This window comes from Danio rerio, chromosome 10, assembly GCF_052040795.2.
Source record: "Danio rerio strain M-AB ecotype USA chromosome 10, GRCz13ab, whole genome shotgun sequence".
NCBI lineage: Eukaryota > Metazoa > Chordata > Actinopteri > Cypriniformes > Danionidae > Danio > Danio rerio.
In genome coordinates this window covers 10516110-10660288 of record NC_141030.1, presented here as the reverse complement: position 1 = coordinate 10660288, position 144179 = coordinate 10516110, and the positions used below count along the sequence as shown (strand labels likewise).

At 35.7% G+C, this 144179-nt stretch overlaps 1 protein-coding gene and 2 long non-coding RNA genes across 19 annotated transcripts; 1 reads left to right on the top strand and 2 right to left on the bottom strand.

Annotated features, from left to right (window-relative positions):
* Window positions 1–15776: 15776 nt before the first annotated feature.
* LOC147835011 (uncharacterized) lies at window positions 15777–22373 on the bottom strand. Of its 8 annotated transcripts, none has more exons than XR_015500834.1 (7): window positions 22148–22373; window positions 21837–21888; window positions 21408–21512; window positions 20376–20434; window positions 20157–20197; window positions 16723–19922; window positions 15777–16567 (listed from the first exon to the last, which is right to left on the bottom strand). It is a non-coding gene; the product is annotated as an uncharacterized LOC147835011 (long non-coding RNA). The 8 variants fall into 8 exon arrangements; XR_015500832.1 differs by having other exon boundaries at window positions 22327–22373; XR_015500839.1 differs by lacking the exon at window positions 20157–20197 and having other exon boundaries at window positions 15777–16398; window positions 19775–19922.
* Window positions 22374–32852: 10479 nt separating this feature from the next.
* Window positions 32853–133610, bottom strand: sh2d3ca (SH2 domain containing 3Ca). 9 transcript variants are annotated; one of them, XM_087270210.1, is made up of 13 exons: window positions 133382–133607; window positions 123908–124610; window positions 116902–116941; window positions 63562–63690; window positions 56649–57076; window positions 54357–54431; window positions 52418–52542; window positions 49070–49560; window positions 46076–46191; window positions 41972–42143; window positions 41347–41458; window positions 40154–40360; window positions 32853–37346 (listed from the first exon to the last, which is right to left on the bottom strand). In XM_087270210.1, the coding sequence occupies exons 1-13, from the start codon at window positions 133398–133400 to the stop codon at window positions 37171–37173; spliced, it is 2793 nt and encodes a 930-aa protein (XP_087126336.1). In that variant the 5' UTR covers window positions 133401–133607; the 3' UTR covers window positions 32853–37170. The 9 variants fall into 9 exon arrangements, with proteins under 9 accessions (XP_087126336.1, XP_087126337.1, XP_087126342.1 ...); XM_087270211.1 differs by lacking the exon at window positions 54357–54431 and having other exon boundaries at window positions 133382–133610; XM_087270216.1 differs by lacking the exons at window positions 123908–124610; window positions 133382–133607 and adding an exon at window positions 122069–122232.
* Window positions 45853–122117, top strand: LOC147835010 (uncharacterized). Of its 2 annotated transcripts, none has more exons than XR_015500845.1 (3): window positions 45853–46168; window positions 49077–49594; window positions 120650–122117. It is a non-coding gene; the product is annotated as an uncharacterized LOC147835010 (long non-coding RNA). The 2 variants fall into 2 exon arrangements; XR_015500844.1 differs by lacking the exon at window positions 120650–122117 and adding an exon at window positions 98132–98912.
* Window positions 133611–144179: the final 10569 nt, after the last annotated feature.

The following is a 144179-nucleotide window of genomic DNA, read 5'->3' as shown; positions in this document are numbered from 1 at the left end:
TTCTAATAGCCCCCCGTTGGCCGGGCAGGCTGTGGTTGGCAGAGATCGCCGAGCTTCTGCAAGCTCTGGCCGCTCCCGCTGTGAGGGGACCTGCTGTCACAAGCGGGGGCACAGATATTTCACCCTTACCCAGAACAAATCAACCTTTGGGTCTGGCCTGTGAAAAGTTAAATCTAAATGCGCTCGGGCTTCCACAGGAGGTCATAAGCACTATCCAGAGCGCTAGGGCTCCTTCAACGTGCTCACTGTACGACCTGAAATGGCGTGTGTTTGAGGACTGGTGCACTAGTCAAGGGCTTATCCCCTTCCAGTGCTCGGTGAGGGATATTCTCTGCTTTTTACAAAGCTTACTGGATAATGGGAGAGTGTTCTCTACCATTAAAGTTTACCTGCCCGCTTTTTCCTTATACAAGGAGTGAAGCGCGTGAGACCAGGGGTGAAACGGCTGGTCCCGTCATGGGATTTGTCTCTAGTTCTGGACGCTTTAACTCGGGCCCCATTCGAACCTCTGCAGGATATTCCTATTAAGCTCATATCACTGAAAACGGCCTTACTACTCGCTCTAGTCTCAGCTAAGCGAGTGAGCGAGCTGCATGCTTTGTCGGTGCATCAAGCGTGCATGGATTTTAGCCGGGATGATGACAGGGTTACACTGCTACCAAACCCGGCATTCGTTCCCAAGGTCAGTGATTCTGCTTATAACTGTTCTGCTCTTGCTTTTGTCAGCGGAGGAGAGAAAGTTACACACTTTGTGTCCCGTATGGGCGTTACGCCTCTACGTGAACAGGACGTGATCGTTTAGGAGAAGCGATCAGTTATTTGTGTCATGGGCCACTCGCCGTAAGGGTGAGGCTGTTTCATTTCAACGGCTCTCGCACTGGATAGTGGAGGCGATCGAACTGGCCTATACATCTAGGGGTCTTCGTTCCCCAGAGGGTTTAAGAGCTCATTCTTCAAGAGGTATCGCTACCTTATGGGCTTTGTTCAGAGGGATTTCGGTAAGAGATATTTGTAAAGCGGCACATTGGTCTTCCCCGCATACATTTATCAGGTTTTACCCCCTTGACATCACCGCGCCTTCATTGGCTCACGCGGTTCTTAATGTGTGTCCCTTATAAGCTTGAAAGGTTGTCTTTCTACCGATTCTGTCTGGGGACTTCGGAAAACATGCATTACGGGAGTGGTATATATCATTCCTATAGTGCTCTGTTCTCGCTCTGTTCTCAGAGAACCGGGGTTACGCAAGTAACCTAGCTTTCTCTTTCAAACATTCGCTCGGTATCTCACCAGACTTCCCTTCACGCATTACACTGGGGAAGAGCGTGCTTCGAATGCCGATTCGGGGAATGACAGCGGATCATAAAGGAGAGGGTGGGCTCCTAATCGCGAGCTGTGATTTGTCCGTCCTCAGACGGACGTGGTGTAATTGGTGCTTCCACAGCAGACGGACGTGGTGTAATTGGTGCTTCCACAGTCACTCCTGAGGCGTTTCCCATAGTGAGATACCTCATTCTGTTCTCAGAGAACCAGGGTTACGCAAGTAACCTAGCGTTATGTCAATAAAAGTGATTTGGTAAGGTAGGCAATAGTGACTGGCTGCAGTTGCACTTGCACTCTCAGGCAGACAGATCTGTCCGTATGATTTGTCATGCATGGTATAATAACCTGAGATCATAGTTTATAGTGGACAAGGTTATATGTCACATGAGAAAGTATAGACTATAAAAACAATGTTTTCATCCATGTTTTTGACGTGAAATTTCATGAAATTGCTTCTGAATTTGCCAGGTTATATAATCGGACATACAATCTTTTGACCATTAGAATTGGCACAGTGTACAGCCACCATATAAGTTAATACTCTAAAAGTAAAACATAAAAAAAAAAAAACTCAAGCAAGTAAATGTAATTTTATAACCACGACTGACAGCTTTATTATTTTAAATTATTTGTTTCTGGGTTTTTTTTTTTATGAAAGTTTCCCAAACTACGGTGGCTGAGAAATGCTGCAAATCAGGAAAACACATGCTGCAAGAGACACCAGCAAATTAACAAAAGATCTTTATCGGTTTGACAGCAAATATTTTGAGAAATTTAGAAAATGCGCTGCAAATTGTCACAATGCAAACAAATTAAGAGAATGCGCTGCAATTTCTCACAATACATGCAAATAGCACGGTACACAATGGAAATGTTTCAAAGAGACACAAAAATGTTACGGACCTGGCTATTTAGGTTATGGTTATTTAGCGTAATAACACACAAAAAAACTAGGGAATCGTGTAATTAGAATGTTAAATAAAACAAAAACTCACCTTTCAAAAACCACCTACAACTTCACTAAGCAATAGTTACGGCACAATAAGCAAATGCCAGCCGGGTCTGTTATGTTTTTGGATCCCCTTGATACATTTCCATCTTTGCTATTTGCTTGTGTTATAAGAAATTGCAGCGTGCTTTTTAAATTTGTGAATGTTGTGAGAATTTGCTGTGTGTTTTCTGTATGTGTTTGTGTTGTGAGGAGTTGTGAAGATTTTTTCTTAATTTGCAGATGTTTTTTTGTAATTGCATGTGTTTTTTTTTTTATTGCAGCATGTTAAGCTTTTTAAGCCACTGTACCAAACAGTAAGTTCAACCCATAATCTAATACACAGTGGTAACGTCCCAGCAGGCACAGGACGTCAACATGATATCAGATTGACATTGTACCCCAACATTCAATTCAATTCATGTTTATTTATGTAGCGCTTTTTACAATGTAGATTGTGTCAAAGCAGCTTATGATGTTAGAACCCAACATCAGGCAGACGTCAATGTCCAACCTAAAATCAACCAAATATCAACGTCTAAAAATGTTACAGCATGTCGTTCTGTGGATGTTACCACTATGACGTCTGTAAGATGTTGAATTTCGGTTGCCATACCTGATGAATAAATGTCAGTATTTGATGTCAATATGATGTTAGTTTAAAATGCTGGCTCAATGCTGGATTTTGGTGACTTTCTAACAACCTAAAATCAACCAAATATCAACGTCATTTGACATCATTATTGAATGTTAAAATAACTTTGTCCTTAGATGCTGACATTGAATTTTGATCACCTGTTGTCATGACCTAAATCTAACTTAATATTAACATATTATGATGTTGTATGCCTGCTGAAGTGCAGACAAAGATCATGCGGCTCGAATCTCAAATCCTCAAAACTTTAGATTAATCAACGCTGATACACAAACCACAAAAAAAGATGATCGTTCCATAAATTGCAATTGCAGGATTTAAACGGAGGTGCAGACAGAGAGGCAAAACTTGCAGTTTTGAAGATTGCACACTACTGACAGTAATGAGTTCACCAATGTGTTAGTGTGCGCTTGTGTGTGTGTGTGTGTGTGTGTGTGTGTGTGTGTGTGTGTGTGTGTGTGTGTGTGTGTGTGTGTGTGTGTGTGTGTTTTGTGTGGTGGATGCGCTCTAGATTTAGATGACAAAGTGTTAAAGCACCAAGACATGTAATCCAGTCACTTTACATGTACTTAGGCCTCCGGGACATGACAGGCTGTTCCTGCGCTGTCACCAGCGAAATAAATCAGCTTCCAAAAACTGAGAGGAAGAGTGAGATGAATTCAAACAAGCATAATGACACAACATATTAAATGTGACCAAAATAAGCTGGGGAAAATGAGCTGCTCGCATTTAAAACTGCACGTCACAGCTTTTTTTTTAGCCCAATTTGAGGTATTTTCAGAAGAGTAATGTCAACCCCTGAACACTGTTGTGCTGAGAAACATTTCAGCCGCAAATAGCCCAAAGGCACACACAAAGAGTATTTTCACAAGATTGAAAAACAAATAGAAAGTCACATACCATAATACTGCAGCAGAATGACAGCTTCACCTTGGGCACCTGTTCATTTATTTATTTTATTGGCTTTAAATATTTTATTTTGCTTGCAGAGTCCATGTTATATACCATATTTACATAGGCCCACGAATTCTTATATGCATTTTAAAATAAATGGACTAATAAAATGGGTTATATTTATAAAAAATATGTATTTAAGTATTATTTAAGCTAGATGTTCTTTGTAATATTCTGAAAAAGGTATCTATCAAGTGCGATGTTATCAAATGTTACTAATTCCAAAAAGTAATCCTCAACTGCAATTTTAATAAATACTGTTTATGTGGTGGCAAAGTGGGTAGCGCTGTCGCCTCAAAACAAAAAGGTCGCTGGTTTTAGTCTTGGCTGGGTCAGTTGGCGTTTCTGTGTGGAGTTTACATGTTCTCCACATTTTCGCATGGGTTTTGTTCGGGTACTCCGGTTTCCCACACAATTCCAAAAACATGAGGTATAGGTCAATTGTACTTGTTTAGAGTTTAATGGAGAGAACACATTTTAAAACATAACTGTTTTAATTACTAATTTCTAATAAGTCATTATTTTGTCTTTGCCAGGATGACAGTATTATTCATTAATTTTCCTTTGGCTTAGTCCCTTTTTTCATCAGGGACCACCAATTTGTCCAGCATATGTTTTACACAGCGGATGTTTATACAGTATACAACAGTAAACAAAATAATTAATAGAATATACACACACTGTAAAATTTCTACTATAAATGTACAACTTCCCTGATGAAGCTGGATATATTCATTCACTCATTTATTTTATTTTTAAAGTTTACAACCTATATCAGTCCAACAAATACATGTTATTTTTTATCTATTACAGTGTTTCTCAACCACGTTCCTGGAGGACCATCAACACTGCATGTTTTGGATGTCTCCTCCGTCTGTCAGACCCATTACAGGTCTTTCAGTCTCTGCTAATGAGCACCTATCTATCTATCTATCTATCTATCTATCTATCTATCTATCTATCTATCTATCTATCTATCTATCTATCTATCTATCTATCTATCTATCTATCTATCCATCCATCCATCCATCCATCCATCCATCCATCCATCCATCCATCCATCCATCCATCCATCCATCCATCCATCCATCCATCCATCCATCCATCCATCCATCCATCCATCCATCCATCCATCCATCCATCCATCTTTCTCTCTCTCTCTCTCTCTCTCTCTCTCTCTCTCTCTATATATATATATATATATATATATATATATATATATATATATATATATATATATATATATATATATATATATATATATATATATATATATGTGTGTGTGTGTGTGTGTGTGTGTGTGTGTGTGTTTGTGTGTGTATTAATATTTAATAAAAAACATGTAAATATTTTATTCAATATTGTAAGGTACACTGAAACAATTATGTCTGCAAAAATAGTTTCAAATGATTTAAATTTTGAATTTCAACAAACAAATTAAATTTAGTAATTTTTAACTTAATTTGTTGGATTTAATTCAGCCCAAATAAATTGTTTACAACCACATTAAAAAATTGTAAATCCAAGGAATCATCTTCGACAAATTTTTTTTCAGTGTAAATGCACTGAAACAGATTATATTTGCAGCAGTATCAGTCATATTAAAACGAAATTTAAGGAATCTTACTTATGTCAAACCAATGTGCTCTTAATATACTGTTTAATCTTCCCCATTCTGGCACTGATGCGGTCCCGTTCTTTTTCAGAGTAGAGAGAGTGTGTGTCCTATTTTGTAAGTTCACAGACCACAATAAGAGATTTTCATCTGCATTTCCTCAGTATTTTTGGGCACAGTGGTGTGTGACAGGCAGCTCGGGTGGGTCTTTGTGCGCTGAGTGGGCATTCAGTTGGCCTCTGTCTGCATCAGTGTGCCGCTCTGCCAGCAGCGCCTGGTGGACCTCTCTCTGACTGACACAGCTGTACACACACACACGGAGAGAGAGAAAGATTGCATCATGATTCCTCTGCAACCCCCCTCTATAGCCACCATCTTGTCTTGGTGAAGTCACTTTAGCCTGACGCACTCCAAACTCAAAGCAGCACGCATGCTCTGTGTCGCAGTGCGCGCACACACACACACACACACACACACACACACACACACACACACACACACACACACACACACACACACACACACACACACACACACAGAGAAAGAGAGACAGAGGAACACATAGCTAAACACTTTTGCGTGCGCGCACACACACACAAACACACACAGACATATATAAAGATACAGAGAGAAACACACACACACACACACACACACACACACACACACACACACAGAGAGAGAGAGAGAGAGAGAGCAGATCTCACATAAACAAACACACAGTCACACACACTGAAAGAGAGAGAAACACACATTTACACACAAAAACATACACCAAGGACATGTCCACACAGAGAGAAAAACAAATATGCACAAAAAGGGAGAGAAACACACATATACACACATACAGATTGAGAGGCAGAGCATATACACACAAAGACAAACAGGAAAGACACACAAATACACACAACAAAACACTTTAAGAGACATGCATATTCGCACATACAGGGAGAAACGCACACATTCTGCAGAATGTTTCTACACACACTGTACATTTTATTTTGAAACAGTCAAATCAACATCAACCTTCTACATTTCTCAGATGATCAGCTTATTTGCTATAGATAAGAAACAATCTGTACAATTAGTCAGACTTGTTGTAGCAGCTTCTACATTTCCTTTTGGTTTTTAGTATACTGTATGCATAAATTTGGGCTGTAAAATGTCACAGTTTAAAGGGGTGGTCCACAGTGTATTTTTATGGCTTGGTTGTGTTTATGGGATGTAAAGCAATGTGTGTTCATGCTTCATGTGTTGAAAATCACGTTATTTTTTCATACATCTTACTTTGATTATATACAGCTACTCTGCTAACATGAAAACGGCATATTTCCTTGTTCCTCTGAAGACCCGCCCTCAAGAGGCTCTTATTGGTCAGTTAACATATTGTGTCGTGATTCGCAGATCAGCTCCACATCTTCAGGAAGCATCTCTGTTATAAGATTACAGCACCTCTGGCCATGCCCCTTTGCTGTACGGGGTGTATGTGTGTAACCTGAAGGATTTATGACATCATTAACCCGGATGTATTTTTTTGTAGCCCCTAAACTTCATTCGCTGTAGGCTTCGCTAAGCTAACTTTGTAAAAGCCAACGTTTCCCTTTGCATTGAACTTTAAGCCTCTTACATTCAGAGATGTTGTTTATGTTCACACAGCTACATTACACATCAACTAAAGTTTAAAATATGATATAGTAGTGGACCACCCCTTTTAAACTTATAATGATTTATATTGTCCTGCACTCACTACATAAAGTTCATTCATTCATTTTTTTGTCGGCTTAGTCCCTTTATTAATCCGGGGTCGCCACAGCGGAATGAACCGCCAACTTATCCAGCAATTTCTTTTGCGCAGCGGATGCCCTTTCAGCCACAACCCCCCTCTGTGGGGGAAACCGGAGCACCCGGAGGAAATCCACGCGAACCAAGGGAGAACATGCAAACTCCACACAGAAACGCCAACTGAGCCGAGGCTCGAACCAGCGACCTTCTCAAATCAACATCAACCTTCAACATTTCTCAGATTATCAGCTTATTAGCTATAGATAAAAACAATCTGTAAAGTTAGTCAGACTTGTAGCAGCTTCTACATTTCCTTTTGGTTTATAGTATACTGTATGCATAATTTTGGGCTGTAAAATGTCACAGTTTAAAGGGGTGGTCCAGAGTGTTTTTTTAAGGCTTGGTTGTGTTTATGGGATGTAAAGCAATGTGTGTTCATGCTTCATGTGTTGAAAATCACGTTATTTTTTATATACATCTTACTTTGAATTTATACAGCTACTCTGCTAACATGAAAACGACAAATTTCCTTGTTCCTCAGAAGACCCGCCCTCAAGAGGCTCTTATTGGTCAGCTAACATATTTCGTCGTGATTCGCAGATCAGCTCCACATGGTTTTTAATGACCTTCTTGCTGTGAGGCGGCAGCACTACCTACTGCGCCACTGCTTCACCCACTACTTATAAAATAAATTGTATACAGTCAAGCATGACATTTTTTTATAATATATAATGTCTGTGTATGTATGTATACACACACACATACATCTGGTGTCTTAATAATGTTTGACTGTATCCATATAATATTTCATTTATTTTTTAAATAGTTAGCCACTAACAGGGATACTTGAGACACACTTAGCTCCATCATTTACCAAAACCAGGGGTGCCCAAACGTTTCTAATGAAGGGCCAAAAACCAAACTTGATTGAGGCTAGTGGGCCGAAGGTAATAATAGTTGCCATGGGTAATTTCCTAATTTATTTTGTATTGTTAAAAACGACTAGAAAACATTGCTTTGTATTACCTAATATAGTTTTATTTTTCTTATTTTATAATGAATTTATTACAGTAAGAACAAAATAATCTCATTTTTAACAGCATTTTTACACTAGTTTTAGCCATTATTTGCTTGCCAATGTCTTCTACATGGTTCTCTCTCTGTCCAGTGGCGGTATTTACATTTCCAAAAAATCTGATTCATTTACAACATTTAATTGAAACATTTCAGTTCAGTTTATGTATTTTGCAGCTCAGAAATAAAACAAACAAAAAAGTTTACGTCAAGTTAGAAATAACAATCTCTGTGCTAAAGGCATTCACAACCATCTCCATCATTCTCGCTGTCAGATGGCATGGTGGGCCAAGTCAAAGGTTATAATGCGCTGGGCCTACTTTGGGCTTCTCCGTTTTTTATAAGCAAACTCAATGTTGAATATGTTAACTATATAATAAAACATAATTTAAAAAAAAAGAATAGGTTTATTTCCCTTATATTGCTCGCATTTATTTGCAGTAAAGTGTTCTAAGGATATATATATATATATATATATATATATATATATATATATATATATATATATATATATATATACAGCTGAAGTCAGAATTTTTAGTCCCCTTTTGATTTTTATTTTCCTTTTTTAAATATTTCCCATTTTCCAATTTTCACATTATGTCTGATAATATTTTTACTTTTGGAAAAAGTCTTATTTGTTTTATTTCGGCTAGAATTAAAAGCAGTTTTTAATTTTTTAAAAGCCATTTTAAGGACACAATTATTAGCCCCTTTAAGCTATATTTTTTTCTGATAGTCTACAGAACAAACCATCATTATACAATAACTTGCCTAATTACCCAAACCTGCCTAGTTACTCTAATTAACCTAGTTAAGCTTATAAATGTCACTTAATGCTGTATAGAAGTGTCTTAAAATAGCTAGTAAAATATTATTTACTGTCATCATGGCAAAGATAAAATAAATCAGTTATTAGAAATGAGTTATTAAAACTATTATGTTTAGAAATGTGTTAAAGAAATCTTTTCTCTGTTAAACAATTTTTTGGAAAAAAAAAATGCTGCTAATAATTCAAGGGGGCTATTAATTCTGACTTCAACTGTATATATAGACCTAAATGAACATATGGGCAAACCCAACCACTGGGTTTTTATAGATTTGAGTTTTTTAAATTTTTAACCCTACATCTATTAAACCTATGACTTGACTTGATCTATAACCCAACTTTAACCAACTTGTTGGGATTTCCATATTTTGGCTTGAAATAATCCAACATTTCTTGGATGTGATTGTATTCATTCATTTTCTTTTGGGTTTAGTCCCTTTCTTAATCTGGGGTCGCCACAGCAGAATGAACCACCAACTTATCCAGCATATGTTTTATGCAGTGGATGCCCTTCCAGCCGCAACCCAACTAAACATCATACACACTCATACACTATGGACAATTTAGCCTACCCAATTCACCTGTACCACATGTCTTTGAATTTAAACCAGCGAACAGCTACCTACTGCGCCACTGCCAACCCTAAAAGTAATTTTTTGTAAGTAAATTGATTAGAAGTTATAATGAAGAGGGTTATACAGGACAAATAAGCTATTAACTGTCATTAAAAAATGTTGGGTTGTTGGTTGGTTGGGTCAAACATGGAGAAACCCAATATTGGGTAAATTTTTCAATTTAATTTGAAAAAATTCGCCATTTGCCCCAACCCTCTCCATCATTCTTGTTGTCAGATGGGATGGTGGGCCAAATCAAAGGTTACAATGGACCAACTTTCACCCGCTGGCCCTGCTTTGGGCATCTCTGACCTAAGCTTCAGAACAAGTTTCACCAATCACCATTTCCAAAACCCAGGGTGTGAACTACAGGGAAGCTAGGGGGAGCTCGGCTCCCGTAAATAATGCATGGACTCCCCAGAAAACATGACTTGGGACAGGGTAAACTTGACAAAAGGGAAATCCTTTCTATGGTGTTTCTTTCATTTTTGAATTCGTGATTATGTTTTACTGGAATAAAAAGTGAGATCCAATGACATTCTATAGACCTATGTGAAAAAAAAAGCATATGCTGTCCTTAATGCCACTGTCTTGAGCTTATAGAGCCAATAGAAAAATGATAGGCTACATGACGAGGTTTTTTACTATTGTGGTGTTTTGTTTATTTAGCCTACTTAGCAATATTAGTAACAGTTATATAAATATTTGATTTATATTAATAAATTTTTTGATTATTTATTGCTGTTTAAGGACAGGGATCCTGTGTGTGTTATAGCCTACAACATTGTGGCAAGGGACTCTCAAGATCAAAGCGACACTCCTGTTAGAAAAAAAAGTGGGCGCCCCCAAAGGCCACGTTACAGTTCAAACACTGCTAAACCCTTATGAGTTTCTTTATTCAGGTAAACACAAAGTAAGATATTTCGAAGAATGTTGGAAGCTGGTGGAGAATGACTTGTGTAGTAGGAACAAAAATATTTTAGCATTCTTTGAAATATCTTATTCTGTGTTCAGCAGAGAAAAGAAAGTAAAATATGTATGAACACACGTGAATGTGAGTGAATAATGAGTATATTTACAGTTTTAGTTGAACTGTCCCTCCAGTTTCCCCCACAAGTCCAAAGGCATGTGCTATAGGTGGATTGGGTAAGCTAACTTGTCTGTGGTGTGTGTGTCTATGTGTGTGAATGAGAGTGTATGGGTGTTTCACAGTGATGGGTTGTGGCTGGAAGGGCATTCCCTGCGTAAAACGCTGGATAAGTTGGTGATACATTCCGCTGTGGCGACCCCAGATTAATAAAGGGACTTAGCCGAAAAAAAAAAAAAATGAATGAATAAATGTCCCTTTAACAGGATCATAATGCTTGTGCTACTAATATAGAAACAAATATAGAAATTCACTAATATAAGAGAATCTTGAATGCATTACTTTGTAGATTACAGTGTGTGGTGTAAATAAAAATGTTAGACCCTACTTTAAAATTCTTTTAAGCAGGGTCAAGTGCAGTAAATTGAGCGTACTGACATTACTGCACTACTGAAGCTGCTCATGCTTTGACTTTGCTGCCACCTTGCTGTCACATTGTAGTTCTGCACTGCTTAAGCCAAGAGTACAACAGTAATTCCTTTGACAAATAATCAGAAATATAAATATAATGTAAAATAGCTTCGTTAAAAGCATATGTTAAAACGTTTATTATTTTTATCATTGTAATAATAATAATAATAATAATAATAATAATAATAATCAAATTAGTATTTTTAACAAAACAACATTTTTGATGTGCATTGAACAGCTCCTTCAATTCAATGAACATTTTATGTTGTAATTAAATACTGCATAATTAAAAAAAGAAAAATGTTGGTTGATAGTGACTTTAAATTTAACATACATGCACACACATAATTTATTTTAACTGAAGGATCAGTTCAAACATTCATTTATTCATTTCCTTTTCGGCTTAGTTCCTATTAATCTGGGGTCGCCACAGTGGAATGAACCACCAACTTATCCAGCATATGTTTTACGCAGTGGATGCCCTTCCAGCTGCAACTCATCACTGGGAAACACCCGTACACTCTCATTCACACACATACACTATGTATATCTGTCCTTATTCACCTATACCGCATACCCGGCAAAAAAACAAAAAAAAAAAACAAAAAAAAACACGAGAACACGGGGACGGGGAGAACATGCAAACTCCCTAAAGAAATGCTGACAGACCCAGCCGAGGCCCGAACCAGCCAGTGCGCCATTTTTTATAAGCCACTGTGATTGTATGTGTGTGCATGTGGGTGTTAATTATTTATAGCATTATTAATAATATATTATAAACGACATATCTTGCTTATTAGTGAAAGGGCAGCACAACCTGTCATTCAAGTGAATCCACCAATAGCAAAAAGACATATGGTCCAACCCTCGGATCAATTCAAATTAGTCGTTCAAAATTTAAAAGAAGTTTTGTTGTGGCGCCACCTTGCTAGTAGAATAGAGTTTTTACAAAATAACCAACACCACACATCATGCTTCTCAGCAAAGGTTAGTATGTCCTTTGATTATTGTTGCTGATAAAGGTTTGGTTACTGCACGGGTTTCAGTCCAAACGGACCATGTGCACGAAACATTTTAAAGCTAACCGAAAACTTCCGGTGAAAGGTCGGCGTAAGTGATTTCATTTCATGATGGGGTCTTCTTAACAACATTCATAGTGAATATTCAGTTTATAATCAAAATAAAGTTACTTAGTTTTTCTCTATTCGTTTGGCTGATTTCTTGAAACAGGAACTACATTCTCAAAACAACATGGACAAACCTCCAAACCACTTGGCAATTGTTTACAACAGACTCGATTTTCTAATTGGTTTCATCAAATTGTGTCTTAGTACATCTTTGCGAATGATTAAGTACAGGTAGCCAACATTTAGCACAATTTCCAATTGAATTGATCTTTTTAATATAAACTGATTGTTGACACTCAGTTAAATGGTTGGCTTCAAAATATGCCAGCGTCAACCCAGCTAACAAATTTAGGTTGTAAGAACGTTCTCATAACGTTATCTGTAACGTTCCAAGAATGTTGAAATGTCCAGTTTGCTTAATGTTGCTAGAACGTTTTTTTATGGTTGGGATAACATCGCTACAACGTTTTCAAAACCTATATTTCCACCAAAATATAACGTTCTAAGAACGTTTATTTGGAATGTTCCAAGAACGTTGAAATGTCCAGTTTGCTTAATGTTGCTAGAACGTTTTTTTATGGTTGGGATAACGTTGTTATAACGTTCTTAAAACCTAATTTCCCACCAAAATATAACGTTCTAAAAACGTTTATTCGGAATGTTCCAAGAACGTTGAAATGTCCAGTTTGCTTAATGTTGCTAGAACGTTTTTTTATGGTTGGGATAACGTTGTTACAACGTTCTTAAAACCTAAATTTCTACCAATATATAACGTTCCAAGAACGTTTACTTATAATGTTCCAAGAACGTTGAAATGTCCAGTTTGCTTAATGTTGCTAGAACGTTTTTTTATGGTTGGGATAACGTTGTTATAACGTTCTTAAAACCTAATTTCCCACCAAAATATAACGTTCTAAAAACGTTTATTCGGAATGTTCCAAGAACGTTGAAATGTCCAGTTTGCTTAATGTTGCTAGAACGTTTTTTTATGGTTGGGATAACGTTGTTACAACGTTCTTAAAACCTAAATTTCTACCAATATATAACGTTTCAAGAACGTTTACTTATAATGTTCCAAGAACGTTGAAATGTCCAGTTTGCTTGATGTTGCTAGAACGTTTTTTTATGGTTGGGATAACGTTGTTACAACGTTCTTAAAACCTAAATTTCTACCAATATATAACGTTTCAAGAACGTTTACTTATAATGTTCCAAGAACGTTGAAATGTCCAGTTTGCTTGATGTTGCTAGAACGTTTTTTTATGGTTGGGATAACGTTGTTATAACGTTCTTAAAACCTAAATTTCTACCAATATATAACGTTTCAAGAACGTTTACTTATAATGTTCCAAGAACGTTGAAATGTCCAGTTTGCTTGATGTTGCTAGAACGTTTTTTTATGGTTGGGATAACGTTGTTATAACGTTCTTAAAACCTAAATTTTCACCCAATATATAACGTTTCAAGAACGTTTACTTGGAATGTTCCAAGAACGTTGAAATGTCCAGTTTGCTTAATGTTGCTAGAACGTTTTTTATGGTTGGGATAACGTTGTTACAATGTTCTTTGCTAGAACGTTTTTTTTTGGTTGGGATAACGTTGTTACAACGTTCTTAAAAACCTAAATTTACACCAAAATATAACGTTCTAAGAACGTATATTTAATGTTTCTAGAATGTTGAAATGTCCAGTTTTCTTAATGTTGCTAGAACGTTTTTGGATGGTTAGGATAACAATGTTACAACGTTCTTAAAACTTAAATTTCCACCAAAATATAACGTTCTCAGAACGTTTACTTGGAATGTTACAAGAACGTTGAAATGTCCAGTTTACTTAATGTTGCTAGAACGTGTTTTTTTATGGTTTAGATAACGTTGTTGCAACATTCTCCAAACTAAAATTCCACCAAAAAATAATGTTCTAAGAACGTTTATTTGGAACGTTCCAAGAACGTTAAAATGTCCTGTTTGCCTGACGTTGCTAAAAAGTTTTTTATGAATAGCATAATGTTCTTACGTTTTCAAAACCTAAATTTCCACCAATTATTGGAACGTTCCACGAATGTTTAAATGTCTAGCTTGCTTGACATTGCCAAAACGTTTTTCTATGGTTAGAATAACGTTCTCAAAACCTAAATTTCCGCCAAATTACAACGTTCTAAATTTAGTTTTTTAATGTTACAATAACTTTGAAATATCCAGTTTACTTGACATTGTAAGAATGTTTTTTATGGTTTGAATAACATTCTTACAGGGCTCTAAATAATCTAAATTTCAACCAAAATTTAACTTTCTAAGAATGTTTTTTTAAATGTTCAGAGAACGTTGAAATGTCCAGTTTGCTTAACGTTGCTAGAACGTTTTTATGGTTAGCATAACATTCTTACAACGTTGTAAAAACCTACAATTCAGTTAAAATATATCATTCTAAGAACGTTAAAATGGCCACATTCTTTAAAAGTTAATTTAAGGTCAGAACATTTTTTTCTGAGATTCTCTGAACTCTTCAACCATTCTAATGACAGGTAACAATAATATAAATTACAAAAATGATGTAAACTCTAACTTAACCCATAAGAATTAATAATGTTGGTTCTTACTGTTGTTATTTTGTGGCATTTTGGTTGATCAAATCTTGTACCAAATCTTTGAACCATTATTTTTAAATCTGGCATTTAAATTAAGCATTAAGGTCACATTTTTGTAGAAATTGATAGTTCTGTATTTAAGGCCAATTATATTCACTTTATTTAAATATTTTAAAATACTTGATACATTTATGATTTACAGTACATTTGCACTTTAATTTTCATTACAATTAATGTTAATTACAATAGAACATTAAGCAATTCTATTTACATCAAATAAGTGGAAATAGAATTCACAATGAAATTACAGAAAACTATACACAACAACAAAAAAATTAAAACAAAAGACAATAAACCAGAAAATATAAAAACAATTGACTTCAAAGTTAACAGCAGTATCACAGAGAAAGGTATTGCCAGAGCCAATACTAGATTATCAAGGTGAGCCAATCAAATGCAAAAATTGCTTGAACATTCTTTGTATTTGAATCTGTAAAAATCAATGTATTTTATTTGTTGTGGTTGTGGACTTGTGTTAACTTTTGACTATACAAAGCTGTTACAGCCTACGTGAAGTTAACTTCACTGACCAACCCATCTAATTTGATTAAATATGTCACCTGAATCACCCTGAAAAAGCTGAGATAATAATCCCTCATCAACAATCAGTTGATACAGTACAATCATTTTTTATTATGATTATGGACTCGTGTCAACTGGGCTCACGTTAACTTGTGCCTTATACCCATCGGCTGATAGATGCATCTGTTGTGCTTAGCATTACTGGAGCAAAACTGAGCACCTGTGACAGTGAAACGTAGACAATATTTCAGTAAATCATAAAGAAAATATTAAGAGCAGAATGTATGATTTGATTCTCTCTCACAAACACATGTTATACCTTGACATATTTAGGCCTATTTGACTATTATTATAGCATTTAACCTAAATCATGTTACAACAGTAATAGCAGTTTGTTATTAAGTATTATTAGTATAATTAAAATTGCATGTTTATGTTGATGCTGTTATTGCCAGGGGTCCTACCATGATGGTCCATAATAGTGGATGCAAGACTATTATCACCTAGTCGTTAAATTTTGCAATTACACTGTGGTCTTAAAATATTTTTCACATTAAGTGTCAATTCACCCAGAAACATGAATCTTGTTGTTACTCTTTTGTATCATTACAATTCCCGGAGAACTGTTCATCTTCAGAACACAAACTAGGATGAAATATGAGAGCTCCTCATCTTCCAGAGACAGCTATGGTCCTGAGACAGTCAAAGTAGGGCTGTGACAGTAACAGATTTTTTGTTACAGTGGTGATAAAGCAAGAAATCAAGCAGTATGTCGGTTAACATTACATATAGAGCTGCACAATTAATCAAAAAAAGATTGCGATCTCGATTCGACTCCCTAGATCAGGGGTCACCAATCCTGGTCCTGGAGGGCCGGTTTCCCTGCAGGGTTTAGCTCCAACTTGCCTCAACACACCTGCCTGGATGTTTCAAGTATACCTAGCAAGAACTTGATTAGCTTGTTCAGGTGTGTTTGATTAGGGTTGGAGCTAAAATCTGCAGGACACCGGCCCTCCAGGAACAAGTTTGGTGACCACTGCCCTAGATGATCATAATTCAACATTTCTACAATTCTACAATTTCTACAATTAGAGAAGCAAAGGCGGCCGCACAAGTCTTCAACATCAGAATTATGAATAGTTGTATTCTGATGTCATCACTTTACTGTGCATTAATGACCAGGACAAATGTAAAGTCTATTCAAGTCCACCTTTCAAAGTCTATTTAAAATTTATTCAAAACCAACAGTAGACCTACACATATTATTATTGTCTTTATACCATATGTTTGAGGAAAAACAATAATAACAGCCCACTCATACTAATCTTTATTTTACATCTATAGAATCATGAGAAAATCTTGATCTTTATTTTAGGCAAAAAATCATGATTCTCATTTTAGCTAGAATCATGCAGCTCTACCTACATAGGCCTATATATAGGTGTTAAAATTTGTCCGCAACCCTTTTAATCGATAGACCTTATAAATGACCAATTAAGCATGGACATTTAAAGGGAAAATGAAGCACTCAGTCAAGTTTACATTTTGTAATTTGATTTCCACTTTAAAGAAAATATATTAAACAAACTCTATTAATGTAACCATTCAGCAGAAAATGGCATGTTTTACTATAGAATTTAGACCTAGGGCGCCGCCATCTTGGAATATCGCTGTGTCTGACGTCATGAGGTTGGTTCTGTTAACTCAGCTGAACAGATACAGTGGAAGTAAAGGACTGAACACGGAGACTGGACACCCTAATTTATCCCAACGCATAATGTTGTAGATGTGGAGCTGGTGCAAATACAGAGGCAACCCTGTGACGTCAGACACAGCGACATTCCAAAATGGCGGCTTCCTAGGTCTAAAATCTATAGTAAAACATGCTGTTTTCTGCTAAATGGTTACATTTATTGAGTTTGTTAGTTATATTTCCATTAAAGTGGAATCCAACGTACAGAATAATTTTAACTTGACTGAGTGCTTTATTTCTCCTTTAAAGGATATGTTATGCTTTGTGCTGTAAGACACGCATCCACAACTTTGTACATTAAAGTAATAATCAAGTGTGCATTTACTTTACCTTATAGAGTCACTTTCTTGATATTGAAAATTGGGGATGCATAAAACCGCTATAAATCCTGATATATCCACTGGTGCTGCCATTAACACGTGGGTTAGGTAATCAAAAAGTAGACTACATAATGTTTATGAGTGGATCACGGATGGCGAAGATCAATAATTAGTTATGCAATCTTTTAACTACTTTGTCTAAAATATTGAATGCGATTTGATTAAACGAAAGCGAAACTGACCGGATCAATGGACGATTTTGTCATAAACAGTGAAATTTTAGACAATTAACTAATTTTTTTTAAAAAGTTAACAAAAATGTATTATTCAAAACGGAATTTCACTTTATTTTATTTTTTATTTTATTATATTGTAATTGTACTTAGCAAACCAGTTTGTGTTGTGCTGCGGAAAAATAGCAGACCCGGCACACTTCACTTTACTTCAAATGTTATTCGTTCATATTGTTTATTTTGTAGATAACTGACCAACAAAAAAATACATTAAAATTACATAAAAATTAAATTGTACCAAACGAAAATTGTTCCAAAAATGTTTTTCCCGACAAAAATACACAACTGTGCAGTGTTTGTTTCGCTCCTAGGAAAATAAGGATTTAATTAATGCTCCACTGTAACTGTTGCATCACAAACCTCTGTGTTATATAATGGCTACATTTTGTATAAACTTATTTATACAAAATTATCATATGCTATAGCCTACATTAAATAAGTCAACATATATGCAATTTGTTGTCTCTCATCACCGCAGGTACCGCATGAGCGTCTGTTTATAGCTTCTGTAAAATTTTTTTTTTAAAAAGACCTACAATTGACCAGCCTTTTAACAGAGCCTATATTGATATGGTGATATTTCTGTGCCAGTTTGACACCAGACTAAACTAAGGAAAATTTATCTAATTCAAAACACTGAACTCACGTCACCTGTACTCACAACGAGTGAGACGGAGAAAATAAAAGTGCAGCACTGAGGTAAAATCAGATTCTTTAGTCATAACCTTTAAAATAACTTTTAAAATAACTATTAAAAATGTTGATAGAGGTCGGTGATATAAGCATTATGACGGAGCATTACAAACGCTTATTTTCCGTGGAGCAATTGATTTGAGTTAGGCCTGCTATATTTATTTTACGAGGAAAAAAACTAAGTACAAAAAAAATTGCCTATGTCGGTTATTAAAAAAGGTTTCAGTCAGTTTTTGTTTTGTAATCTAAATTTTTAATTTAAGTAAAAAATATTTAGGGCAGGCCTTTTATTCTATTTATTTAATGTATTCTGTTTTTCTATACACTCCTGAAAGTTTCATCACATCACATCATCACAGGGCTGTGATGATGGTAATAATCACATTATAGTGGTTGACTTCTCATTATAGCGGTTATGCGGTTACCTTCACACCCCTAAGTCAATGTCCAGATAAGGCACAAAAAATTTTGTGACTTTAGTGGTTCAACTGTGAGCATACCAAGCTCTAACAACACTTTAGTGAGGGAAAACAAAACGGTAAATACTAATTTGTTTGCCTATATCTCTCTTGCATCAGATCAGGGTTTGTGTTTACTACGAGTAGCAAGCGCACACCCTAACCTGTTGTGGCAGAGGCAAATAAGTTGCTTTTACAGTATTTTTGATGCACAAATGAGTTCTTTGAGCTTTGTATGATTACAGTTGAACTACTGAAGATAAATGCAATGTTTTGACAAAGTTTTTAGTTAGACTTTGAAGATCTTGGGACCATTGCTGTATATGGAGAAAGAGGGAGCTATACCTTCATGGCAAATGAGACAAATATCCCATCAAAACAACTAAAACGAACACAAACCAATATTTGGTTTGGAGAGAGAAGGGAAAACAAAAACACTTTTGCAAATCCTAAAAATAACTTTTTTTCTTTTTTGACTTAAACTTTATGACAAATGTACTGGACCTGTAACACATATATCACAATGCTTTATAACCACAAATTTCACTGCTGTTGTTTTGCTCCAGTAATACCTTCAAGGAACAGCATAGTAGTCAGGCAGCCATACAAAAGTAGAGATTAGTGTGGTGTAGAAGAACTGCAATGGATGTCTGTCCAGGCTGACACTGATTTGGACCATCGGTATGTTCTTGATGCCCTCAACTCAAGCTTCCAGAAAACCTGCAATAAATGAAATTACCAATTACACCTGGTATCTGCTATATGCAAAGTTAAATTCAAACATTTATTTTTAACTCAAGCCATATTTTTCTGATAATATTGTCACATTTAATCTATTTGAATAATTTTGAAATCTGAATATTCCCAATTCATTGATCTTGTTAGGGTTTCATTTACATTTCATTTTAACAAGATTAATGAAGCAAAAAAATATCTATTTTTAATTGCACGCACATACAAACCACACCCAATTAGGTACTGCTATGAGTAAACTGCTGTAATCCGAGAGGAATGAAGACATGGAGGAAAACAAAGAACATACCAGAACATAGTATAATTGTCAATAAACAAACAAGGACAAAAACTGGTTTGTGAACACAGGCAATTATAAACAGAACATTACCAACCAAAGCAAAAAGAATCTTGACAAAAAAAGTAACTTAGCAAACTTACACATGGGCAAAGCTTTTTCCATTCAATGCTGTGTAGTGCACCTCTGGTTAGGAGTACATCTTTAAAAGTAAAAGTTAACAACAACAACAAATATAATGTTTATAACAAAGATAATGGTTATAACATTGCTCAGCCAAATATAACATTATTTTTTTGTTCTGCAATGTGTAGCCAGATTTTTTTAGGCTAATTCCTAGTTATACATGAAATTTATTAAGATGATTTTGCAACAAGCAAACAAAAAAAGGTTAAGAAGAAAATATATTAACTGTAAGAGACTAAGTGAAAAAATAGGTGTAACATCGTCAGAAAGTCTTTAGCAACCACGTAGAAGAGTAAATAGTGAGTAAATTTTCATTTTTGGGTGAACTATCCCTTTAAGTTTGAAAACACGAGTAACTTTAACAGTCTTGCAGATATCAATTATATAGACCAGTGGTTCTCAAACTGTGGTACGTGTACTACTAGTGGTACACAGGCTTCCTTCTAGTGGTACGCGGAGGATTGAAATATGTCATGTACATGCTACACACATTTCAAAATTTATGAAAAATGATGTATATAATATGCCATATATGACATATAGCCTATATTTCTGAGGTAATCTACCACGTTTTTTAACTGTGCAGAGTTGTAGCTGCTTTACTGGGCCTACTGTGCTACTGTAGTTCAATACTGCTCATTTTGGTGGTACTTGGAGAGACAATTTTTTCTGAGGTGGTACTTGATGAAAAAAAGTTTGAGAACCACTGATATAGACCTTTTCACAAGATGGAGATGACGCATTTCAATTGTCACCAGCATCTTAAATCCTCCAAAAGATTTTAATATTTAGATTTTTAACATAGCATGTTAAATTATTTGTTTGTTTTAATTCCATATTTGCTTTAGATAGAGAAGGGAAGACCTAAAAAAATAATATTAAAAAATTAATTAAAAAGTTTAACATCATATGTACTGGACCCGGTACAGTATATCACTATTCTTTATGAACACAAATTTCCTTGTAACAAGTGCTGTTTTGCTCCATACCTTTAGAGAACACAGTAGTAGTCAGGCATCTACAACAGCATTCTTGTCTGTCCAATCGGACACTGGTTTGGGCCATCGGTATGTTCTTGATGCCCTCAACTCGAGCTACCAAATAATACAGAAATTTAAAAGCCATTACACCTGGTATCTGCTATTATACAGTGTATTTCAAACATTCATTTTTAACTTAATCCATACATGTAACGTTACTATAATATTGTTACATACAGTGTAGCATAACATCAAAACAAATTATCAATAATAATATAATATCACACAACATAGCATATCAATTACTAAACAAAGATGGTTTTTGCACACAGGCCATTAGAAAGAGAGTATTACCAACTAACGTTAACGTTAAAACATTGAGAATTTTTTAACAGATAATTAAAGGTAACAAACGTTATGTTAACTTGGCAAACTTACATATGGGCATAGCCATTTCAACTGTACATTAGCACGTCTCTGGAGTACATCTCTAAAAGTAAAAAGAAACACAAATAACAGTGAAACGACCGCAGTTCACTTTATTTATTGGCTATAAAAAAGATTGTTTATAACATTTCTCAGTAACGTAAACTTTCAAACGTGTTTCTTAGTTAGCCGCGATGTGAAGCCAGGTTTTTAGGCTACTTCCAAGCCATAAATGTAGATGCCAATTAAAACAGTTAAAAACACTAAATTAGACTAACGTTAACGTTAAACATGTAAGTTACATCGTGTCCTTAAACATGTACCTCGAGCTGATGTGCGTCACAGGAGCGCGCGCAAACAAGACGGAAAAAAAACAAGCTGGAAAGTATTAAATGCTTCAAGATTCGAAACACACCTCAGAATTCACGTTTTACATTATTTGTGGGTAAAACTAAATAAGGAGAATAAATAAAACATATAAAGCATCGAAAAATGTTCTTACCTCTGAATTCCGTTGCACTGGTGTCCGTTACGATTCAAACTTCAAATGAGGCAGGTTGCGCGGCTGCGAGCGCGACTGCGCGCGCCCAGTCCTCCAACGGTACCAACAAAACTAAACCAGAACCAAAGAGCTTAGAATGACATTCTAAGCTCTTTGCCAGAACTAAACACTAGTTTAACGGGGGAATTTGATTGGTGACTGACAGATATGTAGTTACAGTCAAAAATAAACATTAAACTTAATTTATTTTTTCTAAAAAAAAAAAAAATTACAAATTTTCATTCCATTTAAAATCTGTATTGAATTTCTTTCAAATTATTTTGAAAATGTTGGTAGGACTTGTTGTAAGAACATTATTTATTCACATTATAAGAACTTTCAAGTACAAACAGAGATGAGCAAAAGTACATTGAAATATATTTTAAAATAAATAAAGTATCAAATACATAAATTTGATGTGTTTCAAAATAAAATACTTTATGGGACATTCTAGCTGAAATTTACATTGTATGTTACAGAAATAAAAACATAAATACAGTGAATTCATTCATTCATTTTCTTTTCGGCTTAGTCCCTTTATTAATCTGGAGTCGCCACAGCGGAATGAACCGCCACATTATCCAGAACACACCAACACAGGGAGAACATGCAAACTCCACATAGAAATGCCAAATGACCCAGTCGAGGCTTGAACCATCGACCTTCTTGCTGTGAGGCGACAGCATACTGCCCCACCCCGACGCCTCTAAATAAAGTGAATAATAAGTATTTCATCAGAAAAATTTTAAAATGGCCTGATGGTTGAATTCTGTGAGTTCTTCTGTAAAGGAATATGTCAGTCATTTGGTTCTCAGATTTTTTTTCTTTATTAAAACACTTTACAAATGTACAAACCCTGTAGTCTTTGTCCTCAGCCCAATTGAATCTACAGCTTTAATAATTATGTTTTGCTTAAAACATATTTAAAGCAAATAGCCAGTTTAAGTTGCTCTCATTCACATCAATTGATTAAAAAAACGTGAAACTATAAATAAATTCTACAAATAAATACTACAAATATATTATACAAATAATTTATTGTTCCCATGTTTCTGTCAGTCCTGTCACATTTGCATTAAATTTATCATAAAATGCATGCAATACACCTTTGACTTTGAAGTGACATAATTTGACGGAAGAGAAGCTGACAGTGATTAAGGATGCATTCTATCATTGAATTGTATGATTTTATGCTTGCTTTTGTGTGATTTTTTGAAGACAACAAGCTTAAAGGTCAGGCCCTGTCACATTTTTTATTAGTGAAAATGTTTCTGGTAGATTGTCTCATATTTTATTATTTTTTTTTAAATACAACAAAATACTTTTTTTAAAGGTAGCAGGAACTTTCTTTGCAAACCTTTTATTAATAAGCCTATTGGATCAATCCCTTCACCATTAAACTGTTTGATAACAACAAATTTTCTCTGGCACTTCATCCACCTATAGGGGAAGTTGTGGCCTTATGGTTAGTAAGCAGGACTTGTAACCTAAAAGTAACTGTGTTTCTCTTTGAGTTCAGTATACATTTTGCACAACTTTTCATACAGAAAGTCCTGTTTTGAAGATGATCATTCATTCATTTTCTTTTTTTAACTTAGTCCCTTCATTAATCAGGGATCGCCACGTACAGCGGAATGTATATGTTTTATGCAGAGGATGCCCTTCCAGCCACAACCTTACACTGGGAAACGCTCAAACACACTTGCATTTACACACATACACTACGGCCAATGATTTTATCTTCATTAACCAGACAGTGCACCTGTAGGTGAAATGTCATTTGAAACAATGTATCGTCAGTGTAGGACTTATTTTAATGTTGTTTGTCTTATTTATTTGCCATCTGCTGTACATCAGCAATCTATCTATCATGTGTACAGTATACTCATTCTCCCAAGATTTTTTATTCAGATCTTCTTTAACTAGACCTGTCTCAGGCTCAGGTTCACACAGCAAGGAGTGCTGAATGCAGATTTTTTTCAGATCTGATTTTTTGCATAACTGTTCACATTGTTTTTTTATAAATGTGGCCAGTATCAGATTTCCAGTGTGAACAGATCATGGTGCTAAACTGACCTGTATGCACAGCACATAAAATGTGTATAGCGTATGAATATAAAGCACAATGTCAGATATTGACTGATTGATGTTTAGAAGCTCCAAATCCTGTTTTTAAGATATTTATTATTCCATCTAATTTCTTAAGCAAAGATGCTGAATTGTACACTATACAGCCATTATCTCTGGTCTTAGCATTGCTCACCTGCTATTTTCAATGTGTGCTGACTTGCTCCTGAATATACCCTTGCCATTTGTCTGTTACTTTCTTTAAGCATAATTTCCATTCATACTTGAATCATTGACCACCATCTAAAAATAGAAGGTGATTTAGAAGGTGATTCTTCTGATTACAAGCTTATAGGCAAGTGATCAGAGGCCTCCTTTTTAAGATGTAATCATGTACTGTAAACATCTTGCAAAGTATTTTACGTTATTTTGAAATGACAAAAATACAAGACACTGAAGTATTTCGATACAAAATTTTATGCCCATCCCTGAGAACAAATAACTTCATGAAGACGTTCCAAGAACTTTGTTCTAAAAACATCTTCCATCAACATTATGACAAAGTTCATTCATTCATTTTCTTTTCAGCTTAGTCCCTTTATTGATGCGGGGTCTCAACAGCGGAATGAACTGCCAACTTATCCAGCACATGTTTTACGCAGCGGATGCCCTTCCAGCTGCAACCCATCTCTGGGAAACATCCATACACACTCATTTACACTCATACTATGGTCAATTTAGTGCATCAATTCCCCTATAGCGCATGTGTTTGAACTGTGGGGGAAACTGGAGCACCTGGAGGAAACCCACACGAATGCTGGGAGAACAAGCAAACTGCACACAGAAACACCAACTGACCTAGCCGAGGCTCGAACCAGCAACCTTCTTGCTGTGAGGCGACAGCACTTCCTACTGCGCCACCACATCGCACCCCATGATTAAGTTCAAGCACAAATAACGCCCTGAAGACATCCTCCATGAACTTTGTTCTAAAAAAGTTTATGAACATTCTGACAACTTTCAAGTACGAATAACGTCCTGAGGAAATTTCAAGAACTTTGTGCCAAGAACGTTTTTTATCAACATTGTGACAACATTCATCAAGACCAAATAACATTCTGAAGACGTTTCAAGAACTTTGTTCTAAGAACGTTTTTCATCAACCTTATGAGAACGTTCATCAAGTACAAATAACGTTCTAAAGACGTTCCGAAAACTTTTTTCTGTGAACGTTTTTCACCAACATTATGACAATGTTCATCAAGTACAAATAATGTTCTGAAGACGTTTCAAGAACTTTATTCTAAAAACGTTTTCTGTCAACATTATGACAACGTTTATGAATTACAAATAATGTTCTGAAGATGTTCCAAGTTCTTAGAACGTTTTTTATTAACATTGAGGGAACGATCATGAAGTACAAATAACGTTCTGAAGATTTTAAAGAACTTTGTGCCAAGAACGTTTTTTATCAACATTGTGACAACGTTCATCAAGTACAAATAACGTTTTGATGACGTTCCAAAAACTTTGTGCTGAGAACGTTTTTTTTTCAACATTGTGACAACGTTCATCAAGCACTAATAACATTCTGGAGTCGTTTCAAGAACTTTGTTCTAAGAACGTTTTCCATCAACATTATGAGAACGTTCATTAAGTACAAATAACGTCCTGAAGACGTTTCAAGAACCTTGTTCTTAGAACGTTTTTTATCAACATTGTGACAAAATTCATCAAGTACAAATAACGTTCTGAAGACGTTCCAAGAACTTTGTTCTAAGATTGTTTTCCATCAACATTATGACAATGTTTATCAAGTACAAATAACGTTCTGAAGACATTTCAAGAACTTTGTTCTAAGAACTTTTTTATCAACATTGTGGCAACATTCATCAAGTACAAATAACGTTCTGAAGATGTTCCTAGAACTTAGTTCTTAGAACGTTTTTATCAACATTAAGGGAACGATAATGAAGTACAAATAACGTTCTGAAAACTTTGTTCAGAGAACGTTTTTTATCAACATTATGACAACGTTAATGAAGTACAAATAACGTTCTGAAGACGTTTCAAGAACTTTGTTCTAAAAAGGTTTTTTTTTCAACATAATTACAATGTTTATGAAGTACAAATAACGTTCTGAAGATGTTCCAAATACTTTGTTCTTAGAACGTTTTTTTTATCAACATTGTGACAACATTCATCAAGTACAAATCATGTTCTGAAGACATTTCAAGAACTTTGTTCTAAAACTTTTTTTATCAACATTGTGGCAACATTCATCAAGTACAAATAACATTCTGAAGATGTTCCAAGAACTTTGTTCTTAGAATGTTTTTATCAACATTGAGGGAATGATCATGAAGTAAAAATAACGTTCTGAAGACGCTCCAAAAACTTTGTTCTAAGAACGTTATTTTATCAACAATATGACAACGTTGATGAAGTACAAATAACATTCTGAAGACGTTTCGAGAACTTTGTTCTAAGAACGTTTTTCATCAACCTTATAAGAACGTTCATTACGTACAAATAACGTTCTAAAGACGTTTCAAGAACTTTGTTCTAAAAACGTTTTTTGTCAACATTATGACAACATTTATGAAGTACAAATAACGTTCTAAAGACGTTCCAAAAAGATTGTTATAAAAACGTTTTTCATCAACATTATGACAACGTTTATAAAGTGCAAATGACGTTCTGAAGACGTTCCAAGAACTTTATTCAAAGAACGTTTTTCATCAACATTATGACAACGTTTATGAAGTACAAATAACGTTCTGAAGATGTTCCAAGAACTTTGTTTATCAACATTGAGGGAACGATCATGAAGTAAAAATAACGTTCTGAAGACGCTCCAAAAACTTTGTTCTAAGAACGTTATTTTATCAACAATATGACAACCTTCATGAAGTGCAAATAACATTCTGAAGACGTTGCGAGAACTTTGTTTTAAGAACGTTTTTCATCAACCTTATAAGAGTGTTCATCAAGTACAAATAACGTTCTGAAGACAATAGGTAAACTTTGTCCTGAGAACGTTTTTCATCAACATTATGACAATGTTCATCAAGTACAATAAACGTTCTAAAGACGTTCCAAGAACTTTGTTTATCAACATTGAGGGAACGATCATGAAGTAAAAATAACGTTCTGAAGATGTTCCAAGAACTTTGTTCATCAACATTGAGGGAACGATCATGAAGTAAAAATAACGTTCTGAAGACGCTCCAAAAACTTTGTTTTAAGAACGTTTTTCACTAACATTATGACAACGTTTATGAAGTACAAATAACGTTCTGAAGACGTTGCGAGAACTTTGTTTTAAGAACGTTTTTCATCAACCTTATGAGAGTGTTCATCAAGTACAAATAACGTTCTGAAGATGTTTCAAGAACTTTGTTCTAAAAACGTTTTCTGTCAACATTATGACAATGTTTATAAAGTACAAATAACGTTCTGAAGTTGTTCCAAGAACTTTGTTTTAAGAACGTTTTTCATCAACATTATGACAACGTTTATAAAATACAGATAACGTTCTGAAGATGTTTCAAGAACTTTGTTCTAAAAACGTTTTCTGTCAACATTATGACAATGTTTATAAAGTACAAATAACGTTCTGAAGTTGTTCCAAGAACTTTGTTTTAAAAACGTTTTTCATCAACATTATGACAACATTTATGAAATACAAATAACGTTCTGAAGTTGTTCCAAGAACTTTGTTTTAAGAACGTTTTTCATCAACATTATGACAACGTTTATGAAATACAAATAACGTTCTGAAGATGTTTCAAGAACTTTGTTCTAAAAACGTTTTCTGTCAACATTATGACAATGTTTATAAAGTACAAATAACGTTCTGAAGTTGTTCCAAGAACTTTGTTTTAAGAACGTTTTTCATCAACATTATGACAACGTTTATAAAGTACAAATAACGTTCTGAAGTTGTTCAAAGAACTTTGTTTTAAGAACGTTTTTTATCAACATTATGACAACGTTTATGAAATACAAATAACGTTCTGAAATTGTTCCAAGAACTTTGTTTTAAGAACGTTTTTTATCAACATTATGACTACGTTTATGAGTTACAAATAACGTTCTGAAGATGTTTCAAGAACTTTGTTCTTAAAACGTTTTCTGTCAACATTATGACAATGTTTATAAAGTACAAATAACGTTCTGAAGTTGTTCCAAGAACTTTGTTTTAAGAACGTTTTTCATCAACATTATGACAACGTTTATGAAATACAAATAACGTTCTGAAGATGTTTCAAGAACTTTGTTCTAAAAACGTTTTCTGTCAACATTATGACAATGTTTATAAAGTACAAATAACGTTCTGAAGTTGTTCCAAGAACTTTGTTTTAAGAACGTTTTTCATCAACATTATGACAACGTTTATAAAGTACAAATAACGTTCTGAAGTTGTTCCAAGAACTTTGTTTTAAGAACGTTTTTCATCAACATTATGACAACGTTTATGAAATACAAATAACGTTCTGAAGTTGTTCCAAGAACTTTGTTTTAAGAACGTTTTTCATCAACATTATGACAACGTTTATGAAATACAAATAACATTCTGAAGATGTTTCAAGAACTTTGTTCTAAAAACGTTTTCTGTCAACATTATGACAATGTTTATAAAGTACAAATAACGTTCTGAAGTTGTTCCAAGAACTTTGTTTTAAGAACGTTTTTCATCAACATTATGACAACGTTTATGAAATACAAATAACGTTCTGAAGATGTTTCAAGAACTTTGTTCTAAAAACGTTTTCTGTCAACATTATGACAATGTTTATAAAGTACAAATAACGTTCTGAAGTTGTTCCAAGAACTTTGTTTTAAGAACGTTTTTCATCAACATTATGACAACGTTTATGAAATACAGATAACGTTCTGAAGATGTTTCAAGAACTTTGTTCTAAAAACGTTTTCTGTCAACATTATGACAATGTTTATAAAGTACAAATAACGTTCTGAAGTTGTTCCAAGAACTTTGTTTTAAGAACGTGTTTCATCAACATTATGACAACGTTTATGAAATACAAATAACGTTCTGAAGATGTTTCAAGAACTTTGTTCTAAAAACGTTTTCTGTCAACATTATGACAATGTTTATAAAGTACAAATAACGTTCTGAAGTTGTTCCAAGAACTTTGTTTTAAGAACGTTTTTCATCAACATTATGACAACGTTTATGAAATACAAATAACGTTCTGAAGATGTTCCAAAAACTTTGTTCTAAAAACGTTTTCTGTCAACATTATGACAACGTTTATGGAGTACAAAAGTACGTTCTGAAGACGTTTCAAGAACTTTGTTTTAAGAACGTTTTTTTAATAACGTCACAAGAACGTTAACAACGTTAAGAGACTCTTCTAAAAACGTTCTATTGATAACGTTTTGTGCTAACATTTCCGCAACTTTTAAAGAACGTTAGTGAATGTTCTGGGAACGTTCCCTGTTAGCTGGGAAGTCACCACATGCACAATAGTCTGTTCAATTGTCAAAATTAGTTAAGAACATAATACCATGAATACCATACAGTAGGTAAATCCTTGGAACATTTGATTACAATTTATTACAGCTATTTATTCTTTTTACTTTGATATATGGAAGTTACTTTGTGGTTTATCATAACTATAATAAGAGTTATCATTTCCTTGGCTGTATATGGGTGCAATGTGTGACGTCAAACCTTGGAGGCTACTCTTACTCTAAAATCCTATTTCTTTTTTTTTGTTTTTCAGTTTTATACACAATTGTATTTTGTTAGCTAGACAAAAACAGTTCAGTAATCATTGTCAATGAAGGACTGGGCTTAGACTGTAAGGTGGACATGAGGGGTATTTTAGTGATCCTTTGCCATAATGACAAAACATCTAAACATTTTGACTTGCAGTGCTTACACAATGCCAAAGGGATGAATCATTTTGGGGGCACTGACTGTTTAAATGAGAGGGAAATTTAGTTTTGACACATGAGTGAATTGTTTTTGTAAAGCTATGAGCTATAGTGTTGTGCTAAACTGTAACACTGTTTTGCCAAATGATCTTAGAATTTTGAGAATGTAATTTATTTTTCAAGAAAAGAGTCACCAAATGAAAAAAACTGTAAACTAAATTTTATATTTATCCTTTTTATAAATTTTATAAATCTTAAAAAAAATATTTTATTTTATTAATTGCATTCTGGCTAAAGGCAAACAACAGTAGAGTAAACATTTTCAAAAACTGGACTAAGACTGTAAGGTAGACATGAGGGATATTTCAATGGTCTTCTGCAAAAGTGACCATTGAAGTGAAACAACTAAACATTTTGACTTGCAGTGCCAAAGGGACAAAGGATTTTGGAGGCACTGACTGTTTAAATAAGAAGGAAATTTAGTTTTGACACACGAGTGAAAAGTTGGGAAATATATGAGCTTTTGCAAGTGAGCTATTGTGTTGTGCTAAACTGTAAGACTGTTTTACAAAACAATCTTGTAGTGTTGAGAATGTTATTCCTGTTTCAAGAAATGAGCCAAACCAAATGAGAAAAACAAAACTGTAAATAGACCTAACCGGTCATTTAGTTGTTCAACAATTAAAGTAACAGTTCTCCTAAAAATGAAAACCATTACCTCACTACCACACTCAGGTGGTTCTAATTTATTTAAAACTTAAATAAGTTTTAATAATACTTTAATTTGAGTTTAATAACAAAATATTCTGAAGAATATTGTTAAAAAAGCAGCCATTCACATCCATAGGAACAAAACATACAAAGTCAATGTTTTTTTTTTTTAAAGCATAAATGATGATAGAATTTTTTATTTTTTGCTTAACTATCCCTTGTAAGCACCATGGCAGGCTGCAGCTGAGCATGTCAAATCATAGATACTACTGTGTCAAAAATAAATATTTTAAGTAGGTGTCATGGCGCAATGCATTTTGGGGAAGTGCTTCTTGTCCAGTATGTGAGCCACTTTAAATTTGGTCTCAATCAGGCTGTGTATCTTTGGTTTTATACAAGGCGGATCTTAAATCTAGTGAGTTTGTGACTCAACATTTCCCTGAAACTCTTACCCAAATTCACTATGTGTGTGTAAGTTCAGACATTGTATGGTGGTAAGGTAGCTTTAAATGCTGGTTTAAGGTGGTTCTGGCTGGTCATGAGCAGGTTATAAAAGTGTTTGACATATAATTTAGGAATTGCCAAAGTTACACCAATAACTGAAGCTTCTAATCTTGATTAAGTTTTCTATTCTGTGCTTCAGAATATATGTAATTTATGATGTATGCTTGTGTGAACTTCAAATTGTTCCAGAGATTAATTCTGTAATTTATATCTTCAATGTTTTCACTGTTACTACTTCTACCTCTTTTTTGTGACATCTTTTGTGAATGTAATAACCATAATAGCACACATGCATGAGCATTTTCTCATCAACAAATGTCTATTAGACTTAGAATTTGGATGTTAAAAAGACAATTAGAGTAGCAGATGCTTTACAGACCAAACAATCTTTAAAAATTTATCTTGCAGACGTATGTGAGAGCATTTTAAAAATGGCTACCATAACACGGGCAAACTCTGCTTGTCAAACTGTTTCTCTACACTACCTGACAAAAGTCTTGTCACCAATCCAAATTTTAAGAACAACAAATAATAACTTGACTTCTAGTTGATCATTTAGTATCAGAAGTGGCTTAAATGAAAGGCAAAGGCCTCTAGATTATGCTTAATTTACCAAAATAAAAAAATGAGCATGCCTTGATTTTTAATTATTTAAATATGACAGTAATGTCTGACTTTGCTTAGACCAAGGTCTTGTCACTTAACAAAAATAATGTACGGTATAGAATATAAAGTCATGGTGCCGTGGAAAAAACAATATTGTGTATGACTCCTATGAGTTTGGATGACTGCGTCCATACATCTCTGCAATGACTCAAATAACTTACCAAAATCATCTCACACCAGACATGCTCAATAATAATAATAATAATAATAATAATAATAATAATAATAATGTTCATAACTGGTGACTGGGCTGGCCAATCCTGTAGCACCTTGATCTTCTTTGCTTTCAGGAACAACTATGATCAACTAGAAGTCAAGTTATTATTTGTTGCTTTTACAATTGGGATTGACGACAAGACTTTTGTCAGATAGTGTACTCATACTAAAAATAAATACTTACAACTCATTGAGGGTAAAACTGTATGATGACATGATCCAAATTCTCGCCTTTCATTTTAAGACTTTTGGCCTTCCATACAAAAGGAAACTTGCGCTAAATTATTTTTGAGACCAATGACAATAACAGAAAATAATCAATAACAGAAAGAAGGCTAAGTAGAATAAAATGAGGCAAAGTAGAATAAAAAAACAAACTTATTATTCATCTTGAGGCACAAAAAAAGCACAAAACACAAGCTCACTGTATTTTATTTTCTGAAAAAAGAGTGCAAAACATATGACATACCAGTATTTACAGCACTTAATAAAAGGATGCAATCACGTGACCTCCTCCAACCCACCTATCATCGATCGTTTGGGGGTAACTATTTACAAAACAAAATAGTCACACGTTTACAGTAGAGAAACCAAACTTACAACATACAGTCCCAGACCAGCAGGCCTTATAAAAAAATCCCCAAAAGGTTCAAAACTCATTTCCGTTTATTATTTTAGCTTACTAAACAGAGCCCTCTGCTGGCTAAAAGTGAAATTGCATATGATCCACTTTTCATCCCTTATCTGCGACAGACAGCATCGTCTACTTTCAGATGTGCCTTTATTAAGATACCTGAAAACATACCTTCAGAAGATTTCCCTGGTAATATGCATTGATAGACTGGGTGTGAAGTATAGCAGCTTGTATATGATACACAATCAATTGTGGTAGAACCAGATACGTAGAACTTTTTTCTCTTAAGGATAGCTACCCAGAGATAAGGGTAGAACATTTACATTTCGGACAGAGGTATATGTATGTGACTTTGGGTTTTGTTTGGCTAAATCTACCAGAATATGAAAACGCTATTGGACTAATAAGGTTAATGAATGTGTTGCAATTATTAGCTGAACTTATTTAAAAGGTTTTCCTTGAATTGTAATTGCTTGTACAAAAATGGTCATAGTGTTGCTATGCAGTTATTGGTGGTTGCTAGGTGGCTACTAACTGGTCCAAACCGAATGAGCACACATCCATTTCCTTATTCAAGGCTTTAAGATTTTTTTTTATCTCTTATATGCCGACATGAAAATCGCACACTGTCAATTACAAAATTTATATTTCACCTCTTATCAAAATCTCACAATATGAGGTATAATTCATGTCTGTTGGAAAAAATGGATGTGTTATGCAACAAAACAGGGAGTTTAAGCAAAACTCCTGATCCTTAATATTAGCGAAATGCATTAGCATAAACACAATGATTCTCCATATATCAGGTTGTGATTTCACTTATTGCCATAACATTGATTTCATCAAATGTCTTTGCTTACTTGTGATGGATGATCTCGACATAAACTTGATCCGTGAATTTTGGCTATATGGGTCTCTTAAATAATTTAAATACAAACAAACATTCATTGTGATCCAGTCTCATGGACAATATACATCATGTATCTAAAACAAACAAAAAGCCTTATTGATATGGTCATATTGACTAAAATGACCTGCCGTGAAAGATATTAAAGTGGTCATATCATGATTGATTCAGTCCATTTTATTTACTCATCTATCATAGAACTGGCTGTTTTTGTGTGGCTGGCTTTATTTAATGCTCTTTTCAACTTTGATGATAAACACCAGCTCTGCTTTTAAAGTTTGCGCTGCCTCATGTGACAGATTCATCTAACAATTTGAGCTAAAAATTAACTTATTTACCACTATCAGATCTAGGGCTGTGCGATTTGGGGAAAATATCTAATTGCAATTTTTTTAACAGATATTGTGATTTTGATTTGCGATTCAATTTTGTAGTCAAGCTTTAGCTCAATATTTTGTATCGTAGCTTCCTACTGCTAAAATGCAGTGAGTGTTAGTCTAAAAAAGGAACTGAAAAGATATGAACTTAATCCAGCGTTTATTCAAATTTGCTTTTAAACATTCAGAAATTAAACACTACTTTTTGTCTAAACATTAAACAGTCGTAAGTTATGGCATTAGTTATTACATGGTGTCTGTGGTGCTTTTTTAGTTGCTGGTTGTTGTATTTCCTCACATTTTGGCAACAATTTTGCGACAGCTCTTACAATTGACTAGTTTTTGTTCAGTGTCTGTAACTTTGAAGCCAAAATATTCCCATTTTACCAATGTCCTGTTTTTCTTTGATACTAATTTGTCTATTAATGCTTCTGAAGTGGTAGTTGCTATCATCATCCGACTTGTCCATGCTTTCCGGTTTTTAAATTTTTTTTGTGGGCGTTCCCCATAGTTTGGTTGCTCAGTTCTGATTGGGCAGAACGAAAGTGTGCTTACTCAATTGACTAGTAAGACGGCAAACACAGACAGCAGAAACAAATTTGCTCTGGGAGAGGGAAATTATATAATAAATATAAATGTCATATAGCAACCTCCTGCGATTAGCTAATTGCAACGCTTCAAATCGAAGCGATTAATGGCACAGCCCTGAGCAGATCCTTCGAAATAGAACTCAGCGATATGACAAAAATGCAATTTTGATAATTATTTTCCATATTGACTGATATTGTATATTACGATATACGTTGTTAATGCTTGCAAATTTAAAAGAGTACCCTAACAATCACTGAAGCCACAACAATTAGAAGGGTCCATTAAATGGTATAACACATATTCGCCTAATAAACCTTCGGTGGCTGAAAATTCGGTACATCTCTAATATCAACACAATTTTAGATTCCCATTGTTGCACATTTATTTATTTATTTTTTTTTGTGTTACTGGCTCTTGGATCAATATAGAGTAAAAAAGTTCAAAGATTATCATTGTAATTGACATAAATTTTATCGCGATTCGATATAATTTCGTTTATTGGCGGAAATGGTGTTAGTGAGGCTAGCAGTTGGCACTCAACCTGCGGTCTGTTAGACCTCAACCTGGGTCCTAATAGCCCAGTATAGTGACAGGGACTCTATACTGCTCTGTGAACGCCGTCTTGAGGATGAGACATTAAACCAAGGTCCTGACTCTCTGTGGTCATGAAAAATCCCAAAATGTCCTTTGAAAAAGTGTAGGGGTTTAACCCCGGCATTCTGGCCAAATTTGCCCACTGGCTTCTGTCCATCATGTCCTCCTAACCATCCCCACATTATAATTGGCTTCGTCTCCTCTCCACCAATCAGCTGGTGTGTGGTGTGCGGTCTGGCGCAATATGGCTTCTGTCGTGTTTTCCAGGTGGATGCTGCACATTGGTAGTGGATGAGAAAATTCCCCTAATGTGTAAAGCACTTTGAGTGTCTAGAAAAGCACTATATAAATGTAAGGAATTAATTATTGGCTCAGCCCTACTTCGAAAGGATCTGCATAGCTGTAGATGCTACGCCAAGCTAGACACAGTACAATATGTGGTGAATTTTCCAGTTTTGTAGCCTATGATTGGCTCAACCATTGGAGCTTTAGCTGTAAAGTATAGCTTCATGTACAATATGCAATTTTGAAATCTAAAGTGGATGGTCATATGCTAATTGTGCTATTTAGTTGTAATAAATAAACTTATGTCAATACATACTTGAGATCTGAGATAAAGACAAGCTCAGGGTTTGCTTAATATGTTGTAGATAAATCACAGTATTACTTGTATAATTAGTTCAAATAGAGCTTAGGACTAAAGTTCGTTCGCTCATCCAATATATATTGTTAATGTTTGCAGTGGGTGGTCATATGCTAATCTAACAATTATAAATACACTATTGCACTTCACATACTGAATGTTGCAGATGAACTCTCTCATTTCAAATACAAAGGACTGTTTAATACCTCATGATATGACCTCTTTAGACAAAAATAAAAACCCCAGGACGACAGAAATAGAGGAAAGTAAACAGCATGTCTTCTATCTTACACTTCTTTGCTAACACATACAGACACCAAAGTGCTCTGGGAAGCAATGCTGTCAGACCTGGAGAGAGTGTGAAAGTGAGCATCTGTCAGACACTCATTAAAAATGAAAGCCCAATTCCATTTTTATCAATAAAGCCATGACAAAACAGAAAATAAACATAAGCGAAATGCAAAATAATGAGCATAAAAATAAGACTCTTTATCCAGCAGATATCCGTTTGAATTCATGATTTGGCAACTTACATTCAGACATCTGACAAGTGAGTGTGTATTCAGTCTATTCCAGCAAAAAGTCGTGACTATGAAACGTCAAAGCAGTCTCATCTCCGGTACAGAGACTCGTCCCCTTTACAAGTAACAAACACTGATTAGAACTCATAAATTCACATAAAACAGGATTCAGGCCCATTTGGGTTAAAGTCAACTTGGACTTCGTCACATTCTCTCCTTCTACAAAGAAAGTGGTCGCCACTGAAGAAAGAATTTTGGCTTTAGATTTATTTTATTCCATTGCTGCAGTTCACATCTGTGTCCTTCAGGGGGCACGATCATGCTCGCATAAAGCCTGTGCCCTTTTGTGCCTTGTTTTGCAAAGTGAGTCCCTCATATTCTCCACCACGAAAAGCGTAATGGTACAGTCCAGGAGTAGGAGCCACAGACAGGTGAAGGGTCATACCATTTGTGGATTGTGGGTGGTGCTATAATTCACTGTGTCGTACAGGAGGTTCGAGCTTGTGGGATAGAGCGGTGAGGACTTTATCGAATTTCTCATAACGCTCCGTTTGACTGCCTTCAGAGCCACGACTGCCCCATAAAAGCCTCATCTGAAACTCTGTACAGAAGATCTCCAACACCTCCTTTCGCTCCTGGAAATCTGAGGAAAGATTAATTGTAAAGAAAACAAAAAGAAATATTTATTAGAATAATATCTGTATTGTATGTGAAAATAGTGCACTGCAATTCAAAGCATAACCAAAAGTTTTGGGACATCTGTCTTTACATGCACTGGAACTGTAATGGTTTAATATGGAATTGCTCACACTTAAACGATTCGGTTTAATTTGATATCTCTGTGCATTGACGAAGCTTTTCATACATAATTCGATTTTTTTCTTCACAACACAAGCATTTTTTTTAATTAAAATCTATAATTGTATTAATATTTATATATTATTTGTAATACAATTTTGTCCTTTAATACAAGCAGTAAGATGAACTGTACTTTTAATTTTACCTGCTCGAAGAAAACACTCTTTTTGAATGTATTAAACAAAACTCAAATACAATCACAGAAGGCAGCATGAACATTTAAAGCCAATAAACGTAATGTATATATGATCCTGCTTGCTTTTTGAGCGATGTCAAGCGAGGTCTTACACCCCTATGATTGGTCATTGTCTTCACCTGCTTAGCAGAGAGGGCTGGTATTGGCTTTAGAAATTAAAGCGCTGTTCACCAACGAGTGATGCGGGAAAAACATCCGCAGTTACAATCTTTATGTGCTTAATACACAGTTATCACAGGTAATCCATAATACAGTGGAGAAAACTTGCACCTCAGGCATGCTCGTGTCTGAATCCACAAGTATCGCTTTAACAGCCAAGAGGAGAGGAAAAGTTACCTCATGAACATGTCAGCGTGTCAAATGTCCAAAGTGAGAGAAAGAGAGGCAGAGATGGATTTTTACAGCATTTCTCCCTAGTAGCGAAATAGCAGCTTGTGTGCTGTGCCTTTTTCAGTGTTAGCGAAAGACTCACTAGCAGTTGAATTGTGCATAATTATCTACCTTTTAAGTAGTAGGAGTGTTTTATTTACTCCCCTCGCCTCCTTCTTCATAGTATTCTACTGGGACATCGCACATAGGAGATAAATGACATCAGTACGTAAAAACCTGTTATGATCTATCACTAAACTGATATTGAATTGTCCCCATCTGCATCGCGGTACACCAAAGAAACAATTAATTTTGACATCCTTACTTTGCAGCTATAAAGGCTTCGACTTCTCTGGGAAGGCATTCCACAAAGTTTAGTAGTTTGTTCATGGCCGTTTTGACCATTTTTCTAGAAGCATGTTTGTGAGGCCAGTAGGGTTGTCACCATACTGGAATTTGACACTAATCGATACTGAAATTTTAAAAACATCCAATTCCCACAAATATTTAAGCACGTTCTTAAACAGTGCTGATTTGCCATTATGTTCACCTGCTCAACAGAAATTACTGATTGGCCGTGAAGGTCATCAGTTCACCGAACTCACCTCTGTTTACTGAGTGTAACCTCAGATACAGGGACACTGGAGCGTTTCAAAGTCACGTTGATCAGCTGGTTTGTCTGTAAGCTGACATATGAGCGATCTGCTGATGAATCGCGGCTTTAAAATGCTTCAGTGTCCCTGTTTCTGTGGTTACACTCAGTAAACAGCTGTGAGTTTGGTGAACCGAAGACCTTCACAGCTCTTTTCTGTTGAGCACGTGACCATAATTGCAAACAAAACTGTTCCGCATTTAGTAAATTAATCTCGTGAAAAAACACTCTTAGGGTCCTATCATACACCCGGCGCAATGTGGCGCAAGGCGCGGCGCAATAGTCTTTTGCTACTTTCAGCTCAGCGCAAGGGTAATTTTGAGGTGTTGTGCCACACTGTTTAAATAGCAAATGCATTTGCTCTCAAATGTGCGTCCATAGGCGTTCTGGTCTAAAAAAGCAGGCGTGTTTTGGCGCGTTGCTATTTTGAGAAACTGTAAATAGTCTGATCTTTAGACCAGAACAATGTCGGTCTATTGTCTGGCGCAAAGTGCGCCTGGCTTACACACTACAAACAAGTTGTAGAGCAATACGCAAATATCTTTACATATGAAAAAGATATAATATATTAAGGATATATATATATAATAAGGATATATATAGGATATAAATATAAATGATTAAAATGTTACAAAACATTAATTTCTAGCCTACATGAATTTAAAAACCACTGCCTTACTTTTTTCATCTCGGGAGGCTTTTTCAGTTCATTAAATTTGCTTTTGTATAATGTTATTATTAGCAGTATTATTTATTATATTCATATTTATATTTGTTTTATTAAAAACAAGCTTAGATTTGTCCACCTGTCAAGTTTTAGACCATATGGGGCATGGCAGGTGTATTTGGAAATAACTCAGTATTTTGACCACACTTTGTTATTATTGTTCATTTATTCGTTTGCTGGAAATTAGAACTGAATTTAGAAATCATTTTGAAACAAATATTTGCGCTTAACAAACGAAATTAACTATTTATAGGCTAATTGATGTCTGTGCTGTAAGGTTTCCCTATCCACGAGAGCAAAAGCGAAAGTGAACTTGCAGCTGGCTCTTAAAGGTAATGGGAGATGAGACTCTGATTGGTTTATTCTCAAAACACACCTATAACTCATTAAGAAAATAAACTCAACCCTTTTAGACCATGCGCCATGGCGCAAAGCAGATTTTCCCGTCCTTAAATAGGCAAAAATGCCTTCTGACACGCCCTGAAAGCGTTTGCGCCCTGCGTTTTGCGCTCTGTGCATGGACAGTCAAAATAGAGCCCTTAGAGTTTAGTAGGTGTATTTTGGAAGCCAACTAGAGTGTTCTATTAGAATGCTGTCAAAGCAATGGTTTGAGCAGATAGTTTTAGACGCAGATGTAAAACTGTTCACCCTGAAGTTTGCTCTCTGCATTGGTGCGGTACAGTCCTCCATGGTGAGCGATGGTTCTGGCTGCCTCCAAGTGACTCATGACCACATCCACACCAGACTCCACACTCTCCCAGCTCTCCAGAGCCTCTCCTGCTGCCACACTGCGCTCCAGCAGAGACAAGACTGGCACCACATGAGGGAAACACGTACTCGACAGCACACACGTCTCTGAAACACACACAATCAATCATCAATAAAAATAAGAGTTTATGCTCGAGCTGTTAGGGGATTAATAAATTAAAATGCACTCTAATAAATTGATAAGCTCTGAGCATTCATTTATTGGATTTAATTTATTATATTTATTTAATGAAAAATAGCTTTTTTCTTATAAGTAATAAATGAAACAAAATAATTCTTACGGCTTTTATTGCACTCAAAGTATTTATTAGATTAAATTCTATTACCTCATACTTACTTTAGCTGTAATTTTATTTAAAACAATTTATAACATTAAGTTAATTATGAATGATTTCATATGATTAATTAATTACACCTGCGTTATTAAATATTGGCATATGATATTTTGATAAAATAGTTCATCTGAAAATGCATTTTAAATAATATTATAAATAAAGAAATACAATTCATTTGAAAAAAAAAATGTTACACTGTAATAAGTTCACAGAATTTTAGAACATGTAACTGCAGTTTTTCACAGTAAATTACATTAGTGTCACTTCACAGGATTTAACTGTTAAACTGTGTAATTAATGTGGGCATCATATTACAACAAATTACTGTAAAAATGCCTATATCTTTTGCACATTAGTTAAAGGAATTCGAACACTATTAATATTTTATTCAACATAGACATTAATACACATAACCTTTTATGACCAACTTTTATGAGCAACTTTTCTGAGGGCACTTTTTTGTTATTTATAAATATTTATTGAATTATTGTTTTAGTAGTAGTAGTACCATACAGTAATTTACTGTGAATTTACATACAGTACGTAACTGTGAAAGTAATGCAATTATTAGTCAGTAATTTACTGTGAATTTAAGAGAAGATACTTTAGTGTAGTTTTTTTTTTTTTGCTATTTTTTTGAGATGCTAATACTTTGGTCAACAACCGATTGCTAATATTTTGACTTTGACAAAATATGTCATTGTGTTACTTTGATTGTGAAGTAAAACTCCACTTTACCTTTGCCGTCATTCATGGCCTTCAGGAATGGCTTGAGTTTTTTCTCATAGAGAATGGCTCCTTCTGTGTGTCTCTGTCGCAGTGTCATCCACGTCTGCTCCAGTCGAGAGATCTACAAACACATCACACATACATGATACAGGTCATATATTATATCCACAAAAATAACATTTACTGCTTTTATGCTTCAAAAGCGTCTGCTAAATTATTAAATATAGCATTTTGTGGAAATGGCCATAAATGATACGATACGAAAGGAATGAAAAGTGCCACGAATTGAGATTTTTCATCATTCATATTGACTTTTTAATTGCAACAACATATATATATATATATATATATATATATATATATATATATATATATATATTAGAATTATAAGTTTTTATCTATCATTCAGAACGCAGATAGAATCTTATCATTTCAAGGTGACGATATATATATATATATATATATATATATATATATATATATATATATATATATATATATATATATATTTCATTTTTTGATGCCATTGCTTCAAATTCCTCAATTTCTGACCATGGGTGTAACCCTGTTGTGTTCTAGACATGAAGGTCAGTTCAGATTTAGTGGTTTGTTGAGGACAGGTGTGTTTTCTGACCTGCGGCAGCTCCAGGGCTCTCATGACCGCAGCAAATCCGTACATGTTACCCATGTTGCTCTTGAGTTCAGCAGCCAGCTGGATAGTTTTATGCAGAAGGGCTGCCCTCTCCTCCGTGCTGCCTGTACAGCCTAACAGATCCACCGCCATCATTATTGACATGGTGTAAAACCTGTTGAATGAGAGACAAATACAGTGAAATACACTAAATACAGTGATCAGCAAGGTTTCAGGAAGCATGGTATTATATATTACGATAACAATGTTTTCTGTAAATTCATTCAACAGTTTATCAGTCCCTCCAGTATTTAGCAAAAATAAAAAAATCAGATTTTATTCTAAAATGACTGATTTTGTTTCAAGTTTTTGCATATTGTTCTGCAGCTACTGAAACAAATGATGTCTGCAAATGATTGCAAGCAATTTATATGTGTTGAGTTTAAACCAAGTTTTTTTTTTAAATTCAGCCAAAATAAATTGTTTACAACCACTTAACTTAAATTAGTAAATCAAATAAATCATATCTGAATATTTTTTTGTCAGTGTGTGCAAAATTACACATTTTAATTCATTATTGACTTTTTTTTTTATCTCGAGAACCATTGATTTTTGAAATTTATATAAGGAAAACAGAGAGAACAGAGAGAAACTTAAGTTTACCCTTAAGCCTGCTTTATCATATTTGAAAATTAAACCAATTGTTTTGAAATTAAAACTTAAGTTGTCTCTGTTTTTGATAGCTATTTGAACATGTTAATGGAAATTATGCAGAGATCACGTGCTTACTTTTGTGTGGACGTGTGTGTGTGTGTGTGTGTGTGTGTGTGTGTGTGTGTGTGTGTGTGTGTGTGTGTGTACGTGAGAGAGAGAGAGAGAGAGAGAGAGAGAGAGGGGGCTACGTTTTAAGCAAATGCATACAGTATATATAATATTATAGAAATTTTGTGATTTATACAGCTCATGAGACCTAGTTCAAACAGGCTTTTAATGTGCATTGCGATAGTGTCACATGACACGAAAAGTGTCATACCCCTTCATACCCCTAGTATTCATACCCCTGCCAAATTCTAGGAGTGTGAACCTACACTGGTCTCTGGGTTCGATTCCGTTACAATTATCATGTCTATTCGGTTCAATTCGATATCTTGGTGCATCACAGTGCATTGACGATGCTTTTCATCCACAATTATATATTTTTCTTCACAACACAAGAATTCTTGAATTAATTTTTAAAATGTATTTATACAGTATTATTTGTATTACAATTTTGTCCTTTAATACAAGCAGTTAGATATGTAAGCTGTACCTGCTTTAAGAAAACTCTTTAAATGCTTCAGACAAAACTCAAATATATACAATTACAGAAGACAACATGAGAAGTTAAAGCAAATTCACTAATGTAAATATTATTCCGCTTGCTTTTTGAGTGTTGTCGAGCGTTTTATTACATCCCTATGATTGGTCATTTTGTTCACACACTCAATAGAAAGGGTTGAAATACTGGCTCTAAAACTATTAACTATCGCTGTTCACCAATGAGTGACGCGAACACTGAAAAATTAGCAGTAACAGTCTTTATGCGAGTAATAAAGCGCACGTTTCGTAGCTATCACAGCTGATCCATAATAGACGATGTAGTAACAAAATCACTCTACAGACACACTTGTGTCAGGATCCACAAGTATCACTTTAATAGCTATAGAGGAAAGGAAAAGTTACCTTACAAACAAGCTAGCAGTTCAAAGGTCCAAAGTGAGAGAGAGATAAAGAGGCAGACAGAAAGAGAGAGCTTTCATTTTCTCTTTAGCAGTGAAATAGTGTCTCCTTGTTCTGCTGTAACTTCTGTGTCAGTAAAAGAATGTCCAGCAAACTCGCATGCAGTGAATTGTGAACAGTAGTCCGCTCTTGTGTAAATAAAATAACTAATAAATATATTAACGTAATAACCGGTGATGATCTATTAATGAACCAACACCGAATTGTTTGAGTCTGCATCGCGGTGCATCAAAGAAACAATTAATTTTGACACCTCTACCAAATTCTGACTTAAAGTTACTTTTATTCAAACAGCAAGCTTAGTTTTTTGACTGGAAATGATGCAGGCTTCTCCCAAAAGATAATTAGATGATTTACAAGAGGCATCAAAAAAGGAAAAAAAATATTCCTCAGCATTTATTTACATTTTCACAAAAGCTTAAAGTCAGAAATTGCCAGTGGTATGAAAAATTTCAAGCTTGACTGCATATGTTGACTGCATGGATAGGACTATATTTCACTTTAAAGTATATACTCACTTTCTTACTTTATTTAGAGCAGGGGTTTTCAAAGTGTGAGGCGCGCCTCCCCTGGGGGGCGCCAGAGCATGTCAGGGGAGGCACGGGAAAAAATATTATATAATAAAAAAATATAATTATTAAGTTTAATTATTATATGAATTTTTTATTATATTTAAACGTCTTAATTAAACAAAGCTAAAAAAATAATACGTCAAACATAAGAAAACCTTTTTTACCCAGAAGGCCATAGCTGTGAATTCGTTTCTGTTTGGCAAGCCCGCCAATACAGGTATATGCCTGGTAATACAATGGATCGGTTCCTGAGACCCCCCCGATTCAAAGCCTTCAAGTTCAGGGCTTAAACCCAAAAGACGACGATATGATGATCAGTATGTGAGTTTAGGATTTACGTGGACAGGACCAGCTGAGGAACCACGACCTTTATGTGTGGTTTGTCAAGATATTTTGGCTAATGACAGCATGAGACCCGCTAAACTTCGACTGTTTTGACTGGGATGACCAGTTCTTGGATTTGTTCTATTCATATTGAACAATCATCCTAGTTTTAAAAACGTTATATTAAAATACTTGTTATTACTCTGTAAATAATTGCACTTTTATGCAAATGATGATAAAAGTAAGTTAACAGTCTGACATCTGTCTGTGTCAAATATACACTGTATATACATATATATATATATATATATATATATATATATATATATATATATATATATATATATGTGCGTGTGTGTGTGTGTGTGTGTGTGTGTGTGTGTGTGTGCGTGCGTGTTTGGGAGGAGGGGGGCGCCAATAGATAAGTTGTGTCAAAAGGGAGGCCCACTGTCTTAGACTTTGAAAAACCTTGATTTAGAGCATAGGTCTCAAACTGGATTCCTGGAGGGCCACTGCTCCGAACAGTTTTCCTCCAATCCTAATCAAACACACCTGATGCCACTAATCAAGGTGTTCAAGGCTGCGTCCGAAATCGCCTTCTACTCAGTAGGTACTGCATTTAAATTTAAACATACTACTCGGCTGTTAGAAAAGTACGTTCTATACAGTATGAATGTGAAAAGTATAAATGGAACTCAGACGTACTACATCCGTCATTTTGTCATGGTCACGTGACCAACCTGCGTCAGTTGCGTCGCTTTACTCCCATTCATGAATTCACTTGCGTGGCATCATGGGATAGCGCAGCATGCATGGGATGCACACTCCAGCATCTTGCCGAAAGTAGTAAGTCATCCGGGTATTTCTCGCATACTGATTTTCGAATTTTATGAATTCAGACATACTACTCGGCTAGCATACTGATTTTAGCGTACTGAATAGTATGGAAGTATGCGGTTTCGGACGCAGCCCAAGACTCTTTTGAACACCTTTATTATTTGGATCAGCAGTGTTTGATAAGGGTTGGAGAGAAACTGTGCAGAGCAGCGGCTCTCCAAGAATCGAGTTTGAGACATATGATTTAAAGTCACTGGGCAAATGTTTGATTACAGATGTAGAAATGGAAATAAATATTCATGAAATACACAGCACTTTTTAAAAACAAATGATTACAGATGCACCATAATAGTGCTAAATAAAATCTAAAGTGTGAAAATTGCTAAATTAAACATTAATCGCTATGCTGTCTCACAAGTTTTGTGGGGTGCCTTCATTCACAAACACTGGAAGTCAAGTCCGAATTTTCCATGGTCCATTCACAAAGTCACAGCCTAAGCTTTCGGATGCACATTTCAAGGGGCTTCAGAAGATTTTTAAAGTCTATGGCACACTATGATCTGGATATGTTCACATATCGGATGTGTTCCCTTACCTCTCCAGCAGATCCAGCCTCAACTGATGTCCATGAGGAAGAGTCAGCTGCTCCAGCCCTGAGCTCACTCCCATCATCCTCTGCATCTCCTTGGTAACGCCCAGTATCCTAGCAACCTGCAGATGGCCACACAGTTACAAGAGCCATATATTCAAGACTAATATATTCACAGGCATTAGAAAAAAACCCTCAATTAATTAACCTTAAACTCGTCCCCTCACATGATGAATGTGGTCAACAGCAGTGTGGAAAGAGTTTATTAACCCTGAAGGTTTAGATGTTAATGGAAAGCACAGACAGATGAATTGTTTGGGTTGCTTTCCAGACTTTATCAGTCCATTTCACATGTGCCTTATGTAATGCTGTCTGCCCTAATGGACCGGAAAACAGAATCAAGGAAATTTAAACCAATAAGACTTCAATCTGTCAGTGTGTTGTAGGCTTTAGCTGTTTATATTGTTTTTAGGGGTGGGTTTGGAAATCTAAATGTGCATGCATGGAAAGGGAATTGTCTTGAATTGAACATGGTCTTGGGATCATCAATTATTCATGTACAGAATGTTATGTGGTAAATAAGTCAAAACTGTATCTGAAAAAAAACAAGCAAGCAAACAAACAAACATTTCATTTTTACATTTTACATTTTAAGGTTTTAAAGACCCATCTATTTTCTCTCGCTTTTACTTCTTGTTTATTTATTTTTTTTAAATTAATGCTTTTACGTATTAATTTTAAAAGGGGAAGAAAAACCTATTTGTGACTTTTGTAAGAATATTTTGATGATAAAACATATTTTATTAGAATGTGTATTTTTAAATGATATTAGGGGGACACTTTGTCATTTATGGAGATAATATAAAAGTGAAATTTTTGAAAAGGTGCCTTCTGGAGCAATTTTAGAATATTTATCTTTAGTCAAACTGAAAGATTGTATATAACTCATTTCAGTGTTGTTGCTATTTGTATGTTTTTCTTGTACAATGTATGTTTGTTAGGAAACTGATATGTTTTGCCATGGATATAGCCAGTGCTGCTGATATGGCATTAAAACATCAATCAATCAATCAATCAATCAATCAATCAATCAATCAATCAATCAATCAATCAATCAATCAATCAATCAATCAATCAATCAATTAACATAATAATTTTGTAGTCATGTTGTCCATTTACATATTATTTTCTCATTTTCTACTCTGTCTTTAGTGTTCCATTTAGTGCAGCAATTTGGTCAACTTCGGTCATTATTAAATGTGCTTTATAAATAAATATTGAATTGATTTAATTGTAATTTATTTCTTCAAAAAAGAGATTGACATCTCACTGACTGATTAGATTTTAATATATTTAAAATGTATATCAGTTTTATATAATCAGGAAGTAACTATTATATAATTACTATTAATTATCATGTTATTGTATCCGTTCCGGTTCTTATTATTATTCTTCTGGATTCTTCCTCATCTGCTCTGGGAGTCTATGGCAGCTCTTTGAACCGTTTGCGGCATTTGCGCAAACTTTGGCACACTGATAGAGGACAGTCTGATCTTCAACCACAACAAATTTGGACTCGCTTACGTAAACTCTCTAGTGCCACCACTTGTCAAAAATTTCACTTATGTTTATTGTTATAACTTTAGAACCGAATGGGCTACAATCCAAAATGTTTTTTTCCTCTGATTTCATAGTTCATGATGATTCAAACGCACCCTATGACATCCTGTCATGAAAATTGTCTTGCTATTTATAATTTATTTTATCAAAATCTAGTTTATCAAACTCGTTCTAGGCCGTGTGCCCAATTTTCAGATCATGCTGACCAAAAGTTATGAAATTCAAGCTGATTAGAGGAACCGTTGTTGACTTGCGAACAAATCTAACTAGAGCTTGCAAAAATGGTCTTGAGGCGATATCTCCATAATGCGTTGAAATATTTACACTGAAGTTGGTGTGTTTTATGACAACTATTGTCTGAGGTTATCCGCAGCATTTCAGCAAACTGCCCCCTAGTGATCTGGAGATACAAAAACGTATTTATTTTTGCCTATAACTACTTAACCGATTGTCCCAAATTCATAAAATTTGTCTCTTTACATCTGATGGAGCATGCCGAATCCGATAATGTCTGATTTTCCCAGGTCAGCCATTTTGTCTGTCGGCCATTACATACTTCATATGTATTCAAAAACACTTTGTTTGATGCTCCTTACTAACCTTTTGGCCTCTGGACTGCTTTGCTCATTTTGGCTCTGGACTGCTTTGCTCATTCTGGCTATGAAGTGCTTGGCCCCTTAATTGCTGCTTGCAGCTATATTTATTTTTATTATTATTAAATAAGCAAGTATTATTATTAATGCATATATAACAGCTAGTTTTATGTTTTAAATTAAAGTTAATTTTATATAAAGTACAGCTCTCAGCTCTAATATTATCTTTAAAAATGTACACCTGCATACTACACATTTCATTAAACGCAAATCATAGTAAACTAATTTTATCAACATTTCTGTCAATGGATTTTACTACGGTTTATGTGAGGTTGCTTGACCAAAAAATGCTTATAAAATTTTGTTACACTGTAAAAACTGCTTGGTTCCACACAATTCCTTCAAGTTGTCCCAACAAAATTCTCAAGACTCAAGAATTGTTGATTCAACTCAATTTGTTTGTTGTAGTAGTATTTTTTGGAGTTGTAAGGTCAGCGTTGAAAAGTGTGTGGGATTTAGACATATTGAACATAGAACTTAAAATATATTTAAAAATATATAATATTCACTTAAAGAATAACAATGTGCACTAGCAAACTAGATACATTTTGACTTCATATTGACAAAAATATTGCATAAGTAGGCCAATTGAAAAACTATTGTGCTCCAACTAATCAAAAATCTAACAGATTTACGATGTTTTGCTACAATTTCTTTACACATCTTTTAATGTCATTTATAAGTAATGTTTTCGTTGTTTCAATTAAATTTTTATTTGTGTTTTTACCGTGCAGTCAGCCTTGGTGATGTGCTTGGCGGCCGTTTTGGGATCCACCTCCGCCAGAAGCTCCTTCACCCTCTTCAACACGCTCATCTCCAGAGGTTTATTTTCAGGTGGCAGAAGAGTCGACTGGTATTTCCCTGGTTTGAAGGATGAACTAGTCTCCACCAGGGGGAGCATGAAGCCCTCCACCCCGTCTGGAGCTCCAGAGCCCAGGCTTTGGCCCTCCTCCACCTTCAACCTCTCTACGTAGCTCTTGCAGGGAGGAATGGGGGCTTGTCCGGGTCTCAGCTCACAGTAGCTGCCGCCTTGCTCTAAACTCTCAGATTGGTACCCGTGAGCAGGTGTGGAGTAAGTGCTAGGGCCCGTTTCTGAGCAGGGAATGTTGTTATTGGAGGAGGATGGCGAAAGGTGGGGATCGCTGGAGCGCCTCATCACTGGAGAAGGCGGGATGACTGCAAGGACACGTCCACCTGAACCATGTCTGTGGCGGGAGACTGGAAACACCATTCAAATAGCAGGTTTAATTGGGTAAGTTAAGCCTTAAATGGCAAATATTTCAGTGCTTTTGTTATATATCTGTATTGTATCTGTAAATATAATATAGTGGTTCCTACACATGTCCACTAACCGCCTCCCACCTCCAAACATTTCTACTTAACTAAACACTCCTGATTCGACTCACTGAAAATACTCTCAAACCCGCTGTATACAAAATCGTCCCCTATAGTCTTAAATAGTGCACTGTTTGAGGGAGCAGACATTTGTAACCATAGTGGACATTTTGTAGAGCACTCAATCAATCCCATAATGCACTGCAACGATAAGTGTACAACTGATGTATATTTAGAGGATATAGGGAGCAGTTTTGGATGCAGCCCTGAAAAAGGGGTCTTACACAGTGCAAAATGTGCATTGTTGGGGTTTCTTCAGCTGGTGTGTCAGCCTGGGGATTGTTATTTACAGATCTTGCAAGACCTGAAATGGTTGTGTCGAATACTGGGGGTTATGCAGCAGTGGTTTTGTACTGGGGAACAAAGGAACTCCTTAGACTCCATGACCTAAACATGATCGCTGAAAGTCATTTTCAGTACCAATTTGGTTAAGGTGGCCTTAAGAAATAAACAAACAAAAAAAACTTGGCAGAAAGACCAGAATACCTAGTGCTTTGCAAGTGTACTCTGAAAATGGGACAGGAACCGCTAATGTAAACAAACTTCGAAGCACATTGTAAGTAAACCTAAAGAACAGAAAACACTTAGATGAACTGTCTCATGTACTGCTATTTTTTCACTTTCTATTTTTTTTTTAGCAAATTTATTTTATACCCCCTATTAACCAATTGGGTGATCTTTCTAAAAAAAAAAAAAAAAAACTTCTCAAAAAATTGTATGGGTATCCAAAAATGACGCCATAGTTACCACAAACTATGGTTTACAGCTGGTCATTAAGCCAGAGGAGCTGAAAGTTAATTAAAGCAAGTGGAGTTTCATTTCTGATAGATGCTCTTAGAGGCTGACCAATCAGCAGATGACTGGGGCAGTTAACCAATCAATGCCAGCAGACTCATTAAATAAAGAAAGTTATAGTCCTCGATACACATTCAAACATTTCAAATTACTCTACAAACATTGTATCCATGTTTTTTTTTCCATTGGAATTCAATGTACAATGAATTCCATCAAAATGAACAGTTTGTTATTTATTAATGCATGACAGCACCGTCTGGTATTATGTCTGCATCGCCTTTTATTTTGAAAAACATATAACCCCCGTCAAAGAAAGTTTTCTAACTTGAGAGAAACGTTGTGTGCATGTGTGTAGAAGCATACAGTTTCCGAAGTGCAAGATTCTGCTGTATGATAACCTTGGATAAAAATATCATGGTATTGTGATTACTGCTTCAAAATATATTCTTATAAACTTTTTTACCCTTTGAACACAATGTATTTTAATTTGAGAAAAATTTATAATTTTTCGGAGCAGTAAACATGTTAGGCTAAATAATTCAAATGAATCATTGACTCCTGCTGTCTTCATTAGTTTCAAAAACACTGAGTTCTTTACAATTTAAAATTGCATTTTTGCATATCTTTTCTGATAGGGATATTGATGTTCTTAAAAAAAAACATAAATAAAATATCTTACATATATCATAGGAATGGTATAGCAGAAAATTTGGCAGTTGTAAAACCTTGACTTTTCCAAATCGCGGTATATGAAAACGGTTATCATCCCATGTCTAGACATGACACGTCAAGGTTGTGAATGAAATTTTATGCATGCTTATGGCTTGGTCATTAAGTGTCATTCACTCGGTTAGGACCATATTATGAAGGTATTTTTGGTGCAAAACTCCCAAGTAGCTGTAAAAGTGTATTTTGTAGTTGTAAAGAATAGCCACAAATGTGTGTCTTTAAATCTGTAAAGGGGGTTTCGGTTTCGAAGTTCAGCCGCCGCAACTTTAGAGCGGTGACGTCACGCCCCCTGAATTTCTCTGAGAGTTTTGGTTGGCAGATACATAAGTTACTTTTGCACCAAATATCACAGTGATGTTTGGTGCAAAAGAGCGAGAAACGTAGATTTGCAAGTGAAAAACAGTGCTTGACACTCTTAGCGGCAGATTTGAGCCGTTGCAGTAACATATTTGTGTTCGTGCTTAGAACAAAATAAATCAAACATTATACACGCCTTCAGCTCTCTTTGCGTGAATACACATTCTAATCTACAGATGGGCAAGTTTTGTCTTTGACTTCACATTTCTGGATGCAGGTGTTTGAATATGTTTTGCACCATATTCACTGCAACAGTAGTTGCAAAGAACATGAGCGGATCAGTATTTGTGATTTTTCCGATGGGATTTGTGCACCTGCATTGAAGGATTTAAACAGGTGTAAATGTTGCGTTGTGTTTGTTGGAGACAAAAAATACTTACACACTTGCAAATTTGCTCTGCAAGTACAAATTTACTGATACACATTTGCAGATTTGCTCTGCGAGTACAAATTTACTGATACACATTTGCAAATTTGCTCTGCGAGTACAAATTTAGTGATACACATTTGTGGCTATTCTTTTCAACTACAAACTACACTTTTACAGCTGCTTGGGAGTTTCGCACCAAAAATACCTTCATACATTATAAATGCAAAGATAACATTGTTTGTCATGACATCTTGATGTAAATTTATCACAACCTGTTTTTATCTTTGTCATTTCAGAGACAATAACCTATATTTATCAAGCTACATAGTTTAATTATGCTTCTAGTAGGTGTCAGTTTGTTTTAAACTTTTAATTCAGTATCAGTGTGATTAAATATTCAGGTACATGCATGAGAGTGCGTGGACTCACTGGCGCTGTAGGCAGGGGATTGAGGTGTTTCCCCCACAGGGGACAGTGGACAGCGGTACTCTTGGATCTGATCCATACTCATGGCACAGTTCCTCATGGCATCCTTATGGTGCACTGTGGAAGGGCTGGAAAGGACAAACATGCAATTAAATCCTCCTTTCTTTGACAAGACATCTTAGGTTTGGCTATATGCAGTTGAAGTCAGAATTATTAGTCCTCCTGAGTTATTATTGCTCCATTTTTTTTGTTTCCCAATTTCTATTCAAAGGACAGATTTTTTTTTCAACACATTTCTAAACGTAATTTTTTTAAATAACTTTTTTATAATAACTGATTTCTTTTATCTTTGCCATGATGACAGTACATAATATTTTACTAAATATTTTTCAAGATACTAATATTCAGCTTAAATTGTAATTTAAAGGCTTAACTAGTCAGGTTAATTAGGCAAGTTAGAGTAGTTAGAAAAATCATTGTATAATGATAGTTTGTGCTGTAGACTATCAAAAAATATTTCTTTAAGGGGCTAATCATTTTGACCGTAGAATATATATATTTTTTATTCAAAACTGCTTTTATTCTAGCTGAAATAAAACAAATTAGAAGAAAAAATGTTATAAGGTATACTACCGTGAAGTTGCCCTCCCACCCAACACAAAAAATTGTGCTGCAAAAATATTCGTTTGTGCTGTTTTGGCTTTTGAGATTTTAAAATAATATTTGTAGTAGGTCATTCAGTGGTCACGCAGATGTTAAAATATTAAAATATTACTCATTTAATTATGAGCGGTAAGGTCACCAGCCCCCCAACATGCTCCAAAATTAACCAAAATAGTCTTGTTGGTTTGTGCTTTGTTTGTGCTGGTTAAAGTTCCAGTTGTGTTGTTTCCATTATTAAAATATTACAGATTTAATTAGTAGCGATGACATCACCGGCCCTTCCAACATGCTCCAAATTGAACCAAAAAAGTCTTGTTGGTTTGTGCTTCGTTTGTGCTGGTGAAAGTTTCGTTTGTGTTGTTTCTGTTATATAAATATTACACATGTAACTATGAGTGATGACGTCACCAGCCCCCCAACATGCTCCAAATTTAACCAAAATAACCTCGTTGGTTTGTGCTTCATTTGTGCTGGTTTGTGCCAGTGAAAGTCCTATTTGTGTTGTTTCTGTTATTAAAATATTACACATTTAATTAAGGACAATGACGTCATCAGCCCCCTGACATGCTGCAAATTTTAGCAAAATAGTCTCATGCTGCACAAACGAAGCACAAACAAACGAGACTATTTTGGGTAAATTTGAAGTATGTTGGGGCGGCTGGTGACATCATCACTCATAATTAAATGTATAATATCTTAATAGCAAAAACAGCACAAACAAAACTTTCACTTGCACAAACGAAGCACAAACAAACAAGACTATTTGGGGTGAATTTGAAGCATGTGGGGGGCTGGCTGACCACTGAATGACCTACAAATAGTGATTTAATATCTCAAAAACCAAAACAGCACAACAAATATATTTGCAGCACGAACGGAGCACAAAACGAATGAGACTATTTTGTTGTCGTTTTGTGCTGGGTAGGGGGCCAACCTCACGGATGTGGAAACCTGTGAAAAATGCCTTGCTCTATTTAACATAATTTGTGAAATATTTGAAAAAGAAAACACATTTTACAGCAGGGCTAATAATTTTGACTTCAACTAAATAGCATTTTCAGGCTCTAATTGTGAATAACAACACATTGCACAGCTACAAGTCTACAAACATTCAGTGCTATTGTGATCCTACAGACAACATGCACAGAAGCAAGTGAAGGGTTTCCATGTGGCCAAATCTGTTTGGAAAACTGAGTGAGAGGGAGTAAGTGGGAGAGGGGGTCTGTGCCAGCTGTAAACACACATAAATGCACACACACACACACACACACACACACACCAGCTGTTGCCCTCCGCTGGTTTCACCTCTGGCTCGACTGTCTGAGGCTCATCTGGCTGTGTAGGCTGGGCGACACTGATAATACAAGACATCCTACATGAGCACATCACTCCTGCATCTTTGGCACATGTGCATATGACCAATTAAAAGATTGTGCATCTATCAATATGCCCAATTTTAGACAGCCGAACTGTAAGAATGCAACAGGATTAGGAGATAAATTTATGTTGGTTCTTGATCAAATATGAACACAGGAAAATAGACATAATCAAAACCAAACCAAGCAAACAATAACATAACATAAGATATAACATGACAATAACATAAAATAATACTTCAGCCAAATGTTTAACAAAACATGTAATGAAACAAAAAATATAGCAAATCTAGTTAAAGTTAATGAGACTACACATGGTGGTATTATTATTATCTCTAAAGTTTGATTGTTGGCGGTCACTATAACCCCTAAATAAAATAACTAAGCTAACACAAAAAAACACAAACACATTTTTTAAAAATAAAATGAATACAAAAAGCAAAAAATAAATAAAATAAATTATATATATATATATATATATATATATATATATATATATATATATATATATATATATATATATATATATATATATATATATATACAGTTGAAGTCAGAATTATTAGCCCCCCTGTATTATAAGCGCCCCTGTTTATTTTTTCCCCCAATTTCTGTTTAATGTAGGGAAGATTGTTTCAGCACATTTCTAAGCATAATAATTTTAAAAACCTATTTCTAATAACAGATTTATTTTGTCTTTGTCATGATGACAGTAAATAATATTTCACTTGATATTTTTCAAGACACTTCTATACAGCTTAAAGTGACATTTAAAGATTTAACTAGGTTAATAAGGTGAACTAGGCAGGTTAGGGTAATTAGGCAAGTTATTGTATGATGATGGTTTGTTCTGTAGACTCTGAAAAAAAATTGCTTAAAGCGGCTAATAATTTTGTCCCAAAAATGTTTTTTTTTTAAATTAATACCTACTTATATTCTAGCAGCAATAAAACAAATAAGAATTTCTCCAGAAGAAAAAATGTTATCAGACATACTGTAAAAATGTCATTGCTCTGTTAAACATCATTTGGGAAATATTTAAAAAAGAAAATAACTATCAAAACGGGGCTAATAATTCTGACTTCAACTATATATATATATATATATATATATATATATATATATATATATATATATATATATATATATATATATATATATATATATATATATATATATAACAATATATATATAACAATATAATAAAAAAATACAACAAAATAATATATATAAAACAAACAAACAAATGTGCCACTGTCCAAACACAAATATTAAAAAACACAAAACTGAAGAAAGCTTAATATATTTACAAAACATAACCAATTTTAGAAATGAAAAGAAAACAAATGAAAGAAATAGACAAACAAATAAAAAACATGTCATTGTTATTATGACTAAATAAAAAATATATGGTCACTAAAAACAATAAAACAACAAAACTGAAAAGCAAAATAAAAAACAAATCTAAACTAGAAACAATGAGTTGCGTCCAGAAGGGAATTTGCTGTGTGAAACATATGCCGGAATAGTTGGCAGTTCATTCCGCTTTGATGACCCCTAATAAATAAGGGGCTAAGCCAAAGGAAAGAAAGAATGAATGAATAAAACAATGCATGAGGAATTAGTTCAGTAGTTGATCCATCCTGATATTACAAGGAAACAAAAATATTTTACATATTGGCAGAAAAGGGGCTAATTTGTATGAATTAATACTATTTCATTCATATAATAATAATTATAATAATCATAACAATTCATTTTATTTGTAATGCAAAGCTCAAAGCGCTACAAGGCAAAAACAAAACAGTAAAAACAATAAATAGGAAAATATAACAATAAGTTAGATAACAATAGATAACACCTTAAAAACATTACTAAAGAGGTGAGTCTTAAGAAGCTTCCTAAAACAGTCCAGAGAAACGACATTCCTAATGGTAATGGCTAATGCATTCCATAATATCGGCACACGGTATAAAAAAGTAATACCACCTATGGTGTTGTTTGAAAACATAACATTTTAAAAAGATGACGTGCCCCCAAACCCCTAAGCTTAACTGTCATTGGGGGATGAGCAAATTGTATCAAAATATATGAAACAAAATCATACAAATTCATACGAATTAGCCTCTAAATCAAAAAGTTATGAATTTCCGTGAGATAATGTAGGTTATAGATAATGTCTGCTGAAGGTCTACCTGTGAGGAATGATCTTCTCTGTCGTGAGTCCATCTGTCATAGTAACACTGCGTCTCTTGATATGCGCCCCCCTCTGGGCAGATGGTGAATATGCAGATCCAGGTCTTCCTCCAGCTAAAGCAAACGTGGCCTCCAGGTACCTCAGTGGCAGCGTTCGGTTCACCGGACACAGCAGCTGGGCTCCTGTTCGCGGACACACTGCTCGACCTGTACCAGCGTGGTGCCTGACCAGCGTGGGGACAGAATCAAAGCTCTCATTCTCCAGCATGTACTGGATTTTAGTTTGTCCGCTTTTGACCAGGACTTTACTGATCCGACAGTGTATCACTTCTTGCTGCCAGCGACAGGTCAGGACATAGTCGCCCACTGTTGACAAGGAGTCCCGTACTAGGAAGTCGCCGCTGCGTAGGACCAAGGTTTCAGAGGCCTGTGTTGGAGAAAAATAAAATAGTGGGATTATTCAAAGAAATGTTGCAAGCCGGATTCAAACCTACATTTCTCAAATGTGCATTAAAGCGTAATTATCATCAAAGATAATCAGCCACTTTTGACTCATACGTAGGGCCAGACAGAATCTGCTGACATTTTCTGCTATTTCTGCTACTCTAATTCTGAGAATTTTGTAAAATTCTGTGGATTTATGCTAAATGATTTTTGGAGTATCATACCTAAAAGCTCAATATATAAAATAAAAAATATATATCTTTTGAACTTTTATTATATGTCTACAATGCAAATGAAATCCATCTAGATCCACTAATTTGGTAAAAAACAAGTCTATCATAAAATATATCTACTAAAAGGAAGAAACTATTCCTTTACAAACTGTATTGTAAATAAAAAAAAAAACTTTCATATTAGTCAATAATATTACTGAAATTAATTAAAATATGAATAAATATAAATTTACACACACAAGTAAATAAATAGACTCAAGGATAGGCTAAAAATCTGCAGATCTGTGGATTTCTGTGTGCTCAGATTCTGTGTGGGCCTACACATACGTTATTGAGCTAAATAGTGCAGAAATCTTTGATAAAAAAAAAAACAACAACTCAATATTTACAATGAACCTCAAATATGATGTATTAATATCACGTCATGGAGGCCCACACTCCCTTTTAGTGTGTGTGTTCTGTTTCATTTACTGATTTCGCATGACTGTTCCTTTGTATGAATGTTACTTGTCATCATAAATGTAAAATAATTAAAAACAACTTTCAATAAATAAATAAATAAATAAATAAATAAATAGTGCTGATTTTTGATAGAATAGAACTGATTTTGAATAGCAGAATTTTCTTTTGAAGTATAAAATATATATAAATAAAAATTGTTATAAATTAATTAAAAGCTAATTAATAATTTATATATTATTTTATTAATTTATTCATAATTAAAATTTTTTGTTTTACTATTTTGTTTACAGGTTTAAGAGTTTTCTCTTGATTTCTAGAAAGACTTGATTTTCTTGATTCCACATTTGAATACCAGACTTTGTCTAGAATCATGTTTTAAAATATTTATAAAACTATAGTAAAATAGCCAGTATTTCACTGTTGATGCCCTGAATGTTTAGGTTTATTTCTATTTATTGTCAAAGACACCTACATTAAATTAATTGACTTTAAATATCAAAAATATTTTTTAGAACTTTACACATGATTAAAGCAATAAAACCTACACAGCAAAATCGACAGTGTTAATTATACTCTGAGAGAGTTAATTTGGTCACACTTTATTTTGATGGTCCGTTTGTTGACTGTAAGTTACATTGCATCTACATGCCAACTACTTCTCATTAGATTTTAAGTAGACTGTTAGGTTGGGGTTAGGGTTAGTGTAAGTTAGCATATACTTGCAAAGTTTCTGATAGTCAGTTAAATGTCTGTTGAAGGAGCAGTACCAGCAGATATTTACCAGACAGCCTACTAATACTCAAAATGGATAATCAAAATAAAGTGTTAGCGTTAATTTTAAAACTTCACCAGTGTATATATAATCCACACTAGCCAGAGTTAAATGAATAATTACAACAGTATAATTAAGTATTTAACTCAAGAGTTAAATATTTATTTCTTGTTTTCTCAGTAATTATTCATATACTTTAGAAATGCTATACATGCTTTTCTAGTCTTGCATTATAAAACATTTAAACTTAATTATTGTTGCTTTAGAACTAATTAGTTGCATTACAAACCAACCCAAAATCACATTTGAGAAAGAGAAAGTACCAAATAATTTTCGCTGGTTCCCAGAGCAATGTCATAAGATATTCTTAAAATACTGTGCGCTAAGTAGAGCAGAAGCACCTCAATTTTTTCTTGACACTTCTCCATGGCTAGAATATATGATTGATGACCTACACATATATGTACATATACAGTTGAAGTCAGAATTATTCGACCCCCTGTTTGTTTATTTTTTTCTCCAATTTCTGTTTAATAGAGAGAAGATTTTTTTTAGCACATTTCTAAACATAATTTTAATAACTAATTTCTAATAACTGATTTATTTTATCTTTGCCATGATGACAGTAAATAATATTTTAGATATTTTTCAAGACACTTCTATACAGCTTAAAGTGACATTTAAAGGCTTAACTAGGTTAATTAGGTTAACTAGGCAGGTTAGGGTAATTAGCGAAGTTATTGTATAGCGATGGTTTGTTCTGTAGACATTTGATACAAAATATAGCTTAAAAGGGCTAATAATTTTGTTCTTAAAATGGTGCTAGCCAAATTAAAACAAATATGACTTTCTCAAGAAGAAAAAATATTATCAGACATACTGTGAAATTTTCCTTTCTCTGTTAATAATAATTTGGGAAATATTTAAAAAACAAAGGGGGGCTAATAATTCTGACTTCAACTGTATGTCATACTACCAGTGTTAATGAGCTCAGGCTTTCAATAGTTACACCAGTCAGAGGATACTGTCTACACTATCAATGTTAAACAACACTTTACTCTAAAACAGAGTAACACCAGGATTTTAAAGCAGTTTTGCTGTGCGGTGTTATGACTGATCCGATTTTTACTTTAGTCTATTTACAATATTCTAATCTAACATATTCTTAAACTGTAAAGTATATTATTAGTTAAGTGTGTTTCAACTGAAAAAACATATCTTTGTATTTTACCCACGTGCATTTTTAAAAAAAACACTGGACGTGCTTTATGCCTGTGCTCCAGCAGATGGAGCTACAGTACACTGGGTGAGGTCAGAAGTGCAGCATGGGGGCGTATCGCCATGGTGACTGGCTATAGTTTATAATAGAGAGGGCTGGAGTTTGTCTTTTCTGCAGCTCCAGCAGGAATACATTATGCTAATGCGCAGATGGCGGATCTCAGAGTAGAGACGGCGTGGGCTGCAGTTTGACGGCTCTATGGTGCAAAACACACACACACTTACAGAGAAACCCAAATAAATGCACACGAAAACAAGCACATTTACAAAACAAATACATAAAGAAACTACATCTAAAATGGCTAACAAAGTTTTTCCTTCACCTACTCATTAGTTTGGTTTATATATCGGTGTATGGACTTCTCTTTGACGTCCATTGTCCTCAAAAAAATGAAGTGTGTAATCATTATGAAGTTAAAATATATTCTTATTATTATAGTTTAACATGAAAAGACAACTGTAACTTTTCTGTAAGCTACCAAGGGGTGAAAACTAGTCTTTTCCTTCAGTTTATTTGAGTAATAGATTAGGATTTTGGGAAGGCTGATAATGTAAAACTGTAAAAATATTTGTTTATTAACAGTTTTTCACATTTTTCAACTTAGTTTTTCTCATTTATTAATGGTTTTGGATTTTGAACCTTGATCTATCCTTCAACTTTTAATGCTGAAAAGTTTGAAAAGTCATTTTATTGACATTTTTATTAGTTTGAAGTTATATAATTCAATTAAATCCATCTTTATTTCTATAGCGCTTTTACAATTTACATTGTGTCAAAGCAGCTAGAAGTTGTTGTAAATTGAAATTGAAACTGTCAGTCCAGTTTTCAGAGTTGTAGTTTAGTTCAGTTCAGTGTGGTTTAATTTTCACTGCCGAAAGTCCAAACACTGAAAAGCAAATCCATCGATGCACAGCTCCACAATATCTGATTTGGCGTTGTACGTTACAATACGAAAACTTGGTAATAAACTGCCGTACTGTTTTTGTTTTTGACTTAATTCTCTCTATATAATTCTCCTGAAATGTGTTGTTATGGTAGTGCGGGGCACAAAGTAAGCAGGTTAAATGTAACACGAAGTTTAAAGTATTTGCTCAGGGTTAACCATGGCATGCTTCCGAGGTTTTCACCACAGTGTCAGCAGACATCCTCCTGCCAATCATTAAAAACGTTTGACAAAATTTGGAAAACACTTTTTGCAGCATAAAAGTATTTTTTATTATGGTTTATATTTTTTTATTTTAAAAGAATCTGTGAAAGTATGAACAGTAAGTGAAATCTTATATTGTTGTGATTGCCGTCTTCTAGGCTAATAGATGACTGCTTGCCAGTTTTGAGGAAAACAGGACAAAACGGGGTTAGTTGTAACATGGTACTAAATTTAAGCCACACACTGTTGGACACCAACTAAAGCAACAAATTTTTTTGGGAATTTTGAGTATAATGTTGAGAACTTTTTATATTAAAATGTTTTAATAGAAAAAAAAAAATAATTTTATCGTTAATAATGCAAAAAAATATGCAGAATTAAATGAAAGTGAGCCAATTACTAAGGAAATATAGCTACTATTTAAAGTAAACTGGATTTAAATTAGTTTTATGAAATTTGTTTGTTTAAGCATGTGTTATCTAACTCTCTGTCTGTTACATCTTGCCTCGAAGGTGGGGTAAATAGTAACATTTTCACTCCTGGCACTTTTGGCAATACTGCACAGAAACGATAGTTCTGGCGATCATAATTTCAGTGCTCATTTTTAGGAGCCTTTGTGTGTTGTTGGTAAAAAAATAGGGTTTGTTTAACCTCATTACTTCATTATTTGGCCAAACCCAAAAGTGTTACTTTGTGCCCCTCTCCATTACAAGCTGCTATAATAGTTGTCAATAACTGTCAAAAAGTCACTTAAGCTGCAGTGTTAAATTCTCATAATCAAAAGTCCACACAGCAGAGATCAAGGCCCCTAATGCAAACCTTTATGGATAAAAACCTGTGAATCATGAAATACAACACCTGTTAAATCAACATTTTTTTTACAGTGCATAGATGGTCTACAGTTCTTACACTCAACATGTGATTTATTTAACCCACATAAGCTGACTGAAAACATTATTTTGGTTAGCGTTACATAACTTTCGACTTGAGTTTTCAATGGTCGGCTTGACAAAAAAAGGTACCAGGATGATGCAACAATTGCTTTAAAGTATGAAATGAATGACTGGATTTTTACACAGTTTGCCAGGTTAGTGCTTTTAAGTCTTTTAAAGATATTCAGAGTCTTGTTTGAAGCTCTTCTTCTTGGTGAAGAAGTGTATATTTAGGATGTGTTCATACATCTTGTATGCGTTCATGTGGTATTTTTATCAGTTGTGAACTTGTGAAGAGCTTATGAGATGTGTAAAAGTGGTCCAAAGTGTGACAGGAATTCCTCCTTCACACATATCTGCTGCAAAGAGATGCGTTTCTTGTGTCTGTATTGAACTGTAATGTGCAACATCATGACTATGGCGTGGTTCATTTTGATGTCTTTGGTTTGAGTTGTGTTTATATTTCAGTCGAACCACACCAGAGATTGTTTGAAAGTGGAGTGAGCTCAAACTCTCCCATCACCTTGCAAAAGCCCAGGGCTCGAGGATCTTATGAGCTCAGGGCTCTCTTCCGAGACAGCATGCCAAACAAGCTTTATAATCAATCCTCAGCTGAGTGTGAACTCTTAAAATAACAGTCATAGGACTGACCTGTAATTTATTAAGCTTTCAGATTAATACAACTATTCTTATATTATGATACTTTTGTGTCTTTATTTTGGTGATCAAATAGGTATTAAGGTTTGTATGTCACATGGATGTCAAGGTTTTGACATCAAATGTTTTTTTTACGTTTTTTTGACCTCCTACTTGATTACGATTTGATGTTGTTTTGACATCTCAAGGTGCCCACTGGGGTGTCGGTCTGAATATTTAATGCTAGGCCAGAATATAAGATGAAACACAACATTACAAACTTCGATTTAAACCAATAAGTAATTAAAAACTGGGCAAAAAGAAAAAAATACTCAGCTGTGAACTTCTAATAGCTTATGTAGTCTCAATGTGATTTTTTCCTGGTACAATCATTGCAAATAAATGAAACTAAATTAAAAAGACTATTAGAAAATCATTTGCTTAAAGTGGTTGCTTGTACCTGCTTAATGTAGAAGTGTTTTGAAAGTGTAGGTATATTGACTATTTATTCACAGTATTTCATAGGAGTTGGCGGAGCTTATTTCATGGAATTAACTTGTGACAACTCTCTGATTGGTGGAATTTTCTCTACGGATTAGTTTTTTTTTGCACTAGTTTGTATATTAACACTACTGTTTTAAAAATAAGTTCAAATAATGTTGACCGAAGGCTTCAAAAAAACATATACTTTCGATTGTCAAACTTAAATCTGTTTTTAATGATGTGTAAGTTATTCTTCCAATAATTCTTTTCCAAAAAAAATGTGTTGTTTAAGTTCATTTTAAATAAGGAGTTTGAACAAGCAGTCATTTTTTAAGTGCAGGCATTGCTGTTAGGTTAAAATTTTGGCTGTGGTTGGCTCCAATAGTGTCAACACATGCAGCACTGAGGTGCAAATCTCCCCTCTCTCTGCTCTCCACACTGCCTTATCTGTAAATCTCCACTGTCCTAAAGGTGAAAAAAATAGCTCTAGCTGTGTATAAGTCTGCAAACATTGTAAAACGCACCTCTCGTGGAATATGGCCATGGTACCAGCCGTGGCTCCTCATGTCACTGCTGCTGAGTTTGAGTTCCTCCTCCAGCTCCTTCCTGAGTTTCTCTGGAGGAGACTCCAGCAGGTACTTCTCCTTGGAGAACTGCAAAACACAGAAAACAACAACACATAAGTCACTATTTCATGAACACGCATGTGATACAGCAATTGAGGAAAAAAAAAAACATTCTTGAGCAGAAAATTGTAAGGTTTATTGTCTCACTTATCAAACTGACTTGGCAATCCATATAAGGGATTAAATAGTCATTTCTTTAAATAATTTATGTAACATCTAACCCAGTTGCTAAACAAATGGAAGCATACAAATACACACTGTCTCGCCCAAAGGATAATAATGTCTTAACTGTGTCTGTTTGGACAACAGCGCTCTGTGTCCAGTAGAAATAAAGCTTAGTCTATGAGTGTGACAGTTCAAGCCAAAGGTCTTGACCGTCTGACACAGGAAAACTAATCCAAACACACGAGTCATTGTACTGGTCGATAAAAAAGCCAACAGACAAAGCTTAGGATTCAAAGTGTGGCAAGCTGTTTTAGCATTTAATCAATAAAATATATTAAGATCTATTTCCATCCTACTAGATGCTACTAATACTTTTTAAGATAAACAAATCTTTTCTATTAAGTACTGGTACTTATACATTTGGTATAGTGGTTATTTTTTAGATAGTACTATGTTTTAAAAGATACTTATTCATTGGACACTAGGTCTTATTCAGGTAAATCATTCATTCATTCATTCATTTTCCTTTGGTGTAAACCGCATTTTAACAGGGGTTGCCACAGCGAAATGAACTGCCAACTACTATGTTTTACGCAGCAGATGCCCTTTCAGCTGCAACCCAGTACTGGGAAACACCCATACACTCTCATTCACACATTCATACACTATGACCAGTTTACTTAATCCAATTCACCTATACCGCATTAAGTCAGAACTGCTTTTTTACTCATATTATTATTATAGTCAAAAAGTTCTTTGTTTAGTTCAGTAAAAAATCTTAATATTATTATAGTAAATAGAAATAGTTATTGAAGAAGTTCTTTATACTAATAAGTAAGTACTAGTATAAACAAGTAGTATCATAGATAAATGATAAATAAACATCATTCAGAAATTCTAATAAATAATAAACACTAAAACAGGATAGTACACTAATAATAAACACTAATATAGAAATAAAATCTTGTGATTAAATATTAGTATCATTTAGAAGACATATACTAAAATGAAAATTAAAATCTATGGTTATCTAATAACAAGCACTAGAGTATTTTGATTTAATCATTCATTCATTCATTCATTTTCTTTTCGGCTTAGTCCCTTTATTAATCCGGGGTCGCCACAGCGGATTGAACTGCACCAGTTCAGATTGTACCTACTGCACCACTGCATCGCCCATTCTGATTTAGTATTGGTATTTAAAAATAAATGCTAGAAAAAAATATTCACTAGTCATAATGGGAAAATGTACTGAAAAGTTCATATCTGGATGTCAGGTCCTCATATAAGTCAAGTGTTAGGAATGTTTTAAAATTACAGGGTGTCCGCAAGGTCTTAAAAATTAAATAAATGTCTTAAATTTCAAAAATCACAATTCTCTGCTTTAAAAAGTCTTAAATTCACTGAAATATTGTCTTAAACCATTTTAAACGGGTCTTAATTTTCCTTTGTTTATGTAAAGCTACCCAATCGACCCAACACACATTTAATCACCAACAACACATCTCAATAAAACTTTTAGCAAAAATACTCACTAATATTATGGTTTTACTTAACCAATATTTTAACTGTAGTCTGTTGTGTAAACCTTTAGTTTTTAAAGAGTCTTTTTGAAGTTATGTTGAACAAAAAAGTATGTATTTAAATAAGGTCTGCTTGTTTTGACACATTGTTTAAAATTTGTGGCTAAGAAATGATTGATTAATTTTTTTTTGCTAGGCCATTAAAATCATTAGCGACTAGCCCTATATAAGTCTGAAATTTTTATTCTTTGTGGTCTTAAAAGGTCTTAAAAGTCCTAAATTTGATTTGATTGAATAACTACATGCATATATTAAATAGGCATTCTAATGAATGTACATTGGTATTTAATGAAGTAGAGCTAGTATCTAATTTGTAAGTAGCCTACTATTATCTTTTGAAAACTTCTCAGTACCAAAAAGTAAGTAATTTTGCTAATGAAATCAGCACCAGCAGTTAATGTGTGCATACAAGGATTTAATAGAAAATATACCAGTATTGTTAAATTAAGTACTAAAAAGATTTCAAGTTTTATAGACTGAATATTAAAACAGCTTGCCATATTCAGTCAGTGAATATAGGAGATGCAGAATCAATTCTGCAGTCCTGGGTCATGCTAATGGTCTCTTCCTCTGTGGTTCTGAAGTAAACTGATTAAACATCTGCTTCCTTTCTCTCTTCGACCGTCTCTTACACATGGGATGCAGGAAAAGATGCTAGATTTCAGCAGTCATTTATCTGGTTGTGTGCGCAAGTGTGTGTGTGTGTGTGTAAAGTGTATAAAGATAGTGAGGCAAGGTCAAGTGTAGGGAGTTATTGCTTTTGTCTCTGCCTCCAGGGGTCGAGTCCACCACCTGGGTCTAACCAAGACCTCTCCGGAATCTCATATAGGTGTCTGTAATTGTCTTTCACTGCCTCATGATGGCCACAAGGCATGATATTCTGGTCTCATATATTCTCGATTTAGGACCGCAGGGGAAACTCCAGTGTGTGAGTGATAACAGAGCCAGGCTGATATACGGAGTTCATATTGACTTATGAGAGGTGCCTTTCACAGGAGACTGATGACCCTTTTCCAATTTCACAAAAAAGTTTATTATAGTGTTTATTTGAGGAAGGAGTTGAGTTGTTTATGGGGATTTTTGCCCAGGTGGGATGGGACAAGGCAAGAGGAAAGCGAGATGAGCAAGACAAGATACAATAAGAAGAGATGAGATGTGATGAGAGAAGACGAGGGGAGGTGAGCACAAAATGAGGCAAAAAGACGAGGTTAATTTAAAGAAAAATTAGACATGGACAGAAGAGATGAAGTGAGATATAAAGACATGAGAGGAAGTGAGGACAAGGTAAAGTTTCAAAAGAAATGAGGCAAAAATAGAAGAGATAGGTAGTAGAAATAGGTGAGAAGACACGAGCAAGACAAAAAATCCAAGTTAAACAATATAATGAACTGAGAATGTGATAAAATGAGGTGATGGATGAGAAATGACAAGATAAAATGAAATGCAAGAAAAGAAAAAGGATGAGAGGAGACAATACGAGGCAAGAAATTATGCCAAAATTGGATTCATTGAGACAGAAAAAGAGAATCTAAGAAACAACGAGATGAAGTGAGGTGAGATGAGTAAGACAAGGGATGAAAAGATGGAAAAACTGATGGTCTGAGAAAAAAACGAGACAAGAAAATTTGAGACAAAGTTTGGTAAGATGAGATGAGACAAAGCAAGAAAAGATGCCGAAATTGCATTGAGACAAAATGCGAGATGCTAAAAAAAAGATGAGATGAGGTGAGCAAGACAAGGGATGAAAGATGGAAAAACTAGATGGTCTAAGAGAAAAGAGACAAGAACAGAAAAGATGAGACAAAGTGAGGTGAGTTGAGACAAGATAAAGCAAGAAAAGATGACGAAAATACATTGAGATAAAATGAGAGAATCTAAGAGAATATGAGATGAAATTAGATGAGATGAGCAGGACAAGCGATGAAAAAAAGAAAAACTAGATAGTCTGAGAAAAAAAGAGACAATAAAAAAAATTGAGACAAAGTGAGGTGAGATGAAATGGTATGAAGTAAGAAAATATGCCAAATTTACATTGAAACAAAAAGAGAGATGCTAAGATGATAAAATGAGATGAGATGAAAAGAAAAGATGAAAACGAGTAGAGACTAGATGAGAAAAGACAATGCAAAATGAGGTGAGATAAGTCAAGAGAAGCCAATACGCTAAGATGCATAAAACAGGATAAACTGATGAGAAATGACAATTTAAAGGAAAGGTGAGATAAAAAATAAGATGAGATAAAGTAAGGTGAGAGGAGACAAGACGAAGCAAGAAGTTATGCCAAAATTAGATTCACTGAGACAGAAGAGAGAAACTGTGAAAAGATGGAAAACTAGATGGTCTGAGAAAAAAGAGACAAGAACAGAAAAGATTAGACAAAATGAGGTGAGATAATAAAAGCCAAAAAAGATGCTGAAATTGCATTGAGACAAAATGAGAGATGCTAAGAAAAGATGAGATGAAATGAAATGAGAAGAGATGAACAAGACAAGATGGAAAAACTAGATGCTGCGAGGAAAAAGAGACAAGAAAAGTAAATATAAGACAAAATGAGGTAAGATGAGATGAGAACAAATTAAAACAGGGCTAGGTAATATTAATAAAAAAGAGGTGTACTGAGCCAAGAAAGCAAGAGATGAGAACGAGAAGAGACTAAATAAGAAAAGACAATGCAAAAGGAGGTGAGATAACTCAAGAAGTCAAAACAAAGCATGACGAGATGCAAAAAATGGGATGAGATGAAATACGAAAAGATTAGATAAAATGAGAGCGAGCAAAAAAAACATGTTGGAAGAGACAATGAGATGACAGCAAGTAAAGAAAGTTCATGACGGTGAGTCTGGGCTAGACTCCATCAGAAAAAGAATAGAGATATGATGAGAAAAACATGAGACAAAGTAAAATGCAACATAACTCAAGGAGCGATGAGAATAGTTAAGGTGAGACTAGAAAAATGCAGTTATATAAGCAATGAAAGTAAGAGATAAAATGACACTGCATGAGAGGAAATGCACCTGGTAGACAAGAACAAAAAGACAGATGAGATGACATGCAGAAATGAGAAATAAGATGAGAGACACAAGAGCAAAAAAAAAAAAACACCTAAAAGAAAAGTGAAAGAAGACAGAAGTTCTGAAGAAGTTTTAGAAAGCAGGTATTGTCATTTCTTCAGAGATTCGCTCATTAAAAGACCTGAAGAGAGGTTGACGGAGATCGAGCTGCTTTCTACTTTCCGAGCAGTGATGTCTGAAGACTCCAGAGAGACACCTGGGCTCTTTCAAGTCCCCTTGCCCCACTTAGAGCTGCCCCCGAAGGGCTAAAATGTCTTTCTCGCTGCCCTCTTTCTTCCACAGAGAAAGCACTTCTGGCAGTCTAATGAAGCGCATGCTGGGAGAAATGACCTGACCACATGCGCAAACACAGACACACACACAGTGTAACCTCTACAGAGGCACAGGGACAGAAAGAAATTCAAGATACAGAGCGGAAAGAACGGAAAGGGGGTGATAGACCTTTGCTGCTCACACACCCCCAGCACTGAAGCACTGGTTGCCATGGAAACCTCCTATTATATGAGTTGGCCCAGTGCCGTTATATGTATCATACACACACTCTGCAAGCAAGAGGGCATTGCATTGTGAGAAACAATTATGCTTCCTGGCACAAGGCAGGGCATCAGCAGCCAAGAGACAGAACTGACAGTAAACTTTTTTGGGGAAATAAAGAGCAGTTCACAATTAAACATAATAGATGGTGGTTCCTTGTTTCCAATGAACAAAATTTCAGACAACAAGAGCTCTGAATATTAGATGCCACTTATGGAGGTCACCAACTAGTCCAGATCAGTCAGAAGTCACGTCCACAGATCTACCATATTGTTTTGTATGTTTTATATTTCATAAAAGTTTTTATCAGGATTTTCAGAAAATGTAGTCTGCCTGGAAACTTTAGCCCCTTTCACACAGTGATACCGGTAAATATCCGGAAAATTTCCGGAACGACTTTACCGGTAAATTCAAAAAAGCACTGTTCACACAGGCGAGGACGTTACGGAATTTTTCCGGAAAAGAGCATTCACACATCCACACACCAAATGCCGGAAAATTCTGACAACATTAACCAGAAATGACCTTTAAACGGCTGCGCTTGTGTTTGTAAACATTTGACTACATTACAAACTCTTCGGATGGATCAGTATTGAGTACAACTCCAATGAAAACATAGAGAAACACTTTCGCATGTCGAGATGTTCATGATATGTGTGTGTGTGTGCTGGCGCTATGGGCGCTCACGGGCACACGCAAAGCTTGAAGGTAAACAAACAACGGCTTGTCATAAGCATCTCATCGATGATTATTTATACAGTTGGCATTAAGAAGGAACATAGAAACGTTATCTGACTAACATCTAGCAGCTAAATGTGTCTGGAAAAATATTCAAAGGCTTTTATTCTCATAAATCGCGCGGAAGTAAATGCATCTGACAGTTGTGATTGGCTAAAGCAGACGTCTCACGTCAGCACGTTCTAGATGTGCACGCGCTTATTCCGTCAATCTTCCTTCTGCGTTCACACAGAGCAGCATTCCGGCAAATTGCTGGTAATATTACAACTTCTCTTTCCGGAAAATAGCCAGAACGAATTTACCGGTATTTTCAAAAAGGACCTGTTCACACTTACAACCTTTCCGGAAAATTGCCGGTAATTTTCCGGAAAGGTCTGTATGTGTGAAAGGGGCTATTGAGTACATTTACATGGACACCAGTAATCCAATTTTAATATGATTAAGACAGTACCCTACCATATAGACAGTGGTTTTTGATGATCTTAATCCAACTTAAGTCATAATAGAACTAATCAGAAATCGAATTAGCACGTGAAGTATGCCAATTTTAGTCGCTTTATTGAAGAGTAGTATAGACTGCTTAATCAAACTATTAACGTTGTGCAGGAGTTTTGCTGCATTTTGTGTCAGGATAGTCTATACACACTGTTTGACACTATTCTCTGCAGCTACTGAGTCAGTGAAGGACCACAAACACCTGCATGGCAAAATGCGGATGTTTTTTTGCCATATGGCGTGCGGTATCGAATTCTATTAAAACTTCACTGTTCCAGCAGTTTATACTCGCATCTAATATCTTGTTTGTCATTTTGAGGCATGCATGAAATGTTTCTGAATGAAAGTAAGAGTGCCAACTCGCTGTTAAAGTCGACAAATCTAAATATAGTCAATGATCTTGTGATGGCAAACCCCTTGACGGGGAAGAAGAAAACTGACATTTTGCAATACAACTCCAGTTGTACATGCTGGTCTTTTATTATTGAGAGATTGATGCTGCATTGAAGGATAATGCTAACATAAAATTAAGGGTGCTTTCAAATCTGTGATTCGGTTCATTTGATCCAGACCAAGGGCAACAAATGATACATTGTTGCACTTTTCTGCCTTTTTTGTGTTCTTTTCACACCACACTGGTTGCTTTGGTCTGAACCAGTTGAAAAGAACCAAAATACAGTCATGTTACAAAATCCACATCACTTATTGGCCAGATCTTATTAAATGTATTTCCTGAACTGCTTTTCGATTGGTCAGAATTAATGTGCAGGAGAATGCCAATGGAAATCCTGCAAGTAAACAAACCGGCAGACACAAAATGTCCCTTTTTACTACGGAGGGATGACTGCACTGGCTGATTATATACCTGGTCATAGTATACTATATAGTTTGTATACATCACTTTAGACAAACTATACAGTTTAAGGAAACAGTGTTTTAATGCAATGCAAATGGCGAAGGCGCATTGCAAGTCACTTCAGAAGGAGGCGTGAATTAATTTAGCTAAACTGCGACATGGTCCGGAAATATTACCAACGATCCATAAGGCAATGTTTTTCCCTCTCTCTCTCTCTCTCTCTCTCTCTCTCTCTCTCTCTCTCTCTCTCTCTCTCTCTCTCTCTTTATTTAAAGTTGTTGGTAAAGTGCTGTCAACAAATATGTTTCCTCCACACCCCATAAGATGGGACAAAGCATCGGACTACGGCAGCTGGATTAGTCCAAAAAGGTGCAGTACTTTTTGCTGTTGTGTCTGTTTTAGTGCAGATCATGTTCTCACCACAAACAAACTGCTCCAGCGTTTCTTTGAAAACATTAGGTGAGAAAGTGGACCAAAAAAGCGTACCGAGAACTCCTTGAAGAGGTGGTCTCAGTATGCTTTTTTGGTCTACTTTTGGTGCATGCACGAGTGCGATTGCTACATTCAAACCTGCCCAAAAGAACTGCACCAAGGAGAAAAACAACTCTAGTGTGATTCAACGGAACTAAATAAGGCGTGTGAAAACACCCTAAGTGTGATTGGTTGCTTAACCTGCCAGTCAGATTACCTGCCAGACAGAAATCTCTAAAGGATTTTGAGGAAATAATGCAGTAATATCAATTGTCCACTGTATTTGTTTGCCTTTTGTTTTTGTAATTAGGTTTATAAAAAATTCCATCAAAGTTTTTTATCAGCTTTTGTGTATCAGTTATTAGCTTCTAAGTAAAAAAAGTAATTGGCTATCAATTTTCAAACAAATACATCCCTAAAATAAGCATGTATTTGTATTTATAATTTTAAAAGATTTAATAGATTCATTGGTAATAAATAAAATGGACCCAGAAGTATCTGTCTATTAGAAATTACTGCTTAAGATAACACCTACTCATTTTCATGACTACTTTGTTAAAAAGTTAAGAGTAATGACTACTCTTAAAAAGACTACTTTGTTAAAATGATCAATCCTAAATTGACCAAATACTATTGCTGCCAAGTAGCAACTTGGAAATATACAATAGTACACTCTGCTCGTTTAATTTAATAGTAATGCAGCGGCTAGACATTCTAAAACTTTAATTGAATACCTCTGACATAAAACCTTGCATTGAACAAACTGTACTTCTAACTCTCCTAGCAATATTTCTCAGTTAAATTAAATATGCTGTCCACTATGGAAGGTCTGTGATGGCCACTTTGTAGAGACAATATAATGCATTTAAATAACACCCCAGTGGTCCATAAATTATTTTGTTTGTAGCATGTTGATATCAGAGCAAAATTAGTCTTTTTATTTTATTTATTTTTTAGTAAAACTGAACAATTTTTAGCTGGTTTGTAAATTTGGTGTGTGATTAGAATCCAGTGAGACACATCTCTGGGTAAATTCATCCACAAACACCAACCCATTCAGAGGTGTTTATCTCCAGACCCCCATGGCTTGTCGTGAATAATATCCAAGCATGATTCATTGCCCAATTTCACTCAGCACCCAGTCCCTTCAACCACCAATCACAGCATTGTGTTTAAGCAGACCCCCACCTACCTAATTCCATTTCCACCAATCACAACAAGCTTTCCAATCACTCAGATCACGTTTGATTGAGTGCAGCTGCCCCTCTGGGTGAAAGGAAAACCATAGACGCAAAAAAAAAAAAAAAAAACCATTAGGCTGACACGAACCACAGATATGGCAGATAAAGATTCACAGGTCAGCGCCTGCCATTGAGTCTGCTCTCTGGGGTAGAGCTAATCCAGTCGGCCCTGCTGAGCAATGACCCAGTGCTTTGAGAGATAACAGGACAGCTGGTGTTAAAATCTCCTGCCACTCTGATGCCGAATATGATTCTGACCATGAAATAAACAAAGGCACGAAAGTAGATGTGAATGCTTAGTCATGAAATCGCAAGGATGTAGTAAGATATGTAACACACATTCTTGGTGGTACAGTACCATGGTGGTGGTACCCGGCCTTCATCTTCAAGGGGGCAAAAGAAATACTGAGGTGCAATGTCTGTGGCTTTTGACTTAACATCCACTAAATAAGGTATTATGCAAATATTTAGTCAGCCAATCACATAGAAGCAACTCAGCATATAGCTATGATCAAAGAAATGTGCTGAAATTTTCACCCCCATTCAGTTTTAAGGGACAGTGGGAAGGGGTTGGTGAATGCATATGTCTGGGTTACTGTTAAAATTACATTACAAACATCTGTTTTAACACTGTTATGCTTGAGATTTAAGTCTTGTCCATCGGCTTAGACACAGCCAAACACACACAGTCCTGTGACCTTTTCCTTCGGTTCATCCAGGGGTCCTGATTTTAAGATGTTGTCCATCTGCTGCCCATGTGGTTTTGTTGTCCCTTGATCCCACCTTAAGCTGTCTTAATGCCCCTATCATGCCCTTATCTCCCAGAAATCCGTCTATGCATTATCCCTTCATCTATCCTTGCTGTCTTACACCACCCAAATCTCCACCAAATCCCCATATCTGTCATTGCTGGCCTACATCCCAACATATTAGATCTGAAGCAATTTCTGTTTCTTAGATTCTCTCTCCCGGTCTCTGTCTGCCTCTCTTCAAACACACCCACACACAATCTCTGGTGTTTAACAAGCACATATGCAGGTCAAATGAGGTACTGGATCTCATACAACTCTATTAGCAACAAAGCCAAGCCGATGTTGTGAATATTTCTGAGGCTTAAATAGTTAAATATGTTTAAATGTACATCCAGTTTCACATGATTTGAGTACTTCTCATCTTAGATCTGCTCCTTTGCCCTGAAAGATGACCCTAAAGTCAGCATGAAATCCAAACTTACAATGTGTATTTTGGTAGCTCATGTTATTATTCATTTTCCTTCAGCAGAATGAAACGGCAACTTATCCAGCATATGTTTTACACAGCGGATGCCCTTCCAGCTGCAATTCAGTACTGGGAAACACCCATACACTCTCACATTCACATTATCTTAGTTTATTCAATTCACCTATGCCCATATCCAAACACGTGATTGGAAAACGGGCCTGATCACATGGTTTCAGACTCAAATCGAGAATATATATATATATATATATATATATATATATATATATATATATATATATATATATATATATATATATATATATATATATATATATATATATACACACACACACATACATACATACACACACATATATATATATAATTCATTTATTAATTTCATAAAGGTATTGTGTTAGTTTATTGTTGCTGTATATTGTTTTCATACTCAAGCTGTAAAGAAACATGTTTAAGGGTTAAATGCAAAAGATTTTAGGATGCTGAAGCAATTTTTGTTTTTGCTTTTTTGTTTTTGAATATATTCAGCTGGTTTATCATCTTGTGATTTTTTTTCATGTTTGTGCTGCTGGTCTGACTTAAATAAATTACTTTTTAAATTTTTATTTTTTATTTAAGTCTGTCTTGTGTTTTTATTGTGAATGGAAATTACTTAAAACTGTGATGCTGATCAACAGTGTATTATTCATGCAGCACTGAAGTGACGTTATGAGAGAACTAATTGGAGCATTACAAATGTTCGTTGAAAAAGTAACTAAAAAATTACTTTTAACTGTAAGGCATTCTTTTTTAGTGTAAGTTATTGAGTTACTTTTTGAATTTAGTTAGTAACTAGTTGCTATTTTTCAGTATTTAGTACAACAGTGGATTTAGAAGCCAGCAGTTTTTACTTTGTATAGTCTACAATGATGGAAGAATTCACTACACAACCTTGAACTCGGCCAGTCACAGATAAAGCAAAAGGAAAGTCACTGTAAATAAACTCGGTGTGAAGTTGAGAGTTCTTATCTCCAAAATTTTGAGTATCTGAGTCACTGTCCTGCAGCGTTTTGAGGAACTGCAGCACAGGGTTAGTGCTCAGACCGCATTGGCCACGAATCTGGAACAGTTGATTAATTTACTATGCATGGAAAGATGTGCTCTGAATTATGAACTGTATTCTCAGTGTGATGTCACACCCCATCATTTTTTAATCTAAGCTAAATTTTAATGTGTTTAGCAATTTGCTCGAATGTGCTAAGTGGGATAAAAAGAAGAAAGCGTATATAGAAAGCACATCTATATGAAGACATTTTCACAGGTGAGCAAGCGGTCATGTTTTGTCAGCTTATCAAGAGCTTCATTCATCGAATCAATGTTATTGACCTTCTGAGTATGCAAATAAGAATGTTAACTCAAGCTTTACAAATGTACAGTGTGACATTTTAAACCTCTTGTATAATCTCAGCAGTCTTGGCATCGGGCCCCAATCCTCCCTCTTTTCAGCTGTTTCTGTCTCGTTCAGTCTTTTCAGTGCACTTGTGTCTCCCTCTTGAGCTATGCAGGCACATTTAGGTGTAATGACTCTTGACTGAAGTCTGTAGTCTTGTATGGCTACCTTCTGCTTCGTAATGAGGGTCTATATGGACCTTTAAAGTCAACATGAATGATACTCCTTTTCACATGCGGTGTACAGCAAGGTTATTATAGTTTAGCATTTCGTTAATTAGATACTATTTTTCATATTGCTTTACATTCATTTTCCTTAGTCCTTTTATTCACCAGGGGTCGCCAGAGCGAAATCAACCGTTAACTTATCCAGCATACAGTATGTTTTGCACAGCGGAGACCCTTATAGCTACAACCCAGTACTTGGAAACACACATACACTATAGACAATTGAGCTTATTCAATTCACCTGTACTGCATGTCTTTGGACTGCGGAGGAAACCGCAGCACCTGAAAGAAAACCCACACAAACACGGGGAGAACATGCAAACTCCACACAGAAATGCCAACAGACCCAGCCGGGACTTAAACCAGCGAACTTCTTGCTATGAGGCAACAGTGCTAACCACTGAACCACCATGTCGACCTGATTTGCTTTACATTTAAGTTATTTTTTGTTCGTTTCATTAGCAGTTTTGGTCATTTATTTTGTGAACACATTTCTATTTAGTTTAAATATTTTTACTTTCAATTTTTGCTAGTAATTCTAATTTAGCAGAGTAAATGGAAGATGTCTATTGTTGACTAAAAGAGGTTGAATGTTTGCACTACTAACACTAAAATTTGCGCAAACCTCTTAGTAATAAAAAATAAAATAATTGTTTGAGCAAAAACTGATTCCAAAAAACAAACAAATGAAACAAATAAAAGTAAAAATTATGAAGAATTTAAACAAAGTTCTTTATATTAAAGCTCATACTGTTAGTTAAACTTGCATAGTTTACATTTTTTGACATGAAGAATAGTTAGAGAACATGTTTATATAAAAATGTTTTTGTGTATAATCATGTGCTTTACTAATGTGTTTGGTTATAAAGGCGCCATCTACTGGTACTTCTCTAAACAGCTGCAGGTCTAATTTCCACCCACAGAATGAGTTTATCTGAATTCTGAAAACCATTTAGTTTAGCTGATTATTATTTTTTTTTAGTTAATTTTATTTTTATTTTATGTTAGTGATTTGGGGGCCCTAAGCAATTTGAGCCACGGGACCTGGAAGTCCTACAGTAATATGCACCTTTCATATTTCTATCTATTTATTTATTTAGCTGTCTATTTCTTGGATCACTCAGTCGTGCTTTCTAGATTTTTTACCTTAACACAATCTCTACATTTAAAAGATTTGTTTGCTTAAAATGAATTCACAACTATAAATAATGAATAAAATATTTGGTTTTTAAAATAAAAGTTTTATCTGATTTGATTGCTGGACTGATCCATGATTGGGGATGGGGGACACCCTTTGAACAAATGTATTAATTAAGGTAAATTTGTATTTGTTGGACCCTTAACCTGGCGACATAGTGGCGCAGGTAGTGCTGTCACCTCACAGCAATAGGGTCGCTGGTTCGAGCCTCAGCTGGGACAGTTGGTGTTTCTGTGTGGAGTTTGCATGTTCTCCCTGCGTTCGCGTGGGTTTCCTCCGGGTGCTCTGGTTTCCCCCACAGTCCAAAGACATGCACTACAGATAAATTGAGTTGGCTAAATTGTCCGTAATGTATGAGTGTGAATGAGTGTGTGTGGATGTTTCCCAGAGATGGGTTGCGTAAAAACATGCTGGATAAGTTGGCTGTGCATTCCGCTGTGGCGACCCTGGATTAATAAAGTGACTAACCTGAAAAGAAAATGAATGAAAAATTAATAGACCCTTATCCTACAAAATATGATAGAAAATTACATTATATACTGTGTATAATTTATGGAAACTTCTAGATATTTATTGTGGGCCCCCAGACTTCCTGGTCTTACATATGTACACAACGTAACTACAGAAGAGTCAAGCTTTAGATATAAAAATTATAGAAACTCTATATTTATTTTCAATCGAGATGCTAATGATCTGTGAACGAGTGAATAATTTAGCAATGTTAATAAGACACAGAATAAAAGAATATAATAAGATTTCAAATTATTTTTTTTTCATTAATTTCTTATGTTTTTTAAACTGGTCCAGTGCTAGGCAAGAATTTATAATAAAAAAAAAAACATTAAAAACATTTAAAAAAGTGTTTTGAGTGGTGGCTAATCTAAATCTAAATGCATTTGATTATCTATTGTTTATGAGATTAACAGAAACATGTGATTGATAATTATGTAGAAATGCAAGACAACAACAAAAAAAGAAGAAAGAAATGTGATGCATTATAAACACATCTAAATGTAATGACACTTATTATTTTTTTTTTTTGCCAAAATTGATTTAATTTAGCTACTGTATCCTGCTTATTTCTGACCCTGAAAACATTGTGCTTTTTATATCAGTAATACACTCAACAAGCATGCATATTCACCTGGATTGAACTTGAAATAATTACTAACAGAAGTTTGAGTTCGCCTTAGAACAAAAGAGGAATTAGGTCATCTCAAAGCCGCCCTGCAGTCCCTGTTATTGGCAACCCTCATGACCCATTAAAATGAAGCAGCGCACTTTATTCTTTAGCATTTTGATACAGTCAGTCCCACGTCAAAACACACACACACATACACACACAAATAGGCTCCTGTCAAACAGCATCAGTCATCTGCATGCCATGCGGGGCGTTTTGTTTTTCTGTGTTCACCCGTGGGGTCACAGAACGAGTGTGTGAAACGGGTGACATCTCATGAGCCAAGAGTGTGACCTCAGCTCTCAGAGCGCAAACACCTGGTCATCTCATAGAAAAACTGCTTGGTCCCCTCTGATGGGACGTCTCAAGGGCGGTGAGATGCATTTTGGGGAAATGAGGGGGAAATTTTTGGGTGGATGCGTGTGGACAACACCCCATCAGCTACAGCTGTTCTGGCGGGCTGTTGTTGGGAATTCGGTGTCTGAAACCACTCCCTAAACACTATATAGTGCACTATTTCGCATGTTTGCCATTTGGTAGTGGTGTCCAAATACTGAGTGAATGACTTAATATCTTACATTTGTTTGCTACTTTTCACCCACAATCAACCCTGATTTTGAAGCAACGTTTTACTATTAAATTGTATCAATTATTCCAAAGTGTTCATATACCAGACTCTTATTTATAGGTGTTTCTTATTTTATTTTAAATAAGTAATATTTTATATTATTATATTATTTATATACTATGTTACAAAGAAATTAATGTGAATATAAAAAACATATATTCAAAATATGATTAAAAATTAAATGTATATTTCTAAATGAATATTTTTGTCAAATAAACGAGATCTTAATAATTATAATAATAATAATAATAATAATAATAATAATATATATATTATTATATATATGACACAATGAGTCACAAAACCCATATTTTTTTACTATATGAATAATTGACAACGCAATTAAAAATACAATAAATAATATATATTATAATATATATAATAATTAAAAAAAAAAAATATATATATATATATATATATATATATATATATATATATATATATATATATATATACACTCTCAGAAATAAAGGTACAAAACCATTCACATGGATGGTAGCTTTACAAAAGGTACATTTTTGTTTTTAACAGGTCCTTAAAAGACATATTAATACCTTCAAAGTACAAATGTGTACCTCACAGTAACTTAAAGTTCTAAAAGTTAGTTTTGATAGTATAAAAGTAAACTGTAAAGATACTTATGTTCACCTGTACGGTACAAAAGTTTACATTTTGGAAAGGTACAGTACCACCACAGTGAAAGACTTTGTACCTTTATTTCTGAGTAAACACACACACACACACACACACACACACACACACACACACACACACACACACACACACACACACACACACACACACACACAAATATATATATATATCTATATATATATCTATATATATATATATATATATATATATATATATATATATATATATATATATATATATATATATATATTTCTGCTGCTTGTTTAAACTACTTAATTGAAATGACCTTAAACTACCCAACTCTTGAGATTTTGGGACCACATTGTTTTATGTTCAGTCTTGTTCAGTGTTTCTCCTAAATGTGTAAAAACAATTATGTTTTAACTTAATCCATTTGTGTTGGGACAACATGAAGGAATTTTGTGAAACCCGGTATTTTTCACAGTGAAGAAATTAAAAAGTAAATAATTTTGTTCTTTTTGTTATCAGATAGTTGAGTACATGTCAAACGAACAGTTAAACTTATTCATAAAGCTAGAAAATAAATATTACATGATATTTGGTGTAATGTTCAAGTTCATTCTTGACAGACTATTATTTGGCTATTTATGTCACTGTCTCACTTCAGCCAATCTTTCCTGATATAGTCCACTCAATTATACAGGGGTTTGTGAATGAGTGAACAAGTGAGCGCTTTCAGACATTCATTCCAGATCAAGCATTTCTAAAGATCCTGAGTGCTTCCTGTGGTCTGCCAGGCCTCAGGGTTTAAATGATTTCCTATGCATGGCTAATGTCTTTTTCAAATGAGATTGATAATTAAGCATCAATTATGAATTGGCTTCCACGCCTCTAATTCAGCTGAAGGATTCTGGGATTCAGACTGACGTTTGTGATGTGGGAGTCTCAGCTTGGACCTCCTCATGGGATCATGAGACAGTTATATTAATTCTAATTTAGTCTGTCTAGATCATTAGGACACATCTGCAAGTTTCAAGTGTGTTAATATAGAGACTACATTATATAGATTGCCAATCACAGGAAAAATTGTTTAGGTTTTTTGTTAAATGAACTAAAATATTATAAAACTGTGCTGTAAAAAAATGATAATACATTAAACTAAAAGAGTTAAAACTAGTTGTATAACTTAACAAAATTTACATGGTTACATGCGTAAACTTAAGTTATTAAGTGATTAATTAACTTGAATAAGTTTTAATGAAAATAAAATATATTTTGTCATGAATTCTCAAATATTTTTATAGTGTGTAATGTGCTTATACAGGATTTTTAATCTTAGACTTAGAGCAGTCTATACAATACAACTGAAGATTGTGCAAGCAAAATTTTTTTTCACAAGCCCTTAGAAAGAAGAATATAGGAAAATACAAACATGCAGTGTATCGCATAAATAATAAACAATAATATTATAAAATATTTTTAATAATCACAATCAGTGAGTTGGGAAAAGTTACTTTAGAAAGTAATGCATTAGAACATTGAGTTACTCTCCAAAAAAATAACTAGTTGTGTCACTAATAGAGGAAATTTTCAATGAACAACACACTCTATAACCTTCATTTACCTTAAAAAAAAACACATAAAAAATTAGCATAGGATAACGTTGCTTCTAAAAAACTTAAGAACCCCTGAGCTCTGCATGCCGTATAAACAGATTAATGAGAGTTTAAAGCAATGCGTTTGCTACTTTTGTACTTTTTGTCTTATTAAAAAGTAAAATCACTGTCAATTCTAATAATTCTCTTTTCCTTTTCTTCCATGATTTCAAAATAATGAGAATATTTCTATCGCAGAAATGTAAGGAACTGACATCTTCATTTCTGTCTGTTCCTGCATTCTCTTATCGAGAGCGGGATTCAATGTGACTACGTTCATTTCAGTTCAGCAATTTATTTTTTTAAAGCAAATTAATTAATCAAAAAATTAACTCACATTACATTTTTTAAAAACTAACTTGAATATTATTACATAATTTTTAAAGTAATGCATTGCTTTACTCATTATTTAGAAAAGTAATGTTATTATGTAACTCTAACGCTACTTGTAATGAGTTGTCCCCTGCACTGATCACAAAACTCTTTTTCATTTTTCATTTCATTTCATATTGTAAATAGAGGAAAATGTAACATAAATAAGTCATGAGTCAAATTACCAGAAGAAAATATAATAATAAAATACATTTTATATTTTCTAACTTGGCTTTAGTAATTGAAATTTAAATAATGTAAACAATTTACACAAAAATAACATTAAAATTAACATGATAATAATAATAATAATAGTAGTAGTAGTAGTAATAATATTAATAATAATAATAAGAAGAATAATAATAATAATAAGAAGAAGAAAAACAACAATAGTACTAATAATAATAACAATAATAATAATACTAATAACAATAGTAATAATAATAATGATGATGATAATAACCACGATAATAACAATAGTAATAATAATACTAATAATGCTGCTACTACTACGTGCTCTTTTAAGTTTGTTTAACAAAATAAGTTCTGTGGACTCATGTTTTCAGTGGATAATGTTAATTGATTTAGCAATTTTAGCTTAAAAATTTAAGGCAACCAGGATTTTTTTACAGTGCAGTATTTTGTTGTGGCTGGAAGGCTGTCCGATGCATAAAACATGCCGGAACATGGAACAGCAAAACATGGTTCATTCTGCTGTGGCGACTTGTGATAAATAAGGGACTAAGCCGAAAGAAATAATAATAACAATTAATAATAATAATAATAATAATAATAATAATAATAATAAATATTATTATTATTAATACCAAAAATTACAACATTTTAATTTGTTTTCCTTATTCATAAAGTCATTTTTCAGGAGTTATTTATGTATTTGTTTGTTCTTTTTCATATTTTTTAAGCAAAAGGAGTACAAAAACTGCACCAAAACACAAATAATACATTTCATATAAAAACAATACGTTAAGATAAGTAGCTAACAAAGGGAAAACCTTAGTAGTAACAACAATAATCATTTCGCATTATTGATTTCTTATTTTACCCCAATAAAAAGCCGCAATACAACTTGCAGCAAAATAACCTTTGGTAGTTCTCAGTTGAGCCATAAGCCAGTGTGAATGTGTTGTGCACTGCTGCTACACTGACAGGCGTAGGAGAAACATCCTGATTACTCTCTTTCCTCCAGGCAGAGGATCGAGAGAGAGAGAGAGAAAGAGAGAAAGAAAAAGAACTGATAGCAAGAGAAAACTGGCCATATGGGGTCTACGGGTGGTTTGGTCCCTATGTGTTAAGGGAACAGCTTAAAGCAAGTGTGTTTCTGAGGGTTTTGGGCATATGGTGTCATAGAGGGGGGCAAGTACCACAGGAAAACACACATGACTTATCTTTCATCACGGATTTGGAGCGAACGCATCTAGATAAATGCCTCGACATTCACGGCATCCGCATTAGCCAAATAGCATCTCGGTGGCGCGATTCAATGAGCGTAACCGAAAACTGAAATCATAGAAACAGCGGGAGCCTCATTTAGCATTTCTGTGAGTACGAAAAAAAAAATAACAACACAATGTTCGGAGAAAATGTAATGATTTTGGTGGTTAACTTTAAGTGAGGAAATTTTTAACTGCTGTAGTTTGACTGAGTGGAAACATTATAGCGCTGTTAAATCAAACTGCTGTAGCCGTCTGCTTATCTATTGTCTCAATTCATGAGATTGCTCTTAATGTTAACTACTCATTTATTATAAATAAATGACTTTAGTAGGGTTAAGCTCCACCCCCTTTTTTATAATCCAATGAAAGCTTGCAATGTGAACATGTTTTGCGAAGGCAAATGATTTTCAAGGTTTGGAATTAACTTAACTGGCTGTAGTGTATGTATGTGTGTGTGTGAATGAGTATGTATGGGTGTTTTTCAGTACTGGGTTGTGGCTGGAAAGGCATCCACTGCGTACAGTAAAACATATGCTGGAGTAGTTGGCGGTTTATACCTCTGTGGTGACCCCTGATAAATAATAGACTAAGCCGAAGGAAAAGGATGATATTTAAGTTTCTTGCACAGGCTGACCGTTTTGCTCCATAAGATCATCCAAAGGCCACGTGTACTAATTTAGTTTTGTCTAAATATGTTTTTATTGAGTCTCAAAGTGCCGGAAGCCATTGACTTGTTTTTCATGATTGATTTCATGAAGGACAAGTATTTCAGTGAAAAACTTCTTTAATATTCTGCTGAAGGACAAAATCACCTTCATCTTGGATAGCCTGGGGATTTTTCAAAGAAAGATCAAATATAATTAGCATTTCTAATTATACTGAACAACAATCTGGTATTAGATTGTGTCCAATCATTTTCTCCATAGTGATTTTTATTATTATTTATTAACCTCTCAATGAAAATAAAATGTCTGTGTAAAAAAATGACAAAAAAAAAGTACTTTTTTAAACTAATTCTGTGTTCACTTCAGACAAGTTTAGACAAATTTGCTTCATTCTCACGCCAAATTCACTTCACAGTTAGACGCAGATTCGCATCATGAGCAGGGCTTTTGTCTGCCCATTGACTTTAGCTTTATTACTAAATGGCTAACATGAATTTTATTAGGATAGTACCTGTGCTTCATGCTTTAGGAATGCTGAAAAACAGCATAGAAACATTCGGCGCTGTGTCTAAGTCCACTAGATCCTTTCAGAAGTGCACCCAGCTCTGTGAGTTCATCAACTCCTCCAGAAACTATGCCTGGATGATGGAAACATTTAGCTTCCGACTGAAGTGGGTCACACCTTCAGTGCCATGCATTTCAGAATTCTAAACAGGTTTCTATTAGGGTACACACATTAGTGCACAAGTCAGCAGCTGTCCCCAGCAACGACCTAGGACACTGTTAATATTTCAGCTGCAGCCACAGAGCGCCACCTGAATAGTTTCATTTTAAATAGCATGCAAATGTGCATGTCTGGTGTGCGATAATTTAACTCTGTGCGCCGTGTTTCGGCGGTGAATGGTGCATCCGGTGTGTGACACCCTTGAGACGAGCCCAGTTTGATGAGCTGTTGCTCAGTATCAACAAGAGGATTTCCCCTCGGGACACCAACAACAAGTGCTACATCATAAACACACCTATTGTAGAGCAAGCTCCGGATTAGCTAATGCAGCGCGAATCTCTGCTATAGTTTAGTTATTCCAACTTCTGTGCATCACGCTTAAAGCAAGTCAAAAAGGGCAAAACGCTCAATCGCCCGCTTAATTAGCATGGAATGTACTATTTTCGCGGCCTTATTAGCCAAAACGCACCGCAGAATATTTATTCACATCTTTTCATGGATTTACATGTAAATCATTTGCACTTGAAGCTTCATCTGCAACTGGTGTAAATTCACAATTAAACTTTTTTGTTAATTACCTAGATTTTTTTACAAACATCAGTCTAGGCGCTACTAGAAACTACCAAAAATTTATTCATATTACAGATTTAAACTGTTTAAATGAGATTTTCCTTTTTGTTTTTAAAGGAAACAATTAACAATTAACAAAACTACCACTCACACACACATAAATGTCTCAGTATTACAGAAAAAACAAGCAAACCTACATAATCATTATACCATCATTTTATTTTATTTGGCCTACAGTGCTCAAAAGCAGGAAATGGGGAAAATTGATTATTAATCAAGATTATTTAAACCTGATGTTCCAAACACAGTGCAGGTAGGAGAAAGCAAGGCATCTAACCTGGGTATAGAAAGGGCAGTCATTTTTTTAAATGACGCAATATTTTTGCAATCCTGACAGTCAGTCACCTGACCTGACCGCACGGGCGTTAATATTCATGAACTGTCACAATGAGCCATTGCAATCCGGAGACACCTGAGCTTCCTGTTTTTCTAAAAGAGCAACCAATTAGAAGCCAATTTGCAGGCTGTGAGGGGTCACAGGGTCGAACCACTGATGGATAAGAGGGAGGGTTTGAAGACACGTCAATATAACCCCATCAAATCCAGCATCTCTGTCTATGAAAATCACCAGCATTTAAATGTGTGTGAGTAGATCTGTGCATTAGTCTAGTGTTAAGAGCTAGAGGTTGTTTTATGTTCAAATAAACCCGCACATCCCACAATGCCGCACTGGGCACGGCCCCAAGGGAGAAAACTGCAGCAGGGGCGAGTTGGCGAAGGAATATACGCCAGCTAAGACACGACCAATTGATTAATCAATAAATGTCAGCCGTAGATTAATTACACGGCCTGCAAGACGTACCAGCTGAAATTATGAAGACACCAAATTCAATAAAAGACTTTGGGCAGCACTTCTGGGGAGCATCAGTTATAGAATAAAAGTAAGAGGCCTATGAACGCAGATCTACTCATCTGACTGGTAACAGATTCAAAATGAGTCTGACGAGCCAAATTGAATCCAGTTCATCTGTTTCTGGATTCACGTGAACGGATGGCTGTGCCGCCTCAAAGTGAAAGGGCGGATTGAAAGGTCAATACAAGGGAATTTATGAGTGTAACCTTAAAGGCATCTTCCATAACATCCACCATCCATCTCTCAGGCCTTCAGCGAGAAAGATAGAGGGAGAAAAATATGACGGAAAGTGGCGGAAAAAGCTCAGACAGCCTTTAGGAAGCACATGTCAGACACCGGCAGTGTTTATGCTTCGAGGAAATGTTAACCGATCATTCTCTGGCCTTTGCTGATGGAGTAACAATGCTATGGATGTGTGCGTAACTATGGTTTCCTTCACAAGGCTATCAAACATTTGTGCCATTTATATTTTATGCTGAAATCCAACATTTATGGTAGGTTGCTTGTATTCATTCATTCATTTATTCATTTTCTTTTCATCTTAATCCCTTTATTAATCTGGGGTCGCCACAGCGGAATGAACCACCAACTTATCCAGCATGTTTTTTATGCAGCGGATGCCCTTCCAGCCCCAACCTATCACTGGGAAGCATCCATACACACACACTCATACACTATGGTCAGTTTTAGCATACCCGATTCACCTGTACTACATGTCTTTAGACTGTGGGGAAAACTGGACCACTAGAGAAAACCCAGGCGAACACGGGGAGAACATGCAAACTCCACACAGAAATGCCAACCGACCCAGCCGAGGCTCGAATCAGCAACCTTAATGCTGTGAGGCAAACATGCTACCCACTCCGCCACCGCGTCACCAGGTTGCTTATATAGTAAATTTTAAAAGCAGCCTCTATTAAACAAACTCCTGACAAGACGCACTTCTAAACTTTCCAATGGCATACAAGACCAAACATTTGAAATGTGACAGTAAAAAGTCGAAACACTGATACTTAGATGATGAGTTACCAGTTTTGTGTGTGTAATCAGGGAGAGAACTGGAACTGGTGTGTGAGGTGCATGATGGGATTTGAAGTCCAATTCCATGACAGATTTGGAGTTCTCCGGCAATCTGCAACTGCTAGATCACTCGTGATTGTAACTCGAATTGGATTTGAGGATTTATATATTGTGAGTGGTGTATTTATGCATTGTTCTAAATGTATGAATTGGATTTGTGTATTTATAAATTGTGTTTTGATTTTACAAATTGGATTTCGGAAATGTAAATTGAATCTGGCTCCATAAAAGCAGATATTTAGAAAAATGCTGGAAATCTTTAGTAGTTAACTTCCATAGTAGTTTTATTCCTACTATAAAAAGTCAATGGTTACCGATTTCCAACTAAAAAAAATTTCTTTTGTGTTCAATAGAAGAAAGAAACATATAAAGATATGGAACCACTTGTGGTTAAGTAAATTGTAAGTAAATTCTTGCTTCAGGTAAATTATTTAACTATCAATAAGCGGCAAACTTGGAGTTTATTGATGCAAAAGTCATATTTATTGGTTTATAAGCAGGAATTGTACCTCAAAATAAAGTTTGAGCAAATATTTACATGGAGAAATCCATTATATTACAATTTGTGACATTATATTTGGTAAGACTCTGAACTACACTTTATCAAATATCTTTCAACGTTATTTTTTTCTAGTCCTGGGACTAATTGCTTTGTGTATTTTATATGCCTCGCTTATCTTTCACACATGCTTCAGTTTATGAAACTGTCGTCTAGCAGACAAAATATCACAGATTGATTATTAGAGTATGTTTTATAAAAACACAGTACTATTACAATGTTTCCAGCTGGCACTGGATGTCACACAGATGTATAATTGGCGTTGTACTCCAATTTCAAACTAGCTGCGAATTTTGGTTGTATATGAAAATCAGGTTGATGTCAGAACCCAAGCGACAGACATCAAAAAGATTTTTACTTAGTTCATGACACAACATAATATCAACCAAAGATTAACGGCTAATAATATTAGCTTTTGACATTGTATGGATGTCATTATGACATTAAACTGATGTAGAATTTTAATTACTAGGTAATTACACAACATAAAACCAACCAAAGATAAATGTCTACTGATGTTAGACTTTGACGTTGTATGGATGCCATATCATGACATTAAAATGATGTTAGATTTTAGTTAGGTAATGCCACAACCAAATATCAACGCCAGATGACGTTGAATTAGAAAACAATTGATGTTAAATTTTGGTCACCTGACATCGCAACCAAAACTAAAGATCAATGTCATAAGATGTGGTGTGCCTGCCGGATTTTTACATAATTACTTTCATCAAATGTTTTAAATCTGAAATAATAATGATTTTTGAGTAGAAAATAATTTCTACACTTTACATTTTACTGTCAGAGTGAGTTTTATTGATTTAAAATAAATAAATAAAACAAAAGGGCAATTATGTTCAGGTGGAGTACTCCTTTAAATGTCAAATCACAAGAAGTTCAGCTGAACTTTTCACAGCGATGACACGCCGCAATGATGGTGGAAATGTCAAATGTCATTGATTTCTGCAGTTCACACCATCATCCAAGCACTTGGATAATTGGGCCACATTAAATTGCAGTGTGAATGTGGCCAACACGTGTAAGAGTGTGCTTGATCTCTTTTTCAGGGTGAACCATGACGTGATGCATACACACACTCATCACTTCTCTGATCAATACACACACTCACACACTAACAGTCACAATCAGCAGCCTTCAAAAGGACGGCAGGGTAAAGAGACGTGTAGCTGTCAATGATGGGTCAAAACTGTCCCTACATACTAAGCATATTATACAAACTCAAGTGATGACCTATTGATGTCCTGACATTAGAGATAAGCACAGTTGATCATTATAGGTGGACACCCTATTTAGAAAAAGAAAGACAGCAGAAGATTCAGAGGAACGTGTGAACGCATGCTCAATAACAGTTTGTTGTGTTACAAAATGATTCAGAATGCTATTAATAATAAAAATCACGTTATCAGACAGAAGGGCTACTGGAGCTAGCCTTTGTTTACCCTATGTTTAATTTTCTCTTTAATAAGAGGTTCCAATATGATCTATTATTTTTCACCAGCTGTGTTACAAGTCTCAGGTGTCCCCAAAATGTGTCTGTGAAGTCGAAGCCCAAAATATCCCATGCATCATTTATTATACCAAGTTGTAAAAGGCAGTTTTTTTTTTAACTTTCTTTATTGTCCACAAGTGGAAATTTATCTTTGGCTTTACTACACAACCACATCAGCGTTTTTAGGTTGAATAAAACCAGACCGTTTTTGTCTCTCTTTAAATGCAAATGAGCTGCTGCCACAGCTCATGACTCAGTTAGTTATATTTCCATCCAATGAAAGTGACATTAGTTATGTTTCCATCCAAAAATGTGAATTAAATGTGTGTGCAAAACAGGAATATTGTATAAAAGACTAAAGAGTATAAATAAGATAATATAAAATAAGAATAAAGCAGCGTTTCTATTCAAAGAAGACAAAATAGTCACTTCCTAATTAACTGGCGCCAAATATCAAATATCAAATAAAACGGAATTTAATGCGGTAGGAGAAGCTGCGTCAATCTTTTCTTCCTTTAATAAATGACTTGCGCCTCAGAAGACGATGCCGACACACAATGAATGCTTTGGTGGCGTTTGAAGCCATGAGACACAGAGCACAGATGCTCTCGATGGTTCTGGAGGTCATTAATAATATAATAACACTAACAGTGAAATGGTTAAGGCGTTTTAGAATGACCAAAACAACATTTCAGATCAGATCAGATCAGCCTGCTGGTTTGTCCATTCACAGCCATTTTGTAACAAAATCACATGACCTTTTTTAATGTGTATCCTAGAATTTGTGCGGTAAAAGTTTTTCGATTGTAGTTTATGCGCATCTTTTCTTACCAAAAAAAAAGATTTTCCTACTCAGTTATGCGCATCTTTGTTTTGTCTGTCTGCCAATTTTTTATTAGCATCTCCAAAATGTGCCTAAAATTAGGTGGATGGAAGCATAGCTATTGTCATCCATATTTAAACTCCTGATATCTGTTTTTACTAATAGATAACACGGGCACAAATAGTCTCTCATAGGGAACATCAAATGTATCAAATGAATACATGGTTATGTCATAAGGACACAAAAACTCAAAATGGTTACATAATTTGGTGATGCCTATGTATGTAAACAGGCAAGGAAGAAATCACATGTGTGTAGTATGTTAGGTCTGTGCATCAACATCTCTTGGACAACACAATTCTAATGCTAGCCAGCTATATCCCTTGGTTGGGAATTATTCAAATTTGAAACTGGAATTGTAATGTGTACATTACCAGATGAAATCTCAGGACTACAATAAAGGCATTTGAAGAAGTTCGGAAACACTTTCTGATATTAAGTATAACTTTTATTTGAAGTGGACTTTGTAGATTTGCACATTTTATATATGTTGAAACAGCAACCGTATGCGCTAAAGCAGTGTTTCTCAACCATGTTTCTGGAGGACCACCTGCTCTGCACATTTTCCCTAACCAAACACAGCTGATTCAGATCATCAACTCATTAGCAGAGACTGAAAGACCTGTAAACGGTGTGAAAGACAAAGGAGACACCTAAAACATGCTGTGTTGGTGGTCCTCCAGGAACGTGGTTGAGAAACACTGTGCTAAAGGAAGCGAAATAGTAAAATGTATAAAATGGAATTTCACAGGGTTTCTTTATAGTCCCAAGATTTGTTTTAGTAGTGCAAAAACAGATACTGGCTTAAAAAAGGTTATTTAATAGCTTTGTTAAAAAAAAAAAAAAAAAAAAAAACATATTAGTTACAAAATTTTCCCCAAATGTTTCATTCTAAAAATAGTTTTTTTTATGACAAAAAAAAAAAAAACAACTGCTGAGTATTTCTACCTTAAATGGACATAAGGCCAACATTGGCTGCATGTATTTCAAAGTCTGCAACTTTTCCTGTTGCCTTTTAATATGTTGGCTTGCAACTTACTGCTAACAAAAACATAACTTTACTTTAGACATGTCTTTCAGACTTTCAAAAATGGCAATCATAAACATTGCTCTTCCTCTTGCCTGACAAAGTGAGGTATGCATATTATAAATATAAATATGATGACAGATATTGAAACCTAAAGGCTCGTACACGCTCGCTTTTTGTTTGCGGTTATCGTCAGCGTTTTTCGAGACTTATTTCCACATTTAAACACAAGCGATTTTCCCTGGCGTCGAGCCGAAGAGTATGCAAAATCACTCCTTGACGTTAGATGGCGCTTAATGAAAAACAGAAAGACCCTGGGTGGCGCTAAACAACTTTAAGCTTCTGACACCCGCTTGTAACACTGAAGAAGAAGAGAAAGAGTTAACACACTTGGGCTGCGTCCTAAACCGCATACTTCCATACTATATAGTAAACTAAAATCAGAATGCAAGCTGAGTAGTATGTCCCAATTCATAGAATTAAAAAATCAGTATGCAAGAAGTTCCTGGATGACTTACTACTTTCAGCAAGATTCTAATGTGCGCATCTCATGCAAGCTGCGCTACCCTTGATGCCCCGCAAGAAAATTCATGAATGGGAGTGAATCGACGCAACTGACGCAGGTAGGTCACATGACCATGACAAAATGGCGTATGTAGTACATGCGAATTCCATTCATACTTTTCACATTCATACTGCATAGAACGTACTTTTGCCTTGTTGTTAAAGTTATTGGTGATTCGAACAAAGTTACTGGCGATTTGAACAAGCATTAAGGTTCAAGCAGCTCCACATTCATATCGGGCATTTTCTTCAATGTGCGTTTGCATTGACAATTTTGCTCTTAAGCGTCTCCAAGTGCTGTTTACTGTAACTTCAGCAGCTCTGTGCATGTGAACAAAAGTGCCAATCTGATTGGTGAAGAAGGTTTTGATGCGGCACGTCCAAAAAAAAAAAAAAAAAAAAAAAGCATGAGACGTTTCTTTAAAAATGACACTTTTATGCCTAGTATTTTGCTCATTGGTGTGCACAATCACGTTGCCGCCCTTTATTTAGTCACGAGGCGTTAAACATCGACGGAAAACCTGAGCAAAAAGCGCTTCGGTGTTGAACAAGAATTCAACTGGCTACTGTCTTGAATGATCATAATGTCCAATATGGCCAATCTAGTATTTCCAGTGTTACAATACAAATGTGTTTCTGAGATCACCAATGACTAATAACACACAATATCATGACTTTTCTTTTTTATTTGCGTTGAGTAGTCACATTCAGGTCTAGAAGAAGATCTAAAGATAAAAAGCCGAAGTCTGTTTTTATTCCTAGTCACATAAGTGTATAAAGTCAAGAGATTAGTCAAGAGGTTAATATCTGCTAGTCACTGAGCATATAGAAATACAGTCTGGTCATCAAGCTTTGAGAGAAGAGTCACCCTAACAGAGATCCACATACACACAGGCAGGAAGATTTGCCTCGTAATGCCGGCTGGCAGGTCACAGAGAGATATCACTGTCAGATACACACACACACACACACACCTGCCCTTCTGTCATCCACCCCTGATAGCAGTTAGAATGCGTTTGAGGTCATTTCAGCGTGATATCTGGTGTTTGTGCTGAACGAAAGGATATCACAACACACCTCACTGCAATTCTGCCTATCTATCCCCTCTCTGTGAGCCACTCTCTCAATATATCTCATTGCATTGTTTAGCCTGCAGCAGTCAGCCCTTGAGCTATGCTTCGATTGGCTGGAGATGATGTCATCTCTTCCGGAGAGCTTCGTAGCGGTGCATGCCATTGGCTGGCAGAGCAGACGATGGCTGAGTGCTGAGATCTCACTTTCATTCATGTAGAGCTGGGATGAGGCATTGGATTGGCTGGTGGCCCATGACCTCTCATTTAGAGTTGCGGTACACTGTTAAACTATCCCGGCACAATGACACTTGAGAGGTAAACCAGAATGAAGTGCTAATGGAAGTTTATAACAGCATAGGAAAAGGTCTGGAGCCCAGGGCTTTGTTCATGCAGCTCAGGTGTGCATAAACACACACTCCAATGTATGCACCAGCAGCCTTAACGGTGTTCACACATTCATTACACACACATTTACACGCAGCCACATGGTGACGGGAGCAACCTAATCAGTGAATCTCTGATGGGGGTTGGGATACGGGGGTGGGGTTGTCCTGGAGCGTGAGGCTGTCACCATGGTGACACTGCAGATGATGCACTCCCTCGTTGAGCAGGGGGAGTAAAGATGGAGAGTACCAGGGAACTCCCTCACACACAGATAAACACACAACAGAAAACCAGAGTGAATGTTTGTTGCCACTTTGCTAATCTCCCAGTGGACGTACACTATCCCTTCTCAGCATGTTCTAAACCGTGCCACACACACTAGGTATTAGCCAGCAATTTCCCACTGCGATGTCAATGTCCCTTTCTCTCTTCCCTCGCTCTCGTTCTCCACCCTTTACATGATGTCATTGTTTTTCTGTAGTTGCGGCAGAGGCATATGAATGTGATTTCCTCCAGGATCTTTGAGGAGAAATACACTATTCTGGACTCTCTGCTTCTCATAGAGGATTTCAATCTATATGTTGCAATAGAAATGAGCAGGATTTCCTGAATTGGCATTAATAGCAAAACTGGGTTGATTCAAGTTAATATAAAAAGCAAGGCTGGAGATTACCAATAACTCTAACTAATCCAATAACACAACACAAGTCTAAAGAAGCTTAAAAGATTCCAGCTATGCCATTTTCTGTCGCAATTTCAATTTAGTTTTCACCATGCTTCGCCAAGGTAGCGCTGCAATGAAATTCATTTGCAGCAATTAGCTGTCTAATCTTTCCTTATCATTTTGTCATTTAGGGTGATTTGGTTACTGCATGGTGGTTAGTATTTCATCAATCTCAGACAATAAAATGCATTTTTTTTATTCTTGTTCTGATGTATTGAGCTATCAAGCGTGATATAATTCTCCCCTGTCAACAGTAATTCACTTTGGTGGCTCTTATGAAGTGATGAGAGCTTTGGTAATGCAGAATGATGAATACAAGGACAGACTGGACAACTGATGGAACGACTATGACTTGTAAGTTGCTAGTACTCAATCAAATGTCACAGAGGTAGGAGATACATGATCCCTGCTAAAAGTGGTCATGCTCAAACATAAGATAGGTACATGCAAGTCAAATGTCCATACTTCTGTCACAATGAAACATAAGTTTGAATGAATATAGCATCATCTAACAAAATACCATAAGATTAAAGGATGTTGCACTTAATCTTGTTGACCAATAAAGCATGAAACCAAGTCATATACTAAGCCATGTTTCCAACATAAGATAAGACCATTTACAGAAGATTCTCAGCAAACAATTTTGTGTTTAGTAGGCATCTAATAGACATCTAAACATAGACAGCTTGGCTAAAACAAGACTAAAATTGGGCTGAGAATAGCCCAAAACTAGACTAGTCGTCAAATAGACAAATTAGTGTAGTCATTCATTACTGTCTATTTGATGACTAGTCTAGTTTTGGCCTATTCTTAGACGTCTATTAGATTTTTACTGAAAGCCCAAATTTAGCCTTGTTTTAGCCAAGACTTTTCTTTAGACGTCTATTAGACATCTATTAGACATCTTTTAAAATAAAAAAGCTTGCTGGGAAGGTCCTGGCTGGGCCAGTTGGCATTTATGTGTAGAGTTTGCATATTTTCCCGATGTTTGCGTGGGTTTCTTCCATGTGTTCGGGTTTCCCCCAAAGTTTAAGCACATGCGCTATAGGTAAATTGAATATACTAAGGGTGCTTTCACACCTGTAGAACGATTGTTTTGTTCTGAAACAGGGATTAAAATTGTTTCAGTGTTGCACTTTGTTCTTGGTGCGTTTCGCTTTCACACTGCAATGTTTCTAAATGGACCAAAATAGTTAAACCAAGTCACGTGTGAGTAAACTTGGTCAGAGTTCCACAGATTTTTTTTTAAGTCCAGCTCAGCTGTCATGTGTCCTAATTTTATTTATGATGATAAGCAATAAGACATTATAAGCGAAGAGCTGTTTTAATTTTGAGTGGTAACAACAACAGATATGGTTACCAAATATAATTCACAGGTAAGACATACCTCTGACATTCCTTCTCATACATAGCCTTGGCTAAAATAATGCATTATAGGTTTTACATTATAGAGAGAGATAACAGATAAATCAAGACTGTAGTTCAATCGTATTTGACGCACATTTAATGTCAAGAATGATATAGCCATATACAGTATGCCTATTACAGATCCATAATACAGTGTGATATAGCCTGGTTCGGATTGAATTGCTTTCTCACTACAATTGATCTGCTCCAGAGTTCGTTTCAATCAAGCCGACACCACCTCATTCAGGCTGTTTTGGAAAGATTGTTCTGGTGCAGATCAGAGTGCAACTGCTGGTTTTACATATGCCAATTGAATCGCACTAACGGGGTAAACGCGCCAGGTTCCAAAATAAAGTCTACATGTGAAAGCACCCTAAATTGGTTGTAGTGTATGTTTGTGAATGTGAGAGTGTGTGGGTGTTTCCCAGTACTGGGTTAAAGCTGGAAGGGCATCCACTTTGTAAAATATATGCTGGATAAGTTGGTGGTTCATTTCACGGTAGCAACCCCTGATAAATAAAGGGACTAAGATGAAGGGAAATGAGTGAATAAATGAAAAAAAGTTTGAATGTATGTAACGTAATCTAACAAAATACCATAAAGATCAAACTATATTATACTTAACCCTGTGGACTGATAAGGCATGAAGCCAAGTTATATACCAAGCCATGTTTCCAACACAAGATAAGACTATTTACAGAAGATTGCCTTAAAACATCTAGGATAAAAAAAGAAGTTCAAAAGGCCAAGATGTGTCTAAAACTCCCTTCCCTGGTCAAGTGTACATGCGTCACTGATTCTGATGGCCTTGAAGTGGTCCCCTCTCTTATGACCAAAACAAAAAAGTAATGTCAAGGCCTCTTTCTATCTAATTAAGAGTAACCAGATTGTTTTAGTGAAGTCTGCCAGAGCTCTCTGTTGCAGTCAAGAACTGTTTTTATCAGTGAACTGAAAAAAGGGTATGCTGCTGTCCATCAAAGGTCAAGTCGGGATAAAGGTCAAGTGAACATACAAAAGAGACCTGACTCCAGCCTAGACCATTTCCCAGCCCCCTTTCATTTGGTCCATAACAAATCCTTTGAGGGACTGAAACTTTAGGACATCTCTACTTATCTTTAACTTCAAAGGAAATTAATTCCTTGCGGTGTTGATGGTTCACTGTCACTGAAGCATCTGATAGTGGAGGCCTAAGACAGAGACACTTCCTGTTCAGAGCTAACAACCAATCATGCTGACCTATTGGGTTTTCTGTGTGATTTTCTTGGATGTTCAGACAGTGAAGAGGATTGTTGAGAAAGGGATGTAGGAGAGGCATGATGAGCAGTTAAACCTGCGTTAAAATGAGCTAGAAGCATATCCCCGGCTCTCTATGATCTCATGGTTCTCTTAAAGCGACGGAAGCATGAAAGCTTTCTGATGCCCAGCCATGGAAAAAAAAACCTCTCTGATCTCTGTTAAGATAACAGAAAAACGCCGCTCATTAATTCAACTTTTATTTCGCTAACACTCAGAATATAAAGCAAATCTAAAATAGCACACAACCAGCCAATATTTTCTGAGATAAAGTGCACTGAGTTAGATCAAATCATTTTAAAGACTCAACCACATTGATTTCTTTGCCTGTAATTTTCTTCAGTCTCTTTATTTCATGATTAAAGTTGATGCAGTTTTCACTTAAGGAATCAAGTATAAAATGTCAGATCAAATAAATCTGAATTTCTCAACCCTGATTCTTGACTATCCCAAACCCTGCAGATTTTCTTGGTATTCCTACTTAAACATACCTGAATTGAGAGTTGGGACTAGAGTTGTGATCTAGATGCACGGGTATAAACCCTTTAAAGCAGTGGTCCCCAATCTTATTATCATCGCGGACCAGTCAACGCTTGACAATTTTGACAAGCTTGTCAAGCTTTGACATCATCCGACAAGCTGACAAAATATTGCTGTCACTCTGATACAAATGTTATTTATAGATAATACTACAAAGCACTGCAATGTTTGGGTGTTCTGTGTTTGTCTGAGATAATTAGTCTACCGAAATGTGTGTATTGCATACAAGCTAAAGCTGATTGGTCATTTCTTGTCATGTGACGCAAGCTGTGCACCCCCATTCGAAGTACTGAACTTGCAAACTCTAGAAAAGACGCAATATGCAAATGGCCCTTAAAAGGCCACCATCATTTGCAATCTCCAGCTGTTGATCTTGTTGCACAGACATGCAGGATTCACCTAATTTGTTGATAAATGGGTTGCAGGTCCATTCCTTGGCAGTTCACGGGTCCTTCCCTGGGCCGTTTCCCCTTCACAAAGAAACTTTCCAAAGACGTCTTTTTGGTACTCATTTTGCTGCTTGTGGGTTACATTTGGGTGCTCAAGTGACTGAGATGTAAGCGAGAGAATACGGTCATTTTTCAAAATAAAAGCTCATTCTGACAGAGATAATAAATGAAATGGAAATAATTAATGCGGCCTGGTACCAACTGATCCAGGGACCAGTACCAGTCCGTGGCCCGGTGGTTGAGGACAACTGCTTTAAAGCACTAATCCCAAGACCACTAAAATCTAATATAAATTGTTCCAGTATGCACCTATTGTGTTTTGATGGATCAATGTGATAACATTGAAGATAAGATGTGTCAAATTTTAATTCAGGAAGGCCACCTTAGTAAAGAGTTTACCTCTAACCCCAATTAAACACATGGCCAAGCTAATTAAAATCTTTGTGTCAATTGTGTTGAAGCAAGTATGAGGGAAGGTGGTCATCCTGGATCAGAAGAGAGCGTAATGAGAATGACACAAATGTATTTATCTTTCTAAATCAAACAGTCAAATTTAGAAATGCTAGTATTTGTTGGGGCAGTGTGATTCAAACACATCAACAGATCCACACTTATGCACAGATGGTCTGTGTCTAATTTAGCATTTTTGACAACTTCAGCATCTTCATTTGCGTGATAAGCAAAGCAGAACCAACATCATTAGTCTGAGAAGCATGATACAATATGAACGAAGACTAATCCCATCTCTGAGGGACTTCTAGTTTAGCTACATTCATCAAAGGGATGCAAAGAAATCTAAACAGGAGCAGTTTGGCGGGGGGGATGTATATAAAAAATCCCGGCACTCCAAATCCGCGTGGCGTTCATTAGGAGAGAAAACAGCCCTGTGTAATTAGGTTATCCTCACATTCAGTAACAGCCAGATTTACTCTTGAACTTTTCTGTTTAACAGCTGCTAAGCCGCCACAGCCCTGGGGAAGAGACAGCGGCACCAGAGAGGATTTGGAGAGGTTGGAAAGGAAAACACAAGAAAAGAAGAAGAAAGGAAGAGGGGAGAGTCATACCCCTGAATATTTGAATATGAAATTAATATTTCTTTATGAGAACTGTAAAGGAGGGAGGTTGAAGGGGAGATCTGTGCGACTGAATCACAAGCTTAGAGCGATGACCCTCCAAAGCAGACAGTTATACCAGTCTTAATATGTCTGGAGTCTGTGTTAATGGTAACAGGGCATTAGTTTAGCACCCCATGTGTGAATGGGGTTCTCGACCCCTGTGGTTTAAACTGGCATGACCACATATGCAAGAGGGGTCACAGACGAAAGGACGATTGGAGCTGCCAGCCAGCAGAGAATGAGGGGATTAAGATGAAACAATCAAAGTGCAACTGCAAGAGGCAGATGGGGGATTTAGGGTTGATGCTGTCCCTGATAAACATGCAGCACCATAGACCAATTAAAATCAAGACTGCACCATCTTTACTGGTAATGAGGCTGATGAATTGGCACAAAAAGCAATAAAACATGAGAATCTGTAGGGATCTCTGAGATCAATGGCAGTACTAAACGCTGGACTTCTTGGTCCAAAATGTATTCTAGGACTCAAATCCAAGTCTAGGCATTGTTTGACAAGAGATTGCAAGCAATGCCTTCTGATGACTTTATGCCCTACAGTTTAGGATTAGGTTATACATATAAGGTTAGGGCATGAGTTACTTGCAGTCAAGCTATCCCAAAAAAAAAAAAAATGTAATTAAGGTAAGCAAGCTGTCCTCTGAGATCAATTGGAGAACTAAATGTTGGACTTCTTGGTCCAAAATGGTTCCTAGGACTCAAATCCAAGTCAAGGCATTGTTTGACTGAAGATTGCAAGCAATCCCTTCTAGTGACTTAATGCCCTGCGGTTTAGGATTAGGTTACACATATGAGGTTAGGGCATGAGTTATTTGCAAAAAGTTATTTTGCTTTCCCCAAAAAAATAAATAAATAATAAAATAAATAAATAAAAATTAAGGGAATAAAAGGTAAACAAGCTGTCCTCTGAGATCAATGGGAGATTCCTAGGACTCAAATCCAAGTCAAGGCATTGTTTGACTGGGAATGGCAAGCAATGCCTTTTAGTAACTTAATGCCCTGCGGTTTAGTATTAGGTTATACATATAAGGTTAGGGCATGAGTTACTTGGAGTCGAGCTATCCAAATAAATGTATAATAAAGGTAAAAAAAAAAGCTGCCCTCTGAGATCAATGGGAGAACTAAACGCTGGAGTTCTTGGTCCAAATTGGATCCTAGGACTCAAATCCAAGTCTTGTCATTGTTTGACTGGTAATAGCAAGCAATGCTTAATGACTTAATTTCCTACGATTTAGGATTATACATATAAGTTTAGGGTATGAGTTACTTGAAGTTGAGCTATCCAAAAGTCCAAAGGTAAAAAAGCTGTCACTGGGGCCTTACCTTTTTACAAGATATACCTGTGTACCTAACAAGTACACATTGGTATGTTAAGAGTACACTTTTGTAACTTTAAGGTACAAATGTGTACTTGCTAGGTACTAATGTCTAGCCTAAGGTACAATGTAGTCCTTAAAAGTGTATCACCCTGTGACAGTTTTTGTATCTTTGTTTCTAAGAGATTACCCAATGTCAATTCTATAAACTGTAAAAATGAACACAATGTCAAGGTGCTGACAAAATACAAAGCAGAATGGCAATGTCTGTTTTACTGCATGTGAATATCAAGTCAGAACAGCTATTATCAATCTGCAGCTGAGACACCCCCATCTCCTCCTGGTGCAGCTCTGAGCTCAGGTGGCCAACGGGATAAACACATGCATCATTACAGACAGTCTACAGACATCTCTGACCCCTATGAACTTGAAGATATTTGTTTTGTTCTTAGTACATAACAAATTGTCATATGTATGTTCATATACAGGTCTCTAAATTGCCATACCTTTAAAAAAGCAGACTGCAAAGACACTTATGGTCATATTTATGAAATTTTATTGTCTTACCTATACAAATCTGAAACATTTCCCCTCATTTTGTTTCTAAAATGTTTTAAAAAAATAATTAATTAAAAAGTATGTTTTTAAGATTATTGAGTTAATAATTTTGTAATTTGTAACTATAAGTTCATAGATACATTTAAGGTATAAGGATTATGAATGTTATATAGAATGGTAAGGATTAACCTAACTGGACCTTTATTTTTAGAATATTATTTCAGTAAACTGTCCATATTTGATTTATAAACTTGTAAACAATCCATGTATCTATTCTGAGACAGTGTCAAAGATGGGAGTACAAAACACTATCATTTCATCAGTTTAAAGATGCTCAGTTTAGCTTCTAAAAGGACCTGAAAAATCAAACAGAGAGGTTAGAAAAGTAGACGAGGCAAAGAAGTATTGTCTTTCTTTCTGTAATGCTCATTGCACCACCCCAACTCATTGCCAAAACTGTGCTGTTGTTGTCCATTTTTAAGTTGGCTGAAATAGAGGACAATTAGACGACACCCATTCCCCTTTTCCAGCCTTCTCACTAAAATCCTGTGTTATTCTGAGATCACGTATCAGACCTCGACAGAGTAAAAGCAGCATTTTCTGTATTCTGAGCCCTGCATGAAACAATATATCTCCACTTTCAGATATAAAAAGCATGACCTCCAGAGCTACTTTGATGCGTTCTCCTGTTTCCTGAGCCCATTACAATCCACTACATAACCGCAGGGTGACAACAGAGCCCTGCCTGTCCGCTCATCCAACTGTGCATCATCAGCACTAGTGTTACAGCTGAGCCAAAGTGAGCTGAGCCCAGTCGGCATGCAGACTCACTTACGCACACACACACACTCTGTGCAGTGATATCATAGCCTAGGCTGGCTGGAATGACACAGTTGTTGGGGTTGCACAGTTGCACCGGACCAAACACATAGCCATGAGAGGCGCCTATTATCCCTAAAAGCAGATGCCCTGCATGGAATTGCAGGAATCGATATGTAAGCTTACATACACAACATGTGACATGCACCTTCTCATGCAGAAACTCCTGAAGGTATCTTTAGCGATGATGTAATCCTCATCCACACCTCACCACACAGCATTCACATGCACATAGTCTGTCGCTGCACGTTCACACATAAGCATTCAAGGGGGTGCCCCCCTCTCACCTGCACCTGCATGAAGGAGCCCCTGTAGAAGCAGCAGGCAGCCGCTGACAGGGCACTCCACAGGCTGCATCTCTCCGTCATGGCTCCGGTCCTCCTCTCTTCGACTCTTCCACCCCTGGAGTCCTCTAGAAACCCCAGGTCATGCCCCTATCCCCTTGCGTTCACCCGTGCACAAGCCACAGCCGCAACTGATCAGTGCTATCGCCGTTCCACTGGAGCAAGTGTCATCCCAGATCCGCACCGGCTTCCTCTCTCTCTCCCTCTCAATGTCTAGATCTCTCTCTCCCTCTCTGACTTTCAATGTATCTCTCTCTCTCTCTCTCGCTCAGTTCCGCTGCCTCTTACTCTCACTCTAGCGCTTGCTATGCTTCACAGCGCTGGCAGGGATTACCTCATCGCTCTTGGATGAAAGCGGTGGGTGGGGGGAGGGACGGAGGGGTGAGGGAGGGATGTAGAAAGAGAGAGATGCTTGCAGGCACTGAGACCCCACCCACCCCCTCCTCCAGGGCTCCAAACAATGCTGGGGGGAGAGAGACTGGGAGAGAGTGGGGCATGTGGCGCACGCATTCAGCACCTACTCAAAGGAATTTTCCCTTTTATTCCAATTTGAAAGACCGCAAAAGAAAACTAGAGGGGGGCAGTCAGGGAAAAAGAGTCTATAGACACTCACCCACATGCACATACACGCTCCCACACCCATCAAGCTGAGAAAAGAGTTCAATCTAAGAACACATGACTGTATTTATTTATTATTTTAGAAATTGTAAGTCCGGGCATGCAGGAGCTATTTAAAACGTAGAAGTTGTGATTGGAAATGCAATGATGTTTTCTAGGAACGTAGTAAAAACCTGCTAATGAGCCTCAGTCCTTGAGTATTCCCTATCGAATACTACCCACGCATTCGCACATACTTACTCCAGATAAAATAAGACTGACTCTGGTACAGCAGTTAAGGGTGGGGTGTTTGCCCCCTGGGGACTGTTGTGACATCAAAATGGACGCCTCACTATGGCAACCAACTCATAGCAGCATTCTCAAATAAACCGTTTCCACAAAAAAAACTAAATTCTATTATTTGTCCATCTTGAAGTCGATCCAAACAGGAACAGACCTAAGTTGGTATTCACAGATAATTGTGCCATCATTCATTCATTTTCTTTTCGGCTAAGTCCCTTTATTAATCAGGGGTAACCACAGCCAAGTAAACCGTCAACTTATCCAACATATCGTCACCTTGGAATTGTTCTATCTGCTTTCTGAATGCTTTTGAAATATAGAGCTTCAAAGTTTTCGCATTCCATAGCAAACAGTGTGTGTAACATTTGATTTTTAAATAAAACACCTTAAAATGTAAACATCTTATAAAAAAATATCCCATAATGTAAATAAGTTGTCATTTAATAAAAATATGCGAATGACTACATTGACAAAAATGTCAGATAGAACCTTTTAATTCTAAGGTGACGATATATGTTTACGAGATATGTTTGACACAGCGGATGCCCTTCCAACAGCTACCCAACGATGGGAAACACTCATACACTCTTGCATTCACACATATACACTATGGACAATTTAGCTTACCCAATTCACCTATAGCGCATGTCTTTAGACTTGTGGGGGAATCCAGAGCACCCAGAGGAAATCCATGCGAACACAGCGAGAACATGCAAATTCTACACAGAAATGCCAATTGACCCAGCTGGAGCTCGAACCAGTGACCTTCTTGCTGTGAGGCTATCGTGCTATCGACTGCGGCACCTGACGCCCTGTGCCATCTTTCCTAGCTCTCAAATGTAATATATGCTTCTGGATATACAAACTTGATGCAATACGGGTGATCGATAATTATGTTCCTTATTTTGGCTTGTTTAATATGAACATGGTAATCATGCTTGTGTCATGATCCACACCAAAAAATAAATAAATAAAAAATGCTTTTTTGGTCCTTGGTCCATTTAAAATTAAACTTTTTGGTTAACCAATCTGACCCAAGGTAAATAAGTGAATAATAGAGCTCAACAACATACTCCCCCTACACTTGTAGCCCTTTAACTACCCCACCAAGAAAAAAAAAATTGGATTGCATTTCTTGATTCCTAGGGCTCTATCATACAACCGGTGCAATAATGTGCAAGTCGTATTTTCCATGGGTTGTCTCGATGTGTTGCTATTTTCAGACCAGCGCAACCTTTATTTTCCCGTTTTCCGTTACGTTGTTCAAATAGCAAATTCATTTGTGTCACTTTGTGGACTTATAGGTGTTCCAGTCTAGAAAAGAGATGTGCTAAGGTGCATTGTTGGTGCGTTGGTATATTGAGGAACTAAAATAGACTGTGCAATAGACCAGCTGAAAGCAGGTCTAAAGTCAGTGCATAACGCTTAAGTTATGCGCCTCACTTACACATTGCTTAATGCACACAGGATGTACAGCCATACACAAATATCTTTACAAATGAAAAAGAATGAAAGGAATATAATATTACAAAAATTATTACTTTCTACATAAATGTAAAAAACACAGCCTCCATGCCTTCATCATCTCGGGAGGCTTTTTTTGGTTTTGTATAATTATATTATTATTAATAGTATAATTTAATAATTATTATGATTATTATTAAAAACAAGCTTAGATTTGTCCACCTATCAGGTTTTGACCATATGCAGCATAATAGGACGTGTGTTTGGATATAACTCAGTTTTTTGACCACACTTTGTTATCATTGTTCGTTTATTCGTTTGCTGAAAAATAGAACTGAATTTAGTTCTGTTTTGAAACATCTTTGGGCTTAATAAACAAAAATAATTATGTAGGCTCATGAATGTCTTCAGTGGAATGAGTTTCCACCATTTCCTCATCTACAAAAGAGAGAAAGAGAAAGTAGAGGCCAAATAGAGGAGTACTGCAGATGCTCTGTTTAACTGTTTTCTCGCTAGTGAAGTGTTCAGTGTTTTCACTTACAAAATCCTCCATGTAAATAGAAAATGTGCCATGGCGTGACGCAACTGACTCCTAAAGGGAGACTCTGATTTATATTATTATATTTATTTATCTCTTGTTTATTCTCAAAATAAACCCATAATTCATTAAGAGAATAAGCTCAACCCTGTTAGACCATGTGCCGTGGCACAGAGCATATTTTTCAGTCCTTAAAATAGCAAAAGTGGATTTGGACACGTCCTTAATGCTTTTGCGCCATGAACTTTAAATTTTGTGCCTAGATTGTTAAAAGAGAGCCGCTAATGTCACTAGCTAACACACTCAATGTATTTTTTTTTTAACACATCCCTTAATTTCCAAAATATCAACCTCTACCAAATGGTTAAAATTTCAGTTTATTGTAAAAGTACAGCAATTAGGACCAATTTCTATATATATATAAAAAAATAAAAATAAACATTTTTAAATACTAAATCATCTTTATTTTTGAAGTGGAAGTAGAAGATTCTAATTTAAGTTTTTTTTTTTTTTTTTTTACAATCAAGCTAAAATCAAGTGTAGTAGTGCAAAAGGATTACTGTATGTTGGTTAGATTTTTTTTTTATAAACCAACAAAGCTGTGTAGTGTAAACCATTATTCAAAACAGTAAAAACACGGTCAACCGTTTTGTAGAGCGGCAGCCAAAGATTAATGTATGTATAAAGAGTATTCTTAATTTTTCAAAACATTCTATTTTAAAAAAAAGTAAGTAATAAGAATTCATGTGGGGTGGCATGGTGGCTTAGGTGTTAGCACTGTCGCCTCATAGTAAGAAGGTCATTGCTTCGAATCCTGGCTGGGCCAGTTGGTATTTCTGTGTAGAGTTTACAACTTTGCATGTTCTCCCTGTGTTTGTGTGGGTTTTTTGTCCTACCCTTTCAGACTGTCCTACCTTCCATTCAAAAAGTAGGTAGCACATTTTAATGACGCAATATGCTTCCGATCAGATTTTTGCTACCAGTAAAAGTTTTAATGTGGAGTAGCGTGATATGAAGCTGTAATATCCTGTCCTAACCTACTTAATCCCTAACCCCAACCTCAAAACCATTCAAATACAGTGTTGGTAGCATAATTTAATGGGCAGGATAAAATGTCAGGACACTGGATTTCCCCCACAGTCCCCTGCAGACATGCGGTACAGGTGAATTGGGTAAACATAATTGGCCGTATTGTATGATTGTGTGTATGTGTGTGAATACGAGCGTATGGGTGTTTCCCACTACTAGGTTGCAGCTGGAAGTGCATCCGTTGCATAAAACATATGCAGAATAGTTGGCGGGTCATTCCGCTGTGGTGACCCCTAATAAATAAAGGACTAAGCCGAAGGAAAACGAATGAAAAGTTTATATGAGAAATTGTCACTATTCCCTTAAATCAGCAGTGCCCAATAATGGATGCTGCTGAGTTTTGTTCCAACCTGCCCCAGTGCAATTGACTGTAATGGTCCTACTGAGAACCTTTATTAGCTGGTTCAGGTGTGTTTAATTAGGATTTTAACTCTGTAGTACAGTGGCCCTCCAGGAGCAGGATTTGACACCCCCTGCTTTAACACCACCATTTCAGACCCGACAGCAACATCTGTCAAGGAGCACATAAGCATTTTGCTGCTATATGGTATAAGTGCATATTCGGTTCTAACAAGCTTACTGAGCGACGAAGCTTCCAGTGTGACCTTGGGAAAGCACACAATGAAAAACAAAAGATGTAATTAGACGAGACCCGTTCTGCAAAGAAATCTCACTGATGCTATTGTGCATTTGCAGATAAACCGGTAAGAGCATGTTCAATTCATGTTGTACGCTCATCAGCCTGAAACAATGGGAGGATGAATGTCAAATTGAAGCTTTTAAAGAGTAGAAGATAACATGTGGTGTAATCCAGTGCGTGGGTTAACATCATGTGTTATGGCGTGTGTATGTGTCTCATGAGATCACTGAATGAAAAAAAAAAAGGATTTCATTTTATTACCGCACATATGAGGAGGAGTCTCACATGACACACTCAATGACAAACATATGGCAGCCACAGACAGACATTACTACCTGAATTGAATTTTTGGAAGTTCATTTTCTTTTGAATATGTGGTACCATTAAATCATAGCTAAACATATTTTTGTGTCCTGACAAGCTGGGTAGTTATACGCTGTATGGGTAAGCTAAATTGGCCGTGATGTATGTATGTGAATAAAAGTGTATGGGTGTTTCCCAGTGATGGGTTGCAGCTGGTAGGGCATCCACTCACTAACTGGCAGCAACCTAGCTTTCACATGTGGTTTTCCATCCAGGTACTGACCAAGCGCAGCCCTGCTTAGCTTCAGTGGGCAACCATGTAAGAGTTGCAGAGAGCTAGCTGCTGGCTAGGATTTAAGACCTATACTGTATATCAACGTTAAATATATGTCAGTAAGTGCTCTATTTTTTACTAAAGTTTTATTTTTGTAAATATTCAAGGCTTATTTGATTATAATCAGTTTTACACCACCTGTATTTTGTTGTACAAACACTTCTTCATGGCTTACACGTTATGCTGGTGGTGTTAATATGATCGTTTTGCAAATATTCGACTTAAATGGTCTCATTTAATAGATTTTCCTCATATGCTTCTTAGGAATTGTACAAAAATGTGCATTAGTAAAGTTTTAATGCTGGCTGAAATGAACATTTTAAAAGTAAATGTGAATATAAACATACTTTTTCCCTTTTTGTTGTAGTTTTACAAAAAAAAAAAAAAAATAAATTAGATGAACAGTTGCCAGTAAAGTCACTAAAGTTAGCCAATCTGCTTTCTGCTGTCTTACGCTATCTGTTAAACTTTTGGTAAAGCAACAATTGATTTGGACAGAATAATAATAATAATTATTATTATTATGCCTATCATTAGTTTGTAGTATTTTCATAGCAATTTAAACTACACCTTCAGTGTGTACAACAAGAAGCAAAAAGGAGCTTTGACTGTATCTGCGGAAGAATGACATCAGATATATCAGGTTTCTACTTTTTTTTTGTGCTTGAATGTTAAAACGGCTCTTCTATGAATTGCCAGTCACTGATATGGTCAAATTCAGTTTGAGACCGCTGCCATAATGTCTCAACCAGGGGTGTGAGATTGGCCAGGATTACCTGTTTGATCGGTTGTACACTCTTACAAAAAAGTACAATAGGTTGCATATTGGTGTCCTAAAACCCCAAAGTACACATATTACCTAAAAAGCACGGAAGTGAACCCAAAAATGAAAAAAGACTGCCGCGATGACAGCTCTTGTACCTTTATAAATGGATAGAAAATGGAGAGTGTTTGTAAACAGTCATTTCATTCCTCTCAAGCCATTATCTTGTCATTGTTGGTTGTGCAATGGTGACTAAGATCCAGGAACCAAACCCTGGTAAAATAGCCTTTGGCGAAAGTTTCCATTTGTTTACAGAACGAAAGTGAAAGCTCCCGTCTGGGAAACAATTGAAATACTAAAGACATCATTTTTTTTCTTGCCTCCCTCGCTGCCCTAGTTCTCTATGTTCTGTGTTCCCTCTCGATATCTTGTTTTGGGTCTCATGCTGTTGTGTGTATCTATGCTGATCGTGGCTTTTCCATCACAAACCCTCCTCAATCTTCCATTCAATCTCTCTCTCTCAGTTAAATATTAATTACACAGCGAGTGTCCTGCAGGCAGGGTGCAGAAGTACAATGGATCGGAGCAAGGCTCTGTGCGTGAACTGGTAATGAGAAAAAGCAGGGGGATCGTGTCTACCTCCATCTGCCTACAGGGCCCAAAGCCCTCATCTCCCTCAAGCTATTAACATTAATGAGTAGGCCCCCATTGGAATTCTGGGTATTGTAGTTGGTGTGCGATATGGCTCTTGCCCAAGCTGGTGCTGTATTTGCTGATCAAGCAGATCGGTTATTTGGTTTGATCTGTAGCAGTAATACAAGACCATGAGAAGCATGTTAGCGAGGAAGGCTGAGTCAGTTTCCAGGTCTAATCAATGCGGAGTTGTGTGATTTGATTTAAATGTAATAACTGGCTGTTCTGTATGTATTCCCGTGCTAAAAGCTGGAGGGTGGGGAGAAAGGGTTATCACAGCCCCATCTTACTCCAGCTGGGTCTACATGTTTTTCTTCATTGACTATTCTCTATTTGATCTATCATTTATCTGTATTTCCTTTATTGCTACTGCCATTTGTGAAATCCCTAACCATCATGACAGCATGGGGTTTGTTGAAGTGCATTGGTACTTTGGTAATTACAAGCCTGGTGCACAATAAAAACATGCAAAATTATACACACTACAAAATGACTTTTGTCGCTTGTTCACAATATTTATTTAAAAGGATTTGACAGGTTTTTGGGACATTTTAATTGTTTTATGTTTAACCACCTTAAATTTGTAAAATAAATAAGTTAACTTAATCTATTTATGTTGGGCAACGTAATACGGCAACCGTTACAACAGCACGCAGTAATTGTGTGTAACCCAGCATTTAGAATTCATTGGAGGAAGAATCTTGAGTTATATCTTAAGTAGAAATTCTGCAATGTATCGGTCACTAAACTTAATCGTCTTATCTTCAGTGCATATGCCAATAAATGCTATAGTGATGGTTAACTTGCATGGAAAAAATGAGCTACACCCATTTTAATTATTCTCAGAGAAAAATCATTAAATTCTTGCATAATGAAAAATAAAAACTTTCCAAAATATTAGACCTGAATATGTATAAAATATCAGATGTGTGTCAAGAAAGCAAGTTTGGGCTATATTATTTTGGACAATAAAAGAAATGGGCTACACTTTAGAAACATTTCTGGAGCAGCAAAATTTACCATTTGTGCTCAGCATAATTGAGTACAGCCCTTTTTGAAGATGTAGAATATTTATATCCATTTCTTAGTGAATATAGTCAATGAATTTTGGTTCATTTAAACAAAGCAGATTCATTAAACAGATATATTTATTAACATAATATTTTAGTAACCAAACATATTTAGAAATTGAAAGTTAATACAATAAAATTTAAGCAAAATATTGAAAAAACTATATATATATATTTTTTTGCTTTTCTTATTTTTTCCTCTTTAAAAAATGTATTTAATATTTTTCTATAACATAAATTTGCTTGTACTAGTTTTTGGACTGTTATTAAGTTATTTTGTTAAATAAGCTCGAGATTTGGCCTCAGTATTAACTAATCTAATGTATATGCACAAATATAATATAGGATAGCTTTCTATTAAATATGAATATGAATTTTAAAGATAGATTTGTGAGGGGTGTACTTATATATGCTGAGCACTGTTGCAACAGCACTGGCTTTGTTTGTTAAGTTTATTAAATAAATATGTTCTATTAAATGTCAATTAAAGATTACTGTTGTTAATTTAAGTATCGAATAGCAAAAATCATCTTTGAAGATGGTCTTGTTGTCATTTTTTTATTTTAACTTGTGCATCTTTTACAATTTTGGACAGTTGAATGTTAATTGAGTCCAATCCATATTCTGCAAAATAAATTTAATGTAAAACAAGTAGCTTTTACTATATAGTTCTTGTACGTGTATTGGAAATGGGCGAAAGTTTTTTTTTTGTAAAAATTGGTATTGGCTTAAAAAAAACCAGTGCATCCCTAATTTTGAGTCTGAAAAAGCACAGAGATTTGGAGTTTTTTTTTTTTTTCTGAAAAAGATCCAAAACACCTTCACTGACTATTATAGCACTAAGTGTTAGTTAATTCTTATTTATCTTCTCTGCAATTTAGACCATTGTAAAATATAACTAAAGGTACAGTACCATGTTGCTAATTTGATTTGGTCATATTGTATTGCTTTAATGGCAATACAGACATGTATCACAGTATAAAATGAACCCTTCATTTGGGAATAAATACTGTGGTACCACAGTTAGGCATGAGACAATAACTGGTTTCAAGGTTTACAGCGGTTTGGAAAAGTCAAGTTATTAAAACAGAAAATAAATTTCGGTTATACCGTTCCTCAGGTATATGTAAAGGTTTTTTTGTATGTGTTGTAAAGGAATCAGTTTTTTGTAAACTAATGAGCGTAGCAGAAGTCAATAATTTGTTTTAATTATTTAGCCTCACATGTTTACTGTTCCAAAATATTATAAATGTGATTTGTAAATTGAAAAATTGACAAATGAAAGACTGTATATTGTGTTCAATGGGGGATAATTTGTTGTTTTTTACTGAGACATTTTAAAAGAACGTATTTTAGAGCAGTAATCACAATATCGTGATACTGTAATATTTTTATCCATGATCCATTATCATACTGAGACACTTTTACTGGCCCTTGACTAACCACACTATTGTTAGAGTAGATCAGCACTGGCATCTTTCAGTCGAATTTTCAGTAATACAATTACTGAAAGGGAAGCGCTAATTGGTGTTAGCGGCTATAAGAAAGGTTAGGAGTTCAATCCTGAGGTGCTAGGAAGGGTGTGAGATCTGGGAACAGCAGAGATAATGAGATGACAGCCCAGCAGAAAATAAACATCGGGTATCGGTGGTTCAATGGAAGATCGCAATTACGAACATTTCCAGTGATCACACACGTCAGGGCCTCTGGGAACGTTCTGTTCTGGAGCGGAGACCAGTTGTGCTTCTCTGTTTCCAGCTGAAAGAGCTGTTTTTTTTGCCATTACAGTGAACATTGAGGCCAGAGACTCAATTTAACTCAGACACCATTAAAGTTTCATATTGTGGCGGTGAAGAGAGGGAACGATGGCATCTAAGAAATGGAGGGCATCTGAGGCATCTAAGAAATGGAGGGAAAGCTTGTGTATCCTATCAACATACAATGCTGTAATCCTAGTCAAATTAGGATGTTTACAGGATAATGATGCATTAAAAACAAGTGTTCTTCCATTCATTTGACAACAGATAACAAAAATTATCCCTGTTTACACAAATTAATGAAAAAAAATTAGGGCTGTCATTTCATTAAAAAAAAAAATTAACTAATTAATCACACTTTTTTTGTTATTATTTATGATTAATTGTGAAAAGCCATTTTTATTACAGAAAATAAACACAAAGGCATGTGAGTGCCATTTGAATTTCAAAACATTTAATGGCGATAACAAACAAAAATGATTTCCATGGTGGATTCTAAGCATTGCAAATATGGAAAATAGAAAATTCTAATAATAATAATAATAATAAAGTATTGAATACAAACAATTGTACTCCTTGTAAAGTTGTATTGCGAGTTGAGAACATTAATTAAAAAGTAGAAACAATTTTGCTAAGTCCTCCTTAACATTTAGCCAGTTTTTAAGACAGTCCAGTCTGTTGACATTATTGGGGCACAATGTGGCCTAGGGGTACATCAAAGGCATGAACCAAAGACTGTACTATTCTTACAGGGACTTTGGTCACAATATCTCAAAACATTTAATTCTAAACAGCTTTGAGAGCTTTGACAGACACTGCAAAGACTATAGAATACTTATAGAATGCCTTAAAGAGACTTTGGACACCATCAGCGATGTCAGACGTTTGCTTTTGTTGCTAGGAAAAGCACATACATACACACGCAAGCACACACACAGACTGTGCACGCAGTTCAGCGCGCCCGGTGAGCGACTCCCTTCAGATTCATCAACACGCAAGATCGCGTTCATCAAATTTGCTTAAACTAAGTGTTTTGGCTGTATTTTACAAGCAAGGATTCTGACACAGCAACATGAAGCAAATGCTTTACAAAAGGTGCGTGTAATGCCTAGTTCAGACTGCGTGATTTTAGCCCCAATTTTGGCTCGCCGACAGGTTTTGAGAAATCGCTGACAAATGCCTGAAATCACAGGCAAATCGGTGCTCGTGCACGTGAGTGACAATCACACAGTATGAACTATCAAAGACGCGATCTGAAAGAATCGCCGATGAGTTGCCAATGCCTGCGAGATATTTGGCATGCTAAATATCTGGAGCTGTCGGCGATTCAAATCATGCCTTTGTGAATTGAGTTTTGACTGAAAATAACATCAGCGATCGCCTACAGCCAATGAGAGAGCGGCATTCACTTGCGTGTGTGTGTATATACCTGCTGCAGGCCAGTGGGAGGCTGGGGGAGGAGTTAAAAGCACTCTTTTTCCGTTTATTTGGACCCACGAAATGGAGGAAAAACTAGTGGAGGTTTGACAGGACTCAGGAGCAACCGTGTCTGTTTGACGTTTCATACAGAAAGAAATTAGTTTATTATCAACGTTGAGGAGAAATGGCTAATTCCCTTTAAACCCAGGTGAGCAAACATGTACATGTTCTACCCCATTAAAGGCTTCTTTCTCATTATGTAGTTAATAACAAAAGATATACTACGTGTTTTTGGCTGTGAGACGTAGTTTGGACGAAGTTGTCGGCGATTCTTCCTATAGTAAAGTCATACAATGTGAAAGTCCCTGTCACCGATCCATCTTGCAGTGTAAACAAAGCAGCGACGAAACGCTAGCCCAGATAGTCATGCAGTGTGAAAACATATGTGACACGACTACTTTAAAAAATCATGCAGTCTGAACTCGGCATAACTTAACATCAAACTTTGTGAAACATTTGAGGGTGCATAGAATCAGTATTTCTAAGTAAGGCAGAGTAATGGACTGTCTTTGACAGCTTGCAACATCATCTGACACTTTCACTGAGTTCATTTACATGGACACCAATACTCCGATTTTATTAGTATTAAGACAATACTCTGATTAAGAGTCTACCATGTAAGCAGTGATTTTTTGATTCCCTTAATGGACCACCCGAGTCATAAAATGAGGAAGTTTTTCTTTCCTTTATCAAATTCCATAAAAACACCACTCTTCCAGCAGTCCGTACTTCATATTTTCATCCAATATTTGTCACGGGGCATGAACAATATGCTTCTGAATGAAAGTGAGTTGCTAAACTGCAGTTAAAGTTTAAAGATTAAAAATGAAACACCCCAAATTGCATGAAACTCTGGAGGAAACGCTGGATAGCCTGGTTATGCGACATTATTGTTTTATACTGAAACTTTCCTTCTAAAAGCGCTTCCTTGGTCTTATCTAAATTTCTTTGCACGTTAAACACATGTTGGCCACAAGAGGAAATAAAAAAAACTGCAAATGCGTTAATTGCATTTTTTAAAAAGCGTTAAATATTTTTAATTACTCGCATGCGTTAACGCGCTAAGTTTGACGGCCCTAAAAAAATAAAATGCTTTTTTATATATGACAGGTCACTTTGTTTTCAAATGCAGCTACTGTATGCATATTCACATTCATTTATGCACAAACAGTCCTATAGTCTGCCATTTTTGTTTTGGAAGTCAAGTACTCTCACATTCCTAATCAAGTAATGCTAAACATAACAAGTAATAGTAAACATGCCAAGCAAGTAATAGACCAAACAAGAAATGTATACAACATCACCATTTTCACAAATTGGCATTGTTTTTGTTCACACAGCTAATGGTATCACAGACTTTGACTTAAATCTGCTTGTGTGTGTGTGTGTCTGTGTGTGTGTGTGTGTTTGTGTGTGTGCTTTAGCGAATCTCCATTTTAATACAACACAGAATCAGAAAAAGTTGGGACAGTATGGAAAACTCAAATCAAAAAGAAAGTAGTTACTTCTAAATTTACTTTACTTTACTTTTATTTCATTGCAGGCAATATGAAAACAAAATATTTCACCTTTTGTCTGGTCAACTTTTATTTTAATTCATTTTATTTGTAAATTTTCATTTTTTTACTTGTAAAACCTGTACTGTGCCAAAAGGAAGCCCTATGTTGACAGTATCCAGAAGGGCCGTCGACTTCTCCGGGCTCAGAGGCATCTGGGACGGACCATAACACAGTGGAAACGTGCATTGTGGTTAGACGAATCAGTATTTCAACATTTTTTTGCAAAGAAATAGATGTTGTGTGCTCCAAAACAAAGACAAAAAAAGGATCCTCCATAATGTTACCAGCAACAAGTCCAAAACCCAGGGTCTGTCATGGTATGGGGTTGTGTCAGTGCCCTTGGAAAAGGTTAACTTCTGTGATGGCACCATAAATACTGAAAAGTCCATAGACGTTTTGTGATGTTTTCTTCTTTTACAGGGAATGTATATTTCCATGCATATTTCAACAAGACAATGCAAAACCACATTCTGCACACATTACAAAGTCCTGGCTGCAGAGGAAGAAGACAAGGTACTTGACTGGCCTATCTGCATTCCGTTGGAGCATGTCTGGTGCAATGTTAGAAGCACAAAATGTGATAAAGACCCTGTAATGTTGCCTACCTTAAGGCGTACTCACACTATGCTATCCTAACCGTGCCCAGGCCCGGTTCCTACATCGTTTGACAAGTATGAGTGCTCTGAATCAGGCTCAGGCACGGTTCAGTTGGCCGGCCCTGGCACAGTTGGAAGAGGTTTGCCAGAGTGTGCTTCGCTTGGGCTCAGGCGCGGTACACTTGTAGCGTGAGTGCATAAAGCGCAAAACTGAAGATGAGATGTGACTTTCAAAGGAATGTTTCATATGGATTAATTAATCATTCTTAGTGTTCAATGAACGCAAACTGTAATAGTTTATTAAAGACGCAATCCCCTCACTGCACGACAGCTGCGCACCTTTAGCAAACCTCATATTTCCTGCAGCACAAGGACTTTATGGCTGTAATGTGAGTGTAGGCCGTCGAGGGAGACGGGAGGGGGGACAAGCGTGCTTCGGCCTGGTTCAAAGCAACTGTACATGGTGAGTACGCCCTTAAAGGCTACACACCAGGATGCATCATCAGTGTGTTTTGGGACGTTTTTCCGCATTCAAGACCAAGTGATTTTCACTGGCGTCGAGCAGAAGAGTATGCAAAATCCCTTCTTGACGTTAGATGGAGCTTAATGAAAAGGGTGGCGCTACCCAACTTTAAGCTTCTGACACCTGCTTGTAACACTGAAGAAGAAGAGAAAAAAGTTGACACACACGCTGCGTCCGAAAGCGTATACCTCCATACTATATAGTACGCTAAAATCAGTATGTGAGCCGAGTAGTATGTCCGAATTCATAGAATTCAAAAATCAGTATGCAAGAAGTACCTGGATGACTTACTTCTTCCGGAAAGATTCTGGAGTGCGCTTCCGATGCACGTTGCGCTACCCCCTGATGCCTCGAGAGAGAATTCATGAATGGGAGTGAAGCGATGCTACTGACGCAGGTAGGTCATGTGACCTTGACAAAATGGCAAATGTAGAATGTCTGAATTCCATTCGTACTTTTCACATTCATACTTTATAGAACGTACTTTTCTAACAGCCGAGTAGTACGTTTACATTCAAATGCAGTACTTAGTAGTAGGGTGTTTCGGGCGCAGTCGATTGTTGTTAAAGTTACTGGCAATTCGAACAAGCATGGACGGCACGCTCCACGTTCATATCACCTCTGGGCATCTTTTTCAGTGTGCACTCGCATTGACAGTTTTGCACTTGAGTGCCTCCAAGTGGTGTGTTCTGTAATTTCAGCAGCTCCCTAAACAGGTTTTAAATGTTGTGAAAAGGAATGGCAACATTACAAAATGTTGCAAAATGTGTTGCTAGAACAAAAATTGGAATACGTGTTTACTCTGAAAAAAAAATCTAAAGGAACACATAATTAATGTTTGCTGTATTGTCTGCTACTGCTATTAAGTCAATGTAACTTTAGAAATCACTATTTTCTTTTTTATTTGTGTGTTCCATTCTGTCACAACTTTTACTGATTGGTATATGTCATTCTCTTGTAAACATACACATAACATACCCTATAGGTTATTTTTTTTTTAATACATTTGTAACATACAGTACTGCATAGCCTGTGTTAGTGAATGGCAAATATGATTATTTTTTAAATAAATGGAGCAAATAATAAATTAACAGAATCACAAAATAATTATTTTGTCGAGACATAAAACTCGTGCATCATTAACAATTAATGTTACTGACTAGTAAATCATGATTTTTTTAAGAAATAAAACAATTCTTTAGTAATTGCAACCATTGAGATATTTTACACAGTGTATATAAATGAGAAAGTTTGTTTTAAAGTTGACTTGTTTTAAAGCTGATTTTGCTGATTCTGCTGTGGAGATTTCTAATAAATCAGAAACTACGCCGACAGAAAATGGAAAAAAATGTTTTGAAGTTTCTTTCTCTACTTTTTCTTCAAGAATTCAAAGCCAGTTCGCAGCGCCATCTTGAGGTGACAGAGTTTACTACACAGCAATTAAATGGAGAATCTAATATCTTAATGGCTGCAAGTAAGAACAGGGCTAGAAAGGACATTAATTTGTACCAAATCAGCACATTCCAAAAGACCTCATTAGATTAATTTCTTATTACATCTAAAATGGTGCTTTTAGTTAATGAATACAGGGATTTTGTCTAATTAAGCATGAAATAGCCATATTCAGCATGCTGTCTGGAGAAAGTCTAAAAATATAGCCTAAATCAAAGACCAGACAGATCTTAAGGAAATTCCTTCCAGATTCTTCTCATTAACAATGAGAGATTGTCTAGTTTAAACACACTTTACCCATTGACTTCTTGTTTAAAAGAAAACAGCCTTACCTCCACATATTCTCCCTGGTTTTCTGTGATGTCCAGTTCACTGCGTAAAGAAACATATTGACAACATTGTTTTATTATACAAAACTCTTATATGATATATTGTACAAAGGATCAAGCTATTAAATGCTATAACAAGCTGTATTACTTTCTAGTCAGCTGGTAATGTTAAAAAATAGTTCAGTGTGATTATCAAATTGTAAATACTTTATTGTATTTATAATGTGAGCAGCTTATAATAGTGTTTTCAGTGTCTCTGAGTGGCTTAGTTTATGAAATTGATCACGAGCTCCATCTCTGCAAGTTATTTTTTAACACACCCGTTTAATTTCTTTGCATAGCGCAAGATGCTTAATAAAACTCAAAGAGGAACTTGACCCTATACTTTTACATTCAAAGGAAGTAAAAATGTGTTCACAGAAATACCACATCAATGACAAGGATGTAAAGCGGTTGGACCAAAAACAGAAAGCATAGAGCATCTCACAAAGTAACCTTATAATTCCTGTTATTACAAAACTAATTGAAATAGTCAAGTTAAAGGGATAGTTTTACACAAAAATGAAGATTCTGGCAACATTTACAACCCTCCACTTGTTCCAAACCAGCTAGATTTTCTTTTTCTTCTGTTGAATACAAAAGAAGGTTTTTTTGAAGTATGTTGAAAGCAAGTGGCCATTGATTTCCATTATTTCCTATTTTGGATGCTAATGGCTGTGGGTTTCAAACATTCTTTAAAATTTCTTCAACAGAGAATCCCAAACTCGAGGTTTGGAAGCACTTGATTTCATGATTTTCAAGCACTTGAGGATTTCATTTGCTTTAAGAAATTAGATGCTTTGTTTCCAGTGAGGACTTGAGAAACTTGTTCATGCTTTCATCACCAGGGTGGTGAATTACTGTACCAGCCTCCTGACTGACCTTCCCAAAAAGACATTCAAACAGTTACAGCTCATCCAGAACGCTGCTGCTAGGATTCTGACCAGAACCAGAAAATCAGAGCACATCACATCTGTCCTCAGGTCTTTTCACTGGCTCCCAGTTACATTCAGAATAGATTTTATAGTATTACTACTTGTCTATAAATCACTAAATTGTGATGGCCGGGAAGTGCAATAACAACATTTCAAAGTGTGAAACACTTTTATGAAGCTCAAGACAATTTTAAAGTTTGGAAAACATTTTTACCTATCTTAGAACACAGTTACATAGGAAAAAACAATTTTAACAAGGACGAAACAAATTTACATTTTTAGACAACGCCTTTCACCACGGACTTCTTGTGTGTGGTACATTCCCATTCCGTAAAGAATCTGTCATTGTTAATTTGTTTCAGGACTAGTAAAAGTGCTTTGCGACTTAATTTTTTTTCTAAAATGTAAATTTGTTTCGTCCTTGGTAAAATTGTTTTTCCTATATAATGGCCTCAATATGCTCACTGAATACAAACCTAACAGATAACTCAGATCTTTAGGATTAAATAAATGAGAAATTCTAAGAATTTAGTCAAAGCAGGGTGAATCTACCTTCAGCTACTACAATTGAATCAGCTATTAGAAATGATTAGATGTGCTCCAACATTAGGCACATTCAAATCAAGACTGAAAACACATCTGTTTAGCTGTGCCTTTACTGAATGAGCACTGTGATACATCCGACAGATCGCACTATTGTGTCTTTCTTTTCTTTTACATTCCTTTAAAACCCGTCTAACACATTTGAATCTGTTTTTATTCTGTGTTTTTATTTTCTTATGGCAGTCCGTTTGGCAGTCCGTTTTTTTGCTAAATTTTTATGTATTTTCAAAAAAAAAAAAAAAAAAACACAAGAATTGAAGCAACCAATGAAATAAAATTAATAATTTTAGGCTACAAATATGAGGGAATGATGTTTTACCTAAGAAATAAATTTATATTTTAAATAAAACCTCTCATCTAAAAATTTTTTTACAAACAGCCCATTCAAGTTATGAAAAAAAAATCCATTTACATGAGTTATTGTTTTTGCTACAGAAATTAAGAATGCTTGAGAAAGAGAAGATAATCTTCATTGTGTAAAAGTGTGACTAACTTCATCTGACTTTCCAATTTGACACAAAATGTTTTAGGCATCGATGAATTGGCTCTTCAGTGTTTGAACTCTCAGTAATGATTAAATCACACTGAACTGAGCTAAACTGAACTGAACTGAACTTAAACACTAAAACCTGAACCACACTGTTCCAGTTATTATGACCATTTATGTGAAGCTGCTTTGACACAATCTACATTTGAAAAAGCGCTATACAAATAAAGCTGAGTTGAATTGAATAAAGAGGAAGCCAGTGTCTGCATCGTATAACAAATATACTCCCAGAGTATGTGAGGGAAACCAACTTGCTTTAATTGTGAAAATAGTTCTAAATAAAGGTGCCTCATGCATGAGCAACATCGAATTTACTGTCAAATCAGAAAGAAACTTCTTTCAGCATGGGAAAGGTTTCAGAAAAGCAGAACTGCCAAACTCTGAAAAGACAGACAACATCTTAAACACTTTAGTCTCAATGATTTAAAATTAAAACTGCGCTGAACAAAGACTTTCTGATCTGAAACACAGCAATGAAAGCAGCATAGATGTCAAAACAAGTTAGAAAGAAAACGTCCTTCAAAAAGCCAAAGTCTTGAATTTTACACTGACATCTTGTGGTGTGACTGCAGATTTGCACTGCAGCAAAATATCCAAGTGAAGGAAAAAACCTTGTCATGGATCAGCAGGGTTGCCATAGTTGGCTACTTTTAGCAACTTGCTGCCGCTTGTTTTTTATTTAGAAGATTAAAGTCATTTTATATGGATTATATTTACATGCTTGCTTTTAGATACATTACTGTACCACATTTATATTCTACCAAAGATAAAAACTGCTGGGATGATGAAACAGTGTGAGCCCATGAGTTTTCGTTGCTATGGTAACATATTGACATGACCCTTCGGCATTATTGCTAAATAACTGCAAAATTATGTAATCTAAGTCTGTCAATTTTAGAATTTGATTAATGTATTGAATGTTTATTTTATTTTAATTATCTTAATTTAAAATGAAGTACACAAGTTTAGATTTCAGTTTAGCCAGATATTTTCTTTTTTCTTTTCATTTCTTTTTTTAATGGACAACACATGGATGAGAGACATCATAAAAGCCGTGGCGTCAATTTAAGATAAAAACAATTTTTGGCCCACTTGCAATTCATCTGTTACAGCACTGTGGGGGAATTTTAGCAATTCTGAAATTGCAGTAATTCAGCTACACTGGAGGGTTTCTGAGCATGAACTGCATTTTAAGATCATGCCACAGCATCTCAATTGGATTTAGGTCAGGACTTTGACTAGGCCACTCCAAAATCTTCATTTTGTTTTTCTTCAGCAATTCAGAAGTGGATTTGCTGGTGTGCTTTGGATCATTGTTCACTTCAACTTAATTGCCGGACATTCAGTATATTTTGGTATACAACAGAATTCATGGTTCCATTAATCACCGCAAGTCTTCTAGGTCCTGAAGCAGCAAAACAGCTCCAAACCATCACACTACCAGCAGCACATTTTACTGTTGGTATGGTGTTCTTTTTATGAACCCACAAAATGGAACATATACCTTCCAAAATGTTCAGTGTTTGTCTCTTCAGTCTATGGAGTATTTTCCCAAAAGAACTGTGTTATCATTAAGATGTTTTCTGGAAAATCTGTGACAAGCCTTCATGTTGTTTTTGCTCTGCAGTGGTTTTCGTTTGGGAACTTGAAACCATTTATTCCCAGTATGGTTCTTATGGTGGAGTCATGAACACTCACCTTAACTGAGGCCTGCAGTTGTTTGGATGTTGTTGTGGGGTCATTTGTGATGAGTTGATGCTGGGCTCTTGGAGTAATTTTCAGCTGGCCATTCCAGGTAAGGTTCTCCACTGTTTCATGTTTTGACATTTTTAGATAATGGCTCTCAATGTGGTTCTCTGCAGTCCCAAAGCTTAAAATAGATGTATAACCTTTTCCAGACTGGAAAATCTCAATTAATTTCTTTTTCATTTGTTTTCGAACTTTGTATACAGATTTTGAGGATTTGTGGTCCTCTCACTTTGTGAGGCAGGCCCTACTTATGTGATTTCTTGATTGCAAACAGATGAGGCAGTAATCAGGCCTGGGTGTTACTAGAAAAATTGAACTCAGTTGTAAAAAACCGGAGATAAAATATGTTTTAACAGGTGGCAAACACTTTTTCACACCAGGCTTTGTGGTTTTGGATATTTTTTCCCCTTAACAATAACAAAACTTAATTTTAAAGCTGCAGGATGTATTTACTTGTGCTATCTTTGACTAATATTTAAATTAGTTTGAAAATCTGAAACATTAAATTGTGACAAACATGCAAAAAATCCATAAGGGGCAAACACGTTTTCACACCAGTATACATAAAGTATATTTTTGAATAAAATATTTATTACTAGTTTCCTTGCTATGCCTTTACAAAACATAAACATTGATTATTTGTTTTATTGTAGTGAAAGCATGTTTAAGTTTTGTAAAGGTAGTGATACTGTGGGTTACAGATACTGTATACAAAAGCAGGAAGACTCTTAACACAGAGTCTTCCTGAAGACATTTCTCACATCCTCCAGATGTGCAGGCTGACCTCACATCATTATCCTCCTTCAGCTGTATTTGCAAACAACAGAGAAAAGATCTAGCTTGCAAACAACAAACCAGGTGTCATTTATAATGAGCTCTGACCAAGTACAATCTAGTTATTACAAGCTGCAGTATGTCTGTATTAAAATGCTGTCCACATTACCATAATAATAAAAGTATTGTTTGCCATGTCATATCGCGAAGTAAGAAAGCACTATCTTTTGATTTCACAACTACTCCGTTTGGCTATAATGCACTTTGGTAAATGCTATAATGAATTTAAATATGAATTCTTCACAGTGTAAATAGATTGTGAATAAAATATCATAGATAACAGTGTAGATAAACTATGAATGAAAGATGATGAATAAAGATAAACAGCATGCAATTTAGCCACAACTGTCATCAAAATAAAACGAAAAACTATAGAAAGATTATGGAAGTTATTAGGCTTTTTAGTAGTAGCAAAATAGCATTTCCTGCAACACATACAACATACTGTCAATTACAAACTCACCTGAAATCCTTGTACAACTTTATCCTCAAACAACTTACAAAACTTTCACAAATAAAAAAAAAAATAAATAAAAAAATTACTGATTTAAAGTTGTTGATTAAAATTCCCAGTATGTGTTCTCATGTACGTGTCCAGTGAAGTTCCTTTGGGAAGCTGAGAAGAATGAACCACAGATTTCCTCTGAATCCCGGTTCACCCTGTTGCTCTCTGCTGCCTACTAATGTGACTAATGAGAATTGATGAGGGCGACTCAAAATACTGTTTAACTAAATATTTCAATTAATAATTTACATAGAATAATTATTATTATGGTATTTTTTACATTATATATAAAAATGTTTAACAAAAAAAGTGTCTGGGGCCTTTTAGATGAGCAGTATCAGAAATGCATGTCCTAATGCACAGAGTAAGGAATCATAAGAATGCTTTTTCCTTAGTCTCTGTCTCATGAGAGCATCTCAAGATTGGCATCAATCTTTATGTTGAATAAACTATAGCCAGTGACACAAAGGAATGTATTCTGGTTTGGATGGGTTTTAACCTTTTTTCAGGTGGTCAATAAATATATGGACATTGTTACGTACTGCAGCATGACGACAGAGATGCGGATCCAATTGCCGTTCTTTAATATAGATGAGGATGGTCAAAACGGCCAGGATCAAAATTAATAAAACAAACCAATGTCCCAGATAATTCCAAAAAGCAGTGAACAGGAAAAGGTCAAGGAAGGCAGTAATCAATCATGAAAAAAAAAGTCCAAGGGCAAAAGAAAGAAACAGGAAACAAGAAAAAACACTTGTTATAACCCATGCACCGTCAACAACTGGAAAATGTCCATAATGGACTGTGAGAGTTTGAGTTCTTACCAAAATGTGCCATCTAAAGCACAATCCTATTGGTGTGTTTCACTATAAATTAAAATATTATTTAGGTAAAGTAGCGTTTGTATACATGGTAGATATCAAAAGTCTTTGTTGCATCACTAATAGACTGCTGACATCGGCCATTTTGTAATGATCACGTTTCATGGATGCACACTTCAGAATCTCGCTGAAAGTAGTAGGTCATTCGGGTACTTTTTGCATACTATTTTTAAAATTCTATGAATTCGGACATACTACTCGGCTCGCATACTGCTTTTAGAGTAGTATATAGTATGGAAGTATTTTTGGATTTTGGACGCAGCCTGGGTTTTTCTGTAGTGCTGAAAAATATGTATCAGGTGTGGGTGTAATGAGTGCAGGTGTTTCTGGGAAGTGTAGTCCAGGGAAATTGCAGAGATGCAAGATGGAGGGCTATCTAGCAGAGTTAGAGAAACGGCAATATTGCTGTTAAATTTGACTCAATAATTTATTTTTGTTTGCAGCCACATAACTTTATTATAAATTCAAAAAGGATAATAATATCATCATGTGATTGTATTCGATATTAGGATGATGTGTACATATAATAATTACACAATGTTTTGATGTTTTTGTGCTGGTACCTTGGCAGATTATCATTGATAGACCTAAATAAGCATGACACTAAAGCCTTTTGCACCAAGATGATTATCTCGCATGATTATTGTTGACGTTTAATGTCTCATGTCATCACTAAGGCTGGACATAAACTACAAGATAATTGAAAACATCTAAAACAAATGCTGGTGTTAATCATGTTTATGTCAATATTAGTCATGTGTAAATTGTGTGTAGTGTTTTGACAAAATGAGTCTTAATTTCAAAATTGTGCTTAAGCAATCAGAAAGAAATGTAAAACGGCTTGCCATAGCAGTACATACAGTAATAGGTAGCTAAAAGTTCAAATTAAGAATCAATGAACTTAGCGAATTCTTACCTGTTTAACTCCTTCTCTTCTTGGCCGTCAAGTTTATAGTTCCACACTATATTAGCATCTTCTTCTACTGCTATCTTCTTCTCCATCCGGTTGCCAGTCTTCTGAGGCAACTGGATCAAGTTACTGTCCTGCTTGAGCTCCTCAGTGTCCTTCATCAGTTTGTCTCCTTCTTTAAGTCTCTTCTTGGGCAACACTGGCTGGACCGTTGACTCTTGGCTCACGCATAGTTCTATTGAAGCTCCCAGACATGCATTCGATGCATCAACATGTTTGAAGTTTACTTCAAGCTTCTTATTTTCATCTTCCAGCCTTGTTGAGTGTCCATCCACACATGGAGGAGGTGGAAGGTCTCGATTCTGGATGTGAGCCGTCTTGTCTTCAATAATGGGGTTTTCCAGAACCTCCATCCCCTTTCCAGAAAGCATACTAAGGAGAGGAGATTCAACCACATGGTCTGGTCTCAAGCTTTGGCTCCGAGTGAGGTTGGCCTTGTCTTTGGACTTGCTCTTCTTCGAGTTTTTGTCCTTCTTCGAATGGCGTGGCATGGTGCCCATGTGTGTGTACATTTCACTGGAGGTGGCATAGCTTGGGCTGCGTGGATGCATGCCCATGTCGTCAGTGGACATTTCTTTGACTGATTCGTCATCTTTCTGCGCATCTGATTTCCGCCGGAGGTTGGTGAGGCTACCAAACCACTTGAAGCCTAAGAAAGGAGAAAACATTTTGCGCATGTTAAAACAGATTTGAGTTTCATAAAGCGTTCTGTGGTGAAAAAGGAGAGATTGCAACGTCCGCTGTGCACCCTGTCATTCCAAGAGTTCCTTTAATGTGAGAACAAAATATGCAGGCTCATAAGTAAACATACAAGCCCTGACCTTGTCTGTGGGAAAACTTCATCGGCCCCTTTAGTCTCTAAAACAACCATATGAACAAGTCGGTTTCTCATAAATGAAGCCAGAATATTTCCTACTGATTAAAATGATAGCATGATGCAAGAGCAGTGATTATGATGAACAGGGGAGGAAATTAAGACTCTGTGAAAACAGGAAGGCGATACTTAAAATAAAGCTTTATCTTAAAAAAAGCTTTTTTCATATACATGTTTTCTTTATCACTGTTGGAACTTATGTTCATTTATCTTAATAATTATAGCTCACAGAGAACTATCACTGTTTAACCCCATTTTGGTTTTGTTTTCTTGCCTAGTTCAGCGGTCTTGTCCAGACTGAGTTTATTCAGACATTGGACAGACTGAAATAAAAAACATATTGAATTATTAATATTGATGTAGTTCTTGTGTATTTTTGGAGATGGGGTAAAGAAACACAGCCATGTAGACGTATAATTAAAGGAAGAAACATGATGTGAGGCTATACTGTATTTTGCAGTTGCAAATTAATAAATCTTAAAGGGCACCTATTTTACCCTTTTTTAAGATTTAAGATAAGTCTCTGGTGTCTCCAGAATGTTTCTGTAAAGCTCCAAAAACCTACAATAAACAGCACAGTGACAGACATGAAAGCGGCAGATCTCACGTAACGTTTGCGAAAAAATACTACAGTAAGAACTTTCTCATGGATTATTTGATGGATTTGTTTTGGAGTTAATTCAAGCCTTTCTGCAACAATGAGTCACACACTATGTCACACACAATTGGGACTGAATTGTCTTTTTTATAATTGTACTGACATGCTGCTGTGGTGTGGTCTTTAACTGACTTTATTTCTTTATTTTCATAATATATCTAATGCACTGTTTTAAAAACGTTTTAAAATTGTAAAATTTATTATTGATCACATTTGATCACAATGATCACAGCGAGCTGAACAGATCTTTTAATTCCAGTTAAATTGCACACGTCCTGTCCTGCTGATATGATTATACGTGTTACTACGGAGACATGTTAATACATGGCTGTCAATAAATTCAAATCAAACTCAAAATAAATTTAATTAAAAACAGCACAATTTATGTTTAAAGCTAGGAATCAATTACTTCTAATATGCATGCAAAAGATTTTTGAAGAAAGACAAGGGTATATAATCTGAGAGAACAAAATCTTTTTTTAAGAAGGTTTAAAATAAGAACAACTTTAAAAAAATTGTGTATGTTTGTATGTGGTGTGAAATTATGGCACAGTCTGGAACAGATTCTTAAACAATGTCAGGAAGTTAATCAATTAAAAAAGTTTTATAAATATATATTATTAAAGTAATATTTTAATTAATAGAGGGGAAATTATAAAATGAAAAAGGTATCATTAAATTTCAATTAATGGCTGTTTGCAATACTATGCAATTTTTTTAGGTTTATGTAATAAAACGTAAACTTACAAATGGAATGAAACATGTAATATGTCAAAGATGCCAAAAGGAAAAAATATTTCTCATGTAAAGCTCATATGTCTCATGTAAAAAGAAAAAATAAGTAAAAGAAGAAATAGTTGAAGTAATAGACGAATGATGTGTGTGGTAATGGGATGGGGAAAATAATACACTTGTGCTTCATCCCACTCCATTTCGACTATGTTGAAATGTAAATCAACCCACTGAGTTACATTTTTTATAATGTTTTTAACCAAACTGTTGAGTTTTTTCAGATTTTTCCCGGGTTATATGTAGCAGTGTTTATAGTGATTTGATTATTTAATTCGAACAGAAAAATCATACAGAAAAACTCTTTAACAAAAATACATTTCAACATGGTCGAAATGGAGCAGGATGGAGCACAAGCTTATTATTTTTTCCACCCTATTACTTCTGTAATGTGAAGTAAGACTGACAGCAGGGTGTGCGGATCCAAACGTAGGTTTTATTAGCAGGATGGTCAGGCTAGCAAAGGTCAACACAGGGGCAAACAGATGTACACAGGCAATCCAGAGTCGAAGTCAAATAAAGAAGCAAATGGCCAAAAGGCTGGCAGCAGACAGGAATAAACAAACAAAAGAAGGGTCTAAAACATGGCAGGACAAGGCAAGGGAAACCGTGTCATAATGTTCACTATACAGTTTACAAGACTTATGCCGAGTTCAGACTGCATGATTTTCAAACTAGTCGTGTCACAGATGTTTTCACACTGCATGACTATCTGGGCTATCGTTTCGTCGCTGCTTTGTTTACACTGCAAGATGGTTCGGCGACATGGACATTCACATTGCATGACTTTACTATAGGGAGAATCGCCGACAACTTCGTCCAAACTACGTCTCACAGCCAAAAACATGTAGGATATCTTTTGTTATTAACTACCTTTAATGGGGTAGAACATGTACATGTTTGTTCACCTGGGTTTCAAGGGAATTAGCCATTTCTCCTCAACTTAAGTTGATAATAAACTAATTTCTTTCTGTATGAAACGTCAAACAGACACGGTTGCTCCTGAGTCCTGTCAAACCTCCACTAGTTTTTCCTCCATTTTGTGGGTCCAAATAAACCGAAAAAAGCGCTTATAACTTCTCCCCCAGCCTCCCGCTGGCCTGCAGCAGGTATACACACACACACACAAGTGAAAGCTGCTCTCTCATTGGCTGTAGGCGATCGCTGATGTTATTTTCTGTCAAAACTCAATTCACACGGCATGATTTGAATCGGCGACAGCTCCAGATATTTAGCATGCCAAATATCTCACAGGCATCGGCGACTCATCTGCGATTCTCTCAGATCGCGTCTTTGATCGTTCATACTGTGTGATTGTCACTCACGTGCACGAGCAGCGATTTGCCTGTGATCTCAGGCATTTGTCGGCGATTTCTTAAAACCTGTCGGCGAGCCAAAATCGGAGCTAAAATCACGCAGTCTGAACTAGGCATTAGCAACAAGTGTGTGTGTGTCTCATTCATTCATTAATTTTCTTGTCGGCTTAGTCCCTTCATTAATCCGGGGTCGCCACAGCGGAATGAACCGCCTACTTATCCAGAAAGTTTTGATACAGCGGATGTCCTTCCGGCCACAACCCGTCTCTGGGAAACATCCATACACACTCATACACTACGGACAATTTAGCCTACCCAATTCACCTGTACCGTATGTCTTTGAACTGTGGGGGAAACCGGAGCACCCAGAGGAAAACCACACGAACACAGGGTGAACATGCAAACTCCACACAGAAACGCCAACAATTGAGCCGAGGCTCGTACCAGCGACCCAGCGACCTTCTTGCTGTGAGGCGACAGCACTACCTACTGCGCCACTGCCTCCCCCACGTGTATGTCTGTGCTGCTTAAATAGTCCATGTAATCAGTTCATGAGTAGCTTCAGCTGTGTTTGTCTGCAATCATGTGGATCTAGGCCAGACGTGCATGACTGGTTCTTGTAGTCCATTTAATGGCGGATTTGTTGTTCTAGGCAACACTGTGCGTTTAGCAGCAATTTGCACAGGCTGGGTCGCTGGTGATTGTGACAACCACACACATCATTCGTCTATTACTTCAACTTATTTTTCCTTTTACCTATCTCTTCTTTTACATGAGACATATGAGCTTTACCTGAGACAAATTTTATCCTTTTGGCATCTTTGACATATAACATGTTTGATTCCATTTGTACATTTACTTTTTAAAGCATAGACACCCCAAAAATACAAAATATTGCAAACAGCCAATAATAGAAATTTCATTATACCTTTCTCAATTTATTCCTTTTCAATCACCTTTATTATTTATTATATTTCTTTAATAATTTATATTTATACAACATCAGTTCACATTAGTGTTCATTTTATTCTATGAGACTAAATATAAATTTAACATCCATAAAGTGTAACAAACACTATTAAAATTGTAAATAAACTTAATGTAAATGTAATATGATATAATGCAGTACACATTTTCAACGTTTCCTTAATCAAGCACTTAAGTTAAAAACCTTCCGTTTAAAAAGCCTTGACAACAACTTGACAAATGTACACTTTTTTTTTCACAACAGTCATGCACGGTATCTCACTTCCCTGTTCTCCATATACAGGTATAATTTGCCCTTTATTGACCTCATAACACTGAAACTAATCTGACATAAACAACCTTTATTTTCATCACGAGTTTGTTTTCTCCTGGTCGATGTTCAATTCAGCTTAAATTGATCTCGTCTGCAGTACATTCATTTGCTTTGTGCAGCTGAATCCCCAAATGTCATTATGGTATTCCCACACTGTCTTCATTCAGCAGGATTCTGGCTTTGGCTTTACCTCCAGGCATGTGGAGCAAAACAACAAAAAGCCTCTTAAACATTTATCTCTGTGCTTTGCACCAGTGCCTTCATATACACAAACCTTCATAAGAGAGGAACATTAGCCTTTAAAGCCATTATAAAAAATCAATAAAGTCAAAGGCACTGAATGATAGAGGATGTATTATGTTTCTTTTGATCATAAGTAAAGTGAATTCTCAGTATGTGTCTATGAAGTTTCATCTTAAAATACCTTACAAATCATTTATCATAGCTTGTCAAAAATTGCCTACAGTATATGTAGCTTGATTAAAAACATTAAACATTTTATTTGTATCTGTTAATTTAATTGCAAATAAGATGTTGCTTTCCAATAAAGGGCAGAGCCTTTTCACACTATTCTGACAGAAACAACAAAACAAACAAATCTCACATGGCCAGGAAGGTTTTATCTGCGAATGTTGAGGTGGTTTTGTCTGTAAAAAAAATAATGCGAACAATCATAGAACAATCATACCTCTGCTGTAGCAAACATTACACCCATGTGACTTCCTTATGCTTTCCTTGTTTACTGTTGATTGTTAGATTTTCAATAACAATGTTTAGGAATGCTCCGATTAATTGGCTGAGATCGGTATCAGCTGATAATCACATTTTATGACTCGATCTGTACTCGCCACTCTGGCCGATCCTATGAACCGTTAAAGAAGATATTAGATAAAATACCACGCAAATAATGGAGATGAGAGTGAATTAGCAAGAGAACAGATTTTGAGAGGCACGGTGATGTTCTAAGCTTTGCACTTATTAGGGTAGATGAATAGCACAGTAAAGATATCTCAAGTGCACATCCCTGTCTCTCTCATCGAATGATTGAGCTGCTGTTAGGCTGTCCTGAGCATAGGAGCTGCAGTCACAGATGTGCTAGTTGAAGAGCAAAATATTTGAATGGCTTTGCATGTATTTAGGCCCTTTTACATGTATAAAAACTAAAAGTTCTGTGTTTTTGACTATTTTATCTATTATTTTCTGTAAGGCTGCTTCTGAGAAGTCCACAAAACAGTACATAAAAACAGTTATAAGAGACATGTTTAAGGGATTTTATGGAACATCCTTCATTTATTCTCTTAGGTAAGGAGAGATCTCCGCTAAAGTATCACACTTAGAGGGAAAATGTGCTTTATGCATTATAAAGCTTGAAGCATTAGAATCGGTAGTCGATATCGGCTGATCACCATGACAAGGAATCAGTACTCGGTATCGGCTGCAAAAATCCTGATCGGAGCATACCTACTACTGTCACCATTCTAAAGTCAAAGACTATAGAATACACAAGACGTGTCACTTGTATAGTTTTGAATGGGGAAAAAATGTAAAGGTCAATATAGGGAATGAAGCCCTGCCTACTAGTACAGTAGGCAATCGGTGATTACTATAGACTGACATTCCTCCGGGGGAGATGTTCAGATCAGGCAACATTTTCGAGATTTGCGACACTTTGGTGGAAGACAAACACACTGGAATCTCAGCAAATACTTGCTTCATAGTCATAAGAAATATATCTACAAAAAATGGATATCTGTACTTTTAAATGAACCCACTACACTTGAAAACAAAAATTTTCTGGCTTTGCAATCTGTATGAAACGAACGCAAGGTACATTCCATGCTGTCAAATACACATCACATGACAGCAACTACTCAAACTACACCCCACAATCTAGTAAACAAAGTGTGTCTGTCATTTCTGGAGGAAATTTGCCATTATGATCAAGTATTGAATTACTTTAGAAGAGCAGTGCGATCTGACAAAGCATTCAGAGGATGCCAATGTTTAGAACGGCCATAAATGAGGTTAATGTCATGATCTTGTTCCTTTCACATGCGCATTAGCTTGGGCAACCTGAAAATATGCCTGTTTGATTCAGACATGTAGAAACGAAACTTACGAGACAGATGTTGTTTAATTCTATTGGTGATTGCAAATATGCAATGTAATTGTAAGCTTGGCAAACAGTTTTGGAGAATTAGATGACCGGTGAGTGAAATGACTTGCCTTAAATGGACTAAAGTCATCTTAAGGCCTTGGTATTACCAAAACGCACTTATTGCAATGAGAGGCGCATCTTTTAAATAGTTTTCTAATGGCTGCCAGTGTTTTGTGCGCTGCTTATGTGCCCTGCACACCTTGCATTTTTGCTGGTGTGCACTGTGCGCCTGTAGTTGAAATAGTCAACTCTGAGCAGAAAAAGCGAGCTATATCAGTCACGTCTTTTTCATTCTCCATTTGATTGAAAGCAGAGGTGTGGTTTCAGTTGAGGCAACAGCAGTGTTTGTGCTGTCAAGACGACTATGGAGACTTAAAGATGGAGGAAAGACTATTGGTTGCTGTTTCGAGTTATCTGGAGCTGTATGACTTTACAAATCGTGAATATCAACAGCAACACTTACTCACAATAAACCCTTTTCACATTCCCGGGTTTGTCAGTAGTAGAAGTCGTCTTGGTTAATAAGTTTTAAGTAGTTTTACTTAAGTAAACTTAGAGTGTAGTGTATGCGGGATAGAAAAATAAATTATTTTTTTACAATCTTATTTTCTGAAATAATAAAAGAAAAACTCCATGATGGTGTTATAAAGACTTTAAGAAAACTGAAAATATTTGTGTGAGAAATAATATCAGTGAGACTGATATTGGCAGCCAGAAGAGAAAACAACATCAAATTTACTGTTCTGCCAATAGATTGATTTCAAATGCCTCACACAAGCAAAATTACTTTTTTTTGTAATTTGATGCAAAGATGTTATAATGCATATATAAATACATATAAATGTTCAAAAAATCTAAATATTTTTCACAGTCTTGTGAAAGGTTCGTATGCAGATTCAGTCATTGCCTATTGAAATATATACAGTAAAGCACACCACACTTATTTTTGTTCTGTCAACACAAAAAGCCTCACGCTCTCGGAACAGAACAGGCACTTTGGTGTGATTAGCCCCTTACACAGCCTATTTAAGGCTGCTCAAAAGTTGGTATACTCAGAATTTAGTGTAAAGACGCTATGATGCTAAATACATAAATACATTATGCTTATTTATGTTTTAGTTTCTGTACCGCCTTTGCTGTTTAAAGATGCCCTAACAACTTGATCGTTATGTGCCTAATTTTCAATTAGCATTTTTTTTTTCTTTTGTTGGGAAACTTTGAAAAGATTTGCTTCACATTTGAACACCAGCTAGTAAGTATTTTCAAGATTAAACTGAACCCATTGATCGGGTATCGGAGAATGATCTCAGAAGATGATGGTAACTTTAGCTGCTGATGCAGTCCAGTGTAAAATACACACTCACCGGCCACTTTATTAGGTACACCTGTCCAACTGCTTGTTAAATTTCTAATCAGCCAATCTCATGGCAGCAACCAAATGCATTTAGGCATGTAGACATGGGCTGTTTCTCAATATGCATTTTCAGTGGTCTTGCATCCTTGTATACTCGTGCAATGTTACCATCAACTGCCAAAGTTCAGCTCCAATTCTCAATTCGCAAGAATGGAGGACACGTGAAACGTCCTGAATGTGTTCATATCAAGGACGCATGGATGCAGAGTTAGGCACTGAACTCGCTCTAGAAGCCAGGGTCAAGACAATCTGCTTCAGTTCAAACCGAGCATCAGAATGGGGAAGAAAGGTGATTTAAGTGTCTTTGAATGTGGCATGGCTGTTGGTGCAAGACATGCTACACAAGTGGCCGCTCTGAGTTTATTTTTTAAATATTTATAACACTTCACTGACATTCTTCTCTCATATCCTTTAATAACACAATTCAACCTCAGTGAGGCTTGGATATGAGGATGTACATCCAACAAAAGAACATTTTTAATGTTTGTTTTTGCCACTGGCATTGTAAATCTCCAGTAAATGTAAATATTAAACTGTAGGATTGGCACTGTGGGTGAAAGAGTGCAGATTAAGGGATGGCAATATTATAGAAATCTCACATTTCTATGTCACAAAGTGAGCAAAATCTGAACAGTACATTTTTCCTCATTCTTGCAGAAATAACACAGCTACTGGGTTGTCCTTTATCACAATTTCTGTGTCAGCAGAGTCATCAGAGACCCGATTAGAGCACTTAAACGTAAATAATCTTAATTTTATTATATTTCCCCTTTAAAACATTTTGATCTTTAATAGTCATAACAAACCAGAGACTTAAATCACATACCACATTATATACACCTCATGGTAAAGTGATCCAAAAGAATAATTTCGCCATACTATGCCGGAAGTCCACAATCAAACATACTCACTCAGCTTGCGCTTGATCATGGTTTAGCCTCTTGTATGTCCGGCAGGATGCTGATGGTGGTTTTCTGGGACGGGCAGCAACAGATTTGACTTATGTCTCTTGTATGTGTATGTTGAGACAGAAGTGTCCACTTCCGCTGCTTAGGGTTGATGCTCAGTGCAAGAAAGCAGTGAAAGAGAAGAGCTTCCTGTGGTTGATGCAGGGCGGATGCATGTGATCTGTACTGTAATGCTGCTTTACACAAGAACGCTTGATGTTGACATTCGAGAGAGAGAGAGAGAGAGAGTGTTTTTTTTTTTATTGAATACAAGAATAATAACATCACTGCATTGAAGAAAAAATACAATAACAAAAAATAAGAAAGAAGACAGAGAGAGAAAAAATACACAGCCTCAAACATTAACAAAAAAGATTGTCATAAGCTTTAAGAAACTTATTATTTTTCTTATTATTAATAAGCTTAAGAGATTCAATATTATACGAAATTTCAGCAAGGAAAGTATTAAAAACAGGTATTGTTTTTAGAAACTTATTTTTGTGTATAAAAAAATTACAGTGTAACACAAAAAAATTTACAATAAGATCGAGAGCATGACCATCATCCGAGAAATACAGAAATATATCTTTTAAAGACAAATTTAAATCATGTTTAAAAATGGATGATAAATAAAAAGTAATGTCATTCCAAAGATGTTTAATGTGAGTGCAACTATAGAATAAGTGAAATAAAGTCTCTTCATGTGTATTGCAGAAAGTACACAAATTAGATATATCAAAATAATTCGCAATTTGGGAATTTGTAGGATAAACATTATGCAAGATCTTAAAATGTATCTCTCTTATTTTGTTGGATATGCTGAATTTTTCAGGTAATACCCATGCTCTCTTCCATTGAATGCAGTCAGAGAAGTTGGTCCAAAAAAATTTACATCTTGGGGTGGTATATACAGAGTAATGTAACAATCGTCTGACATGTCTGTTGTCACATTTTTTATCAAAAAAATACACTCCATCCAAAAAAAGTTTAGGCATAATTGTTTCCCTCTCATTAAAGTAAAGAAAAGTTTTAAATAAATGCACATAACTTTGTGACAAACTCTTTATAACACAGTTGAAGGATTTAGCTGGCAAAGGGATGTTATACAATGTCATAAATTCTTCATATTCCAAAATATTGCCATCATTTTTAAATAAGTCCAAAACAAAAACTATTCCTCTTTCAAACCACTTATTAATAAAAAGAGATTTCCCAGGAGTTAAGACATTAGAGTTGTTCCAAAGAATTTCTTTGTGTGGGGAAAAATTGTGCACGTAACACAATTTCCAAGCAAGTAAAGCTTGTTTGTGAAAGTTAGAGAGGGAGATTGTCAATTTAGAAGGGATGAAATTACATTTTAAAAGAAAGTCTAAACCACCTAATTTATCAAATATAACATTGGGGATATGGTACCAAATTGAATTATTACTACGGAGACATCTTTGTAGCCAATAGCAAATGAGCTAATTTAATCTTTGAAATTTAAAACCTCTAATCCACCCTCTGAGCGCCTATTAGATAAGACTGATTTTCTAATTTTATGGGTTTTATTCTTCCATATGAAGTTCAATAACAATTTATTTACATTATTAGCAATTTTGTCACTGATAAAAAGAGACATCGCAGGATAAACACAACGAGACAGCCCTTCAGCTTTGGATATAAGTACCCTGCCATAAATGGATAAGTCACGTTGAAGCCATGAATTAAAGATAATTCTAGTTTTTGAAATTTTAGGTGAAAAATTCAGATTTTGACGAGATAATTTGTCTTTAGTAAGGAAAATCCCCAGGTACTTCACACAATCTTTAACAGGTATGTTGTGTATAAGAGATTGCTGTGTATCATAGAGACAAAAAATTTCACACTTTGTAAGATTTAAATATAATCCTGAGGCTTCAGAAAAAGATTGAATAATACTAAGACTTAAAGGAATTTGAGTTTGATCTTTAAGAAATAAAGTGGTATCGTCAGCAAGTTGAGAAATTTTAAATTCTTTGTCAAACAAAGTGAGACCTTTCAAATTTGGATTTTGTAGGATATTAAGAGATAACAGTTCAACGGCTAAAAGAAAAAGGAATGGGGAAATGGGGCAGCCTTGGCGCACACCTCTATCACAAATAAAACGTTTAGTGGTTTGCAGATTAACCAAAACCGAGGAGTTAATGTCATTATAAAGCATTTTCACCATATTAACAAAGTTATTTCCAAAACCAAAAGCTCTGAGAGAGTTAAATAAAAAATGATGCTCTAATGAATCAAATGCTTTATAAAAGTCTAAAAACAAAATCATAGATTCTGAGTCAATGTTCTCTGAGTAGTCAATAAGATCAAGTACTAATCTTATATTAGAGCTAATATGTCTATTATGCATAAAACCATTTTGTGTTTCACCAATTATACTGTGAAGACCAGATTTTAAACGAATTGCAAGAGTTAAGGCAAGTAGCTTATAATCTATATTTAACAAAGAAATCGGCCTCCAATTTTCAATTAAAAGTCTATCTTTATCTGATTTGGGAATTAAAGAAATGAGACCCTGCTTCATTGTGGGTGTCATTTCAGTTTTTTTAATACATTCTTTAAACATAAAATATGTGAAGTGTAAAATAAAATTCAACAGACAAACCATCATTACCTGGAGATTTTCCTTTTTTCATAGATCTTAATGCACCTTCTATTTCAGAAGTAGAGATATCAGCGTCACATAGCAACTTAAAATCCTCACTAATACTAGGAACTTTATCATGGACAGATACAAAGAAGCAATCACATTTTTCTTGAGAAAACTCAGAAGTATATAATTTTTTATAGAAATTGTATACAAAGGATAAAATAATATTAGGATCTGTACAAAGAACCCCATCAACCTTTAAAGAAGAAAGAGACGTTTTTTTTTCTGTTTCTTTTTTCAAGAGCAAAAAAGTAATCAGTATTTCTTTCGCCCTTTTCAATCCATTTTGCTCTAGAGCGTATGAATGCATCTTTGACAATTTCTGAATACATATTTTCAATTTTCATTACACAAATGCTATATTCTATCTCATCTTCTTTACTAAGATTATTTTTCTGCTTTAACACACCTAATCTATGAATAATTTGAAATTCTTCATTATTTTTTTCTTTTTTAATTTGTTTGCTCCTGTTTATGGCAAAGTCTCTAGCTTTACATTTAAAAAGCTCCCAGCTAGAGCAAGGATCTTTTTCCAAATTACTTAAAGTACGCTTAGCCAGCTGAGATACATAATCATTGAATGGGGTGTCTTTCAATAAGCGATTATTAAATTTCCAGTAGCCTCTTGTATTGTTTGGCATGGGAAACTAAAAAGAGATCAATTCTGGCCTTAAGTGATCCAGATTTGTTGGACCAAGTAAAGCCACTCCTGTCATTATTGAAAAAACGCCATACATCAACAACTGAAATATTTTCACATAACCATAAGATAATATTATCAGCGTTAGTTGTTGTTCTAGAAGGAAATCTGTCTTGTAAGTCATCTGGAGTTTCATTAAAATCAGCAGCTATAATAACATAAGCATTAATATAACACCCTTGAATATTAATAAGTTTGGTACCCAATTGTTTGAACATAAATACATTGGCGCTTCTTGTGTTGTGTCCATAAACATTACACAAAATGAAAATCACATTTTCGATTTTACAAACTAAGACGATCCATCTACCCTCATCAGATATTAAAGATTCTAAAATGTCACCTCTAAATTTGTGAGTCAAAATTAAAGTACCAGCTGAACGGTTAGAACCATGACTCATATAAATCACATTTCCCCACTGCGTTTGCCAAAATTTTTTATCTGACTCAACAGAATGGCTTTCTTGGACAAAAATAAAATCTGCATTAGTATTCCTTTTCGTATGATCTCTTAAACCACGAACATTAAGAGAGGCTAGAGTAAACGAGAGAGAGAGAGAGTGGTTATTGGGTTACTCTGTCAAAGGTGACGTTGTGTATCAGAATCAGAATATTGTTCTTTTTAAGACTGAATTATGTAGTTTTAACATTGGGAATCACCTTTCATTTTGCATTTCATATGATTCTGACCTACAGTATTTATAGACCTTGTTATTAAACTAGGTTGTTTTTGGGTGGGTCTTATAACATTTTTTTAAATCATTTGTAATATTTTTTTGATTAGATTTTTTTTTATTAATTGGATTTTTTAAATAACAAAAAAAAAGAACAACATTATAATATTTTAGATTCAAACTAAATATTTGATGTTCGCCCAGGTGATCTTACGCTGCAGTGTATTCTCCCACCTAGTCCATGCTCCTTGCTGCTGGAGTCACACCGCCCTGCTCACTCTCTCTTCCTCCACACCTGCTTGAACCTCCTTCTGGAGTAGGTGGTGTCTTTACTTGCCATGGACCTGGCTAACCAGGTCTTTAGAAAATAGCCCAAGCCCACTCCGCCTGTCGCCACAGTGCCCACCAGAGCCTATTATCTCAGGCATGACTCTGCCATTTCCACTGTTTTTCCAGCATTCCATTTCCTGCTTGTCCTCACCTCAATGCAGGCTGATGACACCTTGCAGTCTCTAGAGTCCCTGTACTGTAGGGCTTCTCTTGTGCTTACGACCATGAATTCTTCTGTGAGGCCACTGAATGGCAGCTGCAAGGTGTTACTCGTCCCATACAGTGCAGTACTGGTAAGACTGCGTGGAAGGCCCAACTATTTTCGAAGAGAGCAACTCATCTTCCTTTCTAGGGACATTGGGACTGCATAAATCAGCAGAGGCCACAAAACTCGGGGCAGAATTGAGTGCTGATAGAACCAGGCTTTGTATCTACCAGACAGGCCGGATTTGTCAACCTTCGTGAGCCAAGCTCCAAGTTCTTTTTTGGACTTCTGGATGGCTGCAGAGTCTTTTAGACTGAATTCAAACAGCTTCCCCTATCTCTTGACAGGTTGCTCAGTGATGGTCGGGATGAAACAGATGGAAAAATAGAACTTGTCAACCACTTTCCCCTTCTTTGGCACCATGGACCTAGACTTGGAGGGCTTAAAACTCATCCCAGCCCAGACAATGAGTCTCTCAAGTCCTTGTAGGATCCATCCGCTCCCTGGGACCATTGTCGCTGTGATGGTAAGGTCATCCATATATGCCCTAGTGGGCTGTCACACACCTGACTTAGTTAAGGGCCCTCTGCATTCCACTATGCTATAGTAAAAGACTTGCTAAATATTTGTATATAATAGACTTACTATATAATAGACTTACTATAGTAAAATATATTATATAATATTATATTGTATATGTATATAATGCATACAATATATATATAATACGGCAGAACTTAAATTGAAAATTGCACACATACACTGAAAAAGCAAAGTAAACCAAAATGTAACTATAGAAAAGTGTTGTGAGAGCAGTGAAATACACCTTGATCTCTACAATTAACTTAATGTCTATAAGATGCAAGACATCTTCACACATGACAACACATCAGATATTTTTGCAGAAGAAGCTTAAAAATGTGTTGCATCTCGCTTCCTTTCTTGTAATCTGCCTTGGTCTTTACTTCCTGTATGAATGTGAGCTACTTGTGTGTGAGAGGGTGTGTGTTTATGATACCCAGAAAGTGAGAAGTTTAAAATAGGGTGTTGCAATCTGCGTCAGTCTGGCTTGTTATTTATAGGATAAGATAGACCGAAAGTCAATAAAACACACATAAAGTATAATGCATTCTAAGACAGTTGTCTTGTATTTGATGTAATGTCTAGTGCACATATTATCCATTAAAAATAGAATGCAAAATTGTAATTACAACTGAAATGTGTGCCTTAATATTTAAAATGTTGATTTGTATTTTTCATTTTAAATTTTGTGATAATTTTTGGTGGTTTGATGCACAAAAAACAAAAACAAAACAGCATTTCTAATATAAACTTATTTTTAATATTTCTCCTTCATGTCTTTTAATGAATCTATTTTCCCCAAGATATAAAAAATAGCCCCTTTCAGGAAATTCAAGATAAAAAATGTCCAGACTGAAATCCATTAAGACTGCAATTTCTCATCCCAGAGCCATGCATTGTTTTTAACAGGCTTTGTTTAAAAAAAATCTGTTATAACAAAATATGATTGATATATATATATATATATATATATATATATATATATATATATATATATATATATATATATATATATATATATATATATATATATATATGTGTGTGTGTGTGTGTGTGTGTGTGTGTGTGTGTGTATTTCCACAGTATGTCATATTATTAAAATTACAATTATGTGGGTGTGTTGGTACTATATACAGTGTATAGTGCTTATTCAGCTTGTACCACAAGAATAAAAGTGTGGTTATGTTTTTTTTTTTTTTTAATTTTGGAGAAAATTAATATGATTTCACAAATAAATCATCTTTAAATATTGTAGCTTAATTATAGTTACTGTACATCTAAACTTAGCATTACAGGAAACCTGATGACAAAATGTTAATGCTAGCATAATTTACAACAAAAACATATTTGTTCAAATTTAGTACTTTGATAATGTCCTCAAACCATTAAATGATGTACAAAACAAAATGTTTTAAAGAACCCAGTAACTCCGTTAGGCTCATTGCTTCCATCGAAGGTCACCACAGTGAAAAGAAACCACTAACACGTTTTAGTGACAGATGCCTTTCCTGCGCTGCACACAAGCCTGAGAGTGCTGTGGACCATCCTACACCCTTTTATTCACACGCTTTTGCTAATTTAGTTTCTTAATTCTCCTTTCTTGCCAGTGGTGCCCCCAGAAAAGTTTCTTAGGGGTGGCCAGAAGAGGCTGCAAGAAATCTTGTGATGACACACAAAAAAATTATGAATTCAGTGTAATGTTATATTTTGTTTCTGGGAAACGAAATAATGTATTGATTTTTTTTACTAATTACTCTTGTAATATTGCAATTTATTCCTTGAAATAATTAGACATGCAAACCAAATAAAAATCAATATTTAATTTAAAAACACTTCTCATATATATACAAAAATAGCTTTTCAGTTATTTTTACATACTTTTATTGTACAGCATACAGTATATGCCATGTCTAAAATTATTGAAGATTAATCAGTTAATTAAAACAACAAATAAACAAAAGGCATTAACATATATATATATACACACACTCACTATACAGACCCTAATAATATCATTTATCCATATTCCGTTTTTAACTACATTATTATTAATACAGCTTCTTCTATTACCTTAAGGTAAATATTAAATTGCCACTGCTGTCTATTGAAGGTGTGTGCGTGCTATCAACGACGATCGGGGAGGAGAAGCTACGTTAGTGGTACCAATCAGTAATTTAGTGGCTGCTATTTAATTATTTATTGAAATATTGTCAATTTACGTAAGTACATTTAAATTAAAAGTATCAACAATCATAGTGGGGTGGCCTTGGGGCGCCCCTGATTCCTGCATGTCTTTGAACTGTAGGAGAACCCAGATAACGCAAAGGAAACCCAGGCAGACACGGTGCAATAATGCAGTGACGTATGAGACCACTAGATGACAGCAGCGGTCCAACTAACCCTACCTACAACACTCACATAGTAAATATTTAATAAACAGTGGATAATTACCAAGTAGCCAGCCTATTAGACTTGAGTTTGTTTAATGAGCACCAAATTTTCTGCAAAATTACCAATAATCAATTGGCTGTGATTAAGTCATGGAACATTACTGTACATCTTGTGAATGACACGCTAATAACTTCATGACCGGAGGCCCTCAAGAATAAAAGACACTTTGATCAAATGGAGGAGAGACAAAGCTAAATATGATCTGTCGTGGTTTTAAGCAGTCTGCTGGACAATTTCATTATAGCCATGCTGCTATATAAAAGATGGTAATAACTTTTAACATCTAAAATGACATATTTTGATTTTTTATTAGTGTACTCAAGTAAACATGAATATGTGACTCACTGGCCACTTTATCAGGTACACCCGCTTAACTGCTTGTTTAATGCAAAAGTCTAATCAGATCATCACATGGTTGCAACTCCTATGCATTTTGAGGTGCAGGTGTCATGAAAAATCCCTAAATATTTTATCTTTGCATTAAAGAGTTAAAGTATTTAAAATATAGGATTCTCTTTAAACTTATTAAAAAAATGTTAAGACAAACTTACAAAGGATTTGACAACCCAGGCTCATTCTGAAAACGAACCGCTATATACATTTCTGGAGAGTGGCAAATACATCCCTGGAGCTACATTTTATTGCGTTTTTTGTTTTTTGCGAATCCACTAGATACTGCTGTGTATGCTTTTTGAAATCTCATATTTTTCTCTTGCGAGTGCCATTCGTGCCTGCTGTTCTCAAGTAAATCCATCAGAGGCCGCTGTCGACTGTCTGACTGACTGACCGATTGACTGACCCAACTAAACCCAACCAACAGTGATTTTAAAAGTGCCGATTGACTCGCCCACCCCCTTTGCTAAACTCAACTGATACCCAACAGTTTTAAAAAGCAATCTAGAAAAAGAAAAGCCATAGTCTGATTTTTACCATGTTTTCAGATTTTACCACATTCTCACCCTGTTGTTTACTTGATTATTTGTTGCTTTTGTTTTTGTCATACCTACTTTCTCTAACCGTTCTTCGTTGTGGTCAACAAGTCTGCTGCATACATGTTGAGCTACTAGATTTTGGTGATAATTTGAGTAAAAGCTCTTAGTAGTCTACTACTCATGTTTTGCTAGTTTTAGCACTAAAATGCTTAGTGAAATACTTTTCAAACAACATTTTAGGAGTCTAAATGTAGGACTGGCACACTAACTATTTTTAAGCTTCTTTCTAAAATCAGCAAATTAAGATGTTCTGTGAATATGGCTTCTGTAGTTCAATGAGGAACAGAATGGGGAAGAAACTATATTTAAGTGACTCTGAACTTGACCAGACAGGCTATAAAATATGCAGTGAGCTGCAGAACAGAAAGAGTCGATAACTGAGGCTACAATTCACACAGACTCTCCAAAATAGGGCAACAGAAAACTGGCGAAAGGTTGCCTGATCTGATGAGGCTTGAGTTCTGCTGTGACATTCAGATGGTATAGAGTCAGAATTTGGTGTGAATAACCTGAAAGCATGTATGCACCTTGTCTTGTATCAACCGTTCAAACTGCTGTTGCTGAAATGAGGTATCTAAAATTTTCTTGCAACACTTTGTGCCTATTTAGTACCAACTTGTGCATCAGCTGTACCTGAGTATTGATTCTGACTATGCCCATTCTTAATGATGGTGCTTCCAGCAGAATAAATCACCAAGTCACAAAGCTCAAATCACGGTAGAGTGCTTAAGGCTTCGGAATGAATTTTGAGCTAACAGCCTGTAATACGACTTAATGACGGATTCCATTGTCTGACCCTACTATAATTGTTTCATTAGTACAATGGCTTTCAAAAAGGCTTTGCCATGCGATGACCCACTAAGTGCTTCAGCTATTTCTTTTATTGTTGTTACCAATTCTACTGCCTAAGCAAACAATAATGTTGAATGGCATGATAGATTTTTAAAATTGTTTGTTTGAGAACTTAAGCAAGTGGTTTCCGTTCCATAGTCAGTGAAAGATACAGTACATCTACGCATGCTGCCTTCAATATCAATCAACAAATTCTGTCTCAAGCATTAGATTTTAATGTCTTGCTGCCTTTTTGCATTCCACTGCCTGCAGAGGCACATCTTTTTATGCAACCCAGATTCTTTTTTAAAACGTACCTCTGTATACATTTCTGGAGAGCACTAAAAATGTCCCAGGAGCTTTATTTTTTTTGCACTTTTTGTTTATAAGGGCCTACTCACACTATGCCATCCGTACCGTGCCCAGGCCCGTTTCCCGGATCGTTTGAGAAGTGTGAGTGCGCTGAATCGGGCTCAAGCACGGTTCACTTGGCCGGCCCTGGCCCGGTTGGAAGAGGTGTGCCTGAGCGCGGTACACTTGGGCTTTGGCGCGGTACGCTTGTGTGTGAGCGCGAAACGCGCCAAAGCCCGAAACCGAAAGCGAGACGTGACTTTTAAGGGACTGTTTGATATGGATTTATTAATCATTCTTACTGTTCAGTGATCGCAAACTGCCGTAGTTTATTAAAGACGCAAACTCCTCACAGCACGCCAGCTGCGCGCCTTCAGCAGACCTTCTCATTCCTGCAGCACGAGAGCTTTGATTGTTTATGAGCGCCAAAAGTGGCGGATCTGTTCGGTAAAATATCTGACTGCGTGTCACGGCATCCCTAAGGACTGTTTGGCGAAATATTTGACTGCATGTCACTGCATAACAAACGACTGAAAGGATATAACTAGAGAACTCTCCACTGTGCTGCTGAGTGAGAGAGCGTATGGCAAGCCGTTTTAACATTTAAACCTTGTTCTGACTATCCATAAATATATTTAGAGATATAATTATATATTTTGACAAGTCATTATTATAATTCGACTTGTCAGAATGACAATTAGAGATATCTGCAATTACAATTGTACTAGTACGAAATCAGATTGGAGATATCTGCAAATATATTATGACTAGTCATATTCCTCCATTGACTTCCATTGAAAAATATTTGCAGATATCTCTGAGTTTTGACTCGTCAAAAATCCAATTCAAGATATCTACAACTGTAATTCGACTATTAGTAAATTAATTAGAGATATCTTCAAATATATTTGTAAATATCTCTAAATATTACGAATTAAAGACATCTCCAAATGTATGACTAGTAAAAACTCA

Excerpts from the sequence above, each read along its gene's own strand:
- sh2d3ca (XM_087270210.1), bottom strand. Across the intron at positions 46,192-49,069 it reads TCACCAAGGCTGACTGCACG|GTTGCTAGGATACTGGGCGT; the intron begins GTAAAAACACAA and ends GGCCATCTGCAG. Across the intron at positions 42,144-46,075 it reads AGGCTGGATCTGCTGGAGAG|GTTTTACACCATGTCAATAA; the intron begins GTAAGGGAACAC and ends CTCATTCAACAG.